The sequence below is a fragment of the Chanos chanos genome, chromosome 3 (genome assembly GCF_902362185.1).
Source record: "Chanos chanos chromosome 3, fChaCha1.1, whole genome shotgun sequence".
NCBI lineage: Eukaryota > Metazoa > Chordata > Actinopteri > Gonorynchiformes > Chanidae > Chanos > Chanos chanos.
The window spans coordinates 11,717,140-11,834,465 of NC_044497.1; the positions used below are offsets into that span (position 1 = coordinate 11,717,140).

Below are 117,326 nucleotides of genomic sequence, written 5' to 3' on the forward strand. Positions count from 1 at the left end.
GGAACTATTTTTGGGTATGTCCAGTGTTTACTATCGTTGTTCTCTCCCTTCTCTGCATTATAGAGCTCCCATGGCAGTGCCTGTGAACCTTCGCCTCGTCCTGCCCTTGGGTCTGTTCAGTATGGTGGTACCAGCCTGCTATAATTTGTTAGGACTGAGTTGTGCAGACTTGTGGGATGTTGCCTGCCACCTGTTCCAACCTTATTGTTCTATTCACTATAGGGGTCTTCCACCAGTATAATCTACTGAAGCCCGTAAAATGATAAAATGTTAGTTTTATTCGTTACAGTATAACAGAAAATGTTGGCTGCCGTTACAAAATAATTATAAATGGCAATAAAAATACAGGTGATCCAAGAATGACAGTTATATATTTTGGTTAACTTTCTAAGCAAATACTAGCAGGCAATATTAGAAAATTTTCAATGGTGTACAAAGTTCTTAATTAAGTTTTCAATAAACCAATATACAATCCATTGTCTGTAGTTATTAAATTCCTCAACAAATGATTATTTTTTATTAATTGTCTCACAGGTTCAACTTTGTTGTTTGCTTATTTCTGTACAGGTGTGGCTGAGAATATGTACATAAACCCTTATTTGTATTTGGTGAAATAGTGGTTGCCAAATTTTCTGTCATAAACAGTGTTATGCAAGTTACTGAGAATTAGTAATTAGTTACAGTTGCTAGTTACTTCTTTCAAGAGTAACTGAATTACTTAACTGCATATAAAAGTAATTAGTTACTAGGGAAAGTAACTTTTGCGTTACTTCTAAATGTTTGCTTCACTTCTCCTCTTGGTACAAACATTGATACATGGGTTCTTGGTCAGCGGCTCAGGCATGGGGTCTTTCGCGATTTGCTTTGTAGAAGCGCGTTGTTTTACTAGGTACTGCAGAACATTAGAATTACTATTCTAAGTTGTCACACCAGCACACAGACTACAACACACCAGTATATTTTCGTCCTTGATCCCGAGGAGAGAAAAATAATGTTCGTATTCCCAGGACAGCGATCTCGCATTGCCCGAACTGCCGGCTATTGTGTGGGCTGACGCTGATTAATTGATTGATTCACTCGTGCATTGTGCCACCGTACTGTCGGGTGACGTTAGATCATAAACAGGAAATTTGGGGACTAGGCTGCCATTTGCCCGCTATATTCTGCAGTTGTCCATTAATATTTTCACGCAAGACAAAAGTAACGAGTAACACGTAACGAGCCCAAGTAAAATTTCAGTTATTGTAATTGTTTTATTTACTTTGAAATGGTAATTAGTTACATTACTCGTTACCGCCAAAAGTAGCGGAATTTCAGTAACGCGTTACTTCCAACACTAGTCATAAGTGAAACATATGAACAAACAGTGGTTTGTCGCCCTCTAGCAGCTCACTCGAAGAGACGTGTTACTAACGCCACAAGAAATACTGAGTATAGTATAAATATGGTGGAAGTATTTGCCTCAGAAAATAACTGTTCCTTCACGATGCTCGATAATTCAGCATTTTCACTTTCTAGTTCACGATGGGATTCTCAAGGTATTCGTTTAAAATAATTAGGATCCCGCCACTAGTGGGCGCTGTGACATATTAACTGCACTGAAAACTCCTGGCAAGAAACAGGAAACTACGTCGTTATTATGGTTTTTTGAAGTCGCTAAAAGATGGCTGACTCAGTGGAAGGATTTTGAGGTCCCGTCGTTCAAACGTAGGTTAGCGTAAATTTATATGAAAGCCGAAACCTTGTTTCGTGTTTTTAGAAATGCATTTGAGAACACTAGTTGTAACGATCATGATAGCTCGTGTTTAATGAGGATAAACTGTCCCATTTGGCTTCCATCTTGTATCGGACGAGCGTTTTCGAAATAAGAGCCCTTTGTTTTTTCTTATTTAATTAGCGACGGATTAAGATTACCAGTTGTGTGTACAGCAACATTCATATTCGTATTACTCGGCTTTGAATATTTTTCTATTTAATCGCTTGTCAAAATGATACAAGTATAGCATCAAATTGACCTTCCGCTTGTAGTCTTTGGTTGCATTTTGCTGGCCAGCTGTAACGGTAGCTGGCGGGAACTTTTATTTTCATTCAACTCTGGTCAAAGTTATCAATTAGCTAAATATCGAGGGTTTTAAATGTTTTAATTATTTTATTGAAGCTGGCTATAAGCAGTTTAATTGAACATAACATTATTATTCCTGCTTTAAAAGGCAGACAAATAGACAGGGATACGCATTTTCATACCGAAACAATTAATTAGGAGAAATACTGTAGTAAGTTATTGCCTAAGAAATAGCGTATCGATAAATTGACTTAGTTATTGCAGATCATGTCACCTGTTCGTCACTCTGAGTTCCTTTTGGAGCAGCTGAGAGGTCAGCGCGAGAGAGGCTTTCTGTGTGATTGCACTGTGGTTATAGGGAATTCACGTTATCAAGCTCACCACAACGTTCTGGCCGCATTCAGTGAGTACTTCGCCACGCAGTGCACTGAAGCTGGACGAGAGGACGCCACTATAACTCTGGACCCCGAATGGGTTAATGTGTTAGTGTTTGAAAAAGTGTTGGACTACATATACACTGGAAATTTAACTTTAGACAGGCAAGTATCATGTCATTTAACCATTTCCCTACACGTAGGATGAACTAATAAAGTGAAGATAAATAATTTTTCTGCTGACACCACGCACCCGTTTTGATATCCCTCGCTGTATTGTTTGCAGTGGAGAGATGCAGAGCTTCAGAAAAGCTGCTTCTTACCTGGGGATGCCAGAGATGCTTGTTCGTTGTGATCTCATCCAGGATGACGTGAAACCAGACTTCACTACAATGAACAAGACGAATGAGGCAGAGTCACAGACAGAGGGTTCCCCACCCAGCCCAGACGTTTATGACCCACTCTCACCAATTGTAGAGCAGGAAGAAATGAATGAGGTGCAGAATGACCCACAGACGGAACAGGCACCATGTCCCACAACGGAGGAACAACCCTCATCAAGTGAGCAGACACCCCAGAGAACAGGAAAAAGAGAAAGGAAACCACGGACCAGGCTTTACGAGGACGATACTGAAAAAGAGAGTAGATCTGACGATGGCGGAGAGGGGAGAGGGAAAGGGAGGGGAAGAGGACGACCAAGAGGTCGACCGAGGACCAAGCCGTTGCCCTCTGTGTTACTTGAACCCAGCAGCCTTGAAGCAGCTACTGTAAGGAACCAAAAAGAAGGTGGAGGGACTGGACGACCCAGAGGCCGTCCACGGATTAGGCCATTACTCTCTGAGACTCACAGTCCCACCAACCCAGATGAGGACACTGAACAAACAGACACAAACCAATCGAAAGGGACCGGACGAGGTAGAGGCAGGCCAAGAACCAGGCCTTTGGCTTCTGAGACCACCGATTCAATCAGCAAAGAGGAAAACGTGGAAGAGATGAGCGCTGGTGATGAGGGCGGGACCACGCGAGGCAGAGGCAGGCCACGGAACAAGCCTCTGACCTCTGAGACACCTGACTCAGCGAGCCCAGAGGAGGGTGAAGAAATGAAGAACTCTAAAGAGGGAGGAGAAGCCAAACGAGGCAGAGGGAGACCAAGAACTAAGCCTTTACCCTCGGAAACAACTTCTCCAAACGACCCTGGAGAACAGGTAGAAGTGAGTAACCCCAGCCCCTCAGCCTCTGAAGCGACTGAGGAGAATGCTGCTCAAGCTGACGACACAGAGAGCTTAAGCCAAGCTTCTGAGATACCTCCAAAAAAGAGGAGGGCGAGTTCAAGGAAAAGAAGCTTAAGCAGAAAGATGAAAGAGAACCAGGCCAGTAACGACGAAGACAACGATAATGACAATGAGAACAACGAGGATGAAGAATGGAACGATGAGAAGAAGCCCAAAGGGGTGCAGCAGAACAAGCCGCGGACGAAGATAAAGCCTATTTGTAACACATGTGGGAAGCTCTTCTCCGAGATGAGCAGTCTTCGCAGACACATGCGCATACATAAGGGTCTCAAGCCTTACCAATGCCAGCTTTGCGGTCGAGCTTTCACACAGGGAAACCAGCTGAAAACACACATGCGCATACACACAGGTAAATCTCATATATTCAGGGATTTCAAATGCTGCTCTAAATTTTCGCTTGATGTCTGGTGAAGATGTTCAAACTGCTGTTCTGCATAAATATAAAGTAAAATAATATAGCCCATAGCCTATCCCAAAAAGCCTATGATTAGACAACTGAATGGCAATAAACTGTTGAGAGCCACACGTATAAAGGAAAATCTGATTGTGATCAGTGTTTTTTAAACTGTATGTGCAATGTGTATGAGGAGCAATGGAAATGACTGGTATACATTTAGTCTGCAGTTTCACTTAGCCTACAGTTGATTTTCAGGCGCTGCACACTTTTTGAATGTAATATTAAAGTGTTAAAAAAATTACCTCTCAGAGATCCTTTCTTTGTGTACCTCTTCATGTGAATTTTTTTTTGTAATGGTTTATCATTCTCCTGTTTTTTTTCCCCTTGTGTACCCAGGAGAGAAGCCCTTCAAATGTACCAGCTGTGAAAAATCCTTTGCACAAAAGTGTCAGCTGGTCTGTCATCGACGTATGCATCATGGAGAGGAAAAGCCATTCAAATGTGAACACTGTGGTCTGATGTTTGCCACAGCCAGCAATTTGAAAATCCACTGCAGGTGCTTCTTTGTCTGGGATTAAGTCGTTTCCCTCTCTAGTCAGTCCACCGTACGTTGGATCAGATTTTCATTGTCTGAATCTTGCTTTGCCGTGTTGCAGGAAGCACAGCGGAGAGAAGCCCTACGAATGCAGTCACTGTGGAAAGCGTTTCACCCAGGCCAGCACGCTGATGTATCACACGCGCAGACACACGGGGGAAAAACCCTACGTCTGCGACACCTGCGGCATGGCTTTCGCCGTCTCCAGCTCTCTCATCACTCATAATCGCAAACACACAGGTGAGGGTGACTGAACGTGGAAAACTTCTAGAACAGTGATGTGCAGAGTTAGTGAAGAGAAAAGGTACAGGTAAAATACAGAATGGAATGATGGGCTAAATGAACAGAAGGGGAAGATTTGTAATTGTTGTTGATGATGTGTATGATGTTGGTTTGTTTTAATGAATCTGATGCTCATTTTCTCATCTCTACTCCTGTTTTTCCTCTCATCACAGGTGTGACTCCTTATGTCTGCCTAGACTGTGGGAAACCCTGCATGACCTCTGGAGAGCTCAAAAAACATATGATTACTCATGATGGTAAGCGTTGGTAAATGAAATAAATAAATAAATACATGTGTATGTATGTATATATATGTATGTGTGTGTATGTATATATATATACACACACACATATATATATATATATAGATAGATAGATCTATATCTATCGGTGCTTAAGGTACAGAACTCTCTGGAGTTTTGGTCGATAAGTATAACTGTCAGTTTCACGCATTGTTTTCTTTGTTTGTTTGTTTGTTTGTTTGTTTTGTTTGTTGTTTGTTCCTCGCTAGAATCAAGACAAGTGCAGTGTGAACTCTGTGGAAGTACCTTCACAGACATGCAGAACCTGAAGAGGCACAAAGCTAAAAAACACAGTGGTAAGAGGGCCATTGTAAACACATTCAGCTACTGTATGTTTGTTTAGCTGAACTGCACTGTTAGGCGACTCATTGTTAACTTTAACATAGGCTTTCCTCTCTATGTGGCATTGGGAAACACCACTCTCCAGATCGATATAAATATATTTCCATACTTCTTAAAATGGTTACAGCCCTTAATCATAATGGAAATTTTGTTAAATGATAAACATTTTCATTTCAATTTTTTTTTTCATGTTTTGCTTTGTCCAATCTCACGTGTGTGTTTCAGCCGCACAAGAACAAACAGAGCCAGAGACTCGGCCAGAAGACGCCGTCCAGTGCGCACTGAACATCCCCATCGACCATCAGGGTCTGATAGCACGCGTGCGTACTGCCCTACAGGCACCACCAGAGCCCGCCGTCTCCGTCATTCCCCAGGAGTCCGCAGAGACTCCACTGGGAATTGTGGTGGAGCAGTTTGAAATTCCCACGACGTCTCTCGGTGGAATGGAGACCACACAAATTGTCATTGTTCAGACAATAGACTAAGCAGCGAGACTGGACTGTCGTATTAAATAAACACGTCTTCAAAAAGCTGATGAGGAAGCTCTCTGTGATAGGAAAAAAAAAAAACAATTGACCATGCCGTTGTCCCCGGAAACACCAAATTCTGGGCAACAGGTGGAAGATCGTTAACATTTTAGATGTTACTCTCTGCTAAGCTCTGTTTTGATGACCCCATAGCCATGAGGTCAATGTTCTGTGACTTTTTTTTTTTTTTTTTTTTTATCATAGATTCATCAAAATAAGGTGATCTATGATAAAGAAAGAACTGGATGTAATTAAGTTTTGTTTATTTTGTATATTATGTAGTGTCCATGCAGGACAATCTAAGATTATTTTGTGTGTTTGATAATTATTAAAAATGAAGGGATATTTAGGTTTAGGAACACTGTGGCTGTGTGGACATAGGAGAGATGTGCTCTTGTGTTATACCTTTTGCAGTTTTGCAGATAAAAACGCTCACTGCTCATTTTACTTTTAATCTAAAGAAAAAAAAAATAACTTGATTGACGTTGTATCAGTCTGCTAGCTCTCCACGTAACATTTTGAGTTGTAGGTTTTTTGTTGGGGTTTTGTGTGAGTGTGTGTGTGTGTGTGTGCAGATTTTGTATTGCAGGTAGACTTTGACTGTAAATATAACCACTGGGAAATTTATATGAATTCTTTAAAGATATTAAATAATTGGATACCAAATCCGTGAATTACATTTGCCTTCTCAAATAGTATATTATACATATACAACCTTTTACAATAAACAGCCTGTTGCATTGCAGACTACTTGTTATCCTTCGTCTTCCTGAGTGCTACAATTAAATATCCAATTTAACATTTTTACAAATTCATTCAGTATTAGTTACTAATCAGTCCGTTGTTGACGTTCGTTAGGGTCTCTTACATGGATGCTTAATAACTGGTATGATGGTGTTACAAAATGGTTATTACAAAGCAACAGATCGAAGCGAGAATCGGCTACGGTGCATTGTGCCTTCGAACGCGCTTTTACCGTTGCTGGGGAAACGCGATTTGTTAGTTTGTTAGCTTGTCAGCTTGTTAGCTAAACATTGGATTCCCCGTCTCTGCATTGTCTGTCATGGATGGCATCAAGAATTCCTACCTTTCTGTTTGCACTGAGTTTCAGCTCCCGGTAAATTCATATGTTTTGCAAGTATTGCAGGACACAGAGGGGACAACAAGGTGCGTGGATAATATACTTCGATGACCGTGTGTCAGCATAGTTGATCAAGTAGTAAGGATGATGTATAGCTTTCTTAATTGTCACTGCATTATGAACCCAGGGATATCGTCTTGAAACTAACGGGAAATAACCGCCTAAGAGAAGTTCAGCGGCTGAATGACAGTGATGTTTTTATCTTGTCGAAAACGCTTCGTAACAATTTTACAATTAAAGGTATGATGGAACTTTTCGCCGCTTACCATTCTAACTGAACTTGCATTGCCCAAATAAAACCTGTCATGGCTGAATTTGAAACCTCTCCGAGCAGGTTTAGACCTGAGGTACAACAGTATTACCGACCAGGGTGCTGCACATCTATCAGACCTTATTCAGGTACTTTCTCATACACCTACAGAGTATTAGTGCTCATTCCTCCTATTTCCTTACTATGACTGACAACCGACTTAAAGCAAATGTCACCCTCTTAAAGTTACTGTTACTGTATGCCTCTATTACATAGGAAAATAAGGCCCTTCAGTCCCTTGATCTGATGTGTAATGATATTAAGGCAGACGGTGCAGAGGTCATTGCAAAAAGTTTGCAGGTAACTGTCTCCAGACTCTATCAGTCTAGTTGAAAAACAGATAACAATCTACATTGTTTTCCTTGATTAACATTTATTTAAAGTTTTCCTCTTTTTTCTCTTTTTTGCAATAGAAAAATGGAACCCTGAAGAGTTTGAGAATGACGGGGAATAAAATTGGAAACAAAGGTGGAATGCACTTTGCCAGTATGTTACAAGTGAACACCACCCTGGAGAGTCTGGATCTGTCCGACTGTGACCTAGTAGTTACACATAACAGTTCCCATTCTACACTAGTGTACTCAGTTTCATTACAAATATTCTTTCATTCTTTACTCCTTAAATTTCTCCTCTATACAACAGGACACACAGAGTTTAACTGCCTTTTCCATCGTCCTGACCAATAACAGAAGTGTGCGTTCCATCAATCTTAGTCGACCTCTTCTGTTCAGTCTGCAGGTATGACTTGAATGACACTGCTAGACACAGCCAAAAATAGATTTGTGCTGGAAAACAGTGGCTGCACATTGTTTGTTTTGGTTTATTTTTTGTTTTGTTTTGTTTTGTTTTTTTACTAGGAAGAGACAACTGTCCATACAGCTCGCATGCTGGTGATGAACAAGAGTTTACGTGAACTGCACTTGGGGAAACATGGCATGACTGATTCAGGATTGGAGAGGCTGTGTGAGGCACTGAAGTTAAACGCTACACTTTCCTACCTGGACCTTCGTTGGTACGCACAGAAACCTAAACCCGTCACCCCACCACATACTATCAAATGACCGTAGAACCTTACGACGTATGCACATTTAACAAAGGCTAAGTTGATTTTACTCTTCAGTAATAGAATAACACGGGATGGAGCCAAATGCTTGGCAGAGGTCCTGAAACAGAACAGCTCACTGGAGATACTTGATCTCTCCTCTAATCGCATAGAGGATGACGGAGCTGTATACTTCAGCGAAGCTCTAACCAGGCCTGAGTGCAAACTGAAAGCGTATGTGTCTCTTTTTCACAGTGATCACAGCAAAAAAAGAAAAAAGAAAAAAAAGAAAAAAGACAAACATTCTTTCCAATCTCCCATTCATTCTGTTTTACCTGATGTGCTCAGGGTATCGCAGTATTCTGGTATATCTAGTTAAGATATTTGTATCTGTCATTTTGCCTTTTTAGATTGTCCATCCCCTTCAACAACATCGGCACGGTTGGCCTGTTATCGCTCAGCAGGGCTATGAAGATGAACTGCTGCCTGACACACATTTACATCTGGGGTAACAAACTGGAGGAACCTGTGTGTGAGGTAAGTGTGAAAGCACAGGACGTCAGCCTTCTTTTTTTTTTTTCATTGAGTGTAAGGTTAGACTGTTCACTGATTTCTGACTTGGAACTAATGATTAATCCATATGTAAATGTTCAGTTCGGAAAAAGAGGAATCGGAAGAGAAATTACTGTCTCGGTGTTGTTGTTTCACCTGCTTGGATTGGGTTAAGAGTTCAGAGCTGAGAGTCTGTCTTATTCATCTCTAACGTCTCTGCACACTCTCAGGCATTCTCTCAGCTTATTCAGAGTGGGCAGCTGTTGGAGGGACACACAGATGTCTCTCCATATGTGGTGGATGGTCGTATGTGTTTAGCAGAGGTGTTCCACGGCTTGCGACGGCATTACTACTGGACCCCCAGCTACGGGGAAGATGGTGACCCCGCGTGCAATGCAGCTCTCGCCCTTAATACATCACTGGATGACTCCGAGTCTCCATGATTCAGTCATCCTCGTTTCATATACTTAATGTATGTGAAAAATCTCTCCTCTGAAAGAGAGCATTATGTATTTAAATAAACAGAGCACTCTTACTGAAGAGAAGATGGTCATTAAAATGTTTTTGCTTTATTATATTAATGCATTATTCACTTTATTCACGGTATGATTACATTCCAGTATGAATAGAGCCCATGAATCTTAGAAAGTGCTTTTCAAATGTTCAAATATATCAAGAGAGAAGCGTGTAAACTTTTACTATATAAACCAATCTAAGGTGGTGCTTTTTTCTTTCATTCAGTCTTTCTTAATGTGAAGGGATGTGGAGATTGAGTGTAAAGGACGTGTGACAATATGATCATCCTCAACTGTTAAAATGAAATGAAAGCAAGTCTCTTTATAGATTGTTCTATTTAAAAAAAAAAAATCTAAAAAAAAAAAATCAGTCAGCTGTTGGTGAACAAAATGCATGCCCCAAAATCGTAAGAATAAAGTGTAAATTGTTTTTTTGATTTCATGTGCAAAAATGGTACAGTTAAGTTCTACTCAGTAACATTAAAGACAGAATCTTAGTCTGACCAACCTACCAATCACTAAGTAAACTTTTATTTTGAAATGTGCAGCTATACGTTTCGCCTTCTTACTAGTTTAGTCAGGCCGGTATCAGATCCGCCGGCTGTACAGCAGGTGACACCAGGTCGTACTCTGCGACAACGTTCCTTTTTTGCAAGGTTTTCTCTAGTTTCTCCGTTTCCCGTGAGCTGAAAGCCCATCTCTTCAAGGACACGTGTCTGAGGGAGGTGAGTTTGGGTAGGGCTTCCAGCAAAGCAGGCAGCCAGGATGAAACAGGGGAGGATGTAGAAGGACGCAGGCTAACATCCAGTTCCTCCAGTCCCTTCAAGCTCCCGGCCTCCCCAAACAGAGAGACCCAGCCGCCGTCACCCACACTTCCATTATAGGAAAGGTCCAGCCGTTTCAACTGGGACAGAGCTCCCCGTTTTGCGGCGGAAGCTGCAAAACATCACAAGCGTTCAGGCATTAGACAGTAATGACCTCGTATTAAATTAAAATGTCCCTGCTGGAACAACACGCTGTTCTGTGTACATGGAAGGTTTACCCAGGTGAAGAAGATCCTCCGTGGTGAGGTCACAGCTGCTCAGTCTCAGCTCCTGTAGCATGCTGTTAGCCCGCAGGGGTTCCAAGAGCTGTTTCAGATTTCCACTTATTCTCTTATTCCAGGATACATTCAGGCTCTCCAACTGAGAGAGAGACTGCATCGCCGAGACTGTAACAAAGGCAGACATGTTGACGGGAAAATGGACGAGCAATTCTTTTTTTAAATTCATTTCAGTGTTTTGATGATTTGCCCTTTAATGGTGTGTCATACCTAGTGCCTGGTATGTTTCTGAGCTCAGATTACAGTTATTCAGTGGAAGTCTCTTCATATTTGAAAGAGGAAGGATGGGGAACAGAGACATAACCACATCCCCAATGTTTTTATTTGAAGATACATCTAGTTCTGTAAGCTCACGTAGAGATGGAAGAACCTGGACTGGAATAAAAACACAATTTACATACAAATGAAAACACCTGAGCTGGCATAGAACATTAAAACACAATTATGCAACAAACTCACTCACCCAGTGCAGATATATCATTAACTCTTAGGCAGCATGAATGTATGTCCAAACTTTGTAGGTGTGTAGTCAGAGCAAGGCTAGAGAAAACTGGGGTAAATCCCCCACCAGCCTCCTTATTACAGGACAAATCCAAATGCTGCAGAGCAGGTAGAAACTTCAGTGTCTCACCTGTATGGAAGGAACATGCACAAAGTAAATGAAGTGAAAGTAACGTTATGTTGCTGTGTTAACAATATTAACTCTAAATCGGCTTAATGTTTTCACCAGCTGAATGTGAAAGTTTCTTACTCAGAATTTTGAGAGTCTCTGGCTGCAGCCCACACATGCTGAGTTTCAAGGTCTTTAATCTTGGAGTAGCCCTCAGAGAACAACCCAATTTCTCTACTTCCTTCAGCAGAAGGCGTGTGTTAGAGATATCCAATATTTCCAGGCAGGACATTCCATTAAGAGCCTCACCTGAAGAAGTAGATGACCAATAACCTGTTTAGTTAAAAAGGACCACGATTGTGCTTGAAAGTCGTAATACAATATGTATTATGCTAATGCTCAACTTCAAACAGTTTAAAGCTACACAGATTCTGTTGTTAGTTTGAGAAGGTGGCTGGTATATGAGAAGACTGAGGTCATGTACACCACCATTTCTCTCGCTGGAGACCTAATGGGCTGTATATCTTACTCAGCGCCACCACGTCTGCTTCAGAGAGTTGGCAGTCAACCAAGAGGAACTCCCTCAGCTTGTTTCCAGAGTGAAGGTGTTCAGTAAGACAGCGCAGGTTCCCTTTACCCACATTGGGATTCCAGGACAGATCTAGTACCTCCAGCTGAGGAACACAGTCCAAGGCCTCCCCTGTAATATCATTGAAGTCGCATTGGAATAGCCCTGAATTTCCATAAAAATACTGTCAATCTGATTCATTTACTGGGTTTATGAAATCAAAATTAGTCCAGTAAAACGTAGTAGGTAACAACTGATGAGTGTTGGTGTTCCTGCCTAGTGCTGCAAGGTCTTGAGGTGTCAGTCTACAGTTGCTGAGTTTCAGTTCCCGAAGTCTTCCCACATGCTGCAGGTGGAAGACCAGAGCCTTCAGAGCTCCTCCAACTAATTCATTCCAGGAAAGGTCCATGACCTCCAGCTGAGACAGGAATGGGAGTAGTGTCGCTAAGGAAATTTACAGAGACATGCAAATACAAATGAGTTCTGTCATGAGAGATGCTGTAAGAATTGGAATGATGAGGCAAACGATATCAGTGTAGATTGAAAAATATTTTTTTTTTATACCCAGCTCTGTAACATCAGTAGCTGTAAGGTCACAGTGACAGAGGCTCAGGTATTGACTGTCCGGGGTCTTGCCAAGTTTCTCCACAAACTGCTTCACTCTGCCCCATCCTACAACTGAACAAATCTCGGAGTCTGCAGTGTCGCTGCCTTCTGAGGGACATATTTAGGTAATTTTATTTTTATTCAATATTTATTTTTATTCAGCATCTATCGTAATGCTGTATAAACACATATTCGGCTGTTCTTTGTTCACCTTTTCCAGGTTCAGTGTTCTCTCTTCCCTCCTTGCCCTCAGCACTGACTGTTTCCTTCATCTCTGAGACGCCTCCATCAATCTTATCATTGCTCTCTGATGTTCGGAAGAGACGGCTGACAGATGACTTCTTGCGGTCTGTGAAGGATCTCCTCTTTCGAATTTGATTCATAATCAAATCCAGAGGAGACCTCTTTGGAGAACCCTCCTGACCTTTTGGGGGATCTGGTTTGTCACACAAAAAGATTAATCTGACGTTATTGATCTAACTTTATTTTATTATTTCTTCTTTTCCAGCAAAATTGTTAAAGTTTTGCGACCTAAGTAATATCTTTTTCTAATCTCTCACATTTTTCATTATATTTCTTTGATATGCAGATTTTCAATAAAATTACAAAGTTCACCTGCGTATAAAGTGAACGACAAAATGATTCATTATCATATTAACGGTTTTATTGAATTCATTCAGTCTACAGCCAAAGTACATACACAGCATACCTGAGGATTCCATCTTTTTGTTCACGACCTTTTAACGGATTAAGATCTGCAGACATGGAAAAGAGCAATAAAGTAAAATGCTGACAGAAGCTTCAAGAGAAAGAAACAATTTCAGTAGATCTTACAAGGTTTGTCGGAGCACCGGACGACCGAGTAGTCAAGGCGTTAATAGTAGTTTGAATGAGAGGAAAAGAACGGAAACGAAAAATGACACATATATAATGTTTTTACTGCAGCAGTTCATATCCTGCTCCGTGAAGGGTGAACAGGATCCCAGGTTACGCGATGATCAATCTTTGTTCCTCGTAGTTTCAGTTTTGAACGCGAGAGACACAGTTTGAAACTATTAAAAGAGAGGTCCTAGCTAAATAAAGACATGCACAGTAAAACCTACAAATAGCATATATTCATTTCGGCGTTATCATACAGTTCATATCATATGCTTCTAACAGAACGATCCCGGAAGTACCAGGATTGAAACTTGCACTTTGATACTCCCAGCCCTCCCGACAATGAACGTACGGTGGAATCAGCGCTATGCAGTATACCAGTCATGTGCAACGTTGAGAATGGTTAACTAAACAATTTACCTCACCTGTGGACACGGAATAGCCTACTATTCTCACTCCATACGTATTTCTTTTTCCTTTCTTTCTTTCTTTCTTTCCTTCTGTCTGTCTTTAATGAATTACTTATTTGTTTACTTAAGTATTTGTCTATTCATTTAGTTCAGTGAGCTACATTATACACTGGTAAATCAGTAAAAGTCGGAGACACATAAAAAAGAGACACACAAGGATTGAAGGTGATACAAAGTGTCTTAATCACAAGAAGAGGTAGAACATGAGTGTAATCTCATATACCGCAAACACAAATAATGGCACTCATGGAAAAAGAAATGTGAATATATAAGATAATATTTTTGTGAATGATACTTAACACAGAAGCAGGACTGTTTCAAAATGAAAATGCAAGGCTATCACTGGGCAGAAATACATTTTTCTTTTTTTTGCATTACATATTACATGCACACCTTATTCCCATTGGATGAGGAGCCATATATGGAAAACGAGCAGTACGCAGGAAACAACAGAATATAAAACACTTCTGACATTCTTCTGAGGTAGAACAATTTCAATAGCTGTTCTGAAACTGTGTACGTTCAAAGAACTCAAAGGAACCCCACTGATTGTCTTAGAGGAAAGATACAGTTTCAAGAAAAAAATCATACAAACCTCGACAGATTTTTTTTTTTTTCATTCTTACATACAAAAGATTACTGCATCACACGTTCAGAGTATCTTAAAGGTAAACCCTGTTTATCAAGAAATACATACAGGAAACACATTTCAATAAACTGTTTTATGGGACTAGACGAATTTCTAACTTTATAAGAGAAACGTAATAAAGTGAACATAATAAAAAATATGTTAAATAACATCATTCTTTCAAAATGGTATTTCTTTAGTACACAGCGTATGTACTTTCAATAACAAAACAGAACATAAACATGAATGACATAATTCAGAAAGCATATCCATACATTTTGGGTATACACACATACACACTGTACATTCATACATCACATACGTAAAATGACAATTATTTGGCAAAAGCCCAAGACAAATTAGAACATTAAATATTATATTTTCTGATATATTTCTTATAAATTTTGCTAATAAACAATAAATACTATATATTTTAAACAATATATTTTTAAATGTTTGTTAGATATTTGTGGACTATTTGTTGCTAGCAGTAGTCAGTGCACTAACCCCATAATTATTGGACTGATTGTAAAGCCTTTAGGTTGCTGCTCACAACTTCCACTAGACGTCTGTGAAAACTTATAAACTGCTTTCATCAAATAGATAGTCAGCAGATTGTTTATAAATCTATGCTATTCTGTACTTTAGGAAATTAACTGAAATATTTTACAGGTGAAAATTTGTGTAGTAAAAATTCTTTTGAGAGTAAGGTTCCCAGGCTCAGATCACAACGTATAACTTTTTATACCACAATAACATTGGATATGGCACCACATTTTAGGCCCGTTTCAAAAGTCACCCAGAATCACCGGTCACAGGAGTTAGGGTCAAGCCAGGATCCTACTAGGGAGAAGGGGACATTTGCAGCTCACTGGAGGTTGTTGAGAGAGGGCTTGCTGGGCAGGCTGGAGCAACAGACTCCTTCATCTGCTGTTTGAGCTGCGCAATGGTGCGTTCTAACTTCTCCCTGGCCTCCCTCTCCCGACGCAGCTGCTCCTGGAGCTCCACACGATCCTCCTCAGCACGGTCCAGCCTCTGCCTGAGTTCTGATAACTACACACACACACACACACACACACGTGCACACACACACAGCATGCAAACAGTTACATGGCATCAGTTGCATGAACCAGAACGTCACCTCAGACTGTGTAATGTAGCTAGGTCTAACAGCAGGGGGCAGCATTCCCAATACATAGGGCCTGAGAGGACCAACAGGGGTGTAGGCGTGGAACAATTAGCAAAGGTGCAATTGAAAACGCCAAAGGACATATGTTCGTTTCTAAAAGCAAACAAACAAACAAACAAAAAAAAAACGGCAGACACGGCAGTATGCAAATCCTACCAGGTCTGTGTGGTACTAAGCCGACGTGTAGTATACCTGTACGGCGTAGTGGGTTTCCTGATGCTGCTCCACTTTGGTCTCTTTACACCTGCAGCTCTGATTTCTTAGCTGTTCTAGCCTGTTCTTCAGCTTCTTCTGCTCCTGCTGCACCTCCCCCAGCCTCTGAGCATGCTCAGTCTGCACCGCCTCCAGCTCCCCCTGCAAGCTGCACTGATCAGCAGCTTCATCCCTACCCAAAACCTGAAGCTCCTATTGTCAAGGACAGTAAAAGAGAAAGAGAGAGAGATAAAGAGAGGGGGGAGAAAGAGAGGGGAGGAGTCTATACAAATCAACTGGTTCAATATTAGAAGGAGACTATACTTATACTTCACGGTACAAACCTTTTCCAGCTGCCTCTGCTTCTGCAGTGTTGACTGAAGTTTATTATGTTGAGCGCTGTACATTTGAAGCAGCTCAATCACCATGGTGTTGTTGTTCTCCTCCACATGCACAGTGTTGCAAAGCCTTTTATACAGCTGTGTTTCTATGGAGACCTTCTCCTTCTGCCACTTGTCTGAACCCTCATGTTCAGACTGGACAGCTGCTGAGCGCACTGTCATACTCCCTGAAATCACAGAGGAAAACTGATAAGCACTGAGCATTGTTACAAATATGACCAGACAAACACAGACACACACACACACACACACAGACACACACACACAGAAAAGAACATAATGAAAAAAAGATGACTAACCTGTCTCAGGAGATGTGTTCTGGTCAGCGCTGTAGTGATTTTGAGACTGTTCGTCAGCCTCCTGACTGCTCTCCTGTTTGAGCGGATTCTCCTGCATCTCGGACTCTGAGCTCTCTTCCTTATTTTGCTTTCCAACCACACAGCCCGGGCTCAGAGACGGGGCAGAGCCAATCAGGTTGTCGTGCATATAATGGTACCAGCTGAAATATAATAATAAAAAAAAAGTCCTTGAAACAAGTATGCTCTGACTAAATAACTGTCCTGGTGCATGGTACTTCCTGTTATGGATAACATATGGAACTATCTTTTTCAACAGCACCATTAAATGTAAATATAAAAATATGAAACATTTTTATATTTTTATTTTTAATGTAGTTTATATATATATGTATTAAGTGTCATCAATTTAGAAAAAAACAGCAATGGGTGTGTACAAAACACACGCCCTAAAAAATGATGGTACCTTTGCCACATTAGGCCAAGTTTACTCAAATCCTTCATGTTGGCCAGCAGTTGGGGATCAAAACAAAAGGCAGGGGAAGATTCAGCCTGTATGTGTGCATTGAAAAGAACTTGTTAGTCTGGTTTTACCCCAAAGTAAGAGAGGTTAACTGATGCCACGTCTGAACCTTGTACACACAGATGGTAATATATTACCTTCTCCTCCAAGTTACTCTCATGTGGCTTTCCCTTCTGAAGTTGATGATCTAGTCCTTGCTTTGTTTGTCCTGTCTCCTAGACGTACAAAGACAATTACAGTATGTAAACACAACACTAGTCTGGACTGACTGTCAAAACCAGTATTATCTCCTGTAGCTCTACTTCAATATCACACACTAAACTTGTTCTGATTTTTCCTTGTGACTTTGGATGGTTCTTCTTTTCTTTAATAAAAAAAACCCCAAACAAACAAACAAAAAACCCCCAAAGGTTCTGTCTCTGAAATGGAATGAATGGAGGGAAATGAGAGATCAAACCAGTCACAACACCTCCAATACCACTCACCATACTACACACATACACACACACACACACGCAGGGAAACGAAAACATCCTATTTTAAAGGCCGTCGCATAAAAATGTAATAAACTACAAAGCCGTATTCATTAAATTGTATTCATCAGTACATTCATATTGTGCTGTATTCATCATTAAAACTAGTCCCTAACTGCATTTTCTGAATGAAACAGGTCCAAAATTCTAAGCACACACTGCATTCAAAGCCAGTTTAAGATTCGTACAAAAACCACAAAACAGGATGACCAAAATGATGTGGTTCTGAAAGCCAGAAGCATAAAAAGCTTTATAGGTCAAACCTGTCATCCCTTATAGCATCTGCATGTGTGTGAGAGCTATAGAACGACTCAGCGAGAGGGGGGTAGGGTTGGACGTCTGCTGTCTGTCACATGACTTCCACAAGAGAAGGACTCTAATCCGGATAGTTATTTACAACATGTGACATGTGCAGACAAGTCCTTCTCCACAGACAGATATGCAAATATCATTTTTTATGCCTGGGGCGCACGGAACAGCGCCGTGAAGTGTCTGTCTTGTCTGCCATGCCCTGAGGCACGGCCAGCTTTCTGTGATGTGAAGTCACCGCCTGAACTACGCTGAGATCATAACACAACCTCAGGTTAACCCATATCGAACTTTAACCCCCATTACTGCTACATCATGATGAGCTATCATTGAACTATCATTACAAATCTTCTAAATGTTAAGTAATCATTAAATTGATCCAGATGGTATTGTTTAAGATATCTAATAATTGGTCCAGATGGTATGGTTAATATATCCTCTCAAAAAATACAAACACAAACACACATATCCCATCTCCAATAAACCTCTTGTAATCACTCGCCCAGGAACTGAAGCCATGGTAACTCCTCTGTGGCGCCAGGCCCAGTCTGAAGGTCAGTTGTCTGCTTCCATTTATTTATTTATTGTTATATATCACAGAGGTTATCCTCTGTGTCAAATAAAACTTTTTCAGTATATTTTTTCAGCTCTGAATCTATGTCTGTATCATGAAAAAGCAGCTCGGTATTCAGACCCGAGGTTGCTTGCTGTGATGTTGTTTAGTCTTTGGTTGGGCATTATGTAATGAGATGGGAATTGAGTGAATGGTCTGTAACGTCATTGGTTGAGAGAGAGGCCGGGGCCGAGGGTCTGTGTTTGGATTGGCTGGGGTTGAGGTTCCTGCGAGGTGAAAACTGGGATTGTAAGGGTGGGGGGGGGGAGAGAAACGAGCTGTAGGCACATGTGACGACCTGCTTTAGCTATTCTCCTTCCTACTCTTTCCTCATCTGTCTTTTTTTCCTCTCTCTCCCAGTCTCTCTCACTCTTTCTCTCTCTCTCTCTCTTACTTTGCCCTGCCTCCCACTTCACGTTTGTGGCTCGGGTTGCTTATGAAGAGATTAAAACAGAGATCACAAGATAGGACTACCAAAATAATTTGGTTTAGGGCTCCACAAAACAGAACACGCATTGCAACAGTCAAATTTGCAATCTCTTTCCGCATTTGTATTTGTGTTAGAGCTGCAGGATAAGCCTGTGAAGGGGGTAGGGCTGGATGTCTGCTGTCTGTCACATGACTTCCACAGGAGACGGACTCTAGTCCGGATAGTTATTTACAACACGTGACATGAGCAGACAAGTCCTTCCCCCATACAGACATGCAAATGTGATTCTGAACTTTGGAACAGACAGAGGGCCACTGTGTAGTCACTATCACATTCAACTCTGCCTTTAGTCAATTTTTCTGTGACACAAGGTCAACTCTTGTACTGTCATGACCTGACCTCCGGTCAACTGTCATGACCTGACCTCCGGTTTTGAATCATTAATCTCTGTTTCTACCATATCACCAGACACTTAAATATATTTTGGACACTTAAATATTTTTGTAAATATATTTTGGATAGTAAGTAACAATAATACCGGTCCAAATGATGCCATCAGAATCGGACACATCTGATACTGTAGATTTGGTTACTCAAAAACACAAACACAAACACATGCTCGCGTGCGCGCACACGCACACACACACACACACACACACACACGCTGAGTAACCAATAAACCTCATGTAATTACACGCCCAGGAACTGAAGTCAAGGTAACAAATCTGTAGCAACAGGCCAAGTCTGAAGTTCAGCTGTCTGCTTCCATTTCATTTAATTATCTTTATAACAAAAGTAATCTTCTTTGTGCCAGACAGTCTGCATCTTTTTATTGTTTCTTTGCATTTTCTGTAGATTTTTATGTCTGTCCAGCCTGACTGTAATGAAAACATTCAGTATTTGATTCAAACATGCAGCTGTGAACCTATGGCTTTGACATGAGAGAGGATTTTTGGATTTTAAAATGTGAGGTTGCCTGTGATGTCATTTAGTCTTTGTTGGCCATTATGTAATGAGATGGGAATTGACTGAATGGTTTCTGATGTCACCGGGTAAGAGAGAGAGGCTGGAGCTGGGGGTCTGCATTCTGATTGGTTAGAGGGTGGGTCCAGTGAGTTGAAAACTGGGCTTGTGAAGGGGGAAAAACAGGTTGCAGGCACATGTGACAGACCGCCTTAGCTGCTCTGTTTCTTATTCTTTCCTCATCTGTCTTTTTTTCCCCTCTCCCTACAACCAACCCTCCTCTCTCACTCTGTTTCTACCCCTCACTGCTGTGGCCCAGGCTGTTTGTGAAGAGTCTGTCAGTGAAAGCTTGAGACTCTAGTAACCCCACTGAGCTGTGCTGTGTCAAGTCTCTTCCTTTGGGGGGAAACATCTGCTGTGTTGCTAGTCCTGGCCTCTGCTGATCAGTCATGAGATTCTCTTATTATTTCATCTCCTAATGTTTACAAGCTGCTGTGAGGCAGAAATGGAAATCACACCTTCACCACGAACATGACCTGTCTCTCAGTGTTAGGTGGTTCAGAAATGACCCCCTCCTGAGCCTTCCAAACACAACAGTGTCGATTACATTTCCCGTATCTGTCTCTCCATGTTTGTCTGCAGTAAATGGCTTATCTCTTGATATCTGTTTGGTTTCAATCCAGACTAACCACAATTCCTTGCTTGGTGAGGCTTCTAGACACAAACAAGGAACTGTAACTTTGACCTTTGAAGTAACTGAATGAAGCATGAACTTATGCTAGTTTTGCTAAACAAATCACACAATGTAACATGTAAATTTGGGGGCATATAACATAGAGCAACTTACAGAATTAAGCAGCTTCATCTCACGCTGGTTGTTGTGAAATTTTAATTTCATGTTCTCAAGGAGCTGTGTGTTTTTCGCTTTATCTGCTGTCCCCCGGTGCTTGGATCCAAGCTGAAGGTAGCAGGCCCACTTGGCTGAGTCGAAACCCCAGTGGCATGTACGTTTGTCGGGCTGTCTGTGTGAGTGCATGACAAATCGCTTCGGGGAGAAGAGCAACCTGCATTGTGAGCAGCGGATACAGGGCGCGTCGGGGCAGGCATAAAGATGTGGCACAAAGACGCCTTGGCACTTGCCCAGACACTGATGCTCCACCCAAAGCCCGCCGGCATCAACCTCCTCTTCTTCCTCTTCTCCATCTCTCCCTTGTTCTTTAAGTGGAAAGAGTGTAGGATTATCGCCTGGATGGAGCAGGGCATTGCAGAGACGTTGGGCATCGGTTAGAGTGATGAGTCCACACGATGGAGCACCAAGAGGCAACACCCCCAACACTTTGAGGACATGCAGCTGTGCAGCGTCACAGCGGGAGCAGTAAACGTACAGCTGGTCGCAAACAGAGTTGATCTGATGCAAAGAGAAGTCCCTCAAGACAGTGTTTAGCACCTGCGGTAGGCACAGTCGCAGCTCACCTCCCACCGAGAAGCAAGAAATGCATTCACCCTCTAGATTACAGAGAACAAGCTCCGTGGAACTGTCAGGAGGCACCAGTAGGGGCCCACATATTGTGCCCTCCTGGGTCAGGCGAGACACAAGCTTATCCTGGCTGTTGTGGTCAGAAAATGCAGCAGGGCCACCAAGAGAACACTGGCTACTTAGCGTGAATTGAGCCAATGTATGTCTCAAACCTGGGCTTAGATCCAAAGCACCATCTGTTCCATACCTTCTGTTGGGAACCTGTTGACACTCCCTATTAATGCTGGATCCCAAATGACCCAATGATTTCTTCTCTAGATTATGTACCCTTACATGTGACAACTCATCAAAAGAGTCAGCGATCTTTCTGCATGTCAGGTTCATTGAGGCCATCACTCTTTTTTTGATTGGGGTTGCTTCTCGAGGTTTCCCTTGGTTTTGCCTTTTCACAGGTCCCTTAGCAGATTCCTGCAGAAACAGCTTGTTCTGGACACTGGCCATTCTTCTGTGACCCTGGGTTGAAAATATTGGGGGGTTTTTTTCGGTTACAGCGTTATGAAAGATGATGTGAAACCTAAATTCAAGTGGTAATTATCATAGCACAGCTGTGAAAGTTGTGAAACCTACATACAGTTTGGAGGATCTAGAGAGCTGAGAATTCGATAAAGGAAAAGTTTAAATGCATCACCAAGAAAACATCATAAATATTTGTGAAGGCTGTAAGAATTCTTAGTTTGGCCTTATGAATAATTACAAATCTTCCCTAAAGGGAATAAAGATCAAGTGCAAAGCCTCCTTACTGTAACACAGCCTATGATATAGATAAAAACATAGAAGAGTGTTGTCATTTCAATGGTTAAATATATGGTTGACCAAACTATAATAAATATTATACAGTAAAATTGGATCTGCCCAGAAACCAGATAGCTCAACTTAATTATATTATCGTAGTGAAAGTAACCCTCATCTTTCCAACACTGATTTCATGAAGTAATCAACAGTGAAACCTTGCCTGAAGGGGTTTCAGGTCTTACTGCCGTTGTAATAGCTAAAATACGTGGTGAGAATAAAAAAAGAACACCTCCATATCATTTCACTGAGTAAAACTCGTAAAAAAAAAAAAATTATGTTGTGACTTCAAGGCTCGACATTCCACTCCTCCCACTACTCCTACTAGCTTACTCTATGCCTCCCCTCCCCCATCTGTCGTGGTAATGACATTCACCACTGCAAGAGACCTTCTATGGGACTAGCCCATGATAGCCTACTCCCAAACCTTACAACACTCTGCATTTTACAACAAAATGTGAAATGACTCTCTTGGACATTATTTAATCCGTAAAGAGTCCCTCCTAGAACATATTTTAAAAACTGATGAGAAGAAAAACCTCTCGTAGCCCCGTGACACTACTACAGGGGAGAAACATGTTTACTACAGAGATTGACTGAAATCGCAGTTAGTTTTACCTCAACATGTAAAATGGTGATTCTCGTCACTGAAGTGTAAGAAAATGCGTTTATACTTTTTTTTTTTTTTGAAAATTACAAAGCTGAATGAAAACGTAATGTATGTTAGACGGACAGCTTATGTTCAAGACTATGGTATTCAACACTATGTTTATAGGCTACACACTGAAATACTGCCTTCCTACCGAAGGAAGCAGTTTTAACCTGAGGGAAAAGCAGTGTAGAGAATGTACTAAAACTGAATATCTGCTGCCCGGGAGAATTTGAAATAAAGCAGTCATTCTCGATTTATCCTACCTTTCTGCTCAGACGATTTAAAATACTGACCTCCTCAAATGTGACTGTTTTCCACGAGAGTGTGAGAATCAAAAAAGAATTCAATGAACAGATGTATTTATATCCTTGGTTGCAGGATGTCGTGTCTTGTTGTTGGTTCCCTAGCCCTAGGAGAGCGAAGGCAGAGTAGAGCATTTCATGGTGATAGACTTGCAACGTCAGTCCACAGCCCAACAGTATACGTCACTCGACAGTACTCTGGAACTGGGTATACCACGGCTAGACAGAAGGGCTTAAATAAAGAGGAAGTCTGTCTCGCAGTCTAGGTATTACGTGACGGATACCAGAAACAAAATCTCACACACACATAGGTAGCTTCAGCACGCACCGACGCACGGTCATGGCTACTGATAAGACGCAGCAAAACAAATTGACAGATAAAAAACGCAACATCGAATTGTGTGAACAGAACCTTTATGGTTATCACACCGTTTTCTTTAATACACTATACAGATCAGAATTTCGAGGGACATTTTTCAGAATTCAATACAACATATGAGATATCGGACAGATAAGATATCAGACATGTTAATTAATATAACAGAGACATTTTTGTATTCTTTGATATTACATTGCAGATGAGCCTTTATCGTGCCTAAACAATTAGGTAATCTAATGTTAATGGTCGATCCCGAAAGACTCGAAACAGAGAACCGAACGATAAATGTTTGCTGTTGATCTTTTGACTTTTCATGTTACATCAAAATTTGTAAAAAGATTAATCTCCACATTTATCATTTTACGATATCAAAGCTTACAAACCATAGTTCTACAGCGTCGCATGAGTAATGACTGATCTTGTGGCTTTAGATCAGAATTTGAGACTATAAACAATAATTTCCTCAACCAAGAAACCAGAGCACATGAAAAGTTATGGCTCAAAACATTTTTAAACATCATTTTTGGCAACAATTACTATAATGTTGATACAGACTACTTTCTTGGATTATGCCACTACCTTCTCCCTTCACTGTTCACAGCTGTTTTTTGTTTTGTTTTGTTGTTGTTGTTTGTATGTTTTTTTTTTAATCCCAACAATTTAAAGGCAAAATTCACAAGGAGATTATTAGATAAATCTGTTTGCGTTTGGCCAAGCATATACACTTCTTTAGACAATAATTTCCTACCACAGCACAGCCTTGAATAGCAACCAAACTGCTCCATGCCATTAAAATGTGTATTCAAGTTTTCCTTTGCCCTCTTCGTCTTCTGGGTCATCTTTGTATAATGTAACCTTGTACAATGGATGTCCGTGAAGATTCTCAAGATTCTTGGATGACATGTACAATGGAAAGTGTAAGCCAGACCTGGATTTGCATTTTCTTTTGTCTCTCTGTTTTGTCCATCTGTGCATTAGCATGTTGCAAATAGCACTATTTTGGCCTACATTTGCATCAGTGTTTGCATTTCTATGCTAGATATTCAGTACAGGTATTTGTCCTGATCTCTGCAACTGGCCAACTCAGGACCACAAGGGAAACTCCTGCGTTGTCTCCTCTGTACAATTTGTTCAGAATTAGGGATTACTTGATCTTTGTCATGAGGGTGGTCAGCTTGGTCTTCTGAGTAGTTTAAGAAAAAGATTTTACATTTAGTGTTAACTGCTAACTTTGTTGTGGGGTAGTAAAGACTGTTAGTTAAAAGAGAGGTATTGAGACCAAACATAATGATTACTGAAAGGTGCAAATGTTTCTATTTAAGTATAATATAGATAAAAACATTGCTGACTGATAAATATGCAACAATAATGTTGACACTGATGATGAGGAAATTGGCATGTGACAGTAAGGTTATATTACACCAAATATTACAATGCACATGTGTGTGGTCTAGATGAATAGACCTAATGTAAGGCTGCCCTGAGAACAATGGCCTTGAGAAGGAGGTTTGATGATTGCCCTTCACCCTAGTGCTCCACTGATCTCTCGCACTTGCTCTCTCGTTCTCTCTCTCTTTCTCGCTCTCTCTCTCTCTCACTCTCTCTCAGTATGACACCAGTAAGTATATTTGGAAACCACAAAGTGGATAGATCTCAGAATAGATATAGAGGACAAAACAAAGAGAAAACCTTGTTGCTAAGTAACTGAAGAAATCTTAAACACTGGACAATAGACTACTGTGGTAGCTTATAATCAAGATTTTTTTTATCTGTTATGTTGTTTTTATAACCTCATCTATTTATTATTTGATTTTAATAACATGAACAACCTTTAAATGATTGAAAAAAAAATTATTGGAAGTCTCATTTATTGGTTTCTATTTTCAGGGTTGGTACAGAGGACATTTTAGTATTGCAGATGTAATAACCTTTGTATGGTATAACCTAATCTGCAGTAACACATACAAAAATAAATTCATGAAATAAATACACCAATAGCAGCCACAATACTGTGTGCAATCAGCAAAAACCAGAAATTAATCATAAAATACACACACACTGACATCAGGTCAAGTGAATAATTTGACAAATAAAAATACATAGCTAATGAAGGTAAAAACAAAATAAAAATTGTGATTTCCTTTATTGCATATGAATTAGCTAACATTTTAATACTTATTAAGGATCATGTTGGAATTTCTGGATTAACCTCATAACTTAATGACAAAACAGAAAGCAGGTAAACAATGAAAGCTGCACTGTATATCAGCTAGAGTTAATCTTACATGTCACAAACAAAGTGTTTATTTAACGCAAGACGATGTTTCCAGTATATATTTTTTCACCTGAAAGAAAAATGAACAAGATAAAAAGTAAGATAATGTTTTAATACCAACGGGAAACTTTACTTTTTCAGTCAAAGTTTCATAATTTTGTTACCTTTTTTTGCCTCTGTCTCAGCACCATCTCTTGCTGCTGCTTATTTCTGACTTCCTCCAGTGTCAAGCATCCACCTATGTGAACAGTATAAAATCCTTTTACAACATTGTTAACAACTTAAATGCCTTCTCACATGTTCACTAATGACATACCAAATTTTCACAGCTGCTTAAAGATCCCAAACTTTCAGTCTGTCATAATACACTCTTTACACCCTATACAAAACCTACTTACAATGTATGACAAAGATTTTCCATGAAAGTAATACAGCACCCCTCTGTGGTCATTCTGTGCACTACCAGTACTCCCATTGTAAAAACAACTAATTAAATTACGGACCACTGCATTATCTAAACCAGTTTTGGCTATTTTCTTTTGTTTATGTCATAAGCGCCCCATGGAAAGTGGCTTTGAGTTGTGTTAGAAACACTGTTTCAGTATTGCATTACACTCACACAACAACAAATAAATCCAAAGTGCTGTCACTGCGCCTAAGTAGTTAACTGCTTTTGGCACTCACCCACTGTGCTCGGAGAAATGGAAATATAGCCCATTGCCTTACTCAGTCTCAGGTCCTCCAGAGCAGCCAGCTCTTCCTCAGCTTCTGTACCATAAAGCCAAGATGTTAATCAATTTTTTCAATACATCTCCCTCAGGCGAAAACAAGTCAACCTGACTTAGACCTTCAACATTCGAAAATGTGACAACCTAGCACTACTGGCTGAAAAAAAGACTGACTGACTGCCTGAATGACTGAAAGAATGAAATTAAGCGCAAGACTTACTTCTCTGAATATCACGCCTTTTCTTTGGATTTGGTGCAATGACCGTAAATGCATTGTGGCTTGGAGAAAAAAAAAAAGAGAGAGAGAGAGAGAGAGAGAGAGATTTAAAACACTCGAAGTAGTTACTTGATTATTATCTTATTATCTTGGCAAAGTTTCCCCTGGCAGATGTGCAACTCCCTAAGGATTAAGTGAAATCAACATATGGTCTGCAGCTTTGGAGTAGCAGAGTCTGCAGGGCTAAAACAGTGCTAAAACTGTGTTAAAACACCCCTTTTAATCTGTACTTTTACCTTTGAATTTCATACATAGCCTTCGATTGAACATTTGGCATACGTCGGTCTCTCTGCGCAGACACATCAGTTTGTAATTTTGGTGGGAATGTAACAGATCCCCTCGCTTTCTTGTCACATTTCGGAGCTGGGTTGCGGCCGTCTATTTTTACTGATTCGCGTGTGTTGCCATGGTTACACCTAGGACAACTTGATGCCCTCTTCTTGCGGAGACCTCCTTTGTTTTGATTAACCGGAGATGCTTCATTCGTTGTCTTCTTTGAGTCCACTTTTTCTATTCTTGCTTCGATGGGTTTTGTTTTGATAACTCGGGTACTCGGCATCATGAGAAATGCACAATTCACGATCAAAGTTCGGAACAGACTTGATGCATAGGTGTCATCCGCTTACACCCTTATTCGAAACAAAAAAAATCGTATGGTTGATGCACAAGGTCTTCGCAAATTACTCTTCTCTAATTCATTAAGCGTTGTAGATATAACAGAGTAAAGACAGAGTGCTCGGAAGTCTCTCCCGGGGTGTATGGATTTACGAACAGGTTTACCGAGTTGCAACAGGTGATCCGATTACCTCGTTTTTTTGCAGACCGCAAAGCACACTGGCCATTGTAGTGCACAACCTACATTTTATTACAATGTCACACACAACAGAACGCACCTGTAACTCTAGAATTGCAGATGTAGTAGATTAGGCTAATTGCACTAGTAGCGCAGGTTGTAGCCTAATAGCAGGAGTTGTTATACTACAGCTGCTTATACCACCAGTACTACTACCACTACTACTACTACCACCACCACTACCATCTACGGCTACTGCTACTAATAACAATAATACATATAGGCTAATTTGAAATGACATACACTTCCTCTGACTCATTGGGAACCGTTTGACACGCACTCTAGCTTGAAAAATCACAATAACCTTCAAAAGGCGATTTTGATGAATTGCTCTATTCGTTTTCATTTTGTTATAACAATTTAATAAGATCAAGAACGCGTTGAGTGCAATTTTATGTGTAAGGTCCTCCTACACTGTAAGTGGTGCTGTGACAGTTTACCCGCTCTGGGTGTACTGTTTTTTTTTTTTTTTTTTTCACTCTACTTTTACCTTTGACGCATTAGGACATGACGGGATCGTAACGCTCGTTGGAAACGGTCAGTGTGTGATGGGTGATCTCCCTTGTTGACTTCGGACAGGTAGGGGCAATAATGACTAAAACTATGTATTTACTGTCGGATTATCCGAAGGACCCACGTTCCTTCGTTTGAAACGGGTACTGCGAGCGCGTATTTATGGATAAGCTCCCTCCTCTTGCGACTTTCATTTTGTACATCCAATCCCCTGCAAAGTTATGGTGATCTGTCACCATGTCGATTTTTTTCTGAGTTTGGGGGGTTACTTGCACTGCATAAGCCGCGATCTTTTATTCACCGATAGCGCCATAATTCAAGGAAGTGTATAACGACACATGTACCTTACACAGGCGCCCTGTCAGTTCGAGCACACACGCCCATCCTCGGTTTATAAACAGTAAAATTGTTACAGTGATCGTAAGTGTTAAGATGAATCAATTTAAATTTAATGGTTTATCGAATTCTCGATTAAGTAAAATAATACGCTTACAGTATGTTGATTTGAAGACACTGGATTCGTTAGTTTTACAATGTGATGTAGGCCAACCTGATGTTGATAAATAAGTCACTCGATTTTTACAAAAAAATAAAAAGAAAGAAATACGAAATTATTGTCGTATAATCCAATGCGTCTGCCCACGTCTCGAAATATGCATTTAAGGCTTATTCCCACATGCGCATGTACACAGGCTCGCGAAGCGCAACGCTTCCTGATGTTTCTATTATGTCGCGGACGGTTTGTAGTGTGTAGCGTCTTGTCCACTATTTTGTGGCAGTAGTAGTTTCTTTTCCGAGCGCTGCGTTCCTGTGCAATTCGAGTCCGCGATTCGAATGCTCTGCGCGATCAGAACAAAAGGCAAATTTGTTGTCTCCTGACGTGGCACTATTTGTTGCGTGCTGCCATTGCGTATTGTCTAAATTTACTATATGTTATCTCCCCACATTTGCAGTAAGACCGGCATGGGCGTTGTTTATTAACAACCGCTTTTTCTGTGACCAGCGTCATGAGTCTCTTAAACTGGGCTTGTAGTTAAAATGTTCACAAAGTGTGCCACATTTAAAATGTTTTTAAAAAATATTGGCGATTTTAATTACATTGTCTTAAGAGCGTAGTGCACGCGTGATCCTGTGAGAGAAATTACATTTCATTGTATCTCTTTGAAACAATACGGCTTTGGCTAGTGACTCACTACGATCGCTTCAGTTACATGCGGTAGTCTGACGAACATCTGTATACGGAAGATATAGTCTACCCATCGTGAAAGTCAGTGGTCGTTTTTTGTGCTTCAGTCTGGTTCATTAAGCTACAGCCTACACTGTAAATATTATAGGTAATTATAGGTAGTCCCCACGCCAGCGGTTATAGGCCTGCAGTGTGTTCAACTGACCTGTTGACGATGAGAAACAAATCTGTGCTTTTGCCACCTGTTTTTTATTCTATGACGATGATGATTATATTATATTACTGTCTCCACTAACTTCTTTTTTTAAAGACTGTGGTACTGTTAACAGGAAGTCTATACGTTCCACCTAGCATATTTAGTTCGTTTCACCAATAGTTTGAAATAGTTTAAGTCTAAGACCGATGGTTGCCGGGATTTCAAGTTATGAATCTATTGCCAGGGGCTCAGACTCTCTAGAGGGAAGCCTGTAGACCAAAAGGAAGAGCAGTTTTCAAATTTATCCTTTCGAGTGGTAGATCATTTCAACATTTTGTCATCACTCCAAATACTTCCTGAAATTTTATTCTTACATATAACCCAGCATTTTTACAGATGAAAAAAAATGCTGGGTTATGGTAGACAAAAGTGTTTGACCATTGTTAGGGGGCCTTAGCATTACCCACCCTGTATGTATTTAAGCATGTCAAGTCAGTATGGGCGGTTTAACAATGCTTAGTATTACAACTGAATTAAACCTGGTGTGTCTCTATTAAGCAAGGTGACCATGGCCAGTCAACACATTTCTGTAAACTACTAATACAGTATGATAAATACTATTACGTTTTTCACAGTAACTAACAGATCTACATAGTAAACAAACATAATGAGACACCGATACCAACGTATATCTTTCGGTCAAACATCTTTCTTAGCCCCTTAGAATTACGTCTCCTCAAAACGAATGACTGCATCATCTTGCATTACTGCCCATGGTTCCTACTCACTCTATCAGAATCTGTCATGTTTGTCACATTTCATTCATACAGAGCACCAATTTCAAATGTTGAGTCTCTCTGTGAAAACATGAGTAAAATAAGAGCTTCATATGAAGTTGCTAGATATAGCTGTAAAGAAGATTACGCATGCAGAGAAACCATTTGTAGGCTAATTTGCATTCTGGTTTTCTTTGCATAGTAAAATATTTCTTGATAAAATTCAAACAAAGTTCACATGTCAATTGCAAATACACTCACTGAATAAATTATCGTAACCAAAACATTAAGAAGTAAAGATGTCTGTTGCTGATTAATTTTGTTTCCAACTTCCACTGTTTAGCTTCCTGTGTCCAAACACCTTGGAGCGATGGACAGGGAGACACAAAAGAAAACAGAAGCAGACAAGAGTGCATCAAGCACTTCAACTACCACCTCTGCCAATCTCCAACAGCAGGCTAATGGCAGCCAAAAAAGTCCTTCTGCACTCACTACAGTCACCACCTTCCACAACCAGCCAACACCCACTGACAGGAAAGTGGTCCAGGTAAACAAAAGCACCTCTCTCTTCCAGAGCGTATCACTCACCTCCTCAAACTGTACGAGAGACTCGCTCTCTCTTTGTCACTTAGTTGCACCTCTGTGTCCACACACACACTCTGTCACTCCCAGCTTGCTGAACTGTGAAACGTGCTGTCATGCTTGGCCCTCCCAATAGGTGATCCAACCAACCAGTTGGCAGCCACCGGGTTCGGCTGCGCAGTTGCTGCACCAGATGTATGCAGCCCAGCGCCAGCAGCAACAACAGCATGCCGCACTTCAGACAACAGCTAAGCAACGGCAGTGCCGTCCAGCCTCCGCACAGCAGGTGCAGGAGCACTGGAGACCTTTCAAGCCCCCAGTCAATGACCCTGCACTGCCCCCTCCCCCTCCCCCACCCCACCCCCCACCCATAGAAGCACTGCCTACACTCTGTCTTGTGCTTGTATGCATGGCCACTCCTGCAGCTGCACTTATCATACCCCATACCACCTATTCCATGCCTGTCTTGTTCTCTCTCTGCTTCTAACTCCTTTTTTTTTATGCTATGGCCAACTACCTGTCTGTGCTATCAGATGACGCTGATCAACTGTGCATGCATTTGCAACGGCTCTTTTTTTCTATCATTTGTTTGGTTGTCATTTCCTTTTTTTCGTTCTTTGATCTTTGTGACTGTTTCATCTTTGTGAATCTTGCACCACTGTAAGCATCAAAGGCTTTGTATATGTATGCTCGGTCTGGATGTTACTGAAGCTTTTAATGTGTCTCCTCTTCCAGGTTAATCTCTTTGGGGACCAGATGTCTCCGACCTTCTCGGCGGCTGAAAGAGTCCCCGTTTCATCATCACAGCAGTCTCAAAAAACGGTACGTGGACGACATAAGAGAAGAGACATCTGTTAGCCATAAGATCTTTTACAGAGTGTTATGTCATTAATCCTTTATGCAACCCCCCCCCATCTATTTGTTTGTTTCTAGGGAAGATGTCAGACGTATTTTCCGTATTTTGTTACTGTTGTCTGAGTACTTTTCAAATTTGTAAAACCCGCCCTCTGCCTGCCTCCTAGGTCACCATGCCTAACACTCCTGGTTCGCCGCCCTTTATCAGAGGCACCCAGAGTTCTGGTCATTCTCCAACCAGCCACAAGATCTCCCCCCAGGCTCTGCTCCTGGGGAAGGGTCCTTGTACCAGCCAAGCCCAAATGCTGCTGAGGGCCCAGATGGTAAGGGTGGAGTTCTCTTAGATAGCATCAACGTCTCTTAGTGAAAAGCCACAGAATAAGACCCTTGACACACTTTACGTGTCTGCTGCTCAACCTCAGATTTGCAGAGGAAGCACATGGAAACATTTTTAGTTTCTCAGGCCTGAAGACTCTTGATTTTACTGTGCATTCAAAACAACTACATATATTTGTGCAGATGTAACTAGCAAGTGTATCACTGTTAACAACACTACAGTACCGGGAATTTTAGGAGATTAAGTAAGATCTTGTTTGTTGAGTCTGTGTTCTATTTTTGTCTTTTTCTTTTTTCTCCTCTCTTTTTTTTTTGGCAACGTACCACTGTGGTTGCAAAATAGAATAGTAGATGGGTAGTTTGGTAGTGCCTGCTAAAAAAACCTGCTTTATAAGCCTCTGAGAAGGACTGGTTTTCTTTACCACATCAGAGACATTCCACATCTCTATAAAGCTCACCTATACACCCACACAAAAACAGCTCTGCATATGGGAAATGACGATGCCTTCCATTCACATACGTTGGCTAGTTTTCTGTACATTCTGTTTCCTGCCTTTCAACTTTTATTCTCTGTGCGGCTGTTGTTGCAGCTGATTCTAACCTCTGCAGTGCGGCCCGATCTACCTGTACTCTCCACTCCTTCTTCCTCCTCCTCCTCCACCTCCTCCTCTTCCTCTTCTCAATTTACCTCCTCACAGGTGAGCGACTCACGAAGGATGTACCCAAATGGCCTTAATGTCGGTCTTGTCGAATGTAAACAGGATCTCGCATGATACTGATGTGCACAGATAAACTGCTTATGATGCACTTTCATGGCACTAGAAAAAGAAAATGTTTCAAAACTTAAACTCCAAACCACCAGGTTGAAGAAGTCTTGTCCCCATTTGGGTGGTATTAGCAGAATGCAAAATGGCTCAGAAAGAGATGTTTGTCAAGATCTTGAGAAGCAGTTGATGGTGTTCCAGTACTTTTGCTCTGAGAGGTTTTATAACGTTACATTGTGTATTGTCTCATAAATATGTCATTTCCTCTGGAGTGTCTCTCCAAGATTCAAGCAACTTTGAGAGGCTTATAAGATTAAACAGCAGAAGGAAAACGACTTGTTCTCAGAAAGACATAAAAGTTGTGAAAAAGTCTTTTATACTTGTGAAATACAAGTATAAAAGAATGTAACAATGTCTTCATAAAAAAAGCTATCAATGGTCAGGCCATATACTCTAAATATACACTGCATTGCTTCTTACTGGAAAGTCCTGTACAGATGGACAACTGTCTGTCCACCAAAAGGTGAAGAGACATCAAGAGCCCAGAAAAAGCTCTGTTCATCCATTAGAATCTTCTAGAAGTTAAACTTCAGCTGCATCTCATAACTCTGTAATTAGCATGTTAGACATGACTGTAAGAACTTTTGACAGATGATTGAAGTTTGCTGCGTTGTATATAGAGAAATTTAACATGTTGTTCTCTTTTATTAAGTTTGTAATATTTTCTTAAAAGGAATTTAATTAGAAAGAACTGTTTTGTAAAATATTTTCACTTTTAAAGGTACATAGTCATGATGAATCGAGACATGCAGATTGTGTATCTTCTGAGTGTGCAACATGTCTTTTGTGAGAGCTGCATCAACTGTTGACTTGCGCATTTAGCTGGAGTCAGTAGTTTATTTGGTGTTCTAGGAGCTGATATCATGCAATCAGTACATCTGTGTTTGATTTGTCGGATTCCCACATGGGTTGTGGAACATGTGGAGAGCCTGGGGCCAAGTCTGCACTATTCTTAAGATTGCTCATGGGTTTCTGAGTAGCTAAGCCAGTGGTTTGGTTGTTTGTTACCCAAAGCCTTCTGGTTCAAATTTCAACCAAGAATAAACAATTGAAATTCACTCGAAGTTATGTTCATAACAGATAATGTTAATGTAGGCAGACTAGCTCATATTCATAGGAACATTAGCCTTACCCTTCATTTTATATTAGTCTGTTAGTTATAAATGAATGAACTTATAATGTGAATTTATGAAAGTGGATATAGATAATCTTTACTTGTCCGTGACTGCAGGAATGCAAATGAGAAAAATGTACTAGTAAGACAGCTTTTCACAGTGGTAAAAGTTTTCATAATAATCTTATCACATCAGATTGCTGTCTGTTTATCTTAACCAGTTCCCGTGACTGCATGTCCCAGTTTTGTCAAGGGAATAACATGCTTAAGAGGCAACTGGAAGAACAGGGAGGAATTGGAGAGTTACCTTAGATGTGACTGGAAGTTTTACCACCTATAGTGTGATATTGTGATGGTTGCCCTGGTAACAGAGGTGGGTTTTTTAAGGGCATGAATAAACATATCCCTTAACTTCCCTGTGCTACTGGTTTGAGGCTTTAGCTCACTGGCTGGAGTGTCTTGTTCCCTACTCAGAGGCCTGTGGATTGAGCCTGGCTCAGAGCAGGTTTGTCTACAGACAAGAATATTGCCGGGAGATTCATATAAATGTTTAAATAGCATTACTTATTCTTTGGTCACTGTGGATCAGTACGACAGTGAATGTCGTCTTATAACTGTGGACACATACCTCTTATAAAACTGAAAATGCTTCCTGATATTGCATTCATGTGCGCAATAAATCCAAACCAAAATCCTCTTTTATATACTTAGAATTAGACTGAAAAACTGCTGTTGATATTTCCTTGTTAGTTTCAGGTCCATCAAAAAAAAACATTATTTGTACATTATTTAAGCTGTCTATTTTATTCTCGAACATTTTAGTATAAATTAAGTCTTGAAAAATTTTCTCAATGTGCCAAATCTGCTGTAGATCTTGTGTTCTTTTCTCTGAGATGTAATTTTAACTTTTTCCTGTTCATTGTTCTCTCTAGCTGACTCTACGACCTCCTCCGCCTGGTACACTGACCATCCCTTCCAACCTCCCACTCAAATCCACTGCCCCAGGTCAAGCCGCTGCCCTGAACTGCCCAAGGGCACCCACCCTGCCTCTAAGGCCCAGCCAGTCACCCAGCTCCCTGGGGAAAGAAGGGCCCAAGAGGCCAGATGGAGCCAACCCCCAGCCAACTGCATCTAAAGCTCTGCCTGTCCGTCACCTCACAGTGCCACCACCATGTAGGTCACCGTCACTTCCATCTGAACTGAAGCCATTATCACTGTCAAGAGATGTTCCTTTTGCTTTAACTTATCACCAAACAGATCAGCAGTATAGTTTAATGAAGTGTACAAATTGACATGTGTTGTTATTTGCTTTGGTTGTGGAGCAGATCTTGTATCATGTGTCACTTTTGTCTCTGTCTCTCTCTTTCTCCAGCCCTCTACTCTCCGGTCCAGGCCCACGCGCTTGCCAAGCAAAAGCCCGGCAACATGAACAGTCTGAAGAGGTCACACAGCCAGATCAACATTCCACAGCATCCCTTCACCCAGAGGTTGACTCCACCCAACTCCCCTCCCATTGCACCAAAGAAGACGTTGCCAGATTTAAAACGTTGCCCGTCAAATCAGTCTCCTCAGCATCAGGCAACGCCAGTGTCCATGTGCATCTCTGTCCCTTCGGCCAGCAGATCCCAGCTTTCGAACCCTTCCGCGAGCCTTCCCGTCAGCCCCTCTTCACCTGGCGGTTCATTGTTAGCCACTAAACAGCTTCTGAGAATTGCGCTGTCCTCCGCGTCAGCCTCTGCGCAGTGCGCCAACGGCCAGTCAAAGACGCCCGCTGTTTCCCCGTCCCACGACCTCGTCCAGTCACGGCCTCCCGTTTCTCCCGCCCTCGCGAAACCGGACTTTCCCGGCCAACCAATGAGGACTTCAAACCCATGCCAAAAGCTCGTGCAGCTCTCACCCTCAAGACAGACAGCGTCCACTCTACCGACCACACCGACAGCCACTCCTCCTCTCCTCTCACCCCAGAGGGCCTCGCCTCCCTCTCCTGTCCTCCCCATGTTATCCCCAAATGTTTTACACGCCCCTCCCAGATCACCATTGCTTTTACAGAGTACTCCTAGACAAGCGGACGGCGCGTCAAAAGAAGAGAAACGAATCAAAGAGGAGAAAAAAGAGATAGAAAGAGAGGAACAAACCCCCCAGGACCTTAAAAGTCCAGGACCCCCAAAGAAAGCTAACACACAAAACCAAGCAGTGCAGAACTCCATTGTCAGTCAGCAGTCACCTGAACGCTTGGGCAAATCTATGGTGAGTTCTTTTTTGTTTTGTTTTTTGTTTTCCACAGCACCTTGCTTTTCTTTTTTTTGATTTCCTTTTGATTTCCCTGGATTTGATTGGAAATTGATTTGCGTTCACGTACAATTTTGTGAATATATTTTTTTGTGAGTTTTCCATCTTTGTATTCCTTGTCTTTTAGACAATCTGCACACAGGAGTCCAAGAATGAAAGCTCAACAAAGAACACACAGACAAATGAGCTGCTTGTAGCCCATGCAGTAGAGTCACCCGCTGAACGAGAGGACCTCTGTGAAGACATGTCCACTCAGTCAGACAATCACTCAGGTACGCTCTGGTATCTGACGCATGCGCTGCCGTAATCATAATCTAATAGTGCTGTTACTTAGCAACAGATAAGATTTTTCATAAATGTTTCTTATCCGTTTTAATTTCTCGAAATGTTTACCAACTGATTTTCTACTTCACCTCCACCAGCTATCTCCAGCCTATCAGACATGTCGCCTGCTCAGTCCTCTACGGTCCGACCGTCAGACGAGTCCCCCATCGGCAGCGGCTCTTCTCCCAAATTTCCTCCAGTGCCGGCGAAACCCGTCGGTCAGTCCCCCTCTTCCAGTTCCACGGGTCCTCCACAGAACCAGAGCACTCCCGGGGTGGCTAAACCCGTCATTCTCACACACCTGGTGGAGGGCTTCATCATCCAGGAGGGCTTGGAGCCGTTCCCGGTAGATACCCACTGATTTGATCCAGTAGATCATATTTGTATATCCATCGCATATTTACACTGAAGCATATTAGAAGTATATGGAAGATGATAACAGTCTTTGCATGTTTGCTTTTGGTAACTCAGGTAAGCCGGTCGTCGGTGATGCCAGACAGGCCCTGTGAGTCTGGGCTGAATGGGGTGAAAGGACCAAATATTTTCCGTTTCCCATCCACATCAGAGCCACCAGAGGACTCTACCGACACTGACAGTAATGCAGAGGATATGATAACAGACAGTGGGTATCAGTTAGCAGTGGTCTATGGCCTACTTAGTGTGTAACCACAGTAATGTAAAGACAGTGTGAAACTAGCTCTAAGATGTGGAGAAATGAGGTTTCTAAATATGAAAGGGTGAAGAGTGGTCGTAAAGTGTTTGACAAAGTATTTAAGAATCTCATCTTTGTATTCTCTCTTGTGCCCCCCCCCCCCTCTCTCTCTCCCTCTCTCTCTCTCTCTCTTTCTCGCTCGCTCTGTCTTCCTGTCTTCAGATGGTGTGGAGGACGGGCAGAAACTTGTGCTGCAGTGCCAGTTTTGTAAGAGGAGAGGCACTGCCCAAACATTTGCCCGCTCCAAGCGCTTCTGCTCCAAGTCCTGTGCCAAGAGGTTAGTCTGTCAACGGAGCGGCAGATGATTACGTTAGCTTTCGTGCAAGTTGAAGGGAAGAACTGAATCATATTTCTAAAGTGTCTTCCAGAGAAGAATTTTCAGAGAGTTGCTCTCTAATCTGGTACTAAGCTTCGGTTGCCAATCACAGCCTGTGTTCTACTTTACTCAGTGTTTCAGTCTATCCTTCATGCCCGTCCGTCACTCTTTCTTTTCCAGTGCACTCTATACAGTCCCAGTCAAAAGTCTGGACGCGCCTTCTAATTCAATGGTTTTTCTTTATTTTTATTAGTTTTTATGAAATTACTATGAACTATGAAATTACACACATGGAATTATGTAGTAAGCAAAAAAAGCGTAAAAGCACAATGTAGAAAATCATAAAAATAAAGAAAAACTCTTGAATGAGTCGGTGTGTCCAGACTTTTGACTGGTGCAGTATATAATCAGTACTTGGACAAACGAACACTTCTCAAACTTGTGTTAACACGGTTAAGGTGTTAACCACAGTAGGAAGGCTTGGCGTTGTACCTATCATGAACAACTGTAGAACAATATCCACATATCAACTAAAATGATTTAAACACACAGTTGTGTGTTTTCTCAGGAGGGAAACAAGTCGAGTACAGCTACTGTTTTGATCCCTAAAAAGATGTTTGAGCAGTAATATTTAATTTTGTACAAGAGTTTTTTTTTTCTTGCTTTGATTGAGAACAGTGTCCACTCTTCAAATCTTAATATGCACACACAGCTAAACCCTCAAACCCTCACACGCACACACACACACATACACACACACACACACGCTGCCACAGGATGTGGTCAGGATTTTCTCTTTGATACCACGGTATGAGCAAAAAAGCTCATCGGTGGTGGTTTTAGTGTCTTCTGCTGCATTCTCATGCACGTTCTCTACCACACAGGACGCATCGGCGTGGTCTAAGGATGTTGACACACTTTCCTAAAACGGTTTATAACTCATAGTATGATGATAGTTAAATATGCCGGGGAATCTTACAATACGCGCAACGTGACAGCGTTCTCAGAAAATTCAACCTGGTTCAGCGTGATTGGCTTTGTTTTCCTTCCTTACATTCTGTCTGTCTCTGTCTTTTTCAGGTTCAGTTACACCAAACGCCTTCGTGCTCTGAGACGCAGTGGAGGTCAGGAAGGTGGTTCAGCGCTGAATGGAGCAGAGGAGAAGAGTGAAGAGAGCCTTCAAAAGGTCAGTGAGTGCACAGACACAAAGCATCTCGCACACTTAACCGATCTGAGATCAATTTGAGTCATTTGGGATGCTTTTGACCTGCACTCTATTAAACCATATGGGGATACACACGGTCCAGCGGTTAGTTCCAGTTATCTTTTCCAGCTATGCAAATTTTTATTCCTTAACTAAAAAAAAAAAAAAAGATCAGCGTTGGACACAAAGTATAGTTTGAACTTGTACTTTCCTATTGTCGTCACTGATTGACCGTTATTTTTACATTTTTATGCCTGCCAAAAAAGTTCCAGATAAGTGCTGAAATAAGGGGAAAGCAATTTACATGTGTCATGTTACTGATATGCCGTTTCTTTTCGTCAGGAAAAGCCAGGCTCCACGGAGCACTGGAGCATCTTGAAGCAGCCGTCAGAGGACGGGTCTGGGGAGACCTCCGGGCCCATGAAGACAAGGCTCCGCAGACACACGGAGCTGGAGCGAGAGAGAGAAATGAGAGCGAAGGAGACTCCGCCTTCTCCCTCAGAACCCACATCACCCACTGACCTTTCCTTAAGCGTCAGACCAGCCCAGTGGACGGTGGACCAAGTCTGGAGCTTCATATCCGCTTTACCAGGTAACGCAGCCGCGCCACGCCAACGAACGCGATGTAGAATGATCCGGAAATCCTCACTGGTCCCCTACGTGTGCAAACATGTTGTCTTCCCCCTGCTTATTTGCATTGTGCTGTGTACCCAGCGACTTGTGTGAGTGCCAGATTATCTAATGTGACGCTGTACCTCCCTTGCCTAGGGTGTCAAGACATTGCTGAGTCATTCCGAGCCCAGGAGATTGATGGGCAGGCTTTGCTCCTGCTAACAGAGGATCACCTGATGAGTGCCATGAACGTCAAACTGGGACCAGCGCTTAAGATCTGTGCACGGATCAACTCCCTTAAGGAGGGAGGAAGATGAAGAGGAGGTGAAAAAGACATTGAAAGAAAGACACAAAGAGTTTAGTACGTCCCTGTGGACTTTTAAGAGCACTTGCCAATAGAATAGAGCCATTTGTGCACTTTAAAACTTTGAAAAAGAGATTTATCCAATTGAACTCAACATGTGAAAACATAAAATGTGTTTCTTTGTTTTTGGGGGGATTTTTTTTGTTTTTGTTTTTGTTTTTGTTTGTTTTTTTTGCTCGAACTAAGTTAGTATAAAATTACAGTACAAGTAAACTTAGCCTCTGTCTGAAAGCATGATAGCAATATAACAATCTCTTTCTGTGAGTATACTACCAGATCTATACGCAAAAATAGTTTGAGGGAAATGTCTGTGTCTGCTTTTTATAATGGGTCGTAATCAGGGTTGTTCATTCTATATTTTTGACTGAGAGGAATGGATCAATACCAGTGTCAAATGTTGAAAGGTTTTAAGAGGGTGACAGATGTACAACCATGAGCATGTCTCTTTGTAGATATTTTCATATTGTACTGTATATGTGTACATGTATTACAATGCAGTGTTTTGTGTGTATAAATTTAAAAAAATGTTTCGTGAAGGATTTGTAATATTTAATATATTTGTCTTCGGAGGCTCTAAAAAAGTACAAATGCAAATGGTTTGAAATTTATAAACATTTATAAATGACATCTGACATAATGGCAAGACTACATGAATAAAATTTTATGAATCACTTGTCCACAGAAGGGCTGTAGAGGCAAAACTCATATGAAAATATTAAGGTACCTAAATATTACACAAACTTATTCAATCAAGATGAGGAAAAGGTGCCTTTTCTGGCTTAGAAGTCTGATGGAACTACTGTAGGGGTTTTACAGAGGCAAACAATATTCTTCATTTTGTCATTTCATGAAAATGTTGCTTATCATTGTTACATTACCTTACTTGTGCCACTTTTGATTATTTAATTAAACAAGCTACATTTTGTTACCAAATCTAGAATTCTTGTTCTTTTTTTAAAAAATTTGCGGTGGTTCGTAGAAATCACGCTCAAGCATTTGCCACTAGATGGCGATATAGTTGGAAACGATGCCGGTGGTCGTTGAATTTGTCCAAATGAGAACAGTCTTGAATATTTCGAGTTGTCTTTTAAGCAATTAAATGAACATTTCTACTAATTGTAAACATTCATTGCAGGGGTGTTTACTTACGATTGTTAAACAGTTGCCATTTAAAAAATAGATATAATGGAAATTACGAAACTGCAGTGTATTTAAATAATTTATTTTAATTGGCCTCTCTACAGGTACTAAAACAAATACTTCAGGTATTTATTTGCTCTATAAATAACGTTTAAATTAACATCTTTGTCTCATAAAGAATTATGGTTACTTGAAAGGGGGTGAGAGGGAAAACAAAGGCGCTCTCTGTTTTAGATTATGCACATTCTTCTGATTGGCTGAAAGTTCTGGGGGCTCTGGCCATGCTATAAAACACATTTTCATATGTTATTGCTATTCAGACCTCTCCTATGCACTGCCAGACATCAAAGCAATTTATCTTAAGCATGCAGTAGTTTAACTGACCTCCAGCTCAGTTAACATGAGGCGAAATTATTCGTGATATATCTTAAATACCTAGGTATTTATCACCTTTTTAGTCTATTATTACAACACGCCAGATCTGAGGAATTTGCTCACATTATGTCGCAAAGTTGTCGGCTGCTCTTTGGGTTCATAGTAAGCGGTATTGGCTGGATTGGAATCATTATTGCGACTGCTACCAACGACTGGGTGGTTACCTGCAAGTATGGCATGCATACCTGCAAAAAGATGCATGAGCTCGAAGCGCAGGGTTTGTGGGCCGATTGCGTTATTTCCACTGAGATTTACCACTGTATCGCGCTTACTCAGATCCTGACTTTGCCAGGTAAGACAAACACAATTTGTGACACTCAAGTATCCAGCAACAAAAATTGACGGTCATCGTAGAAGTGAGTGGTTTTAAATATTTGCGTACACATTCTGGGTAAATAAAGAAATAAAAGATAAATGTCCAATCAATACAAAGTCATTGCAACATATAGGGAACAGCAACTGATTGACTGCATGTACAGAACTAGCAAAGCTGTTCAGCAGTCGTTTTGTTACAATGACTGTACGCATCCAGTGATAGTTTAGTTTTCTGTTTTATTTTATTCAGTGAAATGGTCGATGTTTTCACAATATTCCACATTTTGGCGTTTTGCCTCATCAGCTTACGTCCAGACAGCTCGCGCCCTCATGATAATTGCCTCCATTCTTGGCCTCCCGGCTATGTCTCTGGTGCTGGTTGCAATGCCGTGCGTCAAACTAGGCAATGAGACTGCGGATACCAAGCACAAACGCGCCGTGCTAGGCGGGGTCTTGTTACTACTCATGTGTAAGTGAATCGTACTAAATTATTAGTACATTAATTGTTGGTTGTCCAGTACGTCATTGCTGCTAAAGTCCCTTTCATGTTCAGAAAACAAGGGGTTGTCCCCGTGGCTGACAAACACTTTTCCTGTCTGAAACAGTCTGTCAGCACACAGGCTTAATCTGGCCTCAACCTAGGTCAAGGTTTCGACTTCACCCACTCCCAAATTGTCCAGAGATTTCCTCTATCCTGTAACAGTATAAAGAACTCATAAAAAAAATGACACACAATGTTTCACATTCTGGGCCCCTTACTCTCACTTCATCAATGCAACATTTTGGCTAAATCAAGGGTGAAAAAAGAACATGCCAGTTTTTTTCTAAGTTCAGTTATTACTTAGTTATTAGCTTTTACAGATCAAATATAATTAGTATTATCTGTCTGTCTCAGAGTTGATAAAATGTTTATGCTGTTCTCTGTTTATTTGTAGCTCTGTGTGGAATAGTATCGACAGTGTGGTTTCCTATTGGGGCTCACCATGAGAAAGGTTTAATGTCCTTTGGGTTTTCACTATATGCTGGATGGATGGGGTGTGTCCTCTGTCTTCTGGGGGGGTCCATCATGGCCTGCTGCTCGGGTGGAGACCCCTCTGCCCAGCTCCCTGAGAACCACTTCTACTACTCCAAACACAGTGGAGCTGCAAGCCCCATCCCACCAGCAAACAACCATGCCAAGAGCGCGCACGTGTGAGAGAACGCTCATACACTTGGCTGGACCTCAGACTGACAGAACTTCCTCGTTTTTCCAGCAAACAAATACACACACACACACACACACACACACACTCACTCACTCACTCACTCACATACACTCAAACCACTGGAAAGCATAAGGGATTGATTTAACATTGTCATGGTTTGACTGCAGCCAGGTGGAAGTCTGGATAAGACAGAAGATGGTGGGAGAGAGCCTGAACTGCTGCTCCTTTAGCTCCAGTTATGTAGACTATGAACACTGCTTCTCGCATGGACATAACCTTCCTCATGAAGAGGATATCTCAACACAGGCCAATTCAGCCTTTGCTTATTTTTGACTTATTTTTGATGTTTTGCTTTTATTGTATTCAGTTCCCTTATTTTTTTTTTAATGAACCACACTATTCTTCGTTGGTTGATTTTTATGCTTAGTGAGTGTCTCTTATTTGTGGTTGGGATCGGTATCATATATATGGTGAGTTTATGGTTTTTTTTTATGCATTAGCAAAATGTCAGGAAGACCGTCTTATGCAGGAAGAGGCTAAATGGGCAGAGTTTTCCCACATGGCCTCTGTATGTGACATCTTCTGCAGACACAGTGATAAATCACAGATCATCCTTGTTCTACCTTGTCCTCTGAAACAGACAGACAGGAAACCAGAGAAACCAAGAGACCAGGTGTCATCTCTGTGTTTTTTCCTGAAAATCTCTTCACTCCATCCTGCTCACCATCCCTCAGGAAACCTGCATTACAGAACCCAAAGACCATGGTCAGAAACAGGAAAATTAGCATTTTACCATAGTCCACTTTACACATCACATTTAGTCAGTGAACTGAAAATGTGGGACATATTTCAGAGGTGAGATATGCATTTGTTTATCAGACTGACGTTGTGTACACATGTTGTTAGTCTTGTCACCAATTTGTAAAGGAGTGGTTGTTAGATTGTAACTAATAATGTTGTTTTGTTAATTTTAATAACTGGGTAAAGGGTTTTTTATGAACAGATTTCATTTAAATGTATCTCTCTGTTCAATGTTTACCTACAAATAGAAGACATGCTTTCTGCCTGCATTCACATAACAGGGTTAGAACAATCAGAGCTCCAAATCTCCATCAGTTGTGTTTGTAAAATATATTCATCTTTATTTTTTTATGTACTGTTCTCAGTCAATAGCCAAGGAAAAAGACCATATCTGTATAGGTTATTTACATATATCTGGATTACGAATATGAGTATATTTAAGCACATTGTTCTATGAATTATAAACAGCTTCTAAAGCAGGGAAGTTCACAAACACAAACAATGAAGGAAAAACAATTCAGCAAGTTACCATTTTCACATCAGTGTTGCAAAATAAGATGCTTTCATTTAGGGTCAGTCATTTTGCCCTCTCTCTCTCTCTCTTTTTTCTAACAGTACTTCTTTTGCTGTATTAATAGAACGTATACTTTCATGTATTTCTAAAGATGAATATTTGTCTGAGTACTTGACACAATTTGAATAATTAAACTGGTTTCGCTTCACAGAACATCTTTGTGTGTTTATATTACTGCTATTATGTCTACTGGGGAAAAAAATATATATAGTTACTCTCTTCAGATGCTCCAATTTTATAACACCGTTTCTATTATAATTGCAATGTTTGCTGCTGCTAAAACAAGATGCCCAAAATACCGTCCTTTTGACATCAATCATGTACCAAAAGAATGGGCTCCAGCCATTGTAGAACAACAAAATACAGACCAGGGTATCCTGCCACAGAGACAAGCCAGACAGACACATCCAGAGATTTACCCTGATAATTGGAACACTGTGAAATTATTAAAGGCACTTTTAAAAGCCAAACAAAAAGTGATGGATTGCATTACCCAACTAATAATAATAATAATAATGATAATGATAATAATAATAATAATGATCTTTTGCAACATTACAGTTTTAGTGCTCTGACAAATACTACATTTCCATCACTAATATTGTTGAATAAACTGCCGTGTGAAAACAATTTTATGAATTGTTAGTTTCAACTTGATATATGAACCAAAAGAAAACAAAATGTTATGCAAACAAACAAACAACAATCATCCATCACAACACAATATATTTACCACTTTTGTATGTATATTTTTATAAATCTTTCACAACAGTTGTTTTTACACACAGATTTGTGCGTGTTCCTCATTCTGGTGAATAGTCATCATTTACCAGCTCTTCAAAACCCTTATTGGATCGGCCTCTGCTCCAGGATTTGTGACTACTGGACGAGGTCCTGTGCTCATCATCCTGCTGCTGGTACTGGTATTGGTTCTGATACTGATAGCCTCTCTCTTCAGCCCCCCAGCCCTGATAACAGCCTTCATCTCCTTGCTGATGCAGGTCGCCGTCAACCGTGAAGCTGTCATCCACACCTGCGTCATAACGCTGATAAGAGCTGGCGTGAGCCTCTTCCTCTCGGGCACTGATCTCCAGAGAGCTGTTCCACATCCCATAACCAAAGTAGATTAGTAGACCTACAAGAGAAAAGTGAAAAGAAAAAAAAACAAAACAAGAGCACTTTACTTCTTTACTAAACATTACTAATTTGGGTTAATTCGGTCCTGAGGAAGTATACTGATTATTTTTTCAACATCAGAAAGTACAAAAATAAAAATATCAAAGCTGGCCTACCTATTAGGCACCACACAACAAAGCGGACCCAGGTGATACTGGACAACTTGAGCATAAGGTAGATGTTCACTAGCATGGCAGCTGTGGGCACAAAGGGCACACAAGGGGCCATGTATGGTAGCTTTTTGGGGCTCTCAGGCTGCCGTAGAATGATGATGAGCAAAATAACCATGACGACGCAAATTATGATTATGAGAGGCAAAAGTGCCCACTGGGCACCACTTGAGGCCTGGTCCATGCCATATATGACCAGGGACCAGAGCAGAAAGGTTAGGATGAAGAGCACGAGAACACAGGTGGTTACGGTGCGTCCTGTCGCAGGCGTAGGCCTGTCAGATGAGTCGGGTAGGCCCAGTCGTATCCGCAATGTGTAGTAGTGAGGACCCAGAACACGTCTCAGCAAGTTAGTCAGAGCGCTGTCTGAATCTCCAGCCTCCGAGCCTTTCTCCCCAATGCTGTAGCCTGAGCTGTCGGACTGATATCCTGACACGTCCGACTTGCCAATGAGCATCTCGTCATCTTTCTGAGAAGGGTGGTTCTTCGTCCCGCAGTCTCCGTACTCTTCAGCTTCACCCGTGGGGGAGTATGCATCTCTCTCACGCTCCGCCAACACACCCTCTATCTTCTGTCTGGCCGGCTCGTTTTCATCAGGGGCGAGGCAGGCAAAGTCGTCTGCCTCAGGCTGGTAGCGCAGAAGCAGCACACACACGGAGACCAGCGTGTAAGCCAGCAATGTGCCAATGGACATCATCTCTATCAGGTCCCTCAGGCTAACAAGCAGAGCCAGCAGCGCCGCCAGAAAACCTGACACAGCACAGGCCAAGACCGGAGTCTCGGTGTATGGACTCACATGAGCCAGGAACCTGTGACAAAGGCAAACAGATATACTCTATTAAGTTTCATCTGTCAGCCAGACATCTACGAATACATACATACACATGACTGTAAGTGTAAAGAGACTCACACACGGACCTAAAGAGCAGACCATCTCCTGCCATGGCGTATATGACCCTGGGCATGGGGAAGAGCGAACCCAGCAGACTGACTGTGAGTCCTGCCACAGCTCCCACGGCAACAATGTACTTCCCTGCCATAAATCCGTGGACTGCAAACATCTCCATCAAAGGTGCATCACCATCAATGAGGTTATATGGTACCATGAGGGTCAGGATCACACTCACCTACATGATTAAATCAAGGTTATCCATCGCAAAAACCCAGTAAATTTAATATCTTAATGTTCTTTATAATTCTGATTACGATTTATATGGTTTATATCATATGCTATATACAGTTCCATTTTTGATCAGTGAAGTGATCCTGAAATTCGGTCAGTGTAGGCATCATTAATATTAATTATCATTAACTGTAAAATTGACTATTTATTTGTAAATTAGATTTCCATTCTTTTTCATTGACGTATGTGTATTATTTGTGGCATATTTAAAAAATAGTATTACTGTAAAAAGGATTACTGTAAAAGGATACAAAAAATTGTGCCTCTTGCAAAAATATCACGGAACCAAACAGAACCAAAATTTCCATTGGCTAGATAGTAATGCAATTGTTGATTAATTTTTTAAGTCAGACGTCCTTTACAACAGTACTTCAGGGTTATACTTTCACTTATTCGATTGCCTGTATCGATTAATGGTAACAGTGTGGTTCTCTATGCTGATTACTGAATTGAAACAATGGAAAAGGAAAATTAATAACTTGTCCTGATGGAGAAGGAAACGAAGAATTGGTTCAGGCGGAAAACATGGGCCACGACAGTGAGAATCAGGACTAGTGAAGAATTCGCGATGAATTCTTGAAGAGTTAGAGATGAAATCGGACAGTTTTGTCTTGAAAAAAGAGTCTGCTGGCTGTTGCTGAAGGACAGTGTGAGTTCTGTACTCACTGAGACATAGGCGGTGAGGCAGGTGATTAAAGAGGCAGTAATAGCATAGGGAATGGAGGTGTTTGGGCTCTTTGCCTCTTCTCCAGTTGTTGCAATGATGTCAAATCCAATGAAGGCATAGAAACAGGTAGCAGCTCCTTGCATGACCTACAGGCACCAGACACAATTACAGTTAACTTTGTTACCACATTCTCAGTTCAAATGAGTGAGAACACCTAACTGGCCAAATCTTCAAGACACAAAAAGCCAATAAGCTCAAAACAAACCGGGACTGAACACTCTTACCCCTGACCAGCCATAAGGTAGGAATCTCCCACTGCTCCAGTTAACTCCACTGATGAAGAAGAGGCCAGCAATGACCATGAACACCCATACGACCAAATTGACAACATTCAGGACATTGTTGAAGCTCACAGAGTTCTTCACCCCCATGGCGACTATCACAGTCACTATAAAGGCAATGAGGAGAGCAAGCAGGTCTGGGTAGGACTCCTCTCCTTTACCTAATGGAAGAATCATGGAACATGAAATATTTAAATATTTGGTCAGTAGGATTTCCTTGATCTGCAGCTGCAGGGGCCACACTGGAAAAGAGTCCTCGCAAGAGAAAATGAAGATGAAGGCAGAGGTAATGAGATGAATACGCAGCATCTAAAATACTGTGTGCAGTCAGTTTTGCTTTGTTCCATGTAATTAATGTTTTGGAACAAATGCTGGCTTCTCCCTCTCTCACAGAAAACCGTGTTATTACTCATTTATTGTTATAGCTCATATTACATTTGAATATGAATGCAACCCTTGTTGCTGTAGCTCAAACACAAACACTTTAGGTTGTCACAGACACCCACCCAGACCGTTGAGCGTCCCAACATTGTTGACCATATAGCGGCTGATGGTGTGATTGGCCAAGGAATCAAACATGCTACTGAGAGCACTCGCCCCTGCTGCCGTGCCAATTAGATACTCAAGGATGAGGTTCCAACCAATGAAGAAGGCTACAAATTCTCCAACTGTGACATAGCTGTAGGTGTAGGCGGAGCCTGTTGTCTTAGGAACACGAACTCCAAACTCAGCATAACAAAAGCCTGGTGGACATAAGAAAAAGATCAGTTCAAGCGCTAAGCTGTAACTAACATTACACTGAGAGTCCAAATTCAAACTTAATTAAATAAAATTAGCAAAATGCACAAGCTGAAGGTCTGGACAGCTGAAAAACACCGCAATGGCCTGAACTTTCCGACCAGTTTTCGATAAAAGAGAAGACCTGGATCTGATAAGCTATACACACACCACATTCAACCTCTTATCACATATATGGTTTCTCTTATCAATAAGCCCTAAGGATTCCCTTCAAAGGAAATAAGCACAAGACCTCCACGAAAATTGCATGAATGAAAAACAGCTCTCGAAGAGAGAGAGATGGCATCTGCACATGACCTTTATATACGCTATATGCACATATACATATACTTAGGACAACCATTAAGATACACTGATAGACACACAATTGATTTTAGAAATGTCAACCTTCAAAACACTGAGATAAGACAATCTTCATGCGTGATTGCGAAACCATTCACAAAAAAAAGGGGGAGCACCTGACCTGATAGAATGGATGCTACAGCAGCAAAGATGAAGGACATGATCACACCAGGTCCAGCCATTTCCTTGGCAACAAGCCCAGCAACCACATACATGCCTGTGCCAACACAGCTACCCACTCCAAGCGACACCAGATCCACAGTGGTCAGTACCCGAGCCAGCTTGGTCCCGTGCAGGTCACCAGAGTCTTCCAGCATGGACTCCACTGGTTTGGTGCGCAGTACTCGAGAGTGGAGGCCATACCAGGAGGCCTCCCACTCTATGCGTCGAGGGTCTAGTTTGGCAAAAACAGCATTCATCTCCCAGGACCAGCAAGATACAGTATCAGGAGAAAACGGAAGGGAGTTGGCTGTCACACTGTTTATCGTACCACAATACGTAACAGTTTCAGTGTGTTTCTATCTAAGCAACTCTTCCTCCCTCTTACTGTCTTTATTATCCTTCCCTGCCTCCTTTTTCTCTTTTTATCTCTTTCTCTCCCCCTCTTTCTCTTTGTCAGTCACTCTCTCTTAGGTAGAATCCATGTCCAACTCAGTCAACACGATCCTGAAGGCCAAATGAGATCTAGGATCCTGTAAAGGACAGACAAAACGCACAGGTGAGTGATAGTAGATATTTTCAATACACATTTAACACTTCCTGATGACAAATAGGGGTGTCAAGATTATTTATTTCGTGAAATGTCTACACAACCTTCACAATAGCCTAACAAAAATGTCTCATTAAAAATGCAGAGCCTTCAATCAAATAATTGTAATTAAAAAAAAAGTTATTGTTCTATTCAATTGAGTGACTAGTTGCTATGGTGCTACGACTCATTTGACTTGCAGATTAACATAGAGACAGCATCAGCTGTGATGTGAAACAGGTTTTGAAATACAAATACAGAGAACAAAGTGAACAGAAGGTCTAAAGGGCACAACAGTGATGGCCTGGCAGGCACTTTCAGCTAAACAGAGGCAGAAATGAGGAAACCGAGAAACTGAGACAGTTCAGAGAGTTCCATTATCCATTCAAAGAGCCTGCTGTGAAAAAAAAAAAAAAAAAAGAAAGAGTGAAGGCAGACCGCTCCCCCTCCTTTTCACACTTCCGTGATCTGATACTGCAAACGCTTTTAACTCCTCTTCTCCTGTCTCTCCTCTTCCATGTCCCCTCATGTCCGGTCCTAACCACTCCACGGTTCTCTTGTCTTTTTAGCTCACCCGGCTGATAGCATCAGCAAGACTCCTCCCTTTCACTCAAACCCGTACCTGTCGCTCACCGAGACAAGCTCCAGTTACAGATGCTGACTGTTTCCAGACATGCTAACTGGGAAAAGGATGTACCACTGCTGTTCGATGGTAATTACCTTCGCCAGTCTTCAATCCCCATTAACTGACAACGAAACAGGACAGCTTTGTTCCTTATGCACCACTTAGTATTAAAAGCCTAAATGCACCGGTACGGCTGTCAGAGCCTTGCAGGGTGGTATACTGCCTGAATAGTCACTACTGACTCAGTGATGTCATCAGATAACAGAGAGTCGGTTGGTTGTCCACCCACATGATACTCATTCAGAGAGGGAGATGGCTTGGAGTCAGCCACTTCTCTGAAGTGTCCTTCACACAAGTCATTTTCTCATTAGGAGAAGCTGCAATTACGCTGATCGGTCTCTTGGGTATTAAGCCTTACAGCTTATTGCATTCTAGTTTCTATTCAACCATCACAGCTTTATACATAAAACAAAAAAACTGAACCTCTTTTATGCTAATTCCAGACCTCAGTAATGGCACCTAAAAGTTACAGAGAACCGGATGCTAAATGGTTTCACCCGGGCATCAGTTATGTTCATTTAAATGACAAAGAACCAGAGATAAAAAGAGTAGAGACTCACCTCGGCCAGCCCCCCCCCCCCCCCCCCCCCCCGGCCATACACAGAGATTATGATAAACTCTTATTGGCTTTTTGTGGAGATGATTCACAAGGCCTTGACTGATGAGGAGCATTTGATTGCATTTGGTCTTTATGTGCAGACAAAGCATTGACGTCACAGTTGGGGTCCAGTAAGAGGCGGGGTGGCCTATCTCACAGAGAGAATGGAGGAGGTGAGTCAATCCTCCCTCGCATCTAAAACAACATGCCTGTCTCCTGAAAAGCCCTAATGCCACACAACAACAGGGCAGGGAGCGCAGGCTGCCGGCAGAGCCAACGACGGCACTTTGGAGAAAATCCTGCCATAGCCTCAGTATAAATAATGAATGCAGTGGGGTTTTTTTGTGTGTTTGTTTGTTTGTTTCATTTTTTAAAATTTATCTCAGGTTGTTTTAGGGTTACTTTAACGACAAGCATTAAAGCATAAGATGAAGTTGACTATATATGATTGCATCTCCTGATGCTTGTGCATCAACATCCAGTAGGACAATACAGTGAAATGTGAAGCCGGAGAGCTCAGGCAGAAAGAGTGTAGTATATCAAAGCTACAGTCAATTTCTGTTGTCTTGACACTCGTTTCAGGTTGCTCTGCTGTTTGAGACTTAATAGAACTACAATGCTGAACTACAACATAGTGACATTTTGCAGCAACTGATCAACATGCTTCTCTTTGGCCTCTTGGAGAATGTGATTACAGAGGTAATGCTGATGGAAGAACTGGAGTGTATCCAAGCACAGAAAGCACTGAGTATCATTGTGGTACCAATAACACTTACTTGCTCCTGTATGCATAGGGCTTGACCAGACTGTCTCCTTTAAAAGACATAACCAAAAATAATCTAGTTTGGTTTATTTTATGCAAATTTACCCACTATGAAATTATGTTACTGAAGAGACGCTACAAATAAAATGCAGCAGTTTAAATCGAACCTATTAATGCCGAAATGCTGAAGAAACTCTAAATACATTAAATTAGGTATGCACACACAAACAAACACACACACGCGCGCACACACACACATACACACACAAACAACCAAACAAACATTTATCTGTGTTTTGAGAAAACATGTTACGTTTAGTTATCGCATGCAACTAAGGCTTTTGACCAAAAATATCAGGGACATAAAATTATGGTGGAAAGTTTGGTATGTTGAAATAGTCTTGCAACATACAACCTTTGCTAAATGTCTTATTTTCAAATTCAGTACCGTGGTCAGCTCCGCAGGGCGACTCCCTCAAACGATGCTCATTGCCCCAAAAGAGGCTCTTCCAATTTTAAATTAATTATAGTGCATGTTCAACGCAATTTGAAAACACAATCTAATACAGTACAAACGCTTTGAAATATGCAATCATAACTCGCTCTCCCACATTTCCACTACAATCTTGAAGTCATCAGATATATGACATTTCCAATTTGTAAGGTTGTATGAGTGAACCGCGTCCATGTCCACCGCGTCATAGAAAAACTTTTTTCACCAATGACACTCCTTAAATCGGGGGTTGCATTTGCTAAAGCTGTAATATCAGCCAAGAGAGCGCTAAAAACGATTAATTTACCCCAGGAGAAGGGTTTCTGCTTACAAAGAAACCTAAAATCTCGCTACCTACATCAGACGCATTTTTTTCAGTTGAGGCATCTATTTCAGATATTTGTTAAACTTATTCAGCAACGCCTTTTACAGTTTTGTTGCGGTATTGTTAGACACTGACTTTTCCTTTGGGAGAAGGTACATAAAACTTACCCGTGTACTCCCAAAGGCTCAATAGTGTGCGCTGTTTTTATCCATCTTTAACCCAAGAAAGGTAACCATCCAGGCAGAGCCAATGCAGACGGTGTGAGGCATAACGCGGAGACGTGCTGAATTATTCAAAGGTTTCCTCCATATGATCAGAGCAGAATTAATTATTTAACGCCATGTCTCCCATTCAACAGCTGCTTACGTCAGAGCTCCTCTGACGGTGTTCAGGCGGTGCAGTTCCCAAGTACACTGCAGGATACTTCAGACGGAGCTCAGAACGGAGAGATCTCTTCAAAGGATCACACATAATGAGGCACAACAGAGACTGCGCTACTGGAAAGGGTGGCAAAGCAGTTAAGTTTGAATCCCTGAGCAAAAGGCAAAACTAGAGTTTTAATCAGGATTTGAAAGAGAAACTTCAACCATTCCTGTTTTATTTCTCAGGTGCTGCTAGATGTATGGGTGAAATGCCTCAATTTTCCCCATATCAGAGAGGAGAAGTCGATTAGTACATGAACATAGACCTTGATGAGGCTTAGACGTTTTATTTTTGTTTTAATATTGGTTTGTATTTTTTTTAGAATGTTGGGCAGTTCTGTCTATGCTGACAACATTTTTAAACGTACCAGTGTGACTTCACATATGAATGAGGTAGCATAATACACTTGTGTGCAATTTGAAATAATTGGATCAGTCCTTTACAGCCTGCTAAAATGTAAGATGCATTCTCCAGACCAAGTCAGGCAAAATGAGAACACAGTTTGCTTTATTACAGAAGATGAATTGAGATTATGGTGCCCAATTCATTTTTAATTACCCTCCTTCCCTCTCAACTCCAGCACTTGAAGCTCAAGCGGATCTCATGTTCTGCTCAAAACACAAAATGTTGCTATGGTGACTGAGTGTCAGCACATACCACTAGTGCTAGCATCTGATGTTTGGGGTCAAACTCTTAGCACTGCAGTAAACAGGTGGTCTATTCACTATACTAGAACAAGTACAACATTGATTAGAGACAGACATTCTAAAGGTCAAACATCTCTCCTTTGACAGAGCACATTAATCATTAAAGGTCACACATTTAAATTTTAGATGAAATTTTAGTTTAGCCCCTAATACCTCGATACATTTCTCCGACATATTTTCTTGGTCCACTCACTTAAAATGTTTATGTATTTATGAAAGGTTTGGAACTATCCTCTGTAAAAAATATTTACCCTGAATACAAAATTCATGAACAGCTTCTTATGAACTGATTGTTTTTTTAACTCTCAGTAGAAAAAAAAAATTCTTTGATACATTTTGATTTAAATGAAAATGGAAATACCCAGAGTATTGCCGTCAAAGAGGCAATTTACTCTAAAGAGACAGGACATCTAACTATTAGTGAGATTAACTGGGTGAGACCAGACAGAATGATAAAATGCCTATGTACCCAAGGGCAAATTTAACACTATTTTGACGTGGTGTGCTATAAATCATCTAGGCAAAACAACTTTATTTAAATTCATGACTGCATTTAACCATTGGACTGAAATTATTCACAACTGCAAGGTTCTGAGGAGAAGGGGATAAAGAATCACCAAAGAGCAGTGTTTAATGAACAACAACTAGCCTCTGAAGTCTCCCACCTCTTCAGTATTATGACTCTCATCTGACTATTACAGTCACTAATAGTATTTAAATGGTGCAGAGAACCAGCTTCATGGTATGAAATCTACAACTGTAGGCTTAGTAATAGAAAATGTTTTGGATAGACAGGTGATACATACTGAGGCATGCTTTCAAAACCTTTTGCATCAATATTCTTTTAATGAGGAGAAAGCTATAGGTCACAAATATAATGCACAGAATGTTACATGCATCGCTTGTCTAAAGCAGAGCATGATTAAATCTAATTGTTCAAAGATTTTACTCTCAGCTATAGCATCATGTGCAAATAGAGGGGTATTTTAAACGCAAATGAAACATATCTTGTTTTATCCATTCCTTATATTTTGTACATCTTTCACTTCATCATACCAGCCAAACGAAGCCTTTCACATCGGTCAAGCTACATGGCATGTCATTCTTGGTGTCTAACCTTTTAAAACAAGATGAGTCACATCAGGCTGAGAAATTGTACATAGCCGTTTTCATTGCCATTTCATAGATGGGAACACATTTAATATGTCACTTGGTTTATGAGAAAGGGTGTGAGGATGAATAGATCGTATTTAAAAAGATCAATAAAATGAAGCTTGTTTGAAAGTTTTGCAAGACGGCCTTAATTGGAACCATGCAGGAGTAAAAACAGTTCAGACAAATGTCAGCCTTGCTCTAGCTTCATCTTTTCAGTGGAACCCAGACAGCAAGATCTACTGTAAAGGTCTGTTATTAAGACTGGATTGTTTCTGTAGTAACAATGGCTCATCCCAGGTGGATCTAGATCTGTATAAACAAGAGTGAGTGATTGTTACTATGGTTACAATCCAGGTTCATCAACTTTTCAGGGTGTTACATAAGCAACATTATGACATGTGCAGCTTTTGTAAGAAAATTTTACAAAGGGTCATTGATTCAATCTCAGAGGTGTAAGTAATTTCATAGTTAGTTTAACCTCCATTTAACTACATCATTTACACACAGCTTAATGGAACCAAAGACATTTTTTTCCTCTATGGCAATGTGACAGCCGTGCCTTTGGAAGATCAGTGCTGTGCCAAATTGACAATCCCAAAGGTACATGGAGAACAAAGCCCGCGGTGGAAAACCATAAAGGAGGCACAGCTGGTTGCTCATTGTTGAGGGTTATGGGAAACTCATTAGGTGCAAGATAAAAACTAGGAATCTGGAGAAAGGAAGAGTGAGAGTGTTGCTGTGAGAAGCTCTAGGTGAACATCCCTTCTCTGTTTGCCGCTTGAAACGAGCACTGCCAGCCAAGCGGACCGGAAAGGGAGAGTGCAGAGGCCAGTGCAGGTGCAAATCTTTTCCTGGCTCAACAGATTGTTGCTGAGCTACTGAAGGAGGTGGCCACCGCTAGCTGAGAGAACCAAGGTCATTTCCCAAGCCAAATATTCTGAATTGAGCAGTGCTCCTTCCCTCTGATTCTTTACCAGACTGCCCCTACACAGAGCAACTTCACGTCAGTTACCCGTTCCACTGGTCCTATCGCTCAAGCAAGTGTGTTTTTTCAGTTGGTTTTTAAAACAAAGCACCCCTTCCGGGATCAGAATGGCTCCCTGGCTCACGTGTCCTTTCCACACCACGGCAGGCGTGTGTAGACACAGACCACACTCAGTTGGCAGAAGGAACACAGTTATTGTTCAGTATGCTCCAGTAAGACTGGGCCAAGCTACCAGACCACATTCTGATATCCAGCACACAGACAGACCTTTGAAGTCCACAATTTATGTTATTTTGATTTGGTGCCCACAGCTCAAATCGGGGCATCTGATGAGACCAAACAGTTTTTAAGAGGAATTTGAAAACAATAAAAGCAGAGGAATTGAAGTCACTTGTAAGTGAACAGAAAGCCCTTCGCAAAATACCAGAACCACTACTCGCTATTCTTTATGGAGAAAGACTTGATTATAAGAGAAGAAAATAAATGACTGAAAATGAGAGAAATTGAGGCTACAGGAGGGAATGATAGTATGAGAATGCCCAGAATGCTGCAAACCAACATAGATGTGGACGAGGAGAATGTGAAGTGAAAACACTGAGAAAGGCTGGAGAAACAACAGGATCTTCTACAGCAGTAGCTCTCAACTCCAGTCCTGAGGGCCCTCTGTCCTGCACGCTTTTGTTTTAACTCTTCATTATCAAAGTTATTTGAGCTAATCAAGGGCTTGATGATTAATTTATCAGTGAAATCAGGTGTGTCAGTCCTGAGCTCAGAGGAGATAAAAGAAAGATGTGCAGGACAGGGGGGCCCTCAGGACTGGAGTTGAGAACCACTGTTCTACAGAATATAATCGCCCAATAAACCTTATCTCATCTGCTCTCCAGACTGCGGAGCTTCACCTCTTTAACTCCTCCCTAGGCTCATCTCAGTTATCTCTTACAGATGTAGTCAGGGTCCGAGTGACACCAATGCTTCTCAGCTCTGCAGAGGAGCTGTCTTCTCGATATTACAAAGGAGATACGAAGAACCAGCTTTCCTCCCTCTGGCATCTACATTAAATAATTTCATTCAGCTTGTCAAATAGTAAGCAAAGCTTTCCAAGTTGAAGCAGGTTAAATTGGGGCAAGCTTAGAACAAAAATATGTAACCATATGGGTTCTCTGGACAGGAGATTGGACCCGCTGTTTTGGACCACATCTACGTTTGCCAGAGCCCTCTTCGCTCTGTTTTGAAACTATGGCCCCATAGAGGGAGGTCTCTGTGTTTTGAAATAAATGTTTTTGTTGAGACACTTTCAGTTTCACAAATCCCCCTCATTCCTGTTAAGTCACAAGCTTTAACCCTCTGGAACAACGAGCTATTTCAAATTTTGCCAGAAGAATAAAATCTCTGCTAGATCATTTTTTTGTTATTGAAATGATTATGGTGAAAACTGTAGCACCCCCTGAATAGCCCTGTTTTATCTTTAACAGATGGAAGTGTGAGACTCACTCATATGAGTGTATCAGTTTGATCCAACAAAAACTACTAAAAGCATACTCTCATATTTTGCTCTCATATCTGCCCTGAGAACAAAAACACCAACGCTCTGTCATGTTTAAGAACAAGAACCTTTCTCTAGCCATCTGGCTTTACCAGAATATGCTGCAAGAGTAAAAATATTTGACAAGAGTATGCAAATATGCTGTACTTTAATCATCCTTTATCTGGATCATCCAAGTTATAATCTCTACTGACATCTGCTGGACTCCCAAATTTAGCAATCCAGTGTCCTAAAGCGTGGAATTATGTGCCTTTCAGCACAAATGTATCCCTGATCATTAAATTGGTAATTATATAAGGTTTATGTACCATGCAGCTGACAAATACTTAAAAGAAAAGAAAACAACAACAACAACAACAAAATAAATAGACATCAAACAGCAAAAGTTACCAAACAGCAGGCCCAGTACTCTGTTAAACATTCTCAGTATCATTGTTTACTGACGGCATTCATTCTCTTTGGCTAAGTTAATCAAGAAGGCTGTATCTACAACACTTAAATGAAATGGGGCAGTCAAAGGTCACAGTGGTCGTCCTTTGAACTTTATTTACTCTTATTTACTCAGTGTACAGTACCTTGAGAGACACTTCAAACAATTGATTCTTAACTCATTTCAAAGATAGCACTAAGACAGCATCTAAGAAAACAAGCAATTAAGTCCTCATTAACTTCATGTTTCATTACATTTAATAATTGTGTCCATTGTTCCTGCAATTCTCCAGGCCAACAATTTTACAGGCAAAATTGTACAAATGTTTGGTAAAAACATTTTTGGTAAAAGTGCCATACGTAATAATAATTATTTGTGTATACTTCATGATATGACCATTGCAGAAAACAAATTTAGTCAGGTAATTAGACACAGTAAATTAGTTGCTTGGTAAAAAAAATTAGCATACAAAGAAAATGATCTTCTACTACAGATGTTCTACTGGAGATCAACCCACTGTATCAGTTTCTGCGCCTTGACATTTAAGCTGAAGATCTAAGGGGCCCACAGGAAAAGTGCAACCATAACTGCATTGATTGCACTCGGGTGTTGTCCTTTTGTGTTACCAGCAAGAGATTTCTGGGTCATCTTTATGATGCAGCAATAAAGTATTGGATCTATCATCCATATTCTTCTGTTTGTTTGTCCAGAATGGGGACAGGGTGCAAGGTTTCTAAGGATCCTTCATTACAATAAGTTTCTCCTGACGCACTGCGAGACACAGAATTGCAACCGTGTTCAGGAGAAAAAGCAGATGAAGTCTGTAAGCAAAAACTCTCTCTGTACTTGCTTAGATACGTCAAAGTAGCAGTGTGCCTCCGGCTTCGATTCTTGTGTGTGTGGATTCCGCTTCGAAAGCTTGCAAAGGAAGACAATGAAGTCTTAGCAAAGTCGTTATCTGCTTTAAGTGTTCCACTCTTGTGAATAGTTGTGCTTTCTGAGGAAAAAAGGGGGCACCTTTTGCACATGGAGCATGCATGGTGGAGAGATGAAAAGCTGTTAACTTTGTGCTGACATTGTACCCGCTTTAAAATGATCTCCTCGCAGCAGTGGCTGTTTGACTGTATGGGAGAGACCACCCTGGTTACATTTTGCATATGGTTGCAGAGAGAAATGGAAGAGGACTTAGATTGACAGTCAATGCAGGCAAAAGTCTTGCAGTGATAAACAGAACTAGGCCTTGATGGAGAATTTGTTTGGGAAGTTGAGCGTCCTGGAACACATGTCCGCTCTGTTTTTTTGTGCTCAGTAGGGCTCTGTGGGGCATAAAGTGGACTCTGAAGAGCCACTGCATGTAGTGGGCTTGGATATCGATATACCTCTGACCCTCGGAGACCTGGCAGATCAGACCGGTAACTGGGTTCCAAAACCACCTGGGGTTGCAGTATGTCAGATACATCTGGCCAACAGGAATCAGGGTAAAGTTCAGCCACAGAAATGAAACCATCCTGAGGAATGATGTCCTCTCCCCAAGAACCTGAAATACCAGCTCTCCTCTGACGCCCACGCCCCTCATTCTGTAGCAAGACGGGGTGCTGTCGTTGTTTACCTTTACCTTCAGATGATCCCTCTTCTTCAGTATAACTATGGTTACAGAGAGAGGAAAACGAGAGTGAGAGAGAGCTAACTGCATCATCAGCACCACTACTACCACTGCCGTAGATGCCACCAAATGTGTTCTCACAAAAAACAGAATTGGGCCTATACTGGCTCTTGTCCTGAGAGGGGCCAGGCTTTTTCTTCCTGCTTTGTTCAATCTGGCAGTCATGCTGTTGCAGGTTCTGAGATGAGAGAACAGAGTAAGATCCCTCTGAATTTTTCACATCAGTGACAACTTCCTCAGAGGCACAGCGTTTGAGTTTCATCTTAAAAGAGCTTTCTTCAACCCAGTACTGATACCGTCCTTGTAGAAGCTTCGCTAAGGGTCCTCTTTCTTCAGAATGGTCTGAGCTTGTTCCATCCCTTTCCAAGGCTGTCTCTACCATCCATCTATGCCTGGATTTCAGGACTTCAAGCTCCAGGAGACCAGCTAAAGAGGCACGGAAACGATCCCTTACACGCTCCCTCTTTGTCCCACTTGAAAACTTTGTATCACTTTCTGATATCTGCCTGGCATTTTCTGACATCTCCAAAACCTTTTGATGTTGCCTGGTGAAGTGAAAAGAGGAGCTTTTAGTCTGTTTCAGAAATGACAGGAGAGTATTTATAACCTAGGGGCCCTATGTTAATGACACCCGTTCTTTGGTTGAATTGCATACCAAAGCAATCATGATCATCATCTGTGCTGAAGCCATTACTGATAAGATTTTCACTAACCTTTGACCAAGTATCAGGTGATGGACATGATTAAGAGACAAGATACAAACTTAAAGCAGTATGAGCGAGACCCTATGACTTACAGTTAGCACCTACTAATAGATATTAAACACAACACCACCTCCAATTTAATACTCCAGCATGCATCTGGTTTCTTAAAACTGATGCTACTAACTTGTCTCTTATGTCATCTGACATAAGCACTTTGATATTTTCTTTTCAACGATAGCACTTTTCAGGAGCAACTAATTACTGTACAGGCCTAGGCTAGTAGACTGTATTAAAGAACTTCATGTAATGACAACTCTGTAATTTCAAAGCAATTTTGCCATTTTTTCAAATCAACAAATTTATTTTCAGGTACGATTAGGCATCTTTGGTTATTTAATTTCGCCTAGTAGTTATGTTTCCAAACAGATATGACGACTTCTATAAAATGGCGGCAAAAACTGGTCGAAGAAATTGTTGTAGTCATAACTTAAAAGGGTGGTGTAGATATCATGGAAGGCACACATGCAATGAATAACCAACAGTAATTTCTACTGCCTTTACTTGAGTCGAAATGGTAAATACTGGACTTTCCACTGGAATTCTTTTGTAGCCTACAGTTAAAAATATCGTCGGGCCATATTTGGCGAGCAGTAAAACTTTCCTGGCCAACCGCCCCAAAGCCCCTGCACATCTACGTCATTTCCTCTTCTAACCCTCCTTTTCCATCATGGCACCGGTATGTACAGAGCTCTCTACCGGCATTTCATGAAATATGTGCTATTTGCGCATGGATTTGATACAGCCACATATATCTGAGACATATTTGTTTAAAATAAATTGTTACCTATAATTTGTCGTGTAAACTTTGTGATTTTCTTGGGCGAAATGGCAAATTTAGCTCAACACTCAGTAGCTTGGGCACGTTAGCTTGTAAGCTAAAGGAACACGTGTCCAATACAGTCAAATTGGTTCTTAAAAATTTGTCTGAAAACTTGCTTATCGCTACAAGGAGCACGTTTACTTTGAGATCATTTGTAACCTACCCATGGATTTTGTGTCAAATTCCCGGTGCAAATTTCTTAATTACCGACATAATAAATGAAAGGCTGTCTTTTTGGCGAGTCCCACTTATGATTGGAGTGCCACTTTGGCTAAATGTCTGAATATCTCGAAATGTGTGTATATTTCTTGTAAAACATGAATTTGATTAAGGTTCATAGCCGCAGATGTGCAGTTGTGTTTTATACCAGTTAAAAAGTTTCGTTTAATTACATGCGCACAAACGAACAATAATGATTCACACACAAACATTTGTTAGAAATAACACGTGTTAGATTTCTCAGCAAAATAGATTGACCGTGTTTGTTTTCATGTAGAAAAAGCAGACTCTCGTCAAAAAGAGCAAAAAGGGAACCTCGTGGACCTTTACCCTTGACTGCACTCATCCGGTTGAGGATGGTATTCTGGACCCAGCGAATTTTGTAAGTTTGTTGTCTATGCAAATCTTCATTTAAATGTAGTATTAATTATGTCTGTTGTCACGTGAATGTATGAGGACATGAATTTATCAGGGCAAAATGACCTAAAGGAACTGTATTGATTAAATTTGCATTCAAACTAGGGTGCCCTTCCCTAGTTCAGAGCCTAGGGTTCTCTTCCCTAGTGTGGTCATTGTGTTCTGTCACTAACAGGAGACATTCCTCAAGGAGAAGGTGAAGGTTAATGGCAAAACAGGCAATCTGGGAAATGTAGTGCAGATCGTTCGGCAGAAGAACAAGATCAGTGTCACATCACAGAGACAGTTCTCCAAAAGGTGATCCATATACATTACATACACACACACACACACACACACATATATTTACATATATATATATATAAAATAACCTGTGATCTCTTCAGCGACATTACTTTTAAATCAGGAATACTACGACTTTAGGAAGTACAGCAGATGTTTCAAAAAGGTTCCCACCTTTCTTTCTCAGATATCTGAAGTACCTCACAAAGAAGTACCTGAAGAAGAATAACCTGCGTGACTGGTTGAGGGTTGTGGCTTCTGACAAGGAGAGCTATGAACTGCGCTACTTCCAGATCAGTCAGGATGATGAAGAGTCAGAGACTGACGAGTGAACTTGTAGTCTGCGAGGGGTGTGATGGGTGTATCAGGTCTTGCATCCATGGTTACGTCTTCTGTCGTATGCAGCTTGATGACTTGAAATAAATGTGTACACCCAAATTTTGATTTTCAGTGTCTGTTATTATTATTTAAGCTATTGAGGCATCGTTTAAATTTCATCAAACATCAAGTTCATGTGCCTGACTTTAGTTTACATAGTAACCACAATGGAAAAACTGAACGGATTGTGCAGTTTAAACTCATGTAAACTCTAACTCATGTCCAGCTTTGTTTTGTCTACTAAGAAACAGGTGAGTGTATAAATGATCCAATAAAAGCAACATTTTTTTTGATGGGATTTGTTTTTAATGACTTAATGAAACTCTGACATTAACATGTCCAGTTAGGTTCACCTAGTAACTTTATGCAGTTGTCAAGTTCTAATTTACTGTATATCCCTTTTAGAAGTTAGGGAAGCTATAGTTTAAAGCATGTTTAAGGAACTTAAGTGTGAGACTTCTCTTTTACAGTTGACAGTGACACTGCAAAAATATCTCTGAAAAGGTTTTAAGCACCTATATCATACAAATATATATGGTGTGTTTCATTTGAAGTATGTTGTTTCCGGTGGAACAAAAGAGCTGTTGCATTAGGCCATAGAGTCCATTTTGCACAGTTGCATATGGACCCACACTTGGCTCCAGACACATACATACTCAAAAGCACAGTGTTGGTGCATTGGTGGAACACCATTACAGTTCTGTTTTTGCGCATCGGGTAGGGCGGGGTGGAGTTCTGCTTAGCATGTAGACACTACAGCTGATTCCTTTATACAGAATCTTGTAGATCTTTAGTACAAGCCCATGAATCAGCAGAGGCAAAACAGTCCCATAATGTTAAAGATCTATATATTTGACCATAGCAAATGAGTAAAGTTCTCAGTTTCAGTCCAATTTTACACCGTTTGTCAGAGGAAGTCCTAAGGGGCTGAAATGGATTTCCAGAGGTAAAGATAAAATTTTTAGGAGTATTTTAAGGTAGACTCAAATTTTTGAAATATCACAGGTTAAATGTATGTAATCATTGAGTATTTTCCCTCTGGGCAACTGCATTAATGCAAAAAATATGTGTATATATTTTTGTATATTTTTTTTTAGAGAATTTAAAATGTAGAGTTTATTTCATAATCTGTATTTTTTTTTATAGTTATATCTGTTTATCAAAAATGTATATAGTTTTAGTATACTGTATCTGCAGTAAGATACCAACCCCAGCTGCAACTTCCTCATTAGCGTTATATACACTCCAAAGTTCCTTTGCTGTTGGATATTAACAGTGTGCATACTCTTAGTGCTTACTAATCATCAACCACAGAGCACAGATGTCATTTGATAAATAAATGTCCAATAAAACTAAGAAAAGGACTATATTCAATATCCTTTGCCACAGAAAAAAAACCTTCTTTCTAAAATATCTCAGAAATGATCTTAAACTCTCACTCATCACCACTCCTTGTTCTTAGGAAAATTGTATGAGTCACTGGAGTGAGGTCATTCAGTGCAAACTGGGCTTTTGGCCCAAGACAAGCAGGATGACGATTTGCACAAAACTGCTTTCTCACTACATTATAAATGCAGTCTCATTTCCATGACCTCGCTCCTTTGTGTGGTCTTTTTTTTTCTTGGTGACTTGGTGTCCTTTAGAAGAGTATCTTTCCTGATGCAGGTAACTCAATCCAATTATCCCAATATGTGATCACAACCATATGGTGGAGATTAAGCTTTATCAATTGTTTAGTGCTTTAGTACTGTCAGTGCCCTAAGAGAGGTACAATGGAACAGGAGTGGAGTAATGTCAGTTTCATAGGAAATTGTGGATTTAACTAGTGTGTGAAATACCCAGTGGTAACTGCAGGGTCGTGTTCATGCCTCTTTGTTGGTTTAACACTGAAGTCTTACTCTCCCACTATGAAATACAATAAATCAGCTATGCAGAATGCTACAACTTACATGAATCCCATCATATACAGATACAAGCTATGCAAACAAAAGCCATGCCACCCTGTACTTCTGTTTAGCATCATTATGCACAACACTTACATCAGTATTATCTCAATACAGTTAACAAAGATAGTATACAGCACATTTACTCATACACAACTACTTCTGCTCAAAATCACAATGCACTGCTTCTATCAAACGGACCCTTCCACGAATATGACATCCCCCCTACACAGTACAGTCTTAAGTCAAGTAAACTAATTAACAATAACCTTTTTTTGAATTCATACTGAAGCATCTTTTTTTTTTAACTGGAAAACCAGTAATATAACTGAGATTTTAATGCTATAACCATTTTTTTTAAATTTAATTTCAGGGTCTTCCTAAAATTTTCAATTCTTTAAGTGGGTCTGGATGATGTACATTTCACAAACCATAGTCCAATCAAATGAGTACTATCAACCAATAGGCACTTGGTATGAATGAAAACTTTGTTTATGTGTAATAACCCCAAGGATAATCTACCAGAGCCTCGTCATAATAGAAGTACTAAATAAAACAATTAATGACTTTCTTTCTCTGTACTTCATCATTTCCACAAAGAATGGGCAAGATGAAGATGACTGCCCTGAGAGACTGCGTAGAACATTCTGTTCCTCTGTCTGTCATTAGTAAAAGAGACAGTAAAGTTCTCAGATGAACCAGATAAATTAGAGCAAACTGAAAGGTTATTTCTATTTTGCTTAACTTTATTATTATTTTTTTTGCTAACTCCAGGTTGGTGACAAAGGCCTCGAGTGAACAAATAAAGTTTGCAACTCAAAACATTCCGTCTTACGAGATGAAGTCCCGCAAACGTACCAGACCAACATCACAAAACCCCTGTCTAGTGGAGACACATCCAGGCTTCAACACTTTATTTCAGGTTATCAATGACAGCCAAAATCAGGTCAGCTGCGACTGGTTTACAGAGATAATCGCACACGGCCATCACATCCTTTCCACTTCTGTACAATGTAGACTGGCATTTAGGTGAGAAATCACTGAATATTGTTTTTTTTCTGTTTTCCCCATTACTGTTTTCCTATTACACTGATGTGAAACATTTCTGGTAGCACAAACGCACTGTCAATGTTACAAAGTGCCTGCTACCAAAATCCCCACATCCCACTTTTGAGAAAAAGGCATCAGATCTAGGGCTAATGACCTTAGAAAAAAAAAAAACCCAAACAAACAAACAAACAAAAAAAAACAGGGGGGAGGGGGGGGGGGGAGAAAAAGGGGAAAAAAAAAAAAAAAAAGGTATGGCACCCAGAGAAGGGAAAAATAAATTGTCAGTAAAGAGTCTCTCCTTCCCCTTTCTTCTCTACAACTCAAATGCATATTTTCCCTTCCTAAAGGCATATATTCTGCACACGAAGTCACGTTTTTGCAATTATATATATATATTTAAAAAAAAAAAAATACAAAAACTGGATCCCATTATTTTTTTTTTTTTTAAACATTCAGGAATGTGAGTGTCAAGACAAAACATCTCGAAGGCAAAATGAAGTGGAATGGAGAAAAAAAAAAGAAAAAGAAAAAAAAAAAAAGAAAAAATTAAACAAAACCTCAGTGATTTGACAGAATGCCAACAACCCAACAAGACATGATAAAAGTCCAGCACAGTATTGGATGGAGAAGAAAAAGGAATAAAAACACAACAAAAGTACGTTGAGGTTGCTTGTGAAGGCCATAGCTTTGGTGACAATAACATGAAGACAGAATGCGAGAGATTCGTTATGGTAAAGTGTGTTGCAGCCTGAGCACCCCCCTCTTTTCTTTCCTACTTGGTGGTCATGGACTTGATGCCCACGGCACACTCCTCCCCCATGGCTGAGATCACAGTGATCTAGAAGGGAGAGAAACACGTGTTAGAGTGGAAACAAACTTCTTTTAACAACTTGTGTCCTTGTCATTTAAAGGGGAATCCTACAACGAGCGCGACACTGAATGTGCAGAATGTAACATTGCCGCATTGAATGCGCTCTGGGTTGTACCATGTCTCAAAATAACACACATAGCACGACGCTCTAAATAAGAAATCAAGATTAAAATGAATACGCAAGGAATATACACAGCTTAACCAGGGTACCTGACATAGAGCTATTTACTGATTAACCAGAGCATGACCTAGACACCACCTATCTTCCCTGTTTTTTCACTAGCAAAGCTGAACTACAGAGCCATTGCGCAACCTTGCCATGGAGTATGAGTCATGGCTATTTTATAGACTCTAAGCAGCCAATCCACCTGGAGCTTGACCCTCTTACACAAATTTCTTCTGGCTCCAATTTGCACACACTACTCACTTAACTGGGCTCTACAGGGGCTCTCAGGTGTAATAATCTGTAAACAAAGCCTGCAGTTGGGCAGATCTGACCACCTTTACAAAAGAAGGTAGAATCTAGAACCTTCCTCACACCATGAGAATGCAAAAAATCAAATGGACAAAGGCCTCTAGGAAATAACTTCTGAACAACTGTCACTGAAAACTGTGGTGCCCAATGCAGTCTCCAGGGACCATCAAGCATATTCTTCTGTTTGACCACTCAAACTACTCTATAAGAGCTTCTTTTTAATATCATTTCTTATACATATTATTCTGTTGTACAGTTTTGAATGTTTCAGCTTTTGTTTCAGGACTTGCTGTTTGGAAAAAAAACGTATTTAAATATATTTGAACACAACTTTCCTCAGTTTCTGCTCAAACATGAGGATCTGCGTTCAGGAACACAGCAAATGAATGGAGTGTCAATGTGATTCCAGTTCTATTACCTCAACTGTTCAATTTATTCCGGAATTTACCTTAACCACACTCGTTATTTATTACGCTGCTTTCTCTGCTGAAAAGTATGCTGCCCATGGGCACAGCTTAGCTGTGGACACAGATATTAGCCCTGTCTGTTTTTGGATATGTAACTCGACTGTGCAGGTGTTGAAGACACTGTCATTTATAAAGGTGGCATTAAAAAAAAAAAAAAAAGCCTATGATCTAAATGGTTGTCACCTCTACTGCATTTTGACCACAGATATTCTCCTCCAAAACAAGTACTGGCCCAGGTTCACACAGGACTGCCTACACTCACCTGATTCTGCTCATCTTTTTGTCAGCAGCATGCAGGACATTACAGAAAACCACACAACCAAATCTGACTAGAGGACAGTCAAAGAGACACATTTTTACATCTGGTTTACAGACAGGCAGTTTTTTCAATCCTGGAAACTCCATCATTTGAAGGGCTGTTGCTACTTAGGAAAAAAAAAACCTTATGATGTAAGCAGCTGAGAAAAAACACCAAATCCCTTAAATAAGGCTGCATGTATTTTCCTTCCGATCTAACATCAATATACCTGACTTCACCTGTCCCTTCATCAACAACTAAAACTGGTATTTCAGCTGCTCAAGACTCAGGACACCCTCAAGTGTATCAGCAAAAGTCATACTGGGCATTTTTGCCTTAATTTGTTACATAAGTTGAGAGTCTTTATTTAATTGTGTACTTGTGCATTCTAAGCGCAACTGTTATAAATGATGCATAAACCAAGGTTAGGTCCTACGGCCTAGTTGGTAAACTGAATCTACTAATTCAGCATTTCTGAACTATGGGCTGCGGACGGCGCCGGTCCGCGACGAGGAAACTGATGGTCCACAGAGCCCTGCTGCTGTGCCAGTCAAATTATGCTCGGTACTTCTGTTACTCGCCAGGTAAAAATAGTAACAGTTTATTCAAGATTCTAGAATGTTAAGCAAGTTCTCGCAGGAGGGAACGCTTAACATTCTAGAATCTTGAATAAAATGTTACTATTTTCAAAGCAGGAAGTTCAGTCAAAGGGGCAAGGACCTGGACGTTTCCTCTGCACTGGTCCGCGGCCCATAGCTTGATAAACTCTGTGCTAAATCATACTCACCAACATGTCTTCACCAGCTGCATGTTTGTTTTGAATTTCTTTGCCCAAATCACCTTCTGGGACACGAAGGTCCTCGCGAACGTCACCATTGTCGTTCATAAGACTCAGGAAACCATCTGAGATGTCAACCAGCTGAGGAAGCAAACAAAATGAGGCAAGCCTTTAAACATACAAATAAGATTTAAGACAGTATCAAACTATTATTCCTAAGGGGAATCCTTAAAAGAATCAGAATGCATGAAGAAACCCTGACTTTTTAATTCAGCACTTAACCTCTCCTCACCTAAACCACTTCATCTTACACAAGTTCCACACAGAGTCACAATTTGCTTCTTTACAAACTGTCATTCAAATCACAGGTAAGAACAAGAAACAAGAACATTTGCCAAGCTGTGAAACAAACCCTGCCAATGCACTACAAAAGCAGAAGTCCCTTTTATAGTTATATCAGTGCTTGTTGACATCTTGCTGACCAATGTAAACAGCCCAGAGAGGCTTGTGTTCTCACAAAAAGTCTAACAATTAAGATGCCGCTTAATTATACAGCTTTTTGATCATGATAGCAGACATGGGGTACTTTTTTTTTTTTTTAAAGCAAAATTCATATTTATTGTCATTTACAGTGTCATGTGTGGTATTTAAGGGCCTTCGAACCATAATCAGAACGCTCACTTCCATAAAACACGATACATCCAGAAACCTCAAGAGGGGCTGTAGTTGACAGTGCAATCTAACACAGCAACACACTCCAAACAGTTTCATAATGTAACATTATTTTAGCGTGACATCACCTGTAAGTCAGTTCTCTTGATGTTGGGCACATCCATGTTGTGGGTAGAAGGGCAGATATCTTCATACTTCTTCTGAGTGAAGATGTCAATACCTACCATGTGTACCTATTGAAACACATGCCAATACATTGCAATTATCAGTCTACAGACTCAATTAAAATGTATCTTGATATTTATAACAGAAGTCCTCTGTTTTTTTTTACCTTAGCATGGCCATGTTTGCCAGTTTTTGAGGTGGACATTTCCACAATTTTGCAGGGGCGACCCTTCAGAACCACAAATCCGTTCTTGCGGAGGGCACTGCATTGCATGGGGAAAGTTGCAGAGGCCCCAGAATCTCCACTAGTGAAATCAACATCTGCATCTGCCATGATGGGGTTGAATCAAGGGGATCTGTATAAAACACAGGAAAAATTTGTTAGGCATTCAAGGGGTACTTACCTCTCAGGACCACACAATTTCACACTCAGTACACAAGCACCTCAGATGTGGAAAAACATATCTGCCACGTACTGATATTTTCCCTGAAGTCATTTGTGACTGATAACGCATCTTAGACCAGACGGTTTCTTTACGAAAAAAATGTATCACATGATCAATACTGGGCTTTAATTACAACGTCATCCAAACACACCGTTCAATAGCGCTATGACGACTAGAAATGCTATCTTCGTCAGGTTCGGTTCACAAAGGGTCAAACTATTTTCATAACTCAACTTTACAAACTTCAGATTACACATATAACAAGTCCATACCCAAACCATGTGCTCACGTGTGTTCCTGGTTTAGCTACACAGGCAAACTAGTTATTCGGCTAGCGAACCAGACTTACGAATTCTCCGACATACTTCAGGAGACCGGCATCCGCACTTATAAGAATATACAAAATAATATCGGTAATGTCTTATCGAACAGCATACGTGTCACACAAACCGTAATTTAACTGACAGCCGCTACCTAACTTGGCCTTCTCAACACAATGAAGATCCCAGGCCACGATGTATCCGGTGCTACTTTACCGAGCTAGCGGGCTAAACACAGATAGCCAACCTCAACTTTAAAGACTAAATTATACTGGACACAATTATTAGGCGTTTTACCACGTTAAAGGCGTCAACCGTCTGCGTTCACCGAGTTCCTGAAGTTTAATTCACAGTTTGCCAACTTGGTCATTCCGTGCTATACGGTCCCGAAAACACCAATGTTAGCTACCCAACTTAGCTCTGTTAAGTTCATCAATTATCGCCAGCTGTGGCTAACTTTAGTATTCCGCAAATGAACGAGTAGTCGTATGTGACCAACTTCACCTGCTAACCAGTTTTTGTCTTGGCTGCTGTTAAGTTTGGCTAACTACTTGTTTACGGTTAAAAACGTCTTTTTCATTCATTAAGTGGTCAATCTGAATTTAATAACAGCACCAACGATGGGAGGACATTTAAACAAATTCTACAAACACAACAGCCGTTTAAAACAACACATGGAAAATGCTTTAGATAATCTCTGTTTCTTGCCAGCTTGGCTGCTAATGAAGCAAGAACCATGACAAGTTTCTATTGCGGGCGCGCGGAAGGCCTCGTGCCTCTCCTTCCCAGTGCTAACATTGTCGGTGGTGGCTAGCTAACTGTTTCAGTTACTAAAACATGGACCTACACCCAGTCGCATGAGGTCAAAAACTAAAGTCAGATTACAATTCCCTTCATTCATCTCACAAATCGTGAACTTGTGTTGAGCCGCGAGGACACATCTGTCCACGTAATATAAACACAAATAGCTTACAAAGTTCTTCATAATTTTTAACAGAGGAAAAAAAGCACGCTCCATGCAACACTTACTTCTAAGAAAAAAAGGAACGACAGTACCCAAGCGCGCCCAATTTTACTGCAGCACTGTGTAGTGGGTGGGATTACTGTTTCTCTTCGTTAGTCGGTATAGATTTTGTTTGTACATCGCCACCAGCTGGTTTGGAGTATGAGCAACACGGAGCTTGATTGTCTCTAAAAATTTCAGTATCAGTGCTTTGACATACATTCTACGAATTTTTTAAAGAAGATTTTGCGGCCACAAAACAGACACAGACACACAGGCACACACATATACACACAGACACACATAGACACACACACACAAACACACAAGCAGGCAACAAAAATGACCCTTTTATTTATAACTGCAAAATTAATTTTCAATTCAGTTGGGCAGAAAAGTCCAACAAATTCATTGCCTAATTCTTACTTGGATTTGGTGCCTGTTCTTTGCAAGTGCACTGATGTGTTTAAAGGTCAAGTGGAATAAACATTAAAGAGAGAACATTCTGCTGCTTTTTGGTTATTTATTTCTGACAGATCCAGAGCAACAAAACCTTTTTTTAATAACGGTCATGTTCAGATTTTCCGGCAATTAAAAAAAATGAAATGATGTAACATATTATATTTACAAAAGACAGCGAATGTTGAATGGCATTTGGGGGGAAAAAAAGCATTACTGTATTTGGAAGAGTCTGAGAAAAGACACTGTATCCCTCATCAAAGGTGCCAACTCCCAGAGCTATTGATCTTACTGTAACATTTTATTCAGCATTCAAATATAATCACTTTTCCCACCAAATAAGAACAGAGTGGGTAATCAGAATAAAAACATCTGACACAGTAATGCAGTTTATTGCTAAAGATTTATATCAAAGGAAGGTCCACCCCAAACCCTCCTTGTAGGTCACCATTTAATAACCAATGCATCGTTCTTCTTCAGGTTCTTCTTTAAACATAGACTGTGAATCTGTTTTATAACCAGAGACCAAGATAATGTAACTACACAGAAATAAATGCAAAAGTCTCTCTATTTTATTTCCTATTCCAGTTATCCATAGGTGCAGACAAAAAAAGTTAGGAAAGCATTTAACAATACTGGGGGAAAAAAAATCAAAACAGGATAAAATGTTCTTACATAAAGCACTGATATTTAATCATCTCCGACATTCTAATACAAATTTCATAGAGCTTTCAGACAAACAAGCTAATCCAGAATACAGCTATAGAAAAGAACCTCATTTGTAAGACCATGTAATACTGTAGCTTCCAAACATAATCAGATACCAGAAAAGATGAACTGTACAAAACAATAAATTAGATAAACGAGAAAATCTGAATTCCATACTATGGTTTGTGAATCATAAAAATCTAAAATATGACTTGTATCAATAACTGGTAAGTAAAAGTACTTCTCATATTGAGAGATCACTAATTTGGACTGGATTTCATGTACCCAGCTCACAGTTTTATTACAGTAATGGAATATATTTTAACAGACCAATTTAGCAGGTAAAGGAGGGAGCACAAGCAGCATTGACAAGACTGAAAAACTCTAAACACGCGGCTGTATATTCTCCAGCAAGAATAGTACAAATCATTCTTAGACAAAGTATCATCATCTCAACACAAGAAAAGATTATAACCCAATCCTATTCCTGTGACTTTTTTTTGGGAATGAACAAAAGATGGATGAGTGGGTGTCTGGTTTCAGTTGGGACAGAAAGCAGACTGGATGCTGCTTGATGTTTCATAAGCTCCTGATCTCCAACACTGCTGACACAGGCACTAGACAACAAGTGTTCAACAAGAGGCAAGGGTAATACATACTATTTTTTTCTCGGTATCTCTCTCTTTTATTGATTTGCTAGAGTGTAATTACATCTTCATCATTGAATACTTTTTTTTAAAATCTTAAGTGGATCAATAGAATATTACAGTACAAATCTTAGAAAACAGGTAATTGTGGAGTTAAAGTAAGTAAAATGAATTCCAGTGCCCCATAATTATTTCTCTGCCCTCTTAAGTTTTACCATCTTGTGAATGTACTCAAAACCAAGCTAAGAAAAACAAAAATACCTTTCTCAGCTTATAACCATTAGTTCACATGTATTATTACGTAATGTTTTTAGTGTTTGAAAATGTTTTATTAATTTTAGATTATGACCAGATGAAATCAAATACAAGGAAAAACAGAATCCACATTTCAGGCAGTACTTGAAAGAGGATGAAACACTCCTCTCTTGCAGTTGTGTTTCATGATTGTAAAAGCCACTGTAAAATTTGTTTCTTTTTGTTGCCTTAGTAGACATTGAGCTGTAAGACATGCAAAAACACGGATCCATACACACAAATTTCAGCTGAACAGTGTAAATAAATGAATAGGGTAAAACTGAACTGAAAATCATCTTGTAGATGTGTGAGATGTGATGATTAATTACATTTCTATTGCCATCTGAACTTCTGAATGAAATGATAATAATGATCTGAAATGAAGCGTGTGAAATAGTTCAAAACATGCTGCCACAGCAACACACTTTCTATTCTTTAGACCACACCATTATTAAAATCAGATTGCAAAAAAAGGACTGTATTGTACTTTGTTTCAGAGAGGTTTTAGACGATGCTCATGAAACATATGCTTTTCTCATATTTCCCTTTCTCATTTAAAAAAAGAAAAAAGAATCCCCCCCAGGCCGCTTTTCTGTGATTCTTACTAATATACACAAATTTTTGCAGTGACTTTATTAATGCAAGTTAGTGCCTATCATGACTCTCCTCACTCCATGTTAGCTATGATCATACAAAGACATCTGTCATGACACTACTCGTTATGCTTATTATTATTAATATTATTATTATTATTACAACAATAATAATGATTTAAGAATAAGATACTAGATGACAACATGAAACCACTGTAAATTCAGAATATACCTGTGTCTTTCACTCGTGATTCAAATGAACAGAGAGAAAAGTGTGCTTCATTGTGTAAACTGACCTTTCTCCATGATCTTGACGTTTTATTTGGATTCACTATAGCATAGACGTTCCTCACTAGCATGTCACTGTAAATTCAACTCCTTACGGTGGGATAACATTGCATTCATAAGCAATGACATATTCTTTGACATTGAAAAGTAAGAATCTCAGAATGCACCTCCCCATCTCAAACAATATTGTATTACAATATGGTTTCTTGCTAACATTTACTCTCCTACACAAAGTAAATGAAAGCGTATTCATGGTTGACTGACTAGGGTCAACATAGTCTAAGGCTCATGCCAGAGTAAGTTTTTGTATTACCAGATGACTGGTTACAAGTGACAGACGCCAACGACCTTCGGCTTAAAATATGTTCAGTGATATTGCGCTGTGATGTGTAGACTAGAGAGCACGTAATTAATTAACTATTATGTGAATCTTTATTCAAATACAAAAATGACACTGAACTAAAAACAAATAAAAAGAAATGAGGTAGGTTAAGAAGAAGCTCAACACATGAATTTCTAATTTTCATTTTATCATATGTCCACACTCTAAAACAATACCCCTTTTTTCATATACAGTCCACTTTTCTGGTTACTTTTTGGTGAAAGATTCACACATAACATCAAACATGTCTCTCACTGTCACAGTTTCAATTGATTTAAATGTATTGATTTTGGTTCTGCTGTTGTCAGATAACAGATATGATTAGGGATACACATAGGTATGATGTTTGTCTAACAGTGGGATAGTTACAAGCCACCTGACTCAATTGTTCCTCACAGACTTTTATTGCACTTAACCGGGAGTCATGAAAGTCCAATGAAATACAATTACAGGACAATCATACACCAATGGGAAGCAATTTTTATTGGCCCGAAGATAATAAGATCGAAAACTGCTGGTATGCCTGAATGTGGGAACTGAAATCCACGATGAGTCCGTGATGAGAAACGTTTCTCCGTGTGGGTTGTCAACCACTCAATCATACGCGCAAAACATTCACATACATACATACATACATACACATCCAATCATACACATGTACATTAGCACAGCTACAGTGACATTATGCAAACCTTACAAACAATGTGGTGATGACATGTGCTCCACAAGGGTTGGATTTGAACAGCAAGAAAAAAAAAAATAAAATAAAACACAGAGCTGAGTACACACCAACCTGTACAGAGAGCCGTTCCATCGAAGAGGTTATCATTGTATCGCCCAAAAACATTAAATCACTGTGTTGAAAGTGTCTTAACACTAGCAATAATTTGTTTTTATTAATTAATCTATTCAGGAGAGCAAACCCTCATTCAAATTTATTACCAGTCTCTCTTGACGTCTCCTTTGCCAAAAAATATCTAGATATATTTTTCTAAGTAAAAACAAAAGGAGCTCACAGAGACTGAGGAAAGAGCCATAAGAAATGTTGGAGAGGGCTTGTTCTTCTCTGGCACCTCTTGAAGGTGGGCGGTTGTTTACGAACTGGCCTTAAGAGTTAGCATCACCCTGACACACACATAGCTCCTCTAAGAAGCTCCCAGCAGAGCTCTGTCTCCTTGTTTTGATTGCACCGTCATCCTTCTGCTGCTTAGTTGACCACTAGTTTTTTTTTTTCCCCCTTTTTCCTTACTTTTTTGACATAGTAGCAAACGTCCATGGATATAATGCAAGGAAGAGTGTAGGAGGGTTACCAGTTCATCATTGAGTTTCTGTTAAGGGTCATGAAGAAAACTTGGCTGCTGCCTCCTGATCTAACTGAGGCAAAGAAGACCTAACAGACAGATGGGAGAAAAACAAAGCGCATTTGGTGAGGGAGGAGTTAGCATAGCGTTTTACATTGTTCATTTGCATCTATGGTTGCTTTAGAGGTGGGAGAGGCTGAAATTACCTTGTCATTTCTCTCAGAGAGGAATTTCAGTCGCTGAGCTCGCTTGTGCATGAAAACTCCGTCGAGGTGTCCCGTTTCCACGGAGCGGATTTCAATTGCTTTCTCTCCCCAGCCCATGATCTGGTTGGAGTGGATGTAGGCTGTAGGAAAATTGGGGAAGAGGAGAAAAGAAAAAAAAAAAAACGTGACAGGAAGGTGCTGACTCTCATATGAATAACTGCTGCACACTGTGAGATCCTCCCAATCCTTGACGACTTCTGACGGCCAACAGCAATCTGAAACTGGCCCAACCCGAGAAAAATGGGTTTGCCAAAGCAACCCCACAGCATCAGGAGGTAATTATTGCAGCAGTTTCTGAACCCTGGACAATAAAATCCGGCTTGGTCTCACCAATGGTAAAGGAATTTGTTCACAATTTGCAATGTGAATGTTCTGAATTGAAATTGGAATGGTTAGAACAATCGGGGCTTGGTAGCAACCTGATCCTAGATCTGACGTTTCCACTGGTCTTCAAGAAGAGCAATGCCCAGAATTGGAGATTCGCTAGAAACCTCTACAGGCTAAAACGGCCGTAACGTACTACCGCTATTAGCGATAAAGATGTTAATAAAAGGACAAATGGGGATATTTAACTTACTCTCCAGCTATGAAAAGCATCATAACCTGGATACAACGACTGGGCAGGTCTATGAAGAGTTCAGTGTTTTGCGTTTTGAGGACAGTGAGGGGGGGTGGTATTGTATTGGTGTGTTCTGAATACAGAACAGTGGTTGAGTTGGCATACACTCTAAGAGACACCCTAACTGCTGGATCTTTTGGGAATGGGGAGGACAGTGATTCAGTTTGCTTTGTAGCAGTCTGTTCTGGCAGATAATGACATAACAAAAGAAAACATATCTTCACATTTTTCCAAAGACAGAAATGGGAACAAACAAACATTAAAAAGCTGAAATGTGATTTCAGATCCACGTATCACAAAGTCATCTAATTAAATGTGAATTAAATTAGCCATCGAGAAACATAAAAAGGTTTCATTTTGAAAGATTTAGATTTAAAGAATATCAATTCAGGTGGAATATCTGTGCTTGCCTATTTTACTGGCAAGAGTGGGAGTTTATCTTTTTATGACTGAATATAGAATAGAATTGCTAAGACCTCTTTTGAGGCCAGGTAAAGGATCAGAGAATTTAATAAAACAGAAAGGTTTTATCCTAAAAGAAATTCATTTGGGCTCTCAATGACGTATACAGAAACCTCAAAATTTATTCACATCCTCAATAAAGATGGCAATAATGAAAAACAATGCCATCATATTTTAAGGTTGCATGGTTTCTCAGATTTTTGTCACAATTATTCATAACCCTAGCAATTACTTTGAATTAAACTCAACGCTAGTAAATTAGCATCAACATGCTAAATTAATCTCAGGTCTGGGGAAATGTATTGCAGTCTCCAACGGAGTCTTATACTTTGGGATTATCTCTGAATTTGGAAGGTTCATCTTATTTTGAAGAGGATCTTTACCTAAAACGAATGTGAATTTTTGACGGCACCACAATGTTTCCTGTCTTCTGATTCTGGGACTCTTGTTAAATTCAGTGAAATCATGAAATCTTTGAAATAAACCCTCAGGATATTCTGGTCAAAAACCTTCTCCTCTCTGCCAGGGAGCTACAACCTCTTAATGAATATGCCAAGAATGGATATGCCTCAGGCTATCAAAGAAACAGTTATGTGACCACAAAATAACAGTTTTTCAACGCCCATTATGGCCACACGACTTGACTCTGCGGTTTGAACTAAACACAGCAATCCACATAGATGGAAGAACCCAATGAATCCTCTGTATGGAGGACTCTATACAGAGGAATGATCAAACATCCCCCAAAAATGTGCCATGTACAACGTCAATAAAACGAGTTTTACTGCTGAGATGGTAAGGTGCAAATTACTGAAACAGGGTTATATATAATTGTGACAATACCACTACTACAATTATTATTAGTATTAACAGTTGAAAAAAGGGGTGATTTTTATTTTTTAGATTCCACCTTACTGATCCTTACTGAAGTACAATACTTTCCGCCTATTTGAAAAACTGCTCAGATTTTCAATTGTTCATTTTACACAGTTTTTTTTTTTCAATCAAAGGTGAGAATAATTTTGGAGGTATTGTATGGACATTCAGACATGTTAGTGAAGTGAAGTGGCACAACACGTTAAGTAAACTGCCCAAATGAACATAGTCAAGTAAACAGCACATTCAGTACTGAGGCTGCACTCAACTTTAACTGTCAGCTCTGTCAAACAATAAGAACAAACACAAATAAGACAAAATGAAAAAAAAACAACACACAGACAACAACATTCCTTTCTATGTCAGGGTTCTGGGACAGACTGACAGATGATCTAGTGGAAAAAAGAGGGGTTTGGGACGTTGAAGAGTGGAAGGGATTGACATGGGGCAGTTTTTTGGCAGGAAAGTGGTGCCTAGTGCACTGGTTTGGCAAAGAGAGGGATAATTCTTGGGTGAAAAAAAACTATTATGACCAAGGCAATGCAGGCAAAATAATGCTTGTATTTGAACATGTGCATGCCTGTGTGTGTGTGTGTGTGTGTGTGTGAAAGACAGAGAGAGAGAGAGAGAGAGAGAGAGAGAGAGAGAGAGAGAGGGAGGGAGAGAGAGTGAAAGTGTGTGTATGTGTGTGTGTGTGTGAACAAGTTCAGAAGACAAGAACGTGATAAGAGCTTCCAAATGTGTTCCAAACACATCACAGGCTAGATGGTTGGTCTGTGAATGCTGGGGAAGTGCTCTCTTGAATCTTTTCAAATGTGTGAGGCTAATGCGGATGTCTGTGTGTGGGATGAAGGGCAGGGTGGGGCAGGGTTTCTGGGAGAGGGGTTGGGGGCACACCTACCATTTTGACTGCTGAGGCTCTGAAAGGAGGTGAAATAGGAGCTTTGTGTCCAGTAAAATAAACAACCAAAACCTACCAACAGAGGTGGGCATCTCTCCCCATTGTAGCACCACGTCTTTAGTGATTCTGCCGTAAGTGTTCACATAGACTCCCTCATCTTCATAACACAGAAGCATCTCCATCCCGTCGGTCTTGGGGAGCACCACAATGGCGTGAGGGGTGACACTGCTCTGAATCTGGGGGAGGGAACATGGGGAGGGAGGGGGGCAGATGAGCCTCGAGTGATTAAGAACGAGCCGCAGTGCACAACATTTTCCAGAAGGTGGCGCTTTCCCCTCCCCCTGGGCCTTTGAGCTGTCAACACCTTTTTTCGCTCTGTCTCAAACGACGGCAGATGGCCAGCGCTTCTCCCTGTGAGAAACTGCTGCAACAATAGCATCTCCCACTTTTCAACCTCAGCACCACCAGGGCAAAGAGAACGCTCTCTCAGCACTGCCTTCCAGTGCTTCCAACACCGTTGGCACTAGGGTACCAACACTTTCTGGTTGCTTTGGTTCACCGTTTATCTTATACTGGTTTGGTTTGTCAAAGGTCGTAGATCGGGGAGATGTGTGGTGGTGTTCAATCTACAATTAGCCATACTAGCATTATTAATATCAATTACACTCTAGCATACATCCTAAAATACAATTTAACATTCCACTTGCCCCTCTGAGCCATGCATGTTGTCATTCTTTGGTAACTGTTGTAAGTAACAGCAGAAGAATTGTTACTATGACTACACATTGCAGTTAAAGCCAGAGTTAAACACGATGTCCTCACAGTTACTCTATTTTTTACATTTTAACACACACAAACACACATTACTACCAGCTGGCACCAGGCTGAGAGGTTGTGTCAGCATCCTTGGTCGTCTGAGGGGAGGAGACTAGGGCCAAAGCTGAGGGGGGAGGAGAGCTCTCTTTGCCCCGCCCCCTCATCACTTACGTGGGATGGGATGTAGATATCGTACGGGTTCCCAGAGTCTACGTCAATCACATGAAAACCAACGCTGGACCCATAGATAACCTTTAACCTCTGACCTTCTTCCACTGTCAGGTCAACCAACTGAGGCTTGTGTTGCAGATCTGTGAAAGACTTTAGGGGAGACAGAGAGAGAGAGAGAGACTTGATGACATCACTTGGGTCACCAAAATCACCTTTTAGGATTTCAGATACATTCTGCTTCTGGCAGTGGCCTGTTTGCTTCCACATGTTTGAAACAACTACTCTGTTGGCTACTTAACTCTGTTTATGTCTGAAGCCTTATTTTGAAATAAAGCAATTAAATGAGGACTAAACATTGTAAGAATGCTGAAGAGACTGAAAAAAAGTTATAAAAAGTAGACTTTGTTTTTCTCTTGCTGACCTTGAAAGCCATGAATTTGTGGTATGGTTTTGGAGCCCATGCATATATCTCCACCGAATTCTTCAAGGCAATCACTAAGAACTTGATTCTTTCATATTTCACTGGTAAAAGTAAAGAATTATGTAAATCATACAGGTTATATGATGTACATTTGGTAAAATGAACATTCAATGGTGTGGTAACAAGTTTAAAAGATAATAAAAATGTAGTACTTTGAAAACGTACCAAAACGCTACTAAGTAAGAAGACCTACCGACTTTATAATGGACACAGCCCTCTAGGTCTCCCACCGTGATCCAGCCCTGTTTCTTCTCCACCTCAGGATCATTATGAAGTATCCTATTCCTAAGCCATGACAGATAGTACACCCTCAGTTTGTTCTTTTTACCTGTAAAAGAGGGAGAAACTTAAGTGTCCTTCCCACGACACAGACGGCTAATAACCAAGAGATGACTTCCATTTCCTTTCCGGCTGTTTATTTGCTTGCAGTAACATTCGTCCTGTTACTGCATCATCCCTCTGATCAAATCCTTCCGGTGGCGTAACTAACCCGATATAGTGACCAGAACATTGAGACCCTCCAGAACATCCATTTGCTGGAAGCGTCTGCGGTTTATGAGATTGTAGACCTTCCCCTGCCCGCTTCGATCCAGAAGCATCAGCCCGTTCTCAGTGCCAACGAGCAGATTCACTCCTGACGCACACAAAGATACACACATATACCCATATTTACGAGAGCACTCCTTCAACTAAGCATGCCCTTAAAGGGTGTTCGGATAAAAAGCAGACCAGTCAAAAAAGATGCAGACTCACCCCACAGTGCCGCACACAGAATCTCTGAATTGAAGCGCTTTTTGTATTTACGGATCTCTGGTGTGTCACTGTGTGGCCGTATGTTGGTGGGGTTGACGTTGACGACAGAGATCTTTCGCGCCTCGTTCAGCCGAGCTTGCTCCTGCTCCTGTTCCTGACGCAACATCTCATCTGCAAAATTAGCTGGGCAATGTATAACACACAGACGTCAACTCAAGGAGGTCTGGGACACAGGAGAATACAATGGTGATATTCTAGGTGACGTAGTAACACTGACAAGTCAGAAAGGGAACTTTTAGTTCCATTGAGATAGTATTTCTCTTAAACAGCCTTAAAATAAGACAGTATAATTGAACCAACATAATATTATTCATCTCCCAATGAGTGCAGGGAACCACGAGTCACAGTCACCTGAAGCAGAGTTTTCATCATCATCCTCAGTAGGCGAGGTCTGATATACCCGCGGATCTACAAATGGGGTGAAGGAGGCTTTGGAACCACTCCCCATTCCATACTGTCAAATGTGAGAAATCAGTGTAAGAGGGACGTCTAAGACATTTACGGCGGGACAAAAATGACTGAATGCAAATGTAATGGTAGCAGTTATTGATGGACATAGCAATAATCGTGGGACACACTAACATAGTGTAGCTCTGTTTGTTAGGTACGCTCTGTGTTATTTGTTATTTAATCACATAACGGTCCATTAAAAAGATATCTGCGTTCAAAGGAGGATGTGAGCGAAGTGGTGAGGAGAGATCAATGTATTTACACATGCTCTTCATTCACGTGTTTTACCATGAGGTTCAACCAAAAAGTGAATGATTTACAAATGATAAAAGAAGCAGGTAAATTAAAATATGAGGCGCTAGCAAAACAAACAAACAAACAAACAGGAAAACATGTTTCAAACGTAAGGATAAGACATGAAAGTGACAGGAGTCTGGGACTGGGACGAGAGCTGGGGTAACCCTGAGCCTACAGCCAGATGAGAAAGCCAGATATATACGTGGTCTGGATTAGACGTTTGATGGGAGGGGGCGTTAGGTTAGAGTTAGGTCAAGGTCGAGGATCAGAGTACGAGGGTGGCTCTTACAGGCTTCACCATCACCTACTTCAGCCACAGAGTCGAGGTCCTGCGCATGCAGACCGGGGTGCCGCCCTGGACCCTCGCCAGGCGTGGCCAAGGGAGAACGACTTTGCTGCACTAGATCGGGCAGATTGCCGTTACCGGGGAAACCGTTGCTCTCGGCGTGACCCGAGCGCTTTCTATCCTCAAACGTCTGTAGAGAGGAACAGAGAAAGGAGAAGCACTACTCTACTGCCACCCCGCGGCCAAAAGAAGTCTCCTAGAAGCCCCCTGCCCAGCCATGCATCGCCAATAACCCACCATGTGGAGGAATTTGGGAAATGTGATATGGGTGCCCCTAACAGCCTAAGCAAAGAGGTCGGTCCTCCAACAGAAAGGAGGAAGAGCGAAATGCAGCAAGATGTTAAAATACTGAAAAGTGACAGAAATGCCAACTCATAGAGTCATTAATGCAAATAAAAAAAGGGGAGTACAGCAAACAGAGATTATGAAACAGTGATGCAGTGATGAATGACTTTAGAGACTGAAGCGGCAAGAGAGCAGAGAGCAGGAGGCAAGGTCATGAGAGTCTCAGGTAACAAACACATGCTCACCTCTCTCATCATCAAGGTGCTATCTTTCGAGTTGTTGCCATAGGAATTGTTGCTATGGTCATCCTCATGATCACCCATCCCGCTGTATGATTCACTGCTCTCCTGGCCGGCTGATGGCCTATTGGTTTAAGGAAAAGATGCCCCTTGAGAACTCTAAATAGGTCAATACTCTTTATGTGAGGTTGTCACCGTGTTTCTGCCAAGAATCTCTCTGTTAACCAGCACATACAAATCATCGTTTGAAAACATAAGCTTGGAAGTTAAGTTGTATTAAAGTGGATTTAGAGAATCCCGGCATACGACAGGTGTAGTCAGTGAAATGCAAAATACTCACATGATTCGAGGGATATCGCTGACAGGCACGGTGCCGTCATGAGCCCCACCCTCCCCATCCTCCTCCTCACTGCTCTCTGACTCCTCACTGGAGGAAGAGTAATCCGTCACTTTAACGGGCGGCCGGTTCGTCTCCTCATTGCACCGCAGTTCCCTTAGCTCCTTGGCCAGAGCGGTGAGGTCCTGAAGGAGAGAAGGGGAAAAAGGGACAAGGGTAGAGGGACACTTTGAATTAATCAAAAGGTTTTTCTCCAACTCCTACAGCTGTGAGAACTTCAACGAACAGAACCTTTAACACAATAAGGAGCAGCGAGTGCCGTGTTAAAGAGTTTTCACAATACACGAGTAGACGACTTGAAGTCATCAAAATGCACTTGTTAGTACAGGTAACAGCAATAAACTCTTGACTGGCAGACTGCACTTTTAAATCAACAAAATGCCACAACAGAAGTATTGCTGTACTAACCTCACTATCCAAATGAAACAAAAAAAAAGTGATAAGCAAATAAATGACTAAAAAAAAAAAAAATCAGCTCTCAACAAAGGGAAAATATCCACCATCATTCCTGAGAATGATGCACTATAACAAGGGCAGCAGCTCGTGCACAATTGGAGAGAAAACTGACCAATAAGAAAAAAAGGAAGATCACTGAGAGTCTCCTCAGACCTTTGAAAAGCATGCAGCAAGGTTAGTGTTGGGGCCAGTAATCCTACCGACTGATGCCTGTCTTACCAGTTCCTCCTTATGCCGGAGATGAGGCAGCCAGACAGAGAAGAGATGGCATTAGGAAAGGAGCATCAAACCCAGCTTAACTTAAATGCTGTGCTCAAGGGGGTTGGTTCACTTTTAAAGTGAATCTATACCAGTAAAACACCTCCATTTTGCAGAGAGAAATGAGCAATCTAAACCCTGTTCTGTTGAAGAGATATTTAACCAGTATGTTCTCTGTATTTTTTGGGCTACACAGAAAATGCAATCAGAACTTTCTGTTTTCCACAATGTAGTAGGAAAGGTTAAGTTAATGTAAACATTCATTCCACTGCTCGGAGACAACGGTTGCCGAGGCAACAGTTAGAATCCTGAGTCAGAGTCTGTGAGTGTGAGAGACTGTATCGAATCAAGAGTGATGGAGATAGATGTAGTTAATGGAGGTGACTGACATGGTGTTTGTGAATACTGGTGGTGTTTTAAAGGGGCAGACATTTCATTTACTACCTGACCCCGGAAAGAGCAAACAGGGTGAGAGACTGGAAGATTAGGATAGCGAAGTGAGAGAGTCAGAGTGAGAAAGAGAGAGAAGGAAACAAGCAGAGAGAGGTGAGAAAAAGAGGTTAAGATAGAGAGATAGAGTGAGAGAGAGAGAGAGAGAGAGACAGAGAGCGAGAGAGAGAGAGAGAGAGGAAGGAAGAAAGAGATAATCTCAGAAAGAGGGAGAGAGATGAAGAGGTCAAATTTCACTAACCTCATCTACGGCTCTTTTATAACTCTGAGGGGGGAGGGTCGACGGAAGAGAAAGTATTGGAGGAAAAGAGGGGTAAGAATTGAAAAAGACAGTAGTGGATTAGAGAAAACGTCAGACGAAAAATGAGCAAAGTGGAAGCTCAGAGGAGTATTGTAGAGAAGAACTGTCCAAAGTTCAGAGTTTAATACAGCAGTGTCATGTGGGCTCGATTGATATGCACAGACATAGACATGACTAAGATTTAGTATGGATCAATGTGTCTGGTGAGAGTGTGTTGCAGAATTTCATTATGGTGTGCTATGGAACTTTGTGATTATGAAAGTGTGGTACATGGCCCAAAAGAATTTCCTGTAGGGAATGAAGAGAGATAAGTAAATAATATAAGTCGACAGATTCGGGTGCTGAAATGGTGTCTGACATACGAAAATCCAAGCTTGGTTCATATTTGCTGTGTGTTTGAGACTGGTTGTGTTCCATGGGAGAAAAAGGGGGCGCTACTGTGGAGAAGGTGTCACTCACTGCTGGTCGGCTAGGTCTGGTCACTTCACGGCTCTCCTCCTGAGCTTTCGGCTTGGTCTCTTGGGATGCGGCTGAAGATCCCTCGGGTTTACCGGATCCTATGGAAAACCAGAACAACAAACACTAAGCACACCTCCGACAGCTTACTCAAACACAGTCTGAACAAGCATATCCTCTGGCTTAAGAGTGAAGTATGTCAGGAAATAACCCAGTAAAGCCTCAGAGTCTGTCTCTCTCTCTCTCTACCTCAGTGGAGCTCTCACCTCCCACCCGGTTCCTCTCATTAGAGCCACCCTGGGAGCTGGGGGTACTGGAGCTTGATGAACTCCCACTGCTGGTCCTCTGGAGTGCCGAATCCAGGGCAACACGCAGGTCTGGGTTACTACAGCAACAGAAACACAGTGGTGAAGACCAACACATACATTGAGAAGACATTAACCGAATTTGAGGAGACATTAACCCCAAAAGGCTTTTACTTCATTTTCGTCCACGAGGAGAAACTGAAAACACGCTGGGCAAGTGTAAGGTCTGTGCGTACCTGGCCCGGATGAGATGAGTTCCGGCCCTTGGTCCCAAACCCCCTGGTCCATTCCCAGGAGAGTTCTTCCTCACCAGTGCTGGCGATATGGAGGTGGTCCTCTGAGGCACCTTAGAGGAGCACCAAATCCAGAGACACAGCAAGGTTTTGACATAAATATCTAAAACCATATTAAATTTAGGAATTTCTCTGCTAGGCTATGACACTGCTGCCTCCTCGTGTTAGCCCAATTTTCTTACCTTGGGTGGGACGTCCTCCTCCTGCCTCAGCCAGGAGCCACGGTCAAACTTGTCATCACGGCTAGTGATTCGTGGTGGCGGTGGTGGGGTCTCAGAGGTGGGGTCTGAGTTCTGACGGGGCATTGGGGGTCGATGGGGTGACAGGCTCTCCTGGAAGGCTGAGACACCCTGGGAAGACTGGTCATGCAAAGACTGAGATCCTGACATGGAGGAACCATGGGACTTCACAGAGACCAAATGGGCCATCTGAAAGATAGGGCAATAAAGTAGACTTCCATGATCAATTTTAAGTTCAACGCATGATAGTTTCCAAATTGTCATTAGAGAAACTCACAGCATCCTGAAATACGTTTATGATTTATCTCTAAGTTGCACTGTAATGCCAATGTTCAAAAAGGGACATATTGTTTTTACTGTTGATTTCGAAACAACCGCCAACCCACCCCCACCCACACACAGACGGGGCCTTGTACCTGGGGCTCTACGGAGCGGTGCATGGGTGGGGTTCTGGCCTGCTGTATGCCTCCACTACTGAAGGACTCGGAGCGAGGGGGCAAAGACGGGTCAGAGATGCGGTTGGCCACCTTGTGCTGCAGTGCTGGGGAACTCTGCCTGTTCAGCTTAGAGCGTTCCTCCACCTGAACATGAAAGAGCATGTCAGAACACAAAACTGCTTTCCCGCCTAAGCCTTTCCCATTCACTTATTAACAGAGTGCCTGGAGGGCAAGGCATCTTAATGAAGCTTAAGAAAACAAGTTTTGCTGGACTGCCATTTGTTTTGTTCATTTGTCCTCTGTTTGCCTGCATTGTTGTGTTCGATATTATTCTGTCTGAGCTGAAGAACGGTTAGATTGTATAACTGGCCCCACCCATGTTATCTGTGGAAAAGTACTAGTGTGCACTGCACCTCAACTGTTCCCATAGTATCTCTAGTCACATGAGCTCTAAAATCTTCACTGAGGAAAAAATGATGCCTTTACATAAAAAAAGTCCCACATCAGACAAAACCTTTTTCTATGCTGTGTAAAGCTTAAGATGATTCTGTAGCACTACGAGTAAGGTGATTTAAGACTAATGATAAGTAAGGTGACTAAGGCGAATAAATAAATAAAGGAATTTCTACTAACTGTAAAACATAAGATGTCTCATCAGCAATAATATATAGCTGTGTGTGTTGAATTCACCTTGAACATCCCTGCTCAAAATGAATGTTTTAATAAAAATCTTGGTGAACAGAAGCCCCTTCAATCTCTATATAGCAGAAAGATAAACATGACATCTTTCTGCAAACTGTAATCCAAAACTATTAAAATTGAATCTAATATTTCTTTGCAGTTTTTGTTGAATATTACTAAAAGCAATAAAGTGATTATGATACATGCTACATTATGGATATCCTGTCAGTTAATGTTTTGTGACTGCATCTTTAGCCTGAATAACAAATGTTTCCTATAGTTCCCTCTCTGGACTTGCTCAGCACCAAAATGTTCTTTGGTAGCACGTGCTGCTGTGGGGGTGTTTGATGATCTCCCCTTAGATTTTCAACAAAAATGTAAGGTTGCCTTCAGTAATATTCCAGACTGTGAGAACCTTCATTTTACTTTCCTGCAAGCACTTTCAATGTCTTTCTGTCTTTGTAGACTGTCCAACCTCTTTTCAGCTTTGATTTCTTTGCAGACACTGGGACCTTAACTTCTTGGATTTATTGATATCTAATGGAATCTCTACTTCCTTCTGCTTGCCCTGAAAATGCTTTCAATATTAGCCAACATCCACTTTAACCAGGTGTGACCAAGTGCACACAACCCTACCAATGAAATACAGTGTGACTGTTTTTAAAGTCTGACAGAGACTGAAATGTGTTTGCTTAAACTTGTTTATCCCCATAATGATATTAACATCCTAGAATGTATGTTTTTTTTTTTAAACTTAAGTGAGTCCTCATCAAAATGTACTTGTCCTATATAGCAAAGATGTCCCTGTTCTGTGATATTTTCAGACCTGCTGAGAATTAGCTCCTGAGTTTAATAAATTTCCCAAATTTGACAGAGATGGCGTGTTCCCTTCTGTAACTGCACCCAATACAGCTTATTAAAGGTAAAATACATCTGCCATGAGTACAACAAAACCTTAATGAAACAGGAAAAGATTCATGTCAGTCAAAGGGTAGAAAAACACATTCGAAGTCAGCCAACAGATAAGAAGGCAAAGTAAGAGGTTCCAGAAATGCAAAAAGGGCAAAGCACTACAATCTGTTAGTAAGCTAATGTTTGATTCAACCAGTCACCAGTTGTTGTTAGCATGCACCAATCTGTTGTGCTTCAGCAAACCATCTATACAACCCCATAAATTCCGTTTGTGCCAGTATTTGTATGCTTTGGATGCCTAGATGGAAGAATAATTGAAATGTCAGTGTAAGCCGTAAAGAGCACAAGCCCATCACGCCGTTAGTGTACAGAGAGCTGAAACATAATACAACTACATCCTTAGTTTCACCCCACAGAGACAGTCCGTTAAACAGACATCTAAAAATCTCTCCAATCTCTCCGACACAGACCGCATAAACATATTGATGCCATCACACCTTCATTCCAGAGGACATGAGAAGCTGTAAAAACACAGACATTGTTTCTCCATCCATTTTGTGCCCACCAATAGCTCTCTACTGCCAACATCCTTTAAAATACTACCGTCATTTTGTAATACAAAGAACTTCACAACAATTCAATTCCTCTTCCTATTTCTTAACAGTCATAAATGATTCCTCTTTTTTAAAAGCCCTGCAACACTTTCCCTTGATGCTGCATGTTACTGAGGTCTCATTTACAAGCTTGCAGCAGTAACTGAAGGTCAGCCAGTTTAATCAGTGATGAGAGCTGGTTCACAAACTAGGAGTTGAGAAACACTGCCGTGTATCATTTTTGAGGGCATTCAATATAACTTCAGCAGATAATGAAAACACCGCAGAACAGAACGCTGTAGAGGGCCAAACACCTAAAAGGGAAGAAGGTAATATTATTAGAGAAGAGGAGAAAATTCTATCCCCAACAGGGCTTTGGGTGTACAATGGAACATTGGTCATAAGACATGTTCAATGTCCATAAATGTGCATGAAAAACATTTTCAGAACCCTAGGTAGATAATCATTATGTCACACTCTGGGCATATTTTGGCTATTGAACTCTCTTTGAACCTGTACACCCAAAAGCCTGTCAAATTCCCTGACAGAAAAATCCCATTTCCCACTTACTTTAGGACGGAGATCAGGTTACCAGTCGAAAAATGAAAAGAATATGTAAAAGAGAGCTAAAGAGACAGTCAAAGATTCTCACAGGCCAAGACCCACTCAAATCCAGTAGAAAAGAAGAGTTTGAGATAAATGGGGAGCAGGAGTGGGTAGGTAGCTTTTGTGAGTTCACATGAAGTTGATTAAGACCTGACCCACGTGCACCCAGCGGCGACGGTAATCCAGAGGGCCCAAAAGCGGGATGGACCAGCCATCCAAAGAGACCATTCCCCTGAGGACTTGGGCAAGTATTTGGCTAATTGAGAGAGGGCTAAAGTTGACAGGGGCAGCATCTGTATGAACTCGTCTCTGACGACAATGAGCTTCTGTGGCTGATTGTGTTTGTGTACATATTGACACAACGAGTGTGCCCGTCCCTCACTAACCCCTCTGTGGGCTCGCCCTGGGCTGCGGCCACGGGATTGGTGGTGTTGCTGGGCTATGTCTGCCAGGTCGGGCTCGCAGGCCACACGGATTCTGGGTATGTTGGCATTACTGGGCAACTGTCTGATCTCCAGTTCCGACCTCTCCCTGGACCTGGAAGAGGAGGGGGCGGGATAGGACGGGGGGCGAAGAGGACGGCGATGGGGGGTTTGATTAGGGAGGAGGAGATGGCCGACACGTGCTTCCCCAGGGTGGTTAAAGGAGTGGTGCTTCTTGGGAGGTATTCGGGGGGAGTTACTTTGAGCGCGTCTCATAACCTGCAAACGCGCATCACAACAGCAGTTAGAAGGCATGACAGAAGCTGTAAGTAAGCTGTTTGAAGGCTCCTTCCCGCACCCTCTACTGGAGAGAAACATTTAAGTAGTTAATGAACAAAACATGAAATTATCATCACAAAATTGTACAGGTTTGAGTCCGTAGTTTGTGCTACCGTCCACGCTGAATACTTCACACCTGAAAATATCAGCAGAATGGTTAAATGTTTAGATATCCAACAATTCCATCCTTACACCAAACTTCAAATTCAAACTCAGGTACATTCCAGAAGTTAAAAAAAAAAAAAAAAAAAAGCCAGCTCATTTTGGTCACGATTCAGCCTTCCGTACCTCTTTGGCCCAGGCGGGTTTGTCGCTGGGGTTTACTGCGTCTTTATAGTGGTAGAGCTGCTTCTTCTCTGCGGGTCTGGGCTCCTGCTGCTGTTGCTGGAGGGAGACCAGGTAAGCCCTCTCCTGCTGGAGCTGCCTCTGCAAACGCTCCGCCTGCCTCTGCTCCTCCAGCTGCTTCCTCTTGTACTCCTATATGCACAGCACAGAGCCAAACACATAACACAAGAACACATGCACAGAAGACAAACACACACACACACAGACAGACACAGACACAGACACAGAGACAGAGACAGAACCACACATTCATATTCAGAGAGGACAAAAAACCCCCACAAGAAATCACATGGACAGACACACACAAACAGGAAATAAAACAGAAAACAAAGAGAGAAAGACAAAGTTAGAACAGGTCGTAATTCGGTAAGATGCTGCTACTACAGTAGAATGACAAAAAAAAGACTCATGACCGCAATGCATGCACAATCAGAGGCACATAACAGATCATTTTTAGATTTCATTTTAAACGAGTATGAGCTGCAGAAATATGCCCTGGAATGCTGGTGCATTAGCACTGTTTGTTTCAACAGGACCTTTCTTGGCCTAGGACACTTGTGAAGCTGTAATACAGTCTGACGGAAAACTTTCAGTTGGAGGCTGTTATACCTTTGACTGATTTGACTAAACTGAAACAGTTCCTTCTTCTACCAGAGCATAACTGGTTGTTTCTGTAACCACCAAAGAACTTTTCTTTTTTGCCCACTAATCAATGGTCAAACACAAGTCACCAGTTGCATGAGACCAACTCATCAAGATCCAGTCATACATTATCTCAAAACTGCCACACAGCAGAACTGTGGTCAATTTACTCAACAACGTCAAAAAAGACAATGTAAACCCATCAAACGGAGTCCTCAGAGTTACTGCCAGAAACAGACCAACTGTAAACACACGGTCTATCAGTGGTAAGGCACGCTTAGAATGTGACAGCCCCTGTGTGTTGTTTTACCAGGAGAAGAGCCTGCTCCTGCAGGAGCTGCTGTTGTAGGATCTCCAACTGCCTCTGTTCCTCCTCCAACTGTCTCCGAATATACTCCTACCAGCACAACACATACCACAGCAGCACAGCGGAGAAATAGAGAGAAAAGAAAAGGGTTTTAAAGGAGGGAAAGTGAAAGAGTTAGGGAGCTTAACAGATGAACAGAGAATCAAGCATGAGAATTCAGATACTATGAATAAGTTGAAATAGAAAGGCAGACAGACCGATTGATAAACAGGGCAGAATAACTAGATAACGGGTCAAAAGAACAACACACAGACTTCCATTGAGAAGTCCAGGCGATAAATTGGTATAAAAGGAATAACATCTGAATAGAATCAGTGTGCAAGCAGTTACATTCACCATCCAGAGTGTACAGAGTGTTTATTCATGGCCAGACAGATATTTGGAGCAAAAGAAACAGGCTTTCACAGATAGAAGGCATTGTGTGACATGCTGAAAAGAGTTAGCTTGTGGATAGTTGTTCCAGAAGGAAAGACAGAATTTAAAAGCATTAACTTTCAGAAAGCCTCAGAGTGAAGTATAGGAAAAGAGCAGCGCTTGACTATCAGCTGGATTATCATCGTATCGCTCTCACACTGCACTGTACCATGGAGAAACTTTCGCTCCTATTAACTATGACATTGGATCGCCTTATGACCGCTGGGATCAGGCCAGTCCTTTTCAACAACACTCAATTTCGATGATCATTTGGTTTAGTTCGCTCTGGCAGCCTGAGGAGATTGGCTCGTTGCTACGGTCACGGTGTGTTCCACATATGACTGAACAGGACGTGCAGCGGCTGACGTGTCCTCGAAAGGTCACAGTCAGGCTAAATCTGCCGACTACCCCTTTAACCAAAAATCAAAAAAAATCCCAAATGGAAATATGTAATTAACCCCAAACGGGACACTTGTAATCTGTGTCAATCAATTCTCCGTCATCCACTTCACACAAAGGAAAAAAAAAAAAAAAAAAACTCCACACAGCGAGGGTGAGCAATCTTAATTCGGCCTGGGCAGAGGGCAAAAGCTGAACAACTGGAGGTGGACAGGAGGACATTTTCTTTCAGGAAAACGGTTTAAATATGCATTCCTTCCTCCGGAACATTTCCCTCCCTGGGGGACATGAGTCAGATGCTGGAGAGAGAGGTTTATATAAGGAACTGGGGCATCGGATACAGTCTGATAGCCACATGTGAGTGGTCAGCTGTGGACTACAGCACAGCGTCTGAACTACATGTAATGTATCACATAACAGAGCTAACGGGCCCTTAGGTAAAATGTGGGTATATACCTGTTGTCTTTTTCTCTTGCCTTTTAATAGCATTACTCTGTATGGTTTTTTTTTTCGTTATTATTATTAGCACATTCACAGATGTGCTGAAGATGTCTCAATAGCATTTATCTGTTTTGTGCTGCTTCACACCTTTTCTCCCTATGGGTATGTGCGGGTGTGTGTGAGTATGTGTTCTGCTTATGTGTGTCCACTCTGTCTTCTCTTACTCTCCAGTTGGTTGATCACAGGCGTGTGAGTATATAATCTGTCTCAGTCTGAGAGCCTGTGTGCATGTGACTGTGTGGGCAGATGCTATATAAAGTGAGAGCGTGTGTGTTTGTTTCTCTGCGTGTGTGTGTGTGTGGGTGTGTGTGTGTATGTACCTGCTCTCTCTCTGCATGTCTCCTCTCTTCCTCTCTCCGAAGCTGCTCCATCTCCTCGTAGCGTCTCCTCTGTTCCCGTTCTTGCTGTTTCCTTATCTCCCTCTCTCGTCGCTGTTGCTGTAAAAAAAAAAAAAAAAAAAAAAAAACACAAGGAGAGACCATCAGCGAGGAGAAACCAAAACTTTAGCTCTACATGTACATTCAGTCAATCAAAACACAGTATCATGTCATTGTAAACTATGTCAAAGAGCTTTTCCGCTGACAGGTCTGAGCACAGTTCTACGCCACTAGGTGGCAGTGAGATTGACGGGGTTGTGTGGGTAGGTGACCATGCTGAGTGGCCTTTCTCCAGCTGAGGCGGCATGACAGGAGGCGTGCTGAGCCCTGGCAAACTGACAGAAGCTCTGTAGGAGGACGGATGCCCTGAGAGTGGAGCTGGGTGCCCATGGGAGAGGCCTGATTTATCCCAGCAGGCATCATGCTTTCATCCCCGCTGAGAAAACGCTACATCACACAGCTCAGGAGCTAGATCCTGGACCCACTGATCCCCTTCACTGTCCATCCCTCTCTTCCTTTTTCTCCATCTGTCTTACTCTCTTAATATCATTCCGTATTTGTCTCTGTCTCTTTGAAGGCGACAGCCCACATTCCTCTGCTCTGACGATAAACTATAACTAGCTGTGGATAACAGAGAGCTGCAGCATTCCTGAGGAGCCTTACACACACAGAGCGCAGGAGGCCTGTCTGTGTGGCTAAAACATATAACATTATTAACTTTGATAAATGCTCCTGGCATTAGCTGTAGACCCTATGAGATGGGTGGGTCTGTTGTCTAGACTGGTCCTGTTAAACGGTGTAGCCAGCTTCAGGTTTAAGCTGGCAATGGGTCCGTAGTTGATAGTCTTTCCGAGAGCTATATGTATCTTTTGGTATACTTTTTTATAAAATGAGAAGTTCTGGCACATTTCTGTCATGAGGTTCACCACTCCCCCCCCCCAACCGTCTCCTCCACTCCTTTTTTTCCTCCTCCATTTTCTTGTCCACTTACCTCCTCCAGTCTCCTCCTCTGCTCCTTCTGCTCTTCGATACGCTTCTGTCGTTCCGCCAGTAGTTGGCGCTTGTGTTCCTCATTCTGTTGCTGCTCCAACTGTTGTCTGCGCAGAGCTTCTGAACGCTCCTTGTTAGCTAGCTGCAGACGCAGGAAGTCCCGCCTTAAGGTGGACTCACCAGGGATGTTGATGATGGAGCTGTGTACGACCAGAGGTGTCGAGTCATTAACGCGCCATTTAACACGTCCTCATGCGGAGAACGTGATATTTTTAATGCATAAACACAACACTTGGATATGAGCTGCGTTCTCCTACCTGGGTTCTCCCATGTCTCGTTCCTCCTCCTCCTCCTCACTTCCGCTGTACTCATACTCAGTCTCATCTACAAAGAGAAAGCATGGCTCTCAATGCGAACAGCTGTCCGTGTTGGAGGAGAAAGCCAAGATGTATGAGCTGGGCATCATTCCCAACAGCAGAGCACTCACCTCTCTCCCCTCGTTTCTTCTTGGTGCGGTCGATGTGGTCTTTGAGCTGGATGCGAACCTGCCTCTCGTTGGGCAGGTCTCTGATGAAAGGGTGTTTGAGAAGCTGCTCTGTGCTGGGCCTCTGGCTGTGGTTCTTTACCAAACAGCTGTCAATAAATGACTGGAACTTCTTTGACCTGCAGAGAGGAGAAGTCATGAGCGTGCTGGGTTTGCTTTCAAAGCTCTCTCTCGCTCGCTCTCTCTCTCTCTCTCCTCTCTTAGACCTTGGGATGACTCAAGGACATGTACCCAGAAAGCATTAAATCAAAATCTGTCAACAAAAATTAAATCTCTCGCAACCTGCACAAAAATAAATGAGTGACAGATGCTTCTGTCGTGTCAATAAAACTAACAAGTACAAAATGATCAAGACAAACAACAACAAATCAACCTTCTGAACATAAAGACATACTAAAAAAAAAAACCCCAACTAAATAAAGAATAATTGAAGAGAGAGTTTGTGTTCATGCTTATGTCACCGTCTAGAACATGACACCTGTCTAAGTGTTGATTTCCCAGAGGCGGGGTGCGGTGTTTGATTGACAGCTTCCTGCCCAGTTAATGAGAGTAACACAATCAGGAGTCATAATCTTGTCAGTCATTTCGTTTTCGCTCGGATAAACGAAGCGACCCATTCCACAGCAGTGGTTTAGACTCCACTGTGAAGGAGCTAAGTCACTGCATGGCCTGAATGACTCCTTACCAGAGTACAGGCAGGGCTTTAATGATAGGAGATGTGATGATGGGATATTTAATATGTTTTGGGATTTAGGGAGATGTTACTCACCACTTCTTAGACTTGAGTCGGGGTGCTGGGTTTCTGGGAATGAGAAACAGTGCTCGCATGGGGTGCATGTCACAGAGAGCTGGTAAAGAGAGAGAGAGAGAGAGAGAGAGAGAGAGAGAGAGATAGAGATGAAGAAACATTACCGCACTAGGTTGAGTCAATCTGAAATCACATATGTATCATACAGTGTTGCCCCATGCTAGACTTACGTGGGGCTCCTTCTGCCATCTCAATGGCTGTGATTCCCAAAGACCAGAGGTCACTCTAAAACAAAGAGAACGAGGCAGTTACGTCACCTTGGACAGGAGAGGGAGGTAATTACAAATAAACATAAAAACATTCTACCTGTCACTGACATCATCGTTAGATGTGCTAATGAAAATACCTTGAAGTCATATGTAGCATCTGGGTTCTCATCGCAGGCGATGACCTCAGGGGCCATCCAATACGGTGTACCGATGAAAGTGTTCCGTCTACCCACGGTGCGGTCCAACTGTGCACTGACACCAAAATCCACTGTGGAGTGCACGCGCACGCACGCACGCGCACACACACACACACACACACACACACACACACACACACACACACACACACACACATGGAGTTAGACAGGAGGACTTGGCCTTAATGTGTCACTGTATGGTAATGAGTAGAAAGGTCTTTGATGAAGTGCACACAACCATCTGCCTCTGTGCCATTCTTTTCCTGTCACTGCAGGCAGCGTCGTCATGGCAACACACTAGAGCTGCTTTCAAAACTCAAACAACAAAATAACAGCACCTAGTAGCTATGAGAGGTCCACAGGTCCAGTCAACACAGAAAAACAGCACAAAGAGCGAAGCTGATTAAAGATGGAGAGCAGAAAGAGCGGAAATAAGGGAGAAACAAAGAATGGGTTTTAAACGTGGTCTTCCTAAAGAGCTCTGACTCTGCTTGTTAGCATAACTCCTCAGGTGTAATCACCCACAGGGCTTTGCTCTTACCTAGCTTGACCTCCGCGTTCTCTGTTAGCAACACGTTTTGACCTTTGATGTCTCGATGAATGACCTTATGCTGATGCAAATGAGTCAAACCCTGTGGGGCAGAGAGAACACAACAGAGTATTTAGACAAACAGTGAGATTAAGTGAGAAGATAAATATTGTGTTTTTGGTGGAAGCTGTTTTCTTGCGCCCTCTTCAGGGCTGGAGGACTCACACACCCACCCTGAGAATCTCTCTGCAGATGTATGCAGTCCACTCTTCCTTCAGAGAGTTCCCCTTGGTGTTCTTTATCAAGTCTGTTACTGAGCCAGCACCACAGAACTCCATCACCAACTACAGGCAGAAAAAATACAAACACAAACGTAAATCACTCAATCTCTAACCACAAAACAAATAGGCATTTTAATGATATCTAATAGCTTTTACTTAAGGTGTAGCACTGAACAGAGCTCAAACTGAGAATGCAAACTCTGCCAAGGACATTAGATTGTTTATACAGGACCAAATGAAAAGAGCACTCAATGACACACAATACAGATGAGATTAAGCACCGAATGGCCTCTTATCACAATTATCTGTTGTGTAAACCAGAGACGGACCAAGACAACGCTGCAGTTAAACCCTCATAAGACACTGGGGCATTTTTTGAGAGCACATATCGAGGTTTAATGGTTTACGGTTTATATTGTGGGTGTAGATTAGACCTGACATAACAACAAAGACAGTTACTGAAAAAGAGATTGATCAGAATATGGTTCAACACGCTGCTGAAATATAATAGCGTATCGCAAACTTCACTTTTATGTCCTGGGAGTCCTTGTAAGAAAAAGAATGATTGGAAAAAAGGCACAAAACCTGTGGTTGTTCAGCCTTTTCTATTACAGAACCAAGGAGTGAATGGAATTTTTTAAATTACCAGTGACTTCCAAGAACACACTGTCCTTTTCAATATCTATTCACAATGTAAAGGCTTGTCTCAATTGTCTCTTCCTATGTATGCTCACCGAGGCTGAGTTCAGTTACAGCCGCTGAGAAAGCAACACTCGCGTTGCTCTGAGGGAAACCCCTCTCTAAGGGATATCTGATCTTGTGTATCTGCGGGTATGTGCATAAACGTGTGTGAGTGTGTTTGTGTGTATATATGTATGTGTGTATGGACATGCCCGTGTATGTGTGTGTGTTTGTGTGTATGTATGTATGTATGTATGTATGTATGTACATGCGCATCTGTGTGTGCACATGTGTGTTTGTGTGTATATATGTATGTGTGTGTGTGTGTGTGTGTGTGTGTGTGTGTGTGTGAGTGAGTGTGTGTGTGTGTGAGTGTGTGTTGGGGGGATGGGGTGTTGTCGCTGACCACAGCCTGCACTGGAGTGTGGAACAGCAGTCTCTTGAGGTGCTGCAGAGCATGGTCAGTGTGCAGTGTATTGCACTGAAGCATTCAGAGCTTGCCACAGTGAAAGTGTGACAGTAAGTGGGCGCTGACACATCCTGCATACAGCAAGAAAAAAACACTCTCACACTGTCTCTGCTCAGCACGGCTGCCGAAACAAAGAGAAGGAAACCACAATGCATTTCAACTGATTTTCCTTTCCTCTCCCATCACACACACACACATACACACATATACAGATAAAAAAACACATACACACACATACACAGACTTGGTTATTGATTTGATCTGATAAAAGGGAGAGACTAACCCATAACTGATCATCCATTCCTGGATGGTTCTTCTTGACGAAGGCACCGTAATAGGTGGCAATGTTGCGGTGGTGGGAGTACTTCTTCAGCATGTTAATTTCAGCTTTGATTTCCTCCTCCTCATCCTACAGGAGACAGACATGAACAAAGTATTACAAATGCTTTGAGAGTGTGTGATTGCGTGTATGTGTGTGTTTGTATGCATGTCTGTCTAGAGACATAGAAAGAGAGAGAGCGAGAGAGAGAGAGAGAGAGAAATGGGTGGAAATGTTGATAAAATAAGTTAAGAAAGAGAGAAAAGAAGCAAAGAAAGTAAAGTGACTTACTCCCGTGACATCCATGACCTTGATTGCAGCAAGCTGGCCTGTCTTGACATGCCGACCCTGGAGAGACATGGCAGAGCAGAGCTGTCAATCATTTGTGCATTGAAGGGAAATTGTGTGGGAAACCATTATAGAGTTCAATCATCAGTGTGTGCCAGGAATCTGTTCACGACTCTTCCTCATCTCAACCACAGGTGGAGAGAACACACACGCCCCCGTTGGCATGCACGACATTGCATAACATGCCATAACCCCCCCCCCAAAGAAACAAAAACCACATTAAGCAGATCACAAACACTTCCTGAATGGATTGAAAGAGCCACAAAAAAAAGCCACTGTGACCAATCTTGGCTCACAGTTGTGCCATTTTTGTGCATGACACAGTGTCACCAGACGACAGTTCTGTTTGGATTGGACGTGTCTCAAAACACATTACGCAAGCTTGAGCCTTCCATTGGCAGGGAGGAACTAAGGAATTCTGGAATTGAGGGACAGGAATGTGGAATAAGAGATGCCTGTGGCACCTGTTTGAATCTACTTCCCATTTCCCCCTGGGTTTCCTTCCAGGACAAACGGGAGCTTTCACCAAAGAAAACAAAACAACAAACCACGGAAATGGGCACCATGGCTACGTATCAAACTCAGCGAGTGTAAAGGATGGCAGCCATGAGAACAGAACACGTAAAAACACATCTGCCCAGAGATGGCTGCATTCATCTTTATTAACTGGCACAAAAAACCCCCTCTCTCTCTCTCGATTCCTTTCTCCGTCAAAAGGCAGTGAATCACTCTGCATTCATCCATGCCTGTTCTCCTGAATGAATTATGCACATGCAATCTCGTCACCCTCCTTGCTGCTACTTTGATTCTGGGGAGATGAGAAAGAACATGTTTATGAGGCAGAGGGAGAGAGGGGGAGAGCGAGAGTGAGAGAGAGAAAGAGAGGGAGAGAGAGAGAGAGAGAGAGAGAGAGAGAGAGAACAAGAGCAAAAGCAAGAAAGCGTGAGTGAGTGAGAGAAAACGAGTTAGAGAGGAAGAGACACATATATAGAGAGAGAGTGTCTGTGACAGAGAGAGAGAGAGAGCGAAAGAGAGAGAGAGAGACACAGAGAGAGTGTGTGTGTGTGTGTCAGAGAGAGAAAGAAAGAGAGAGAGAGGCAGAGAGAGCTAGGGAGAAAGAGACGAGGGGATTGTGAGTCACCAGAGCAGGCTTATGCCGGTCCCATCAGTCCTCATTAACGACTTTTCCACCATCGGAAAGTATTAACGAGAGGAGCAGCCCTCACACATCCCACTCAGCGGCGTGGAGTCACCGTACCCAAAGACTGGACAGGACCCACACTTTAAAAACACAACCGTTTATAGTATACACTATATATAGTCATGACCTCATCTATTCCTCTCAAGGCATTTGATTAAGATTAATCAAAGATTAGATTTTGATCAGATTAAGATTAACACTGGCATCAGATGGTACACTATTTCTAATCTTAATTTGTCCAAGCAGTCATCTTAAGCAATTCTGCGTGCTAGTCAACTCAGATTTAAAGACAGCACTTGCTTTGAGCTATAGCATCCTCTTTATATGAAAACAAATGCACAATAAAACAGTTCAAGTTCAGTTAGGCGGAACAAGAACGAATTTTGTGAAGAGGCAACTCAGACACCAGAATTAGCACACAAGTGTCAGAGCTGACAGAGTGAGTGACGGAAACAGGCGGTGAGGAGACACACTGATTTGACGACAGTACTCTCAATCACTTTTATTCATTTATTTACAGGCCAAACACTCCAACCAAAGGAATTCTATACAACCCACTCCTCCGCATCTCGTCAACCACCGTGTACTCTGAAGAGAGTCTGTGAATATTGATTGAATATTGAATGTTTTACATCTCTTAAAACTGAATGGATTCATGACTTGAATGAACAATGGCTAAGTGAGGCTATTGGGAGCAATCTGAGATTCTATTTTTACGACCCGTTACAGCGAAGAGATCAGCTAAGGAGCAAACAGACAGGCAGAAATCTGGTAAATGATAAATTCTCAAATAGTGATCAACTCTAATGTTTGACAAGTATTCTTGTTAAGGACCAGTTCTGTCAGTAAAGAACATAAGACATTATGTTCTTCAGGCTCACCACAGGCCACAGGAACTACATCTATACTATAAATATCAACTACACTCTATCTATTTAACTACGGATTATCTGCACACTATTACATAAAAAAAAAACAAAAAAAAAACTTCAACTCGCATGTATCATGACAACAATCGTCAAAAATTTTCTGAATTACAACGAAAAGCTTTTGTAGCTCCCCTTTACGTTTCAGCTGATCGGTGTTTACATGTGTAACAGCTTGGTAAACAAACTGCCATCAGAAATCTTATGTCCTGACAGAGTAAGGATCGAAGGAATCTTAATTCGGGGTCCAAGTGGATTGTGTTCTCAGTGTTTGGAAAACGGTCAGCTGAGAAGTGTCAGCGTGAGTGAGCTGGTGACTCGTCACTTTGATGCCGGTGCCGGTTGAGATAAACCCGCTCTCAGACTGGCTGTCAGGGGAGATTGCTGCGGTGTTTCATCATTCCTCTGGCTGAAGGTATGCCTGTTATTTTCTGAGCTCCAGTCAACCCTTACATGTGAACCAAGGCACCATATGGACATTTGGCACAGTCATGTGTAAAATGTGAGAGACACAGCACTGTATGCCTGCATGTGTGCGTGTGTGTATGTATATGCATGTGTCCTTACATACAAGGACTTGTAACACTCATAAAAAGGCATGTAATCTGTAACACACGTAGCATAACTACGTTTTCCTATGAAAAGGACGTCATTCTTCTTAATCAGACAGTCTATAGCAGTGAAGTCTAACACAGGATGTTATGGCGATGTGCAAAAGAAAAACACAACATTCAACTTCCCCTCCTGTAGCCTAGCAACAGGCCTGGCGAGTGGAGGTGGTTCATGATTTTTGAGCTCTCGTCCAGACAGGCCTCTCTCATTGGTGAGACATGTGACCTACCACGACCCTCTCTCAGCGTCATCCGTAGAGTAGACTTTGCAGTAAAATCTCTTCAACGTTGACAGAAAGAGAGATAACTAATTCAATCAAACGCTGAGCACTGAGCCGACTGAAGATATGAAGGTCAGTAAAAACGATATTCTCTGCCGTAACCTGTATGCATTAAACCTCACGTTCTGAACTGCCAGAAGACAGAAGAAAGAAACAGACATCGATTGAAAGGAAGAATGTAAACAGAAGAATACCATCACTGTAATAACAGGAGAGCAATGCAGAACAAACTAAACAAAGCACCCATTGATAAATTACCTTGCTCTCTCAAGGTGGCAGCCAAAAAAAAACCAAAAAACAACAACGAATCTTTAAATGCTTCTGACAAACAAAGAAATCAACCTCCCACACAGTGACAGAAGATAGCTGCCTGCTTTCTACTTCTTTTTGTGCTTCTTCACCTTCACGGCGGCGCGTTTTCGAATCGGCCGCATGCGAGCGCAAACGATGCAGTTCCTCCACCGCACGTTCTGACCCAGAATCCATTCCTGCCTCGAAGGTGGCACATTTTTAATGGATCTCACAACCTCCCAAGGTGCATTCTATCAGAGGATCAGCCACACGGGACGCTCTGCTGGGAACCTCAGCGCAAATCAAACCGCTCCGCCACCGCCCCTGCTAGCGCTCGTCGGCCATGGACAACCAAATATAGCAGACAGAACTCCTCAGATGGGCCTCTGCTCCGACAAGTCGAGCAGAATTTAACCTCAACATTTCCCCCAACAAACCTACACCTCTCTGCTACAGTCGCGAGGCACGCCATCATTTCTGAAATCAAAAGGCCCACGGAAGTAGCAGTAGCAGTAGCAATAAATGACCCGCCATTTGTCTCTGACTGTCCGACTTGGAGTGTACGGAACAGTGGAAGCTGGAGATGTATAGAGGCACAATTGACTGGGGAAGTGCTACAGAATGTAGCAGTCACGCTCAGATTAACCCAGTTTCGCTGTTGACTTCAGCAGACGCTGTGAGAAGCATAGGCACTTGGTTACGCAACTGTAGTGTGAGCTTGGGTCAGGCTAAAAGAGCTGCTCTGTTTAACAAGCTCATCTATGAAAAGATGTGCTTTGTTATTGACCAGAAAAGCACAGTAGAATACGACCCTACTCCCACTATGGCAAACTGCTACAGGCCCGTGTCCATCGCTATGACCCAGGGTCATTTATCTTCACTACTGCTTATTGACAAGAGTCAAATAAGATTCACACAGTTGTCAACAGTTCTCCTCAAATACTCATTCATATGAAAGGTATCGACAATTTTAGGCTGTGTACCACTTTGCGAATATGTGTGTGTGTGTGTGTGTGTGTGAGACACTTCTAGAGCTGACAAATGGAGCGAAAATAACAGGATTCTTCAATCAAAAATTCACGTCAAATTCAAAGACTTAAATTTGCAGGATGAATCGGTAGAATAAATCAATGTTGTTTTGATGGTGCCTTTGAAAAGCTCAGAATTTCACTTCATTTAGCAATTTAGATCAACTGGAGCATTTGAAATGGATGCATCTTTTTAAATGAATACAGGTTAAAGCATTGATTAAAAGTCCTTTCACATTTTCCTCTCATTTCAATAACATTATTCATCAAATGACAGAGACCCCGATTCACAACTTCCAGTGCTCAAATGTATCATGAACACTTTTTATCAAGTGAATGTGACTTGCTGTAGCTATCATGTCCCCCTCAACAAAGCTGCGAGATTGGGCTAGACATTTCAGTGAATGTTCTGGAAGGTACGATGGAGTTTCAAATCTCAGAGGAAATGCACTCAAAAAAAAAAAAAAAGATCTAGGGGAGCGAAGAAGCTTGCACTTGTACTTGTATTTGCATGTGAAAAAAAACAAACAAAAAAACCACCCACACTCTAATGAGCAAGTCTGTATTCTGTCCTGTTTTATATTTGTCCTGATTAGCCCACACAAATCCAGAGTAAGCTGTAATGTACACCAGACAACTGGAACTCAAACTAGCCAGTGCAAAGCAAGATATAGGCTGCTACAGCAGGCCAAAAAAACCCTGACAATCTGACCTTATTCCCCCTTGATACAACATACACTTTTTCGCAAACACCTGAAGCCAGCCATCTGTGAAATATTTTAGACATTCGGGGGTTGTGTTTGTCAAAGATGAGGGGCAGGAACCAGGGCCCATTCAGGCTGCTGTGTTGCAAAGTCATTTTTATGCTTCACTGCCTCAGTATAAACTCTCGCTCCCTCCTGTTCTGGTAGATTTCTCCTTCTCTGGGGAAAAAAAAAAAAAAAAAAAGCCAAAAAGACATTTTGGCATAGAGAGTGGAAATTACTATTATAATGAATCTTCAGGCAATCTATCACACGCCTGCTGCTCAAACAAATTCCAACAATGTTCATACACAATACAAATGTTTTCCTGTCTCCTGTTTTCTAATGAACACTTCAAGAGTTCAATTAAGAGAGATTGTAATATTTTCATAATCAAAACATGTTCACCGTTGTTTATATTTTCGATCACACTGTCCTTGACCCATCTTTCAGACGATTAAACAGTCAAGCTGCTCTTTCGGAATTACAGATTCCATGCCTCCAAGAATTTCAAGAACTGGCTGTTCTTGCAATTGTTGGCCGAGCTCTGTGAATCAACAGCTCTAGAAGGTGGGTGTTTGCTTATCTCTTCCTCACCTGATTCACACCTCTTCTTTTCGTTGCCTAAAGCAGCAAAGAACACACTGTCATCAGATAGAAGCTGATGAGTACAAAGTGTGGAGGAAAGTACAGGGCTGTGAAGCAAGCTGCATAAACAGCCTTAGAAATGTGGAGTCGAGGATTCTTCCACTGTGTGTGGATGTAACAGTACACGCTCACACACATTAGGACCAATTAAATACCTGGTTCTAATGACTTCGACTGCAATCCCACGGGTGAGCAGAGAGAGAGCTGGTTTTTCTCTGGGGTGTCGCTGTCATAGAAATAGGTCAATGTCATCTGAAATAACTCTTCCAAAACCAGAGAGCACTGTCAATGTCGCAGTCTCAGAGGCAGGCAACCACATCCCCTTTCATTCTTCTGCTCAAGCGACTTCTCAGTCTATAATGTGTTACATGTTTCTACAGACAGATGCTGACATCTATAACATAACAAAGCATATTAATTATAATGTGAAACACACATACTTCAGACACGCACTCACACTTATCAGATATCTGATTCTCTTTTAAGAATTGTAGCACGACACTCACAACTTGAAGGATCATGTTATTCACATGACAACCTGCCAGCTAACTGAATGCTAATCTTGGCTCATTGATCAGTGTTGAGCCATAGTGAGAGAGAACCTGAGAAGTCACTGTAGCTGAGAAGCAAGAGGGCACAACTAATTGTCATGTGCTTTTCATTGACTTTTTAAATGAAGGAGGAAGTCAAAACAGAGGGAGAGAAGTTGAGTACATCCCAGCATAGATTTCAACAAGCTGACCTCTGATTAGCATTTCAAACGCTCAAACAGCCATTGCCGCTTCCTCGTTCATCTGCTGTACACATGTACCTCATTCGCTTATGGTTGTCTTAAAAAGCTAGCCGTCCAGTAAAATGCTCAAATGTCAAACACACTGATTTAGCAAGGAGCTCCTCAACAAAAACACAAGCTCTATGGCACATCCCCATCTATGTCAGGTGGATTTGCTAGTTTAAGAGGGTAATGAAGGGGGGGATGAGAATCTTCCTTTTAAGACTCCTCAAAGCATAAAAAAACATATGGGTTCCGACATGCCTAAGCATTCCTAACATTCAACGTCAGAGCACGACAACAGGTCAGTACAAAATAAAGAGAGGAAACCCAGCAAAGGGGGGAAAAAAACCCTCTGTATAGAGCCACAACACCCTGACAAACGAGGGTGGAGCATATGGTTAGAGAGCGACAGTCTATCTCCACGAACCTGTGAAGTGTAACTGAGGCTGACGCGATTGTAATTGACTGATCACACAGATGGTGGTGGACTCGTTATGGGTGTTTAGTTGGGACTGGGTTGATATCTTACCTTATACACTTGTCCATATGTTCCATTTCCCACAAGTTCCACCAACTCAAATATACCTGCTGGGTCCTAAGGAGAGAGAATGAGAGGAAAGGATGATCAGACAAATGCCACTTAAGTTTCAATGATTTGTGTGTGTGTGTGTACAGTCTTATCTCAGCTCTGATTCATAAGCTTCTACGGAGGTGCAATACCACGAGCGAACAAATGAACATCAACTAAAAGGTAAGACTTTAGATGAATTCTACATGAAACCAGAGTGTCAGAAATCAATCTGATTATTCAGAGATTTTACAGCCTACCCTCAACAAATTTCAACAGTTAAAGCCTGTGAGATCTCGTCAGAACTCTAGGACTTGTTGACTTTGTGACTCAAATCCCTGTTCCGGAGAAAACCAAACACAAAATAAGAATTTAACTGATAAGGAAGTTAAACGCGTCCCTCCTGATTTATGATCAGTAACTGTGGCCGGGACTACCGAGCACTGTCTCCTCGCGCGTCTACTAATCTACACCACATAAGCAATAACCTCTATAAGGACATACTTTTGTTCAGATTTTCATTTTCATATATAAATATATACTGAAATGTGAGCCTCAAAAAGACAACTTAACAGATGCTATAACAGTCTTGCACTTAGAAGTGATAGAAATACAAATCTGTGCTTCAGGCCGCAGATGAGTAAACGACATCACAATTACAACAGCATCTCCATTCAAAGCAAGGCTTAAGCCACAAATAGTCTGCACTGTTTCCATTTAGGCCGCACCACGGCACTATCACAGCCGAGTTCTCTTGTGCTTCAGTGAACATGATTCTCGTGAAAAATAACCAAATAAATACAGCGCTGAACCTCCAACAATAAGTAAGAGAGGTCAAGTTGCCATGGAAATCCAACAACTGCAGCCATTCATGTGATCATGTGAAACTTCATGTTGTGTCTCTATTTAGCATCTACAACAAACGGATGAAGAGCAGGAGACCAAAGGTCTAGAGATGGAGGGGCAAGAAAGAAGAGGAGAGGATGAGGAGAGCAAGAAATATATGGAGGAGTAAAACAGGTCTTTAGATAGAAAGAGAAAAATAGCATTGTGAAGGACTGGACTCCCTTTGGTCTAGTACAGCATGAAAAGCAGTTTAAACAGAGATTCTCCACTGATATCACTCTTTGTGTTTTAAATTCTGAGCTCCAGTTATCATAGCAATTTTCCAGATTGGTCAAAATATTCAAGACTTCATTCACATAGCCTGATTAGGAAGTCTCTCTTTTTAAAATAAACATGCGCTTCTGCTGTAAGGAGTTTAAATGCATTTAAATATACTGAGGTTTGACTTGCTCCGCAGGGGGTGCACTGAGTTGAGCGAGGTTAGCAAAATTCTTTTCAAGTGAGTGAGACTTCTAACACTATGCCACTAAGTATGGGTGAGAAAACTAGGTCAAACTCAGAATCAGTCTAGTTTTTGAATATAACACAACATCACTCGTTAAGCTACTCGTTAGCATGGACCCCTGGGCTGCTGTGAAGGAAACTGTCCCATCAGGCTTTGCGCTGTTATGAGACAGGAGTGCTAGTGACCAGACAAATATTTTTTTCTGGCCTGAATTACTCATCCCCCTACAGAGGCAATCCGTTCATAGGTCACTAAATCATTTTAAAAGGTCTCGTATAAGCAATTGCAAAATAGTTTAATCTTGATGTGTTCCCTTCGACTCTCCCAGACAGCTGTGAGATGCTGCCTCCTGCACTGGTTTTCCTCCTCAAACTGCGATTTCTTTGTAAAATGCATACATGCAGATGGGCAGGCAGTCCCAGGAACCGTGTAAACAAAAAAGGGAGACGACCAGCCATCCAGCTGGGGCTGGAGAAGGAAAGAGTTACACCTCCCCACCGCCTGGGCTGTAGCAGGCGCCTGATTTCCCATGGCAGTGTGAGACTGCATTCGGCAGCTTTAAATTACACACCATTACTGCTGGTCCTTCCTCCATTACAGGGAAATAATGCCATAACTCAGCCCTGTTTAAAGAGCACTTGAGGCCAGGTAGAGACGAATGGCCCCCCCACCCCCCCGCCCACCCCCCGGCCCTCAACTTCCCAGGCAACAACATCTAAAGATATAGCAACCACCCATCTGGGATCTGCAACCATCAACAGTTACACAGAGTGGGCATCCTCTGATGGATGGGCTTTACCAACAAAACCACTAAAACCCTTATGACAAAACTCATCTGAAAATTAGGAAGTTGAATAAGGTCAAATTAGTCATCCACAAGACATGAAAGCAAAGAATTTCTTGCAGTTATCAACCTTGATCTCTTACATCAGTAGACGGTTCTAGTGGCTATATTTTACACGCCTTTGAGATGCTAATTTGAAGGCAGGCTATGAAGCACGGGACACAAAACTGCAGTGTAGATTATTTCTACGTACAAATGAATTGGCAGCCAAATGAAAATGGATTTAAGCTAATTAAAGCCTAAACTATATAACTGTGAAGACTCTGCTATCATTGCACAAAGAGATTGGTGGCAGAATGGAGATAGATTACACTGACTGGTCCTAAAAGACTGGACATTAGGGATTCAGTCAGATGGCTTTGACTTCAGCAGGGCTTGTAAGTGTTAACTTACTGCTGTCATGCGCTATGACACCACAGTTGGTAATAAATTAGTTTGCCTCCTTTTATGTTAAAGCTCATGGTGCAGTTCCTTGACTGAGGAGGAAAAAAATTATATGGGCTTTCACACACAGATAAGATCACAATCTTACAGAGTAAAGCATGTGATCTCCCTCTTTTCAACTCTACCCACTGTCATCTTCAAATCAGCTTCTAAAAGACATGCACAGACCAACGCTTGTTGAGGCTTGCTGAGCAAAACTGAAGCCTCTATAGAAACTAATGTAGGTGCTTCACAGAAGTCTGTTAAAAAAAAAAATGTGTCTCTGTGTGAGGGTGCAGACATGTTAGTGGGTAATACCAACTGTTATAAGGTATAGGTCAAAAACGTGAGCATCACCATTATGCACAATGCAGCTGGAGGTTTTGGTAAGTTTATATGCTGAACAACAGAATCTAAACTTCAAAATAGTGCAGTGTTTTGCAACTGTTTGTCAAATGTTTGCTTCTGACCTTGTGGTTAACCACTTAGATTCTGTCATCATATTTTGATAGATACACATTTTCTTTTTTTTTTTTTATCGAATTTCCACATTATTTCAATGCGGCCTAGGCGTTTTGAAGTATGGATTTGTTCTTCTTTTTGTTAGGGAAATCCTGCAAGATCAGAAGATCAGTTCAGTTCAACATAGATCAGATCAACACAGTATTGTTTCTATTTCTTCAGAATATGCCCTAGGTACGGTAAACCCCACCCTCAAAAATGAACACCTTTACAAATACATTATCTGATTAAAACTTGTTGGCTAGACAAGGCAGATAAAGCACACTATGAGAACTAAACAAAGAGAAGTGTAACTAACCTTCCAGAAAACCTTGAAAAAAAAAATACAAGCCCTTCAAACTGCAAAATACATGTCAAGCAGGGAGTTCTTATTAAAAGAGGGAGAAAAAAAAGACTTTTTCTTAAATTAAATCACAAATTTGATTTAAAATTGGTAAAACATCTTGCCACTGCTCTGAAGAATGGTAATTAGCTTATACTGAGTTAATACGCTGAGAGGTGAAGCTAATACTGGGTTAATACACTGAGAGATGAAGAACCAAACTGTTCATCAGCGCTGTTAAGACAGTACACAATAAACGTCTTCAAATGAACTCTCTCCCTCAGGGGAGGTACTTATCCTAGGGCTTTAAAGGAGTCATGTAAGTACACATTTCTGTCAGTGCCTCCTTATTTTTCTTTATCTAAGCTAAGTGAAGGAGGTCACTCCAATTCAACCTTTAAGTGTCTTCTTACACGGTGAGAATCGAACAGATCATCCACCTCAGAAGGTCAGGACCCAACCACTCCACCCCAGACAGACCACCCCCTCCTATCCCTTCTTACGTAACTCATGACAAGAATAGGATTCAGATATGTTTGCGATGAAAACGGTGCTAATAGTGCAGTGAAGGCCCGAGGTCTGTGGTCTGATTATGCAGTGAAGGCCCGAGGTCTGTGGTCTGATTCCTGACAGTCAGACATGTCTTCCTCAGAGCTGGAGATTGAGCATTAGCTTAACACATGGAGGAGCCCGTGTGGCTTAATGTTTGAGTAACAGAGCCCTGGGGCTCTCGACATCCAAACCCACCAACCGGGAACACGCTACGCGGCGTAAAGAGGAAAAAATATCACAGGCAAATATGGATGAGAGTCATTCTGCATCTCTGCTGACAAGTCTATGAAAGGTCCATTCTTTTCACCATTAATTATTAACAAAGCCAAATGTGAAGCTTGGCTTTTGTGCTTCACGTCTCCCGCGTTTTCAAAACACGATGACTGCATTCATGTACTGTTTCGGTGACTCGCTTAAGGCACAGTTCTCACACAAAGGGTGGCATTCAAATTCACCAGCCGTGCGAGTTATTACGTGGGAAAATCTTACATTATTAGAAAACACACATATTTCTCTCCTTGTCATTTTTAAACCCACTGGATATATCACAATATACAGGCTATTGCAAGCTATTTGTTAAAGACACACACCCTATCGTGCTTCTTTAAGGCCACCTAAGAAGACCAGTGGAGACTGTTGACTGAATCCAGAGGCATCTGTGGTGGTACGGCATGCTACAGTGACAGCATTAATGCAGCTGCTCCCAAAACTCCCCATTGTGTGTCGGATCAGAGGCATCAGAGTCCATCAGAGTTACCTGTACCAGTATTATATGCACTGCAGCTATGTCTCCACAGTGATGGCCCATGCCCGCTGCTCTGGGTGACCTAATTTCAGACACAAGGAATCCTGGGACAGTAGTCCGCTTCTGGGCATACACAAGAAAGATGGCTTTACCATTGGGTGGCAAAAGAGAAGAAATCTAACATGCGTAAGCCCCCATGAGAAGATGACAATGGGAGAGAAACAACCGTCAGATTTGAGACTGGATGATACACTGAGTATGCCTAACGTCCACACACTGTTGTAGCGCCGTGGTCTATGGTGCATTGCTTATTCAGAAGATAAGCACAGACAAAAATAAAGCACTTTCATAACCACACAAAAGGCATCAATCCAAACTTAATAGCTCCGAGGGCAAGGTGTGCTAAACACCATAGTCCCATTTCAAATTAGCTCATCCAAGCAGTGATATATGACAGGTGCTGGCAAGTAATACACAGACACTGCAGAAAATCAACCTTTATTTCTTATTCATATTTCTATCATTTCATGAAGAAAATAACATACTAACGTCCCTCCTTAACTAAGCAATTTTGGGACTGAACAACACCCAAATTTAAAGGTATTTAACAGATAACTATGGCGTTTCTTTCCTTCCTCTCCATTTTGACTCGCTCACATAATACAAGCAGTAGAAACACACATTTAAGGGAGTTACAATACACACACAAATACTCGGGCTCTCCAAACTGACTTGTCACAGCACCGAGCAAGCCCAGACTTGATCCAGACATTGCAGGTAAGATCATGTAGCATAACTAACGTGCCAGTAATGAGCAAGTGTCGTCATTTCGCTCAGTGAATTGACCGCACTGCAAATCACATTGGTTAACTATCTGAGGGGCATCCTATCCCTACACAGCAACCCAGAGCGATGTCCATCTAGCTACTGAATGTGTGTCACACAGGAACGATTTCAAATGGAGCGAACAAAGAAGAGCACCGAGTGGCCACTAATACACAGTCTAAAGCGCTACTCGATCTGCTCTACTGTAGCCCATATTTTGCAAAGCGTTCGAAAGAGTACAGATGGATGCATGGATGCAAAAAACTGCAAATTTACACAACACACACACACACAAAAAAAACGCGAGATGGTGGAATGCTCACTAAAATGCTACGTTTATCATCTGGCCATAGACGGCGGCACATTTTATGTGGCTAATCGAATAACAGAATAAATATTCCAACACAAAGATGAGCATTGCTGTGGTGTAGAGCCAATGTGCTATCATTGCGAAATGTCAGTGCTATGGTTTGACAGGGAATGTCACGGATTACAGGCTACGATTGGAAAGCTCCAAATGGCTCACAAAGTGAAAGAACATTGTGAAAATAGCTACATTTGACAAACAAGATTGTCATTATCGAGTGCAATCTGTCTAAATGTCCTTCGGCCCGATTACGTTACGATCTAATTGTTCAGGGAAAAAGACACTGTACATTACATTGTATTGCGTGGGATGATAATTAGAATATTTTCCAAAAAGAAATGTAAAATAAATCGTAGATTCTCACTTTTGTGTGATTCATATTGCCGCATCGTTAATTCGTGTTCTACATACTCAGCGAATGAATCAATGGTGAATTTAATATGATGTGATATCACCGTATGGTGCAAGACAAATTGTCGAAGGGCGTATTGTTTACTTAGTTATGTGTTCTTATTATTTGTAAAGAACGCGTGTCGACATTGCTGGTCGACGCATAGTCTACAGTTTATCTCGTCCCGTGCATGTCAGCTATTTACAGCAGTTTGGTCAGGTGCATGGCGCTGAAAATCAGCCCCCATTTTGCCAACCATCGCTGATAGCAGGATGCTGAACAAATTTCACCACCAGTCAAAGCGGCTTATATTCATCCCTACTCACCCGCAGAGCCGAAAGATCGATCTCATCCAAACTTCTGGCCGGAGAATCACTCGCCATGATTATCTTGCCGAACAAAATTTAAAATGATAAAGCCTGCAAAATCATGTACAGCAACATAGAAATATTCGTTTCAGCCACTGTATGGATTCACTTCAGACGGACAGAAACCCCCGGATGAAATTTCTGGAGGATGGTTTTAGCAGTTACAATTCCTACCAATTCCGGAAAAAAACGCCGAAAAATAAGACCAACCGATTGGAGAGTGAGGTGCTACATAGGTGCATGTGAAAAAGACATGGCTCGCACCATTTTCATGTCCCCACCACAGCAGAACTACAACAAAACAGGGCAAAGCCACAGTGCACAGACGCATAGATCTCAGCTCGGCGAGATACTGTCAATCAGTGGGTTTTCTCGGGAGTGGTCAGGTTAAGGGGCGGGCGGATCTCCCTCACACTTTAAACGTCCACCGTGTCATCATCGATAGTGTCACACACCTTGAAGGTAGCGAGGAAAACTGTTTTTGTTTATTTTAGGATGTTCCTGTTTGTATGTTTATCTATTGTTTGAGAATATCACAGTGCAGTGGACATTCATTCACACTCAACATAAAGTTACTTGTGAGGATCACAGTTTAAAAATAAGTTCTGAAAGGTGGTGCGCATTCAAAATTGTAACGGGTATTCATCGGAGTCTTTTTTTTTTTTTTTTAAAGATTTGCAACAGTATTTTAATATCGTAATTACATTATCGGGTTAGATTATATATGAAAATATAACTGGAACCTAAACCTGTTTGTGAAACCACGGTACGTCAGGGTTGAATGTTTACGAGAGAGGATCTCATTTCCCTTGTAAATTAAGCAACCGCTCTGTTTTCTAGTATTCATGCCATACCAAACGTAGCAACGGCACCTTGAATATCTAGGCTGTTAAAGAAATATACGTTTTACAGCTCCCCTGAAAATGTACAGATTTCGGTGGTTGAAGAAAATCTATGTGTAGTGATGTAATGGCAGCTAACTGAATGTGTTAACCGACCAGAGTGTAACCTAATTAGGAGCTATCGAGAGTGTTTTAAAACAGTGCCTAACACAGTTATTATTTAATGTGTAAGTCTCGGGTCAGTAGAACTGTACATGCTTCAAGAAATTGTTACTCTCTTAATTAATTGTGAATTGTTTGTATTTGTGTGTGTGTGTGTGTGTGTGTGTGTGTGTTTGGGGGGGGGGGGGGGGGGGGGTGCTGATCATGCATTGTAAGACCAACAAGAAACAGGAAGACAATTTTTTGACAGCAGAGACAAGGAGACATGAACAGCACACACTTCCTCACACCTTCCGTTTATGTAACCAGCTCATTTTATAAAGCACTCCCCCCTTTCCTCTATGCATCTGTAGTGGTGGAAAACATCCTGTCTGCATTTCATTGACATCTGTTTATTCACCAAGTTAATCAATGCTCCTGCTTTTGCAATGTTGTAGCAATGTCATCTGAAAGTTTCCAGTTGAATGTGATTGAAATGGCTCTTCATGCAGGCTCGGAGACTGTCTGATAAGGGTAGAAAAGCTGTTATCCTGGACAGCCACTATTTGTCATTGTATCCTTTTTCATTCAGACCACCAACAACACGGTGTTTCGAAAGGCACCCACACAAATGTATGCTTGTTAGGAAGATGAACTGAATGCAGTGTGTCTGAATTGTCTGCCATCCAGTGGTGAGATATGGAAAAACAGAAGTTAGAAACAATTAGGCTATGTAGACAGCAGCAAGTAGGGTAAGGGTACATAGGGGAAATTGAGAGAGGGAGTGATGAAGAGAGGAAATTTAACAACTGATGAGGCAGATCTATCTTAGAAGACAACTCTTGGCCTGAGAGAAAACACACACACACACACACAGACACACACACACACTGGTGAATGAGAGTGGGAGGGGTTGGGTGGTGTTCATATTGACAGTGATGGGTACTCATTATAAAGGACAGGGTGTGTAAAGGACTTCAGTTACGCTTGTCATCTGTGATGCCCCCAGTCAGCAAGCATGAAATATGCAGCGAGTGAGCGAGTGAGTTAACAGCACATCCAGAGCAGACAGATGGACTGAGGCTCCAAACTGATTCAGATAACTACAAGAATGAGATGAATATGAGTTTCCTTACTACTGAGGTTTATCTGTACCACTAGGGTAGAGCACAGGCATTCTTCATTTGGTAACATCGAAAATTATGAGTCTACATAATATTTTTGGCAGGTTATTCGTGTGTTTTTTTTTTAGGAACTATCGGGATTTAGAATGACTCGTTTGATTTGCAGATGAATAGTCGACTTCAAAACATAGCACGCGTAGGACCTTTCAAGCACTGAAAACATATTTAATGGAACCCAGAACAGCATATGCTGTATATTCCAATTATATACGTTTTTTAACATTTTGTTCATACCGACAATATGTATGGTGGCAAATGAGTTTTGTTAGTTAAATCTGCACATAAAAGCTTGGGATTATGTCTTGTTGGAGCTAACATATGCCTCTCTTCTCCTCTCAAAGGGGTGCCGAACCTGTGAGTTTCTTCAGAGGTTTCTTAGTTGTGAGCAGGATCCTGTCAAGCATGCAGTGAAGGCACAAAGACTCTGATGCTACATCATCTTCATCTTGACAGCAGATTCTCCAGAGTCTGTGTGCTTCATTACTGACACGCTCTTACTGCCTTTCTCACATTCTTGCCAGTTAAAGTACTATGGTTCCACAGCCACGTTTGAATGTCGAAACAGGAAGGAAGAATTTTGTTCATCGGCAAATCTGATAATTTGTCAGCAAGTCAATCAGCTCCACCTTCGAAATGCAACACTGGCTTCTGCACTAAGCCTTAGGCTTATGTGAAAAGTCATTGTTGTGTGGTTAGCGGTAACACCCCCAGTCATTTCACAGATATTTTCCGAGCGATGGAAAATTTTACGGAGTTGACGGTGCAGTGGTTTGAAGTGAGTTCATGCGAAGCGTGATTCATTCATAAAGCAGGTCAGTCTGGACAACAAAAGTCAGATCTGGAATACTTTAAATATGCTCAAAACAGAAAAAAAAAAAACCTGCGAAATTTGCATGCCAGTTTTTCATTAACAGAAATTGCAGTCACCAGCTCAGTCTGCATTACATTACTTGTTTTGTTTACATTAAGGTACATTGAACTCTTCACACTTTATGAACATAACTTGACGTTCACAATTAGTATGAAGCTGGATAATGACCCCAGTGACTGTATGACTTATTCACCCATGTGTTGCATGTTTTGCGCAATGGCTGTGAGCCTTGAGTGTAGTCACAAAGTCAAGACAGGAAAAGGTGCAGTCACATATACATAGAAATGTAGGTTGATGTAAGAACACAATTAATACTAGACATTTTCTTCCCCCAATGTATTGTGCTTTTGTATGACACAAAAAAAGAACTGGGTAGTGTTCAGACATGCTAGTCTGAAAATCAGACATTATGCATCTCGTCTCTCCCCAATCACATTACAGGAACAGAAGGTAAGAATGCATGTTTTTGCATTGTAAGGCTCTTCACAGGCGGTTGCCTCTCTTGTCTGCTTTAGAAGAACAAATTACTCTCCAGTCAACTGGCAACCAATAAGCCTTAAAGGTTAGTGCGTAACAGGAAGCCATTTAGCTTAAACCCTACTCATACGACATAGCAGAAGTCACGAGCACACTTTGCTTTCATAAGTTGTTGATGAGCGTTCCTCTGTGGTAACACAGCAAAATGCTACAGTCTCTAGTCTGAACGATTTGTCACCTGGGAGACAGAGTGACATCTCCAGTGACGGTCTTGTGTGAGTGAAGAAGTCAGGGGTCAGTTACAGGGCTGTGCGCGCCCAGCTGTGCATCGCCCTGACTTGGGTCTGTAGGGAACATGCCAGCTGCCTGACGCTGTGTGTCTACCTTTACACCTCTCACAGCAGAACACAGAGCCATGCATGTCTTATAAGAACTCTCCAGAGAGACTCCCATCACATAACAAACATGTTACAATAAATGCCATATGTGCTTTGAATCCTCCTAAACAGTATTATTACTGGATTTAGACCTGAGGACAAAGAGAGAGAGAGAGAGAGAAAGAGAGAGACAGACAGCAGCATAAACATGGTCACATGGAAATTATTTAGTTTAATAATTTTTTTTTTTTTTACATTAATGCACATATGCAATGCACATTACATATTAATTTTTGTTTTCTCTTTTACAATGTACGTATACTTTGTGCAAAAATGCATTCCTTACATCTTTCAGAGCGATGTGATCATGTAGACTTTCAAAAAGGTAAGGCAGAGAAAAAGTGAAAGCAGCAGACAGGTGTCCAAGTCCCAGCACTTCCAAGAACAAGTAAATGTACGCTTAATATGTTAAGATACATTTGATAGCTTTTCTGGCAGATAGAAGACGGATTTCTATCCCTCCTAGCTAAACACATGGCATTCCATCACATCTCAGACAGACGAAATCCAAATCCCTCGATTACATCATAAAATAAGAACTGCCAGCCTTACAATAAGACAGGCTCGACAAACTGTAAACTCTCATGTGTTCAGTCAAATCACAACACATCACCTTCTCCAACGTTTTATTTAACTGCTGGGCTGACCGTTTTATAAGTGTACCGAATAAGCAATAAGAAACTGTGTTAGCCTATGTAGTCGCTTAAATCTATGAGTCAAAAAAGACATGATGTTGCCAGCCAGTTCGTTCATGCTGAATGGTTCATCAACCCGAAAATAATTTCCCTCCTTTTTATCCACAGAGAAAATTGGCAAATTTACTATGAATCGCTCCCAAATTCAAGTCTAAATGATGTTTCAAGCTTGCATGAGGCACTTGAATAGGTCCCCTCTGTGCAGAAGTGTACTGCGATGGCTTATGGTTGCTAAGGGCACCGACAGCAAGGCAACACTGTAAATTATTACGCTGTATAGGACGTCAGCAGGGCAGTCAGTCAGAAACCATTCCATGAACACAAGAAGTAAGGGTGTAAAACACGGTGACATACACACTGGAATATAAAAGGAATGTTGCACTTAAAAAAAAAAAAAAAAAAAAAAAGTAGGTAAACTGGGCTGTTAATCATTGGCACTTACACCTATGTAATTCTTTGAGCTTTGACTGTTGAACATGTTGCCAAATTACTGTGTTATTAAAGACAATGTTTCAGTCAAACGGTCTATTTTGTTGTAAAGGTAAACAATGCATATTTCAAAATT

General features: G+C 41.4%; 10 protein-coding genes across 20 annotated transcripts; 5 read left to right on the forward strand and 5 right to left on the reverse strand.

Moving 5' to 3' along the window:
- Positions 1–2,329: 2,329 nt before the first annotated feature.
- Positions 2,330–6,288, forward strand: mynn (myoneurin). Its single transcript, XM_030769338.1, has 7 exons — positions 2,330–2,601; positions 2,723–4,077; positions 4,522–4,681; positions 4,782–4,960; positions 5,176–5,259; positions 5,559–5,600; positions 5,872–6,288. The coding sequence occupies exons 1-7, from the start codon at positions 2,330–2,332 to the stop codon at positions 6,129–6,131; spliced, it is 2,352 nt and encodes a 783-aa protein (XP_030625198.1). The 3' UTR covers positions 6,132–6,288.
- Positions 6,289–7,236: 948 nt separating this feature from the next.
- On the forward strand, positions 7,237–9,661 carry lrrc34 (leucine rich repeat containing 34). Its single transcript, XM_030767577.1, has 10 exons — positions 7,237–7,340; positions 7,442–7,554; positions 7,649–7,713; positions 7,841–7,924; positions 8,038–8,166; positions 8,267–8,362; positions 8,482–8,636; positions 8,745–8,900; positions 9,077–9,203; positions 9,449–9,661. The coding sequence occupies exons 1-10, from the start codon at positions 7,237–7,239 to the stop codon at positions 9,659–9,661; spliced, it is 1,242 nt and encodes a 413-aa protein (XP_030623437.1).
- Positions 9,662–10,139: 478 nt separating this feature from the next.
- On the reverse strand, positions 10,140–13,550 carry lrrc31 (leucine rich repeat containing 31). Its single transcript, XM_030769444.1, has 11 exons — positions 13,454–13,550; positions 13,329–13,374; positions 12,831–13,055; positions 12,578–12,727; positions 12,290–12,457; positions 11,975–12,145; positions 11,587–11,754; positions 11,299–11,466; positions 11,046–11,210; positions 10,776–10,943; positions 10,140–10,669 (listed from the first exon to the last, which is right to left on the reverse strand). Exons 2-11 carry the CDS (start codon positions 13,339–13,341, stop codon positions 10,311–10,313), a joined length of 1,755 nt encoding a protein of 584 aa, XP_030625304.1. The 5' UTR covers positions 13,342–13,374; positions 13,454–13,550; the 3' UTR covers positions 10,140–10,310.
- Positions 13,551–15,381: 1,831 nt separating this feature from the next.
- Positions 15,382–23,307, reverse strand: skilb (SKI-like proto-oncogene b). The gene is made up of 8 exons (XM_030769180.1): positions 23,287–23,307; positions 20,893–22,035; positions 17,335–17,412; positions 17,141–17,226; positions 16,678–16,877; positions 16,322–16,545; positions 15,978–16,190; positions 15,382–15,649 (listed from the first exon to the last, which is right to left on the reverse strand). Exons 2-8 carry the CDS (start codon positions 22,021–22,023, stop codon positions 15,440–15,442), a joined length of 2,142 nt encoding a protein of 713 aa, XP_030625040.1. The 5' UTR covers positions 22,024–22,035; positions 23,287–23,307; the 3' UTR covers positions 15,382–15,439.
- Positions 23,308–25,924: 2,617 nt separating this feature from the next.
- On the forward strand, positions 25,925–40,579 carry LOC115806711 (polyhomeotic homolog 3). Its single transcript, XM_030767578.1, has 16 exons — positions 25,925–25,943; positions 27,969–28,023; positions 30,926–31,055; positions 31,826–31,912; positions 32,113–32,268; positions 32,872–32,979; positions 33,928–33,936; positions 35,152–35,392; positions 35,592–36,466; positions 36,636–36,780; positions 36,931–37,178; positions 37,304–37,454; positions 37,707–37,821; positions 38,941–39,046; positions 39,407–39,656; positions 39,833–40,579. The coding sequence occupies exons 1-16, from the start codon at positions 25,925–25,927 to the stop codon at positions 39,991–39,993; spliced, it is 2,856 nt and encodes a 951-aa protein (XP_030623438.1). The 3' UTR covers positions 39,994–40,579.
- A 1,102-nt stretch (positions 40,580–41,681) lies between these two features.
- On the forward strand, positions 41,682–43,125 carry cldn11b (claudin 11b). Its single transcript, XM_030768951.1, has 3 exons — positions 41,682–41,907; positions 42,235–42,399; positions 42,866–43,125. The coding sequence occupies exons 1-3, from the start codon at positions 41,682–41,684 to the stop codon at positions 43,123–43,125; spliced, it is 651 nt and encodes a 216-aa protein (XP_030624811.1).
- Positions 43,126–45,313: 2,188 nt separating this feature from the next.
- On the reverse strand, positions 45,314–49,606 carry slc7a14b (solute carrier family 7 member 14b). Its single transcript, XM_030768950.1, has 7 exons — positions 49,309–49,606; positions 48,554–48,790; positions 47,991–48,208; positions 47,706–47,852; positions 46,775–46,983; positions 45,803–46,665; positions 45,314–45,645 (listed from the first exon to the last, which is right to left on the reverse strand). Exons 1-7 carry the CDS (start codon positions 49,604–49,606, stop codon positions 45,314–45,316), a joined length of 2,304 nt encoding a protein of 767 aa, XP_030624810.1.
- An 11,518-nt stretch (positions 49,607–61,124) lies between these two features.
- On the forward strand, positions 61,125–62,645 carry rpl22l1 (ribosomal protein L22-like 1). Its single transcript, XM_030768520.1, has 4 exons — positions 61,125–61,145; positions 61,786–61,890; positions 62,101–62,222; positions 62,395–62,645. Exons 1-4 carry the CDS (start codon positions 61,137–61,139, stop codon positions 62,537–62,539), a joined length of 381 nt encoding a protein of 126 aa, XP_030624380.1. The 5' UTR covers positions 61,125–61,136; the 3' UTR covers positions 62,540–62,645.
- Positions 62,646–65,412: 2,767 nt separating this feature from the next.
- On the reverse strand, positions 65,413–71,149 carry eif5a (eukaryotic translation initiation factor 5A). Its single transcript, XM_030767218.1, has 5 exons — positions 71,100–71,149; positions 69,471–69,660; positions 69,268–69,372; positions 68,477–68,608; positions 65,413–66,416 (listed from the first exon to the last, which is right to left on the reverse strand). Exons 2-5 carry the CDS (start codon positions 69,636–69,638, stop codon positions 66,351–66,353), a joined length of 471 nt encoding a protein of 156 aa, XP_030623078.1. The 5' UTR covers positions 69,639–69,660; positions 71,100–71,149; the 3' UTR covers positions 65,413–66,350.
- Positions 71,150–75,750: 4,601 nt separating this feature from the next.
- Positions 75,751–112,129, reverse strand: tnikb (TRAF2 and NCK interacting kinase b). 11 transcript variants are annotated; one of them, XM_030767350.1, is made up of 35 exons: positions 112,073–112,129; positions 105,366–105,431; positions 98,276–98,332; positions 97,949–98,074; positions 96,468–96,578; positions 96,247–96,337; positions 95,646–95,776; positions 95,470–95,524; positions 95,261–95,339; positions 94,435–94,610; positions 94,265–94,331; positions 93,949–94,147; positions 92,901–93,017; positions 91,210–91,296; positions 90,201–90,389; positions 89,534–89,852; positions 86,339–86,535; positions 85,866–86,111; positions 85,627–85,736; positions 85,352–85,470; positions 85,089–85,186; positions 84,570–84,593; positions 83,840–83,848; positions 83,108–83,289; positions 82,774–82,891; positions 82,206–82,373; positions 81,502–81,604; positions 81,091–81,273; positions 80,828–80,971; positions 80,531–80,665; positions 80,278–80,378; positions 79,857–80,006; positions 78,946–79,105; positions 75,952–76,091; positions 75,751–75,834 (listed from the first exon to the last, which is right to left on the reverse strand). In XM_030767350.1, the coding sequence occupies exons 1-35, from the start codon at positions 112,127–112,129 to the stop codon at positions 75,751–75,753; spliced, it is 4,398 nt and encodes a 1,465-aa protein (XP_030623210.1). The 11 variants fall into 11 exon arrangements, with proteins under 11 accessions (XP_030623210.1, XP_030623212.1, XP_030623211.1 ...); XM_030767352.1 differs by lacking the exons at positions 83,840–83,848; positions 89,534–89,852 and having other exon boundaries at positions 86,339–86,503; XM_030767351.1 differs by lacking the exons at positions 83,840–83,848; positions 84,570–84,593 and having other exon boundaries at positions 86,339–86,503; positions 89,523–89,852.
- Between the last annotated feature and the right edge of the window lie 5,197 nt (positions 112,130–117,326).

What these genes read in the sequence shown, in the direction of transcription:
- eif5a (XM_030767218.1), bottom strand. Translation starts at nt 69,638, where the DNA reads ATGGCAGATGCAGATGTTGATTTCACTAGTGGAGATTCTGGGGCCTCT. An exon ending in GCAAACATGGCCATGCTAAG is followed by an intron (nt 69,373 to 69,470) that starts GTAAAAAAAAAC and finishes GTGTTTCAATAG; the next exon opens with GTACACATGGTAGGTATTGA. An exon ending in CAGCTGGTGAAGACATGTTG is followed by an intron (nt 66,417 to 68,476) that starts GTGAGTATGATT and finishes TCTCCCTTCTAG; the next exon opens with ATCACTGTGATCTCAGCCAT.
- lrrc31 (XM_030769444.1), bottom strand. An exon ending in AGAGACTCTCAAAATTCTGA is followed by an intron (nt 11,467 to 11,586) that starts GTAAGAAACTTT and finishes CCTTCCATACAG; the next exon opens with GTGAGACACTGAAGTTTCTA. An exon ending in GGAGGATCTTCTTCACCTGG is followed by an intron (nt 10,670 to 10,775) that starts GTAAACCTTCCA and finishes GATGTTTTGCAG; the next exon opens with CTTCCGCCGCAAAACGGGGA.
- slc7a14b (XM_030768950.1), bottom strand. Translation starts at nt 49,606, where the DNA reads ATGAATGCTGTTTTTGCCAAACTAGACCCTCGACGCATAGAGTGGGAG. An exon ending in TGGGACGCTCAACGGTCTGG is followed by an intron (nt 48,209 to 48,553) that starts GTGGGTGTCTGT and finishes TTCTTCCATTAG; the next exon opens with GTAAAGGAGAGGAGTCCTAC. An exon ending in GGAGATGGTCTGCTCTTTAG is followed by an intron (nt 46,666 to 46,774) that starts GTCCGTGTGTGA and finishes CCTTTGTCACAG; the next exon opens with GTTCCTGGCTCATGTGAGTC.
- tnikb (XM_030767350.1), bottom strand. Translation starts at nt 112,129, where the DNA reads ATGGCGAGTGATTCTCCGGCCAGAAGTTTGGATGAGATCGATCTTTCG. An exon ending in CGAGACATGGGAGAACCCAG is followed by an intron (nt 94,148 to 94,264) that starts GTAGGAGAACGC and finishes GGTCGTACACAG; the next exon opens with CTCCATCATCAACATCCCTG. An exon ending in GCGAGCCCACAGAGGGGTTA is followed by an intron (nt 86,536 to 89,533) that starts GTGAGGGACGGG and finishes GCGGGAAAGCAG; the next exon opens with TTTTGTGTTCTGACATGCTC.
- LOC115806711 (XM_030767578.1), top strand. An exon ending in AGGGCTTGGAGCCGTTCCCG is followed by an intron (nt 37,179 to 37,303) that starts GTAGATACCCAC and finishes TTGGTAACTCAG; the next exon opens with GTAAGCCGGTCGTCGGTGAT. An exon ending in TCCAAGTCCTGTGCCAAGAG is followed by an intron (nt 37,822 to 38,940) that starts GTTAGTCTGTCA and finishes TGTCTTTTTCAG; the next exon opens with GTTCAGTTACACCAAACGCC.
- cldn11b (XM_030768951.1), top strand. Translation starts at nt 41,682, where the DNA reads ATGTCGCAAAGTTGTCGGCTGCTCTTTGGGTTCATAGTAAGCGGTATT. An exon ending in TCAGATCCTGACTTTGCCAG is followed by an intron (nt 41,908 to 42,234) that starts GTAAGACAAACA and finishes TTGCCTCATCAG; the next exon opens with CTTACGTCCAGACAGCTCGC. An exon ending in GGTCTTGTTACTACTCATGT is followed by an intron (nt 42,400 to 42,865) that starts GTAAGTGAATCG and finishes GTTTATTTGTAG; the next exon opens with CTCTGTGTGGAATAGTATCG.
- rpl22l1 (XM_030768520.1), top strand. An exon ending in TTCTGGACCCAGCGAATTTT is followed by an intron (nt 61,891 to 62,100) that starts GTAAGTTTGTTG and finishes TGTCACTAACAG; the next exon opens with GAGACATTCCTCAAGGAGAA. An exon ending in CAGAGACAGTTCTCCAAAAG is followed by an intron (nt 62,223 to 62,394) that starts GTGATCCATATA and finishes TTTCTTTCTCAG; the next exon opens with ATATCTGAAGTACCTCACAA.
- mynn (XM_030769338.1), top strand. Translation starts at nt 2,330, where the DNA reads ATGTCACCTGTTCGTCACTCTGAGTTCCTTTTGGAGCAGCTGAGAGGT. An exon ending in ACACATGCGCATACACACAG is followed by an intron (nt 4,078 to 4,521) that starts GTAAATCTCATA and finishes TTGTGTACCCAG; the next exon opens with GAGAGAAGCCCTTCAAATGT. An exon ending in AATTTGAAAATCCACTGCAG is followed by an intron (nt 4,682 to 4,781) that starts GTGCTTCTTTGT and finishes GCCGTGTTGCAG; the next exon opens with GAAGCACAGCGGAGAGAAGC.
- lrrc34 (XM_030767577.1), top strand. Translation starts at nt 7,237, where the DNA reads ATGGATGGCATCAAGAATTCCTACCTTTCTGTTTGCACTGAGTTTCAG. An exon ending in TCATTGCAAAAAGTTTGCAG is followed by an intron (nt 7,925 to 8,037) that starts GTAACTGTCTCC and finishes TTTTTGCAATAG; the next exon opens with AAAAATGGAACCCTGAAGAG. An exon ending in CTCTTCTGTTCAGTCTGCAG is followed by an intron (nt 8,363 to 8,481) that starts GTATGACTTGAA and finishes TTTTTTTACTAG; the next exon opens with GAAGAGACAACTGTCCATAC.
- skilb (XM_030769180.1), bottom strand. Translation starts at nt 22,023, where the DNA reads ATGGCCAGTGTCCAGAACAAGCTGTTTCTGCAGGAATCTGCTAAGGGA. An exon ending in CTTGGCCTAATGTGGCAAAG is followed by an intron (nt 16,878 to 17,140) that starts GTACCATCATTT and finishes ATTATATTTCAG; the next exon opens with CTGGTACCATTATATGCACG. An exon ending in AGCAGAGGCAGCTGGAAAAG is followed by an intron (nt 16,191 to 16,321) that starts GTTTGTACCGTG and finishes CCTTGACAATAG; the next exon opens with GAGCTTCAGGTTTTGGGTAG.